This window comes from Nyctereutes procyonoides, unplaced genomic scaffold (genome assembly GCF_905146905.1).
Source record: "Nyctereutes procyonoides isolate TBG_1078 unplaced genomic scaffold, NYPRO_anot_genome, whole genome shotgun sequence".
NCBI lineage: Eukaryota > Metazoa > Chordata > Mammalia > Carnivora > Canidae > Nyctereutes > Nyctereutes procyonoides.
The window spans coordinates 47,049,388-47,193,566 of record NW_026575125.1 but is presented as its reverse complement, the minus strand read 5'-3'; the positions used below and the strand labels follow the sequence as shown (position 1 = coordinate 47,193,566).

Here is a 144,179-nt window from a genome sequence, read left to right as displayed (position 1 = left end):
CCATTTTCCCTATATTAATTCTAACAGTCCATGAACATGGAATATTTTTCCATCTCTTTGTGTCTTCCTCACTTTCTTTCAGAAGTGTTCTATAGTTTTTAGGGTATAGATCCTTTACCTCTTTGGTCAGGTTTATTCCTAGGTATCTTATGCTTTTGGGTGCAGTTGTAAATGGGGTTTACTCCTAAATTTCTCTTTCTTCAGTCTCATTGTTAGTGTATAGAACTGCCACTGACTTCTGCTCATTGATTTTGTATCCTGCCACACTGCCAAATTGCTGTATGAATTCTAGCAATCTTGGGGTGGAGTTTTTGGGTTTTCTATATACACTATCACATCATCTGCAAAGAGGGAGAGTTTGACTTCTTCTTTGCCAATTTGAATGCCTTTTATGTCTTTTTGTTGCCTGATTGCTGAGGCTAGGACTTCCAGTACTATGTTGAATAGCAGTGGTGAGAGTGGACATCTCTGTCTTGTTCCTGATCTTAGGGGAAAGGCTCCCAGTGTTTCCCCATTGAGAATGATATTTGCTGTGGGCTTTACGTAGATGGCTTTTAAGATGCTAAGGAATGTTCCTTCTATCCCTACACTCTGAAGAGTTTTGATCAGGAATGGATGCTGTCTTTTTTCCAATGCTTTCTCTGCATGTATTGAGAGGATCATATGGTTCTTGTTTTTTCTCTTGCTGAAACGATCAATCACATTGATTGCCTTACAAGTTTTGGACCAACCTTGCAGCCCAGGATAAATCCCACTTGCTGAGGGTGAATGATCTTCTTAATGTATTGTTGGATCCTATTGGCTAGTATCTTGTTGAGAATTTTTGCATCTCTTCCTCAGGGATATTGGTCTATAATTCTCCTTTTTGGTGGGGTCTTTGTCTGGTTTTGGAATTAAGGTGATGCTGACCTCATCAAATGAGTTTGGGAGTATTCTGTCCCTTTCCATCTTTTCAAACAGCTTTAGTAGAATAGGTATGGTTTCTTCTTTAAAGGTTTGATAGAATTTCCCTAGGTAGCCATCTGGCCATGCACTTTTGTGTCTTGGGAGGTTGTTGATGACTGCTTCAATTTTTTCCCTGGTTATTGACCTGTTCAGGTTTTCTATTTCTTCCTGTTCCAGTTTTGGTAGTTTGTGGTTTTCCAGAAATGTGCCCATTTCCTCCAGGTTGCCTAATTTATTGGCGTTTAGCTGCTTTTAATATGTTTTTAAAATCATTTGTATTTCCTTGGTATTGGTTGTGCTCTATCTTCTTTCATTCAGGATTTTATTAATTTGAGTCTTTTCTCTTTTGTTTATAAAAAGGCTGTATAATGGTTTATTTATCTTATTAATTCTTTCAAAAAACCAACTCCTGGTTTTGTTGATCTGTTCTACAGTTCTTCTAGTCTCTATTTTATTGAGTTCTTCTCGAACCTTTACTATCTCTCTTCCTCTGCTTGGTGTAAGTTTTATTTGATGTCCTTTCTCCAGTTCCTTTAGGTGTGAGGTTAGCTTGTGTATCTGAGGTTTTTTTTCTCCAATTTTTGGAGGGATTTTTGTATTGCGATGTATTTACTCCTGGGGTTGCTTTTGCTGTATACAAAGATTTTGAATGGCTGTATCCTCATTTTCATTAGTTTCCAAGAATTCTTAATTTTTAATTCTTCTAAAATTTCCTGTTTGACCCATTCACCTATTAGTAGAATGCTCTTTAACCTCCCCATGTGTTTCTTCCACATTTCTTCTTGTGATTGAGGTTTTTTTTTTTTTTTTTTTTTATTTGGAGGTGATATGATCTTTTTTTTTTTTTTTTTTTTTTTTTATAAATTAATTTTTATTGGTGTTCAATTTACCAACATACAGAATAACACCCAGTGCTCATCCCGTCAAGTGTACCCCCCAGTGCCCGTCACCCATTCACCCCCACCCCCCACCCTCCTCCCCCTCCACCACCCCTAGTTCATTTCCCAGAGTTAGAAGTCTTTATGTTCTGTCTCCCTTTCTGATATTTCTCACACATTTCTTCTCCCTTCCCTTATATTCCCTTTCGCTATTATTCATATTCCCCAAATGAATGAGAACATACACCGTTTGTCCTTCTCCGGTTACTGTGGCCAAGTTCAAAAAGGGTGTTGCCTGAGTTCTCCTCTGGGATTTTGATGGAATCTTGTCTCACATTTAGATCTTTCATCTATTTTGAGTTTATCTTTGTGTATGGTGCAAGAGAGTGGTCCAGTTTCATTCTTCTGCATGTGGATGTCCAATTTTCCCAGCACCATTTATTGAAGAGACTGTCTTTCTTCTAGTGGATCGTCTTTCCTCCTTTATCGCATATTAGTTGAGCATAAAGTTCAGGGTCCACTTCTGGGTTCTCTGTTCTGTTCCATTGATCTATATGTCTGTTTTTGTGCCAGTACCACACTGCCTTGATGAACACAGCTTTGTAGTACAACCTGAAATCTGGCATTGCGATGCCCCCAGATATGGTTTTCTTTTTTTAAAATTCCCCTGGCTGTTTGGGGTCTTTTCTGATTCCACACAAATCTTAAAATAATTTGTTCTAAGTCTCTGAAGAAAGTCCATGGTATTTTGATAGGGATTGCATTATACGTGTAAATTGCCCTGGGTAACATTGACATTTTCACAATATTAATTCTGCCAATCCATGAGCATGGAATATTTTTCCATCTCTTTGTGTCTTCCTCAATTTCTTTCAGAAGTGTTCTGTAGTTTTTAGGGTATATTTTGAGAACCATTTGAATGGTAAATGGTTCTCCAACCTTTTATTTTCAGGTTGTAGGTGTCCTTCTGTCTAAAATGAGTCTCTTGTAGACAGCAAATAGATGGGTCCTGTTTTTTTATCCAGTCTGAAACTCTGCGCCTTTTGATGGGGTCATTAAGCCCATTCACGTTCAGAGTTACTTGAACTTCTTCTTAAAGGGGAGTTTTAAGAGTCCCCCTTAAAATTTCTTGCAGAGCTGGTTTGGAGGTCACATATTCTTTCAGTTCCTGCCTGTCTTGGAAGCTCTTTATCTCTCCTTCCATTTTGAATGAGAGCCTTGCTGGATAAAGTATTCTTGGTTGCATGTTCTTCTCATTTAGGACCCTGAATATATCCTGCCAGCCCTTTCTGGCCTGCCACGTCTCTGTGGAGAGGTCTGCTGTTACCCTAATATTCCTCCCCATGAAAGTCAGGGACTTCTTGTCTCTTGCTGCTTTAAGGATCTTCTCTTTATCTTTGGAATTTGCAAGCTTCACTATTAAATGTCGAGGTGTTGAACGGTTTTTATTGATTTTAGGGGGGGATCTCTCTATTTCCTGGATCTGAATGCCTGTTTCCCTTCCCAGATTGGGAAAGTTTTCAGCTAGGATTTGTTCAAATACATATTCTGGCCCTCTGTCCCTTTCGGCGCCCTCGGGAACCCCAATTAAACGTAGGTTTTTCTTCCTCAGGCTGTCGTTTATTTGCCTTAATCTGTCTTCATGGTCCTTCAATTGTTTATCTCTTTTTTCCTCAGTTTCCCTCTTTGCCATTAACTTGTCTTCTATGTCACTCACTCGTTCTTCCACCTCGTTAACCCTCGTCGTTAGGACTTCTAGTTTGGATTGCATCTCATTCAATTGATTTTTAATTTCTGCCTGATTGGATCTAAATTCTGCAGTCATGAAGTCTCGTGAGTCCTTAATGCTTTTTTCTAGAGCCACCAGTAGCTGTAGAATAGTGCTTCTGAATTGGCTTTCTGACATTGAAGTGTAATCCAGATTTTGTAACTCTGTGGGAGAGAGGACTGTTTCTGATTCTTTCTTTTGAGTTGAGGTTTTCCTTCTAGTCATTTTGCTCAGTGCAGAGTGGCCAGAAACAAGTTGTATTGGAACACGGGGGAGTATCACTGGTCCCTCTAGCTGGTCTTCTGGGGGAGGGGCCTGTTGCGTTGATTTTCAGGTGTTAGCACTTGGGGGAGCTGCTCTGCCCCTGCCTGCTGCAGGGCTCTGCGGGGGTTGTTTACCCCGCCAGGCCCCAGGAGGAACAGCAGCAGTTGCTATGGCAACTCTGGAAGCCTGGATTCAGCCTCCGCAGGAACTATGGGGCTCTCGGCTCTCCGTCCGCAGGGCCTGGAGGCTCCGGGGCGGGGCCGCTGATCTGCTCAGCTCGGGGCAGGAGCGTCCTCGCTGTCCTGGGCCCTCCCGGCCTCTGCCTGTCCTGGGGGAGGCCGGATCCTGGGCTGTGTCCCGGCGCCCTGTGCTCCGGGGCCTGCGCTGTTGGATTCGCGCTCCCGCCCTGCAGCCGCCTCCGCGGAGCCGCTCCCGAGCCCCTCTGAGCTGCTCCGGTCGGTCCCTCCGTGCGCGCTGCAGCCCTTAGGGAGCTCGGAGCACTCCCCTGCGCTCGCAGGTGTCTGTTAGTGTCCCCGGGAGCCCGAGGGCATCCCCGCTCTCCTGGGTCCTGCTCCAACTCCCTGCGAGCCCCTTTCCGCCCGCCCGGGAAGGTTGGTGCAGCTCCTGCTCCTCCGGGACGGGGCTCTCCTGTCCTGGGGACACTCGCCCCGGCCTCAGCCCGGCTCCTCGCGGGCCCCTCCCCCTCGGAGGCCTTTTGTTCCTTTATTTCTTTTCCCCCGTCTTCCTACCTTGATAGAAGCGCAGAATTTTCTCACTGTAGCATTCCAGCTGGTCTCTCTTTACATCTCAGGCCGAATTCGTAAATTTTCAGGATGGTTTGAAGGTTATCTAGGTAATTTGGTGGGGACAGGTGATTTGGGGACCCTGCTCTTCCGCCATCTTGCCCCTCCCCCCTTGTGATTGAGTTTTAGTTTCAAAGCATTGTGGTCTGATAATATGCAGGGGACAATCCCAATTTTTGATATCAGATTAAAACTCATTTGTGACCCAGTATGTGGTCTATTCTGGAGAAAGTTCCATGTGGACTTGAGAAGAATATGTATTCAGTTACTCCCGGATGGAAAGTTCAGTATATATCTGCAAAATCCATCTGGTCCAGTGTATCATGTAAAGCTGTTGTGTCTTTGGAGATGTAGTGCTTATAAAATCCGTCATTTGCAGAAAGTGCTGTGTTCAAGTCTTCTACTATTAGTGTATTATTATGGAAGTATGTCTTTACCTCATTATTGATTGATTGATATAATTTGTAGCTCCCACATTAGGAGCATAAATATTCATGATTATTAGGCCTTCTTGTTGGATAGACCCTTTAAGTATGATATAGTGTCCCTCTGCATCTCTTACTATAGTCTTTGGGATAAACTTTAATTTATCTGATATGAGGATTGTTACTCCAGCTTTCTTTGGGGGACCATTTGAAGGGTAAGTGTTTCTGCAAACTTTCATTTTCAGTCTGGAGGTGTCCTTAGGTCTAAAATGAGTCTCTTGTAGACAGCAAGTAGATGGGTCTTGCTCTTTTATCCAGTCTCAAACCCTGTGTCTTTTGCTGATATGATCAATCACATTGATTGCTCTATGAGTGTTGAACCAACCTTGCATCCCAGGGATAAATCCCACTTGGTCATGGTGAATAATCTTCTTAAGGTATTGTTGACTAGTATCTTGTTGAGAATTTTTCCATCCATATTCATCAGGGATATTGGTCTACAATTCTCCTTTTTTGGTGGGGTCTTTGTCTGTTTTTGGAATTAAGGTGATGCTGGAAGTTTGGAAGTACTCCATCTCTTTCATAGAACGAGTTTGGAAGTACTCCATCTCTTTCTATCTTTCCAAACAGCTTTAGTAGAATAGGTATGGTTTCTTCTTTAACCGTTTGATAGAATTCCCCTGAGAAGCCATCTGGCCCTGGACTTTTTTGTCTTGGGAGGGTTTTGATAACTGCTTCCATTTCCTCCCTGGTTATTGGCCTGTTCAGGTTTTCTATTTCTTCCTGTTCCAGTTTTGGTAGTTTGTGGTTCTCCAGAAATGCGTCCATTTCTTCTAGATTGCCTAATTTATTGGCGTATAGCTGCTCATAATAAGTTTTTTAAATCATTTGTATTTCCTTCATACTGGTGGTGATCTCTCCTTTCTCATTCATGATTTTATTATTTTGAGTCTTTTCTCAGTTCTTTTTAATAAGGCTGGCTAATGGTTTGTCTATCTTATTAATTCTTTCAAAGAACCAACTCCTGGTTTTGTTGATCTGTTCCACAGTGCTTCCGGTCTCTATTTCATTGAGTTCTACTCAAATCTTCATTAATTCTCTTCTTCTGCTGGGTGTCGGATGTATTGGCTGTTTTTTCTCCAGCTCCTTTAGGTGCAAGGTTCGCTTTTGTATTTGAGTTCTTTCCAGTTTTTGGATGGATGCTTGTATTCTGATGTATTTCCCCCTCATGACTGCTTTTGCTGTATCCCAAAGATTTTGAGTGGTAGTATCTTCATTCTCATTAGTTTCTATGAATCTTTTTTTCTTAAAGAGGTCACTTTATTTGTTTATTTTTTTAAGATTTTATTTATTTATTCATGATAGAAAGAGTGAGAGAGAGAGAAAGAGAGAGAGAGAGACAGAGAGAGAGAGAGAGACAGAGACACAGACAGAGATAGAAGCAGGCTCTATGCAGGGAGACTGACATGGGACTCAATCTCAGGACTCCAGGATCACACTCTGGGCCGAAGGCAGGCACTTAAACCGTTGAGCCCCCTGGGCTGTCCTCCATGAATCTTTTTAATTCTTCTCTAATTTCCTGGTTTATCCTTTCATCTTTTAGCAGGATGGTCCTTAACCTCCACGTGTTTGACATCCTTCCAAATTTCTTGTGATTTACTTCTAGTTTCAAAGCATTATGGTCTGAAAATATGCAGGGGATGATCCCAATATTTTGGTATCGGTTAAGACCTGATTTGTGACCCAGTATGTGGTCTATTCTGAAGAAAGTCTATGAAGGTCTATTCTGAAGAAAGTTCCATGTGTACTTGAGAAGAATGTGTATTCAGGTGCATTTGGATGTCAAGTTCTGTAAATATCTGTGAAATCGTCTATCCAGTGTATCATTTAAAGCTCTTGTTTCTTTGGAGATGTTGTGCTTAGAAAATCTGTCGATTGTAGAAAGCACTATGTTCAAGTCATCAAGTATAAGTGTATTATTATCTAAGTATGTCTTAACTTTGGTTATTAATTGATTGATATACTTAGCAGCTCCCACTTTCGGGGCATAAATATTGATAATTGTTAGGTCCTCTTATTAGCTAGATCCTTTAAGTATGATATCCTGTCCTTCTTCATCTCTTACTACAGTCTTTGGGATAAACTTTAATTTATCTGATGGGTACCCTGCTTTCTTTTGAGGACCATTTGAATGGTACATGGTTCTCCAATCTTTAATTTTCAGGCTGTAGGTGTCCTTAAGTTTAAAATGAGTCTCTGGGATCCCTGGGTGGCGCAGTGGTTTGGCGCCTGCCTTTGGCCCAGGGCGCGATCCTGGAGACCAGGGATCAAATCCCACGTCGGGCTCCCGGTGCATGGAGCCTGCTTCTCCCTCTGCCTATGTCTCTGCCTCTCTCTCTCTCTCTGTGTGTGTGACTATCATAAATAAATAAAAATTAAAAATAAAATAAAATAAAATAAAAGTAGTCTCTTGTAGACAGCAAATAGATGGGTTTTGCCTTTTTTTCCAGTCTGAAACCCTGCACCTTTTGATGGGCTCATTAAGCCCATTCATATTCAGAGTTAGTATTGAAAGATATGAATTTAGTGTCATCATGATACCTATTCAGTTCCTGTTTTTGTGGATTGTTCCCTTGGACTTCTTTCTATTACAGAATCCCCCTTAGTATTTCTTGCAGTGCTGGCTTGGTGGTCACATATTCTTGCAATTTCTGTCTATCTTGGAAGCTCTTTTTCTCTTCTTCTATTCTGAATGAGAGCCTTGCTGGATAAAGTATTCTTGGCTGCAGGTTCTTCTCATTTAGGACCCTGAATATATCCTGCCAGTCCTATCTGGCCTGACAGTTCTCTGTGGAGAGGTTTGCTGTTAATCTAATATTTCTCCCCATAAGTTAGAGATTTCTTGTCTCTTGCTGCCTTAAGGATGTTCTCTTTATCTTTGGAATTTGCAAGCTTCACTATTAAATGTCGAGGTGTTGAGAGCTTTCTATTGATTTTAGGGGGAGATCTCTCTATCTTCTGGATCTCAAAGCCTGTTCCCTTCCCAAGTTAGGAAAGTTCTCAGCTATGATTTGTTCAAATACATATTCTGGACCTCTGTCCCTTTCGGCGCTCTCGAGAACCGCAATTAAATGTAGATTTTTCTTTTTTTTTTAAATGTAGATTTTTCCTTCTGAGGCTGTCATTTATTTCCCTTAACCTATCCTCATGATCTTTTAATGGTTTTTCTCTTTTTTCCTCAGCTTCCTTCCTTGCCATCAACTTGTCTTCTATGTCGCTCACTCTTTCTTCTACCTCATTAACCCTCATCGTTAGGACCTCTAGTTTGGGTTGCATCTCATTTAATTGATTTTTAATTTCTGCCTGATTATATCTAAATTCTGCAGTCATGAAGTCTCTTGAGTCCTTTATGCTTTTTTCTAGAGCCACCACTAGCTTTATAATTGTGCTTCTGAATTGGCTTTCTGACATTGAATTGTAATCCAAATTTTATAACTATGGGAGAGAGGACTGTTTGAGTCTTTCTTTTGAGGTGAGGTTTTCCTTCTAGTCAGTTTGCTCAGTGCAGAGTGGCCAAAGCCAAGTTGTACTAGAAAAAGGAGAAAAAGAGAGAGGAGATAAAAGAAAAAAAAAAGAAGAAGAAATAATTTAAAAAAGGGGGGGAGCAAACAGAAAACCAAAAACAAGGGGAGTATCCTCTGTTTCTATGTACTGTAAATCCCTCAACTTCACCTGGAACTTTCCAGTGCTGCTTGGTCAATAACTTGCTTTTCCCCCTGTCCTTCTAGCTGGTCTTCTCAGGGAGGGACCTGCTGTGCTGATTCTCAGGTGTGAGCACCTGGGGGAGCTGCTCAGCCCCCTGCCTGGTGCCCGGTTCAGTGGGAGTTGTTTATCCTGTTTATCCTGTGAGGCCACTGTGAGGCTCAGTGGGGGTTGTTTATCCTGTGAGGCCCCAGGAGGAACAACAGCAGTGGCAGCAGCCAGCTCTCCAGTCCTGAGTCAGCTCCCGCTGTAACTACCGCAGCTCTCAGTCTGCAGGGGCCTGGATGCTCCGGGGGCAGGGGCCACCAATCTGCACAGCTCAGGGCCGCCCAGCGGCAGGAGTGTCCTTGCTGTTCTGAGCCCTCCTGGCCTCTGCCTGTCCCCGGGAGGAGTGCCGGATCTTGGACTGCGTCCCCCAGCGCCCTGGGCTCTGGGGCTTGCGCCACTGGAATGACGCTCCTGGGGCTGCGCAGCCCACTCCATGCGGAGCAGCCGCTTGAGCTGCTGCCCGAGCTGCTCCCGGGCTCCGCCGGGCTCGGGCTCCAGGCCTTTAGGGCCCTCGGCCTGCGGTGTGTGGCGCTCTCTCCCCCAGGTCGCAGGTCCTCTGTTAGTGCCCCTGGGAGTCAGCCCCTCCTGGGATCCTGCTCCAATTCCCTGTGAGCGCCTTCCCGTTGGGGAAGATTGGTGAAGCTCCTGCTTCTCCAGGTCGGGGCTTTCCTGTCTTGGGGGCACTCGCCTGGGGGCCTTAGCCTGGCTCCTCGCAGGGCCCCTCCCCCTTGGATGCTTTTTTATGTCTTTTTTTTTTCCATCTTCCTACCTTGATAGAAGCACGAACTCTTCTCACTGTAGCATTCCATCTGTTCTCTCTTTAAATCTCAGACCAAATTCGTAGGTTTTCAGGATGATTTGAAAGTTATATAGGTAATTTGGTGGGGACAGGTGACTTGGGGACCCTACTCTTCCGCCATCTTGGCACCCTCCCCTCCCTGCTTCTTTTGATGGGATCATTTAGCCCCTTCACGATTAGATTAACTATTGGAAGATATGAATTTAGCATCACTGTAATACCTCTTCAGTCCTTGTTTTGTGGATTATTTCTTTGGCTTCCACTTTCTTTTATAGGGTCCCCCTTAATATTCTTGCAGAGTTGGTTTGGTGACCACATATTCTTTCAGTTTCTGCCTATTTTGGAAGCTCTTTATCTCTCCTTCTATTCTGAGAGCTTTGCTGGGTATTGTATTCTTGGCTGCACGTTCTTCTCATGTAGGACCCTCAATATATCCTGCCAGCCATTTCTGGCTTGTTAGGTCTCTGTGGGGACGTCTGCTGTTCATCTAATATTTCTCCCATTATAAGTTAGGAATCTTTGTCTCTTGCTGCTTTAAGGATTTTCTCTTTATCTTTGGAATTTGCAGATTTCACTATTAAATGTTGAGGTGTTGAATGGTTTTTATTGATTTAGGGAGGACCTCTCTATCTCCTGGATCTGAATGCCTGTTTCTGCCTCTGTGTCCATCAAAAGATGAATGGATCAAGAAGATGTAGCATATGTATACAATGGAACATCATTCAGCCATTAGAAACGACAAATACACAGCATTTGCTTCAACGTGGATAGAACTGGAGGGTATTATGCTGAGTGAAGTATGTCAATGGGAGAAAGACAAACATTATATGGTCTCATTCATTTGGGGAATATAAAAAATAGTGAAAGGGATTAAAGGGGAAATAAGAGAAAATGAATCGGCAATATCAGAGAGGGTGACAGAACATGAGAGACACTTAACTCTGGGGAAGGAACAAGGGGTGGTGCAAAAGGAGGTGGGCGGGGGACTGGCATGACTGGGTGATGGGCAAGGAGGGGGGCACTTGACGGTGTGAGCACTGGCTGCTATGCTATATGTTGGCAAATCGAACTCCAATAAAAAAAATATACAAAAAGAAATGAATGCCTGTTTCCCTCCCCATATTGGGGAATTTCTCAGGTATGATTTCTTCAAATATGCTTTCTGGCTGTCTGTCCCTCTCTGGAACCCCTGTCTTCTCTATTGGAAGCTCTTTATATATCCTCCTATTCTGAATGAGAGTCTTGCTGGATATAATATTCTTGGCTGCATGTTTTTCTCATTTAGTACCCTGAATATATCTTGCCAGCCATTTCTGGCCTGCCATGTCTCTGTGGGGAGGTCTGCTGTTCATCTAATATTTCTCCCCATATAAGTTTGGAATCTCTTGCCTCTTGCTGCTTTAAGGATTTTCTCTTTATCTTTGGAATTTGCAAGTTTTACTATTAAATATCAAGGTGTTGAATGGTTTTTATTGATTGGGGGGGGCACCTCTCTATCTCCTGGATCTGAATGCCTGTTTCCCTCCCCATATTGGGGAAGTTATCAGCTATGATTTGTTCAAATATGCTCTCAGCATTCTTTGGAACCCCAATTATATGTAAATCTTTCATTCTGAGGCTGTCATTTATTTTCCTTAACCTTTCCTCATGGTTTTTTCATTGTTTTTCTCTTTTTTCCTCAGCTTTCTTCCTTGCCACCAACTTGTCTTTTATGTTGCTCACTCTTTCTTCCTCCTCATTAACCCTGGTCATTAAGACCTCCAGTTTGGATTGCATCTCATTTAATTGATTTTTAATTTCAGCCTGATTAAATCTAAATTCTGCAGTCATGAAGTCTCTAGAATCATTTATAGTTTTTTTTTCCAGAACCACTAGCCACTTTATAATTGTGCTTCTGAATTGGCTTTCTGACATCGAATTGTAATCCATATTCTGTAACTCTGTGGGAGATAAGACTGTTTCTGATTCTTTCTTCTGTGGTGAGTTCTTTCTTCTAGTCATTTTGCTCAGTGCAGAGTGGTTGTATAAGCAGGCTGCATCAAGAATATCAACCACGACCTAAGCAAATTTCACCCTAGATGATTCTGATGAGGTTAGAGACCAGAAAATGAAAATAAAGATCAGAACGAAATAAAACAAAAGGACCACTAAAGTGAAAAACAAATTTTATTTTATTTTAAATATTTTATTTATTTATTCATGAGAGACACAGGCAGAGGGAGAAGCAGGCTCCAAGCAGGGAGCTGGATGTGGGACCCGATCCCAGGTCTCCAGGATCACACCCCGGGTTGCAGGTGGCACTAAACCGCTGTGCCCCCAGGGCTGCCTGAAAAACAAATTTTAAAACAATGTAGTAAAAACATTAAAGGCCAAAAATGCCAAAGAAGAAGTAAAAAAAGAAAAGAGATAAAAGGAAGAGAAAAAAGCAAAAGTAAAGTGAAACAAAAGAAAAAAGAGAAAAAAATAAATGGAGGGGAACTGGGAGATGGTAGTGGTGACAAAGTTGTAGTGGATGAAGAATGTAGTCTACCTGAGGGGTCCAGAGGGTGATCCTTTGGTTCTGAGTGTATTATGTTCTGTATGTTAGAAGATGCTCAGTCCCAAATTTATATAAACCAGAAATACTTGTACATAGCCCCAACATTGACCACCAAACATAAACGAGATAAAAGAGGGGGCAGAATGGGAATGAAGAGAGAATATAATCTCACAGAACAAACCAGCATGCTATACCACTTGGTTCTGGGTGCATGCTGGTCATGTTTTAGAAGGTATTAACTTCCGCCATTGCAGAACAAAATAAAACAGAGAAAACATAAAACACAGAAGAAAACAAAACAAAAAATAGCTCGTATATCTTCCAAAATTAAGTTGAGTATCTTGAAGGGAATCTAGAAGTGAAAATATATCTAAGACATGTAATTGTAGAAATATGAACATCAAAAAGGAAGAAACTTAAAAATGAAGAGGTGGTAAAATATTGTAGTTAAGGTGGGAAAATAGAAAAAAAATACTGGAAATTATTAGTCTGATATAAAAACGGGTTTTATTGGAAAAGGAGAAAAAAGGAGGCGTACCCTCTAGTTCTATATACTATAAATCCCTGGACTTCCCCTGGAGCTTTGCAGTGCTGCTTGGTCAAGAACTTGCTCTTCCCCTGTTCTTCCAACTGGTCTTCTGGGGTAGGGTCTGCTGTGCTGATTCTCAGGTGTGTGTGCCTGGAAAGAGATGCCCTGCCCCCTGGTGGGGGCCGGGCTCAGTGGGAACTGTTTCTCCTATGAGGCCTTTGTTCCCTTGCCAGGGGCCTCTCCCAGGCACAAGGTGAAACAAGGAGGAAAAACAGCAATGGCAGCAGCCAGATCCCCAGCTCTGGAGTCAGCTCCCCACTAGTGACTAATTCAGTCTCCCAGTCCCCACTGGCCTAGATGCTCCCAGGCTGGCATGGGTGCACTGATCTGCACAGCTTGGGGGTGTCGGAGGCAGTAGAGTTCTCACTGTCCTATGCCCTCCCCGCTTCTGCCTGTCCCAGGGGGAGTGCAGGATCTTGGGCTTTGTCTGCTTGGGCTCCCTGAGATCCTGGGCCGTGTGATACTGGAATCGCTCTCCCAAGGCTTGTGGCTCCCAAGGCAGCAGGGCACACACACCTCCATCTGGAGCCACCAGCCTAACCAACTGGCTTTTCCCAGGTACTCTGGCAGGTACGCACTCTAGCCCTTTACCGAGGTCGGTCCACATATTGTGGTGTGTTTTCCCCCGGGTGCACTTACTCTATTAGTGACTCTGGGAAACTGGAGACTTCACTGCCCCTCCTGCGATTCTGCCCAATTTCCCTGCTAAGCTCTTTTCCGTTCAGGAAGAATCTGGTGCGAATTTTTAAAGTTCCTGCTTTTCCAGGGTTGGGCTTTCCTGTCCTGGTGGCTTTCGCTGCCAGGCTTCAGCCAGGCTCCTAGTGGTGCCCCTCCCCCACTTGATTCTTTTTTATTTTATTTTTTTCCACTTCCTACATTGCTAGAAGTGAAAACCCTTCTTTCTGTAGCGTTCTGGCTGTTCTCTCTTTAAATCTCAAACTCATAGGTGTTCAGGATGATTTGAAAGTTATCCAGGTAAGTTGCTGGGGCCAGGTGAGTTGAGGGCCCCTACTCCTCTGCCATCTTGCCTCTCTGATCTCTCCTCTTTCGTTAATTATTTTATTTATTTGGGTCCTTTCCTTTTCTTTTTGATAAGGAGGTCTAGAGCTTTATCAATTTTATTAATTCTCTCAAAGAACAAGCTCCTAGTGTCATTGATATATTCTACTTATTCTGAAAATTTCTTTATCATTGATTTCTGCTCTAATCTTTATTATGTCCTTTCTCTTGCTGGGTTTTGGCTCTTTTTGATGTCTTTTTCCAGCTCCTCTAGGTGTAAGGTTAGGTTGTTTATTTCAAACTTTTCTTGCAGTTTGAGGAACGCCTGTATTACTATATCCTTCCCTCTTTGGATCATTTTTGCTGCATCCTAAAGGTTTTGGGCTGTTATGTTTTCATTTACATTTGCTTCCATGTATTTTTTAAAATTTTTAATATCTTGGCTCACTCATTCATTCTTTAGTAGAATGTTCTTTAACCTCCATGTATTTGTTGTCCTTCCAATTTTTTTCTTGTGGTTGACCTCAAGTTTTATAGCATTGTGCTCTGAAAATATGCATGGTATGATCTCGGTCTTTTTGTTCCAGTTGAGACCTGATTTGTGACCCAGTATTTAATCTGTTCTGGAGAATGTTCCATATGTACTCAAACAGAATGTGTTTTCTGCTGCATTAGGATGAAATGTTCTATAGCTCTTAAATCCATCTGGCTCAGTGAGTCATTTAAAGCTATTGTTTCCTTGTTCATTTTCTGCTTAGATGATTTTTCCATTGCTGTGAGTGCAGTGTTAAGTTTCCACACCATTATTGTATTACTATCAGTGAGTTTCTTTAAGTTTGTTATTAATTGACATATATTTGGGTGCTCCCCAGCTTTCTTTTTTTTAAAGGTTTCAGATGTTTAATGTTTTTTTTTAAATTTTTATTTATTTATGATAGTCACACACACAGAGAGAGAGGCAGAGACACAGGCAGAGGGAGAAGCAGGCTCCATGCACCGGGAACCCGATGTGGGATTCGATCCCAGGTCTCCAGGATCGCACCCTGGACCAAAGGCAGGCACCAAACCGCTGTGCCACCCAGGGATCCCCCCCAGCTTTCTTTTTAATGTCCAGTAGCATGATAAATGGTTTTCTATCTCCTCACTTTCAATCTAGAGTTGTCTTTGCATCTGAAAGGAGTCTCTTATAAGCAGCATATCGATGGGTCTTTTTTTTTAATCCATCCTGATACCTTATATATTTTGATTGAAACATTTAGTCCATTTACATTCAGAGTAATTATTAAAAGACATGATTTTAGTGCCATTGTATTACCTATAAAATTGCTTTTCCTATGGACTGTCTCTGTTCCTTTCTGGTCTTTGTTACTTTTGGTCTCTCTTTCCTGCTCAAAGAGTCCCTTTAATATTTCTTCCAGATCTGGTTTAGTGTTCACAAACTCTTAGTTTTTTGTTTGTCTTGGGGACTCTATCTCTCCTTATGTTCTGAACGAACTCCTTGTTGGATAAAGTATTTTTGACTTTATAGTTTTCCAATTTAGCACTTTGAATATACCATGTCACTCATTTCTGGTCTTCCAGGTCTCCATGGACAGGCCTGCTGCTAAACTTACGTGTCTACCCTTGTAGGTTAAGGACCATTTTCCCTAGCTGCTTTCAGATTCTCTTTAAGCTGGGATGACTGGATGGCTCAGTGGTTAAGCTCTTTCAGCTCAGAATTCTCTCTTTATATTTGTATTTTGCAAATTTCACTATGTCATGGTGTTGACCTGTTTTTGTTGATTTTGTGGGGGTTTCTCTGTGCCTCTTGGACTTGAATGCTTGTTTCCTTCCCCAGATTAGAGAAGTTCTCAGCTATAATTTGTTCAAATGAATCTTCTGACACTGTTTCCTGCTCTTATTTTTATGGTACTCCTATGATGCAGATATTATTTTGGTTTATGGAATCACTGAATTCATTAAATCTACTCTCTTGACCTAATAGTTTTCTTTCCCTCTTCTTTTCAGCTTCATTATTTTTCATAATTTTATCTTTTATATCATCTGTACATGCCTCTGCTTCTACAATCCTTGTTGTGTTTATAACCAGTCAGTTTTGCATCTCAATTATAGCATTTTTTACTTTAGCCTGACTAAATATTAGGTCTTTTATCTCTGCAAAAAGGATTTCTCTAGTATCTTATATGCTTTTTTCAAGTCCAGCTCATAGTCTTATCCTTGTTTTTCTAAATTCCTTTTTAGATATACTGTTTATACCTATTTTCAACAAATCCCTTGCTGTGATATCTTTCTGACTTTTCTTTTAGGAAGAATTCCTCCATTTTGTTATTTTGGCTAAGTTTCTATATTTTAGTGTATTATAAAATCTTGTTATGTCTCCTGCACTTCAGAGTAATGCTATATTTTAAAAAAATCATCATACACTCTCCAGGGCTTGGCACTTCAGGAAGTGTTTCTGATGTATGCTGTGTTCACTCTGCTGTTAGGTTTTAGCTGTTCTTTCCCAGTGGTCAGGCCTTTGCAGAGTTCCTCCTTCCTTGCAGTAGGGAGTGTATGGTCCTTTAAATAGATGTGCTTTGATTTGTTTGTCAAAATGAGCCTGGGGGGAAAAAAGAAAAAGGAAAAAAGAGAAAGAGACTGATCCTCAAAAAAAGTCTGATCCAAAAAGAGTGAGAGACAGAGACAGAAAAAAAAGGAATGAAGAAAAAAAGAAATCACAATCAAAAAGCTATAAGCCTGATTTCAAAGGGGGGGGGGAAGAAGTCTGATGTAAAGAAAAAAAGGAAAGGAAATAAACAATCCAATAAAAAAATTAAATACACTATGATTCTTTTTTTTAAGATTTTATTTATTTATTCATGAGACACACACACACACACACACACACACAGAGGCAGAGACATAGGCAGAGGGAGAAGCAGGCTCCATGCCGGGAGCCCGATGTGGGACTCGATCCTGGGACTCCAGGATCACACCCTGGGCTGAGGGCAGGTGCTAAACTGCTGAGCCACCCAGGGATCCCTTATAATTCTGATTCTGAAGGAAAAAAATTTTAAAAAAAGGAAAACAAATACAGCCTGGTCTTCTTTCTTTTTTAAAAAATTTAGTTTGTTTTAATTTTTTATTTAAATTCAATTTATCAACATATAGTATAACACCCAGTGCTCATCCCATTAAGTGCCCTCCTTAGTGCTCATCACCCAGTCACCCCATCCTTCCATTCTCCTTCCCTTTGCAACCCTTTGTTTGTTTCCCATTGTTAGGAGCCTCTTGTGGTTTGTCTTGCTGTTTTCCCCACTCAGTTTCCCTCCTTTCCCTTATAGTCCCTTTCACTATTTCTTATATTCCACATATGAGTGAACCATATGATGACTGTCTTTCTCCGACTGACTTATTTCACTCAGCATAACACCCTCCAGTTCCATCCATGTTGAAGCAAATGGTAGGCATTCGTCTTTCTGATGGATGAGTAATATTCCATTGCGTATATATACCACATCTTTATCCATTCATCTGCTGAAGGACATCATGGCACCTTCCACAGTTTGCTATTGCAGACATTGCTGATATGAACACTGGGGTGCAGGTGTCCAGCCTGTTCCTATTTCAACCAGATTTGAAGGTGATGCTTTGAAGGACTGTATGATCAGTAGATGTGGTACATGCAGAGTGCTGCCTGTGCTGCTCTTCTGGGGGAGGGGCCTGCTGAGTTGGCTGAGAGTCAATCCCATCCAAGTAAAAATGTACTTGCCAAGCACAGGAGGGTGGGGCTTGATATAAGTGCATCCCACCTCTCCTGGGGCTGTTGTGTTAATCTCTGAAGTCTATGTTTGTGATGATGGTAAAATAGTGACACCCCTCTCTCATTCCTGGAGACGGTATCACACACACACACACACACACACACACACACACCACTGTTCAGTAAGCCCTTACAGAAAAATGAGTGCCATCAGCATGCCCAGTGCCACAACTTTCCTGCATTTTATCTTTGTCTCACGGGGTTTAGATTCAAAGCTCCAAATCTTAAAGGAGGTGGCACTGCATGGATCTCCTCCCTTCTCTTACTAGTGCCCTTTGTCCCAGAAAAACAGTCCCATGTTTGCCCAATGTGTGGTATCTATGATGTACCACCTGAAAAAATAGTGATCAGGTTATCCACCTTCTATGAGTGCCTCTACCCCCTGTTGATGAAAGGTCGTTTTCTCATACCTGCAGGTCTTTTGTCCTGGAGAGGAAATATACCCTCTAATACGTACTCTAGGAATGGAAATGATCTCTCCCATCGTGACCCAGGAGATCCCACTCTTCTGCTGAATTTTCTTTTTTTAAGATTTAATTTATTTATTAATGAGAGACACACAGAAAGAGGCAGAGACACAGGCAGGGAGCTTGATGCAGCACTTGATCCTGGAACTCAGGGATTATGCCCTGAGCCAAAGGCAGACGCTCAACCATTGAGCCACCCAAGTGTCCCTCTGCTGAATTTTCTTAAGTGGACTCTACTCCTCTCTAGAGCTGGTTTTCCTCATAGATAGCTAATTACTAATCTTTACAAGTGGATAATGGCTAAGGTCTCCTAAATGGCCATCATGGTAACATCCTGTGCATAGTACGATTTTACATGTTTATTCACAGATGTAAATACATTTAGCTTCTCTAACTTATATAAAACATGATGACAAAAGTATGTAAACTTAGCTCTAGTTCAGTAATTAGTGTTTCAGTAGTTTATCTGATTTAGAAATGACCCAACACGAATGACTATGTATTCCTTAATTTAGCAAAATTAAGGTTGCAAATGAGCAGAAAGATTTTGGGAACTAATTTTAGACAGACATACTATAACATCAATCAGCTAGCCCATAATCTCGTTATTTCTCTGTTTTCTATTTTAAACCTTATTTTGCTAGGAAACTGAGTTGGAATAAAAATGTATGCTGACATTATACGTAATGCTGATAACTCAGAAGACACAGCGGTTTTTATTAAGGCAACAGTATTAAACTAGTATTATTTACCAATGATTGCCCAACTCATGTTGACCTGAATAGCATTTGTGTTTCCTCCTATATTTCTTATAGTTTTAAGAATATTTAATTTATTAAGTTCTCATTTATCTCTAGGTCAATTTAAATAAGACTCTTAAGGGATTTTATGAACACATTGGCAATGCCATCTGAAGATAGAAAAATAAAACATATAGATAACATACATTCATACATGTACAGTCATACAGATGCAAACAGAGGTCTTATAGCTTTCATTGTAAAATTTTAACCATGAATCAGGCAACAAAACAATATAAAACTCACTGATTTATATAAAATAGTTGACTGTCATCTTACTCCACTTTATATTTTCATCTAGGTAGTGTTTCTATCCAATATGGGACAAGATAGGGTTATCTGTTAAATATTAGGGCTAGTGCTTTTTACTCATATTTGTGGAGATTTTTAAGATTTTATTTTGTCATAACATGTAATCATATGGAGGCTGTAGACTACCTCTGAGGCTGAAGAGAGACATCTAGTGGCAGTCTAGACATGTCCAAAGTTAGCTATCCATGGATAAAATATTGTCTGTTTCTAATTAGCCCTTGCCTTTTCTCTTTTATTCACAAGTAGTTGCTTTTGATGAACACTTTGTTCCTTGAGGGGCCCCCACACGTAGGCAGCCTAAAATTTAAGTGACTGTAGAGACAAAGGGGGCTGAAGTGGGAAGGGTAAAGTCTGGCAGGGACACCCAGAAAGGGTAGGAATTTGTAGAGGGACATAGTAAAGGATTAAAGGGAGTGATGGGCAAAATTCTAGAGGAGAACACAGGCAACACCCTCTTTGAACTTGGCCACAACAACTTCTTGCAAGATACATCTTTGAAGGCAAGGGAAACGAACACGAAAATGAACTATTGGGACTTCATCAAGATAAAAAGCTTCTGCACAGCAAAAGAAACAGCCAACAAAACTAAAAGACAACCTACATAATGGGAGAAGATATTTGCAAATGACATATCAGATAAAGGCCTAGTATCCAAGATCTATAAAGAACTTATTAAACTCAACAGCCAAGAAACAAATCCAGTCCTGAAATGGGCAAAAGACATGAACAGAAATTTCACAGAGGAAGACACAGACATGGCCAACAAGCACATGAGAAAATGCTCCACATCACTTGCCATCAGCGAAATACAAATCAAAACCACAATAAGATACCACCTCACACCATTGAGAATGGTGAAAATTAACAAGACAGGAAACAACAAATGTTGGAGAGGATGTGGAGAAAGGGGAACCCTCTTGCACTGTGGGTGGGAATGTGAACTGGTATAGCCACTCTGGAAAACTGTGGACATTACTCAAAGAGTTAAAAATAGAGCTACCCTACGACCCAGCAATTGCGCTACCCCAAAGATACAGATGCAGTGAAAAACTGAGACACCTGCACCCCAATATTTATAGCAGCAATATCCACAATAGCCAAACTGTGGTAGGAGGCTTGGTGTCCATCAAAAGATGAATGGAGGGATGGATCCCTGGGTGGCGCAGCGGTTTGGCGCCTGCCTTTGGCCCAGGGCGCTATCCTGGAGACCCGGGATCGAATCCCACGTCGGGCTCCCGGTGCATGGAGCCTGCTTCTCCCTCTGCCTGTGTCTCTGCTTCTCTCTCTCTCTCTCTGTGACTATCATAAATTTAAAAAAAAAAAAAGATGAATGGAGGGCAGCTTGGGTGGCTGAGCAGTTTAGCGCCACCTGCGGCCTGGGGCGTGATCCTGGAGACCCGGGATCGAGTCCCACGTCAGGCTCCCTGCATGGAGCCTGCTTCTGCCTCTGCCTGTGTCTCTGCCTCTCTGTGTCTCTCATGAATAAATAAATAAATAAAATATTTTTTTAAAAAATATGAATGGATAAAGAAGATGTGGTATATGTATACAATGGAATATTAGCCATTAGAAACAACAAATACCCACCATTTGCTTCAACCTGGATAGAACTGGAGGGTATTCACCATTTGCTTCAACGTGGATGGAACTGGAGGGTATTATGCTGAGTGAAGTAAGTCAATCGGAGAAGGACAAACAGTGTATGTTCTCACTTATTTGGGGAATATGAATAATAGTGAAGGGGAATATAAGGGAAGGGAGAAGAAATGTGTGGGAGATATCAGAAAGGGACACAGAACATAAAGACTTCTAACTCTGGGAAATGAACTAGGGGTGGTGGAAGGGGAGGAGGGCGGGGGGTGGGGGTGAATGGGTGACGGGCACGGAGGGGGACACTTGACGGGATGAGCACTGGGTGTTATTCTGTATGTTGGTAAATTGAACACCAATAAAAATTAATTTATAAAAAAAAAATAAAGTTCTCTCTTTATCATTACTTTTTGCTATTTTAAATATTCTCTATCTTGGAGTGGACATCCTTGGGTAATTTTGTTGGGGGGGGGTGTCTCAGTGCTTCCTGGCTCTGGATGTCAATTTTCTTCAAATAAATTTTATGCCTGCTTTTCTATCTCTTCTTCTCAGATTGCTATAATGTGAATGTTACACTTTGTGTCACTGAGTCCCCTTGATCTCTATATTTTTTTCTCCCTCCTGTTCAGCTTGATTGCCTTCCATTACTCTGTCCTCCAAGCCTGTTCTGCTTCCTCTGGTCTATATATTCCTTCTAGTGTATTTTAATGTTCAGTTATTGAGTTCTTAATTTTTGGTTGTTTTTTTTTAAGATTTTATTTATTCATGAGAGATACAGAGAGAGAGAGAGAGAGAGAGAGAGAGAGAGAGAGAGAGAGAGAGGCAGAGACACAGGCAGAGGGAGAAGCAGGCTCCATGCAGGGAGCCTGACGTGGGACTCTATGCCAGGTCTCCAGGATCACACCCTGGTCTGAAGGCAGGCATTAAACCGCTGAGTCATCCAGAGGTTCCCCTGGTTGGTTCTTTTTTATGTTTTCTCTTTGTTGAGGGTCTCACTGAGGTCCTATGTGATTTTCTCAAGTCCAGTGAATATCTTTGTGACCATTACTTTAAATTCTCTGTCAGGCATCTTATTTGTGTTTCTTTTTTCTTTTCTTTTTTTTTTTTTTTTTTTTTAGCTCTCCTGCTTTGATTTTGTCTTGTTCTTTCATATGGGACATATTCCTCTATCTCCTCATTTTGTCTCTATCTCTTTCTATATGGCAGGAATTTCAGGTATGTTTCCTGCTTGATAGTAATGACTTCAAGAAGAAGTCTTGTAGTGCTCTGCAGTGCAATGTCCCCTGTTCATGAGAACCTGGCACTTCAGACATTGTCTTCTCTGTGCATTGTGTGTGCCTTACTATTGTGGCTAAACTTCAAATGCCTTCAGTCCAGCCATCTGCAATGCCTTTCTTGGCCTGTTGTAGGCAGGGTTTTTTCCTATGTTGTTAGTGGGCCAGTCTAAGGCACTTTGGGCTTGTTAGGTTAGACTTGGTGTTTGCCAGAGCTGCAGTGGCACCCAACTGCAGCATGCTCTCCCTGTGTTGTCTTTCGAGAAGCTTTCATTGGTGGGTGGAGCTTTAAGTCAGAAAATGCTTGCCCTACCCAAACTGTTGGGGATGCAAACTATTGTATGATGTTTCCTTCCCCTCCCCTTGGTTAGAAGTCACTTTGAAATGGTTCTTGCCCTGTTGGGGCTCTTTGCACACTGCCATGCTTGTGGTGCCAATTCGATGGGCATTTGTCAAGAGCATGTTGGATAGACTGGGTCTCAAGAGAACATGGGGGCAGGGCACATAGTGGCATCAAGGTCCATGCAGGTTCACTGTAGGTGGGAACTTGCAGCCACTCTGGAAAATACCTGCTGAGCCTGGGCTAGAGGTGACAGATTTGCAGAAGAGCATGGGGGCATGGTATGCTGTTAGCAAGCTAGGTGAAGAGTATTTCCTCTGCCCTGCTTCTCATAGGTGCCTGTGTATCTAGGCTGGAGGGAGAGGAAGAGAAAAGGTACCCGCCAGCTCTTTTATTCTTAGAAAAGTCTCCTGAAGATCCCTGCTCTTCTAGCACACACTCTGAGATTTAGTAAACCAATCTCCCTCTCGTATACCTCAGGTATTGTTCAAACTGCTGCTTCTATGCTGGATCTCAGCAAAACTGCTTGTTGTGCTGTCCCATTAAGGGAGGCAATTCAATTTCCTATCACCTTCTGGCTCTCTTGGAGCCAAGATGGGTGATTTTTAAAGTTCCAGGTGTTTAGTCCCACTAAGAACCTGTGAAGTTATTGTCACTCTGGTTTTTAAAAGCCAAACGTTATGGGGATTTGCCTTCCTAGTGCAGGTTCTCCATGCCTTGTGTGGGGTCTGCTCCTCTCCCTCTCCATGCTTGAAGGCTCCCTCACTCCCTCCTAGTAGTTGGGCGAGTTTGTTTCCCAACTACTTCTCCACCCTTACTCCCTTTTTCAACGTGGCCTCTTCTTTACAATTAGCTGTGGAAAGTCTGGTCTTCTAGTGTTTGGGTCATTTTCTGCATTATTTTACACTGATGTGGATGTTTTCTAGGTATATCCAAGGGATGGGGTAAGCTTAGAATCATCCTACTCCACCATCTTCCCTGGAAGTTATAACTTTCAAAAATGCTTTCACATGAAATACACTAGTTCTTTATATACAGAGCATTTTAAAAGTAAAGTGGACTATTACAAAAACCAAGCACATCAACCATTTTGACCAGGAAAACAGTTAATAGTAGAAGAATAAGAGATACCACAGAATGAGTAGAAATACTAACAGTAAAGTGAGGAGAATGTACTGAAAAGTTCTTTATCAGATTTTACACTTTAAATCCCCCACTTTCCTTATATTTTCATACTATAAAAAATGAGTAGATGGTGATCTATAGGAAAAAAGTCATATTTTGACTTCAAATTTGTAATATTTTGTATTTGGAGTTATTATAAAACACTTACTAAAAACTCACAACTTACTAGATAGTAGATATACAGAACTAACAGAGCAATGAGAAACAAAATTTATTGGGACCTTAAAGGATTTATAGGAATTCAAAGTTACACAACAAAGACTGGGTGTCACCAAAGATAGCACTCAATGGATGCTGCAGGACCATCTCACAGGGGTTGTTTGCCTTAGTGAATTCATCAGAATCCAGGCCATGGCCTTCAATTTTAGACGTCTACAGCCTGATCTTGGTTATGTTCCAGAATTCATCCAAATTCAGGAGATGAAATTATGCTGATTATATCATAAGACTGAAAGATATAAACACAGAAGGAGAATTTATTAATTTATATTGAGAAATGCACATATAATATAGGTCAAATATGACTTAAGAAGATAACACCCCACTTTCCATTTCCTGGTAGGTTATAAGAAAAACAGAATTATTGGAACATTTTTTCATAAACATAAAATGTTAAGTCATAAGATGCTGATAATGGACATCTGGCTTTATATCTGATGAGTCAATGCACAGTGAATATTGATCTGTCACGTAGACAAGACCTTTCCATCACCCTAGGAATCTTTCCTTTAAAAAAGTGCTGGAATGTTTATCCTGCATTACTTATTATTCTAGGCTTCCTTAATGGATCAACTGCCTCCATGTTGACACTCTTAGCTTCCAACCTATTCTTACGCTTCTTAGAAACTCTGTATGTATTTATTTAAACAAATGACAAATGAATATAGTGGAGCTATATATAAAGCAAACACCATACACACAACTCTTCCCGCCAAACTTCTGACTTTCTCCAGTGCTCCTATCTCCAGGAGACAAGTATAAATTCTTTCTAGAGTCTTCTCTATGCATTTATATTTTTATTGGAGTTCAATTTGCCAACATACAGCATAACACCCAGTGCTCATCCCTCCAAGGGCCCCCATCAGTGCCCATCACCCAGGCACCCCAACCCCCGCCCACCTCCCTTTACATGACCCCTTGTTCCTTTCCCAGAGTTAGGTGTCTCTCAAGTTTTGTCACCCTCGCTGATATTTTCACTAATTTTCTCTCCTTTCCCCTTTATTCCCTTTCACTAATTTTTATATTCCCCAAATGAATGAGACCATATAATGTTTGTGCTTCTCCGATTAACTTATTTCACTCAGCATAATACCCTTCAGTTCCATCCACGTCGAAGCAAATGGTGGGTATTTGTCGTTTCTAATGGCTGAGTAATGTTCCATTGTATACATATACCACATCTCCTTTATCCATTCATCTTTCGATGGACACTGAGGCTCCATCCACAGTTTGGCTATTGTGGACATTGCTGCTATAAACATAGGGGTGGAGGTGTCCAGTGGTTCACTGGATCTGTATCTTTGGGGTAAACCCCAGCAATGCAATTGCTGGGTCGTAGGGCAGGACTATTTTAACTCTTTGAGCAAACTACACACAGTTTTCTTATCTATGCACTTAAATGTACAGTGATAATATTTACTATAAAGTTTTAGCTAAGAGGTTTTCAATACAAGTTAAATCATATGATACATACCATAAGGGTAATTGATTTGATTCACGTAATGTCACAATACTTTTGTATATGAAAATAGAATTTTCCCAATATTCCAACTGCATCATGGAATTATATTGCAAAAAAAAATGAACTTAGTCACTTCTCCCTTAAAAACATTTAGTATACATAGATCTTTTCTGGACCACAAACAATGCAGGGGATTTACCTATGTAGGTGTATTTTAATACTTAATATAAATAAAATGTTTCAAGAGCAAAACTTTACAGTTTGATACGTATTGTATTAGAATTTCCAGTCTCATAAACAATATATTTTAACCACATATTTCTTAAATGAAAGATTATGGAAACCTTGATTATTGGAAGTATGACGAGTGAAGAGTACTATCATAACAACCTTTATTTACAAGATAGTAATAAAATGACCTTAAACTCATCTTTCATTATACATTCATGCATTGCCATTGACATGAATCCTTAAGATACTAGCCAGTGTTGGAATTCCCTACCTTGCGGGTGTGGATTTTCCCTCCCCTGTGGAACTCCCATGGGCTCAGGCATCCAGGAAGGCTTTTCAAAAAGGCCAGGAAGGGAACCACTGGGGAAACCGTAAAAACCTTCAGGATCACGTTCTGCAGGCACTGGGCGGCATGGCTTATGAGGGTATGACCTTAAACAATCACACCGAGGTGGAGGTGACCACTGCTTTGCTCTGCATCCCAACCTGCTCGGGCTTAAAAGCCCTCATTTCCCTGGTTTTGGAAGACTGACTGCCTGATAACCTGATAACCCAACCTACTCCACCCTCTACCGCCCCCTCCCCCCCAACAGCTGGCACAGGCGCGCGCGCACAAACACACACACACACACACACACCACACACACACACACACAACCAACCCCCCCCCACCACCACCACCCCCCCCCCCATCCCAGGGCCCATCTCATTCCTTTCTCCAGGGCCAATACCGGGCCGGCATCAATCCCGGTTTAGGTTGAGGAACAGAGAGAGCTATATACACCCAACCAAGCCCCCAAACATGCCCCCCTTTCTGCCACATGCCCCTCGAAAACGGAAGGGGGCCCCCAACCCCAGTTTCCATGGACCTCCTAACCCCCACCCCCTGCCCAAGGGCAAAAATTCGCAGGGGCCCTTGGACGAAAACCCAGCAAGTCTTATGGTGGAGCTCCCTGTGCAGAATTTGAAACCAGGGATCCTGGCCGCCAAAGCCAACGGGGGTGGGGTGGGGTGGGGTGGGGGTGGGGGTGGGGGGGGGGGAGTGGGGCGAGGCGCTCAGAGAGACCCCCGACTGGAACTTGTGAACAGAGGCATTTGGGGAAGGACACACTGCGCTCCATCAGAGATGCCAAGTGGCCTTCCGGGAGGCCCACCTCTGTAACCCATCCCATCTCCGAAAAGGCCCACCGCTCACGCCCACCCCTGGGCACAAACCAGTGCCCGGGGTTCCACGGAGGGAGGCAGCTGGTGGCCCTCAGAGCCTCGTGACCCTCCGCAGGACCGCGTTCTGCAAGACCGGTCAACAGGTTCTGGGACCCCCGTGGGGCCTGGCTGCCCTCTGGCCCATTCTTTGGCCCACTGAACCATGAGGCTTCAGGAGAAGAGAGCTGGCTGCCAAGGGACAGGTGTGGTGCAGACAAGCCAGAGGCCAGGGGGAGCCTGAAGATTCAAAGTCCAAGAAAAATCCGTAAGCCTACTGGTGGGATCTCTTGAGGGTCATCTGTGTTCACCGTGAACCAGCAGGACGAACGGAGTCAAGAAACGCCTAGCTAAAAATCGGTAACACAAGAAACAACAGGTGCCCGGCGAGGATGGGGAAGAAAAGGAACACTGGCGCACTGCTGGTGGGAGCCCAACCTGGGAACAGAGCCACAGTGGAGAGCAGCGCGGAGGTTCCTCGAAAAGGTAAACTAGAACGACCCTGCCATCCAGCAATCGCAGGACCGGATAATTGACCAAAGGATACAAGAACACTAGTTCAAAGGGACACACGCGCCCCTATGTTTACCGCAGAGTTATTTACAATAGCCAAGAAGAGGGGAGCAGCCCAAGTGTCCATCGGACTGACGAGTGCATAAAGAAGATGTGGTACATACGTGTGCCGGGACGTGGACGCGGACGCGCACACGCACGCGAGAGCGCGGGCACACACACAGGAATATCATTCAGCCATAAAAAGGGGATGAGATCTTCCCATTTCCAAGGACATGGATGGAGCCCGAGAGTAGAAGGCTAAGCAAACTGAGTCAGGCGGACAAACACAAATACCTTACGATTTCACTCATGTGGGGAATTTAAGAAAGAAAACACAAAGGTGCGGGGGTGGAGGGGTGGGGGGGGTGGGGGAAGAGATCCAGAGGCGGACTCTGAATTACAGAGAACTGATGGTTACCCAATGGGAGAAGGTGGGGGGTGGTGAAACAGGTCACTGGGGATTAGCCAGTGCACAGAGTCCAGATGAGCACCAGGTGACCTAGGGAACTACTGAATCAGTATATTAGACACCCGAGAGGAATGCAACGAGCCGCACGTTAAACTAACTGGAGTCAAAGGAAAAACTTGAAGGAAAAGAAAAAAAAAAAACAAAACAAACAAACAAAAAAAAAAAGGCCTAGTTACACTTGCAGGTTTGCCCCAAAGTGGTCAAGTTGGCCAGGAGCCCAGCCAGAGTTGAGATGGGTGCTCTGTGGCTTGGATGAGGAGGGGGACGGAGAGCCGGAGAGCAGGAGAGAAGGCAGAGGCTAGAGGAGGCTGGAGAAGGGCAGGGGTGGTGGTGGTGCTGTGCTGGTGGTGGTGGTGGTGGTGGTGCTGCTGGTGCTGGTGGTGGTGCTGGTGGTGGTTCTCCACCCAGTGTCTGGCAGCCAAAGGGGGAAGAAGAGGAAGGCTCAGTGGGGGCAGGGAAAGGGGTGACTTGCCATCTCTGGAGCCACAGTGCCATCCAGCGGAAACTGTCTCTCTGAAAAGCCCAGGCAGCAGCAACCAGTCTTCCTCCAGGCCCCCCCCCCCCCCCCCCCCCCCCGTGGGGGCGGTGGGAGGGAACGTCAGCAGGGATGCCCTGGATTGTCTGGGCCCTGCCCAAGCCGGGGTCTCAGGCCCATCAGGCCTCAGAAGCCTCGAAGGAATTGTGCCTGCTGCCAGTGGGACCCAGTCGGGAAGCAGGGTTCTGGGGACCCTGGGGATACAGCAGGCAGCCCCAAGGCCAAACAGCCTGGGGGAGGGGGGGGCGGAGCTTCCCTGTCAGCCATTTTGGGGTGGGCCCAGGGGAAGCAACTCTCCACTGCCCAAGGGGACCAGGGCGGGTATTTTCCTCTGGTGTCCTTTGTGGGGAGTGCCCTGCCTGGGGCCACGAGGGGATCAGGAGGCCCCCCTTTCCCTTTCCTCACCGGGAGCCGAGGCAGTTTAGAGGTTCCGGGCCCGGCCAATGGCGCTTGGCAGTCCCAGGCAACTTCCGGGCTCAGCCATCTCAGGCTGCCCCTGGGGCTTCTGAGTGACTTCCTCAGCTCCGGAGCCAGGGTCCAATCTGGGATCCAGCACACAGGTGAAGGGAAGGCCAGGAGCCAGGTGTCCAGGTGTCCCTGGACACAGGGCCCACCGCTTCCCCTTCCCTCTCTGCCCCGTTCTGCCCTCACCCCTCACCCGCCCCAAGCCAGCTCCTCCTCAACTCCTGGGCTTTCCTCACCACTGGAGCCCAGGCGGCTGCCTTGGACTTGGACAGAAACAATTTCCGCTTGATGGCAGTATGGCTCCACGTATGCCAACTGAATCCGGACCCTGCCCCCCCCCCCCCTTCATCCCAACCACCTCAGGTCTTGGTCCTCAGCCACATCTAAGGTTAAAACAAAACAACAACAACAAAACAAAACAACAACAGCAGCTACCACAACAACAACACTCTCGCGCTCTCCCGCTCTCTCCTCTCTCTCTCTCTCTCTCTCTCTATCACACACACACACACACACACACACACACACACCCTCGCGCGCGCGCCCGCGGGCCCACGGGCCCACACGGAAGCACACAGAGGTACTCAGAAAGCAAAAGGACAAAGTAAAAACCAAAACGAGGCCCCCACAGCCAGTGCCCCTCAACACGCAAAACACGAAAATTCACAAGGCACTGGAGTTCAGGGGACAAGAAAGGACAGCAACACCACCACCACAGCGACACACTTACACACCCCATTACAGGGAAAGGAGAACGAGAGAGGGGAAGAATATATGTATGCATAAGAATACACACATAAATATATACATGTATATGTATATGCATATATAGAAATACATATGTGTTTCATATACACACACACCTGGCAAGGGGACTCCAGCTGAATACCAAATCACTAAGCAGGGCTAAAATGACTGGGGACCAGGAGGCCTGACACCCTGCCGGGCCTTTCCCCTTCCATTTATCCTACCCCATTTTTCTTGCCCCCTGCTCTCCGGCGAGGTAAGTGGCAAGGGACACCTAAGCCCACCTCTGTGACTCTGACTCTGCGGGGATGGTTTACATCCATAGGACCCTCCCCTGAACAAGCTTTCTCCCCCACTGTCCCCCACCCCACCCCCCCCGCGCTGGCTTGCGGGTCCCTTCGTGGCCTCCCCCCAAGGCCTGTAGCTACAGCCTGAGGTCACCACCGCCTTGCCAGGACCCGACAAAGCAGCCAGAAATGGCCCCCACCCGACCTGCAGCCACAGGGCCGCATCCAGGGGGCTCCCCAGAATGGGGAACCAAGCACTCACACGAGCACCGACTCTATGGCAGGCAGCCCAGCCCGTGCTCTCCCACAGGGGCCTTGGCAAGGCCCACCACCAAACATCTCCGAGTCGCGGGGCCCCACACAGGGCCACCATTCTGCGGAGGACGGCCCACCGACTCTCCTCCAATGTGGGAGTCCCCATCTATCTGGGTAAACAGGCCAGGCTCCAGGTTCACAGGCCTTGCTTGAGCAGGCCCGTCCACAGGTGACCAACCCACGCCACCCCCAAGGGCCTGGCTGCGTGTCCCGCTTGGAGAGCCCCCGCCCGGGAATGTGCGTGTCCGCGTCCCCGTGCCAGTGTGTGTCAGTATGCTCAGCGTGCGCATGGCGGCGTGCCCGTGTGGCCGGGTGTACCGCTGCGTGAAGGGGGCCGCGGGGGGGCGGCAGCGGCGGCGGCGGCGGCGGCGGCGGCGGCGGCGGCGGCGGCGGCGGCGGCGAGCCTCGGGTGCTCGCCCACCCGCCCCGGCACGTGGAAATGGACGACACAGCAGCCCCTTAGGCACACCCTGAAATCTCCATCGGCCTGGGTCACACCACTGGACTGAGAACAAGGGGAAGGAAGGCACAACTTGAAGAGGTTCCAACTCCTTCAAGTACTGACGTTAAGAGCTCCCATAAGGAGAAGAACTGCAAGGAACGAAAAACAAAGCCACAAGATATCTTGCCCTGTCCTGAGTTCCCGATGCTGTTTCCTTTGCAAAGGAACGTCTGGATCGCCTTTTTCAAGGATGAGCGCGGCCTCCACCACGGGTCCACGAAGGGGAACGGTTGCACCCTCACCGCGGCCTTCTGCTTACACCGGTGCCTGGCCCATAACCCAAGGTCAGGGCTGGGAGGAGGATCCATGGACCAGGCCCCCCCCCCCAGCCCACCCCACCCTCCAAAACACACCCGAGCCCCGCCCACAGCCCCTGCCCCCCTCCACCCCTCTGGGCCCCTAGCACACCCATCACTCCCACCAAGCCCCACACCCTCACCCCCGACCCCACCACTGGGCTTAGTGTAGAAAGTGAAAGGAAAAGAGAGAAGCAGAAGGTCACCACCATCCACCGTGCCTCCGGCCAATGCTGTCCTAGATGCAGTCCAGGCGCGCCTCACTGTGGGGCTAACAGGCACAAGGAATGACAAGGAGACACAAGCTACAGGCGGCCCCCGCCAGGAAAAGGGCCCCACCGCCCACCAGGCAGCCTCTTGCCAAAGGAGCCCTCCTGAGTGCCATCAAGGGTCCTGACCCGGAGGTCGCCCTGGAGGGCACAGAGAGGGCCAAAGGAGAGGCCCAACCACCACCCTGAATATGGAGCGGGGCACGCGCCATAGGGCCAAAAGAGCCAAAGAGCCCGGGGCATGCACCCAGGGCAAAGAGGGTCGGGTCGGAGGACACCCCGGGGAAACACTGGGGTGGGTTTAAAAAAGCGGGAGGTCGGGGACCCGAGTGAGGAGAGGGATGAGTTACTTACTCTCTCTCCCACGGCAATAAAGGGACGGTCAAGGGATGGTCGTAAGGCGATGCCCCTTGCTCCCCCAATCCACGGGGGCCACGTTCACTTCCATAGCACCAGTAAAGGTTAACGTGGGGACACGCGCAGAGGAAGAATGCCAGTAAAGACGCGAAAGTAAGGAGTCAAAAGCGGAGAGAGAGCAAAGGAGGAACCCTAGTGCAGGAGAAGAACGAATGTGACCTCAAAAGGCAGTGCGCGCCCCAGCTGGACCTGTGGAGCCAGCCAGCCGTGGCTTCCTAGGGGAAGAGCCATCAGCCAAGGCAAAGTCTCAGCCACTTAGGCGAGGGGTTGAGCCCTGTCCAGAGAGAGGCCTGTTTTGCCATGCTCTAGGGCCCAACTCAGGAGAGTGGGAGGCCAAACAGAAAGGGGCAGGGAGGAAGGAAAGGGGAACAACAAGGAAGGGCGTCTGTCGGGCCCACTGAGCCCCCTTTGCACAGAAGACTGGCTGTGTCGGGGCCGTCAGTGAGGGGGCCTGCCCAGACCGGTCTACCTGAATAAAGCTGTGTATGCACGTATGCCCGTCCGCCTGCCCGTGTGCCTGTTTGCACGGGCCTGTGAGTGTAGGGGCGGGGGGGGGGGGGAAGAGAGCGAGAGCTACAGCTAGAGCGAGAGCTAGAGGGAGAGCTAGAGCGAGAGTGGGTGTGGGTGTGGGTGTGGGTGGAGGTGTGGAGGTATGCGCCCGAGTTCATGATAGTAAGCACAGGTGACTACAGGAAAGGTGTGGAGGAGGAGGGCTGCATCCAGACAGATGTGAGGAACCAAAGATGACCCCAGATGCTGCAGAGTGGGGATTCTGTCGCTTGTTTTGTTGGTCCGGATCCCCGCCCTTCTTTCTCCCTGCTTTTTTCTCCCAGGAAGTGCCAGAGGCGCCCTGCCCTTTAGTGTCTGGGAAAGATCCACCTTAGGTCCTGCTTGGCAGGAAGGTGGGGACCTTCCAAGGTGTCTGCTGCTTGTTTTCGCGTGTGTTTCCTTTTTCTCGCCAATTTCAAGGGTTGGCCTACTTCCTGGAATAGCTTGACTGGAATGGAAGAGTGTCCCAAACAGTGACTGCTCCTTTCTAAGAGTCCTTAAGATACTAACCACCCAGTGTTGGAATTCCCTGCCTTGCGGGTGTGGATTTTCCCTCCCCTGTGGAACTCCCATGGGCTCAGGCATCCAGGAAGGCTTTTCAAAAAGGCCAGGAAGGGAACCACTGGGGAAACCGTAAAAACCTTCAGGATCACGTTCTGCAGGCACTGGGCGGCATGGCTTATGAGGGTATGACCTTAAACAATCACACCGAGGTGGAGGTGACCACTGCTTTGCTCTGCATCCCAACCTGCTCGGGCTTAAAAGCCCTCATTTCCCTGGTTTTGGAAGACTGACTGCCTGATAACCTGATAACCCAACCTACTCCACCCTCTACCGCCCCTCCCCCCCAACAGCTGGCACAGGCGCGCGCACAAACACACACACACACACACACACACACACACACACAACCAACCCCCCCCACCACCACCACCCCCCCCCCCATCCCAGGGGCCCATCTCATTCCTTTCTCCAGGGCCAATACCGGGCCGGCATCAATCCCGGTTTAGGTTGAGGAACAGAGAGAGCTATATACACCCAACCAAGCCCCCAAACATGCCCCCCTTTCTGCCACATGCCCCTCGAAAACGGAAGGGGGCCCCCAACCCCAGTTCCATGGACCTCCTAACCCCCACCCCCTGCCCAAGGGCAAAAATTCGCAGGGGCCCTTGGACGAAAACCCAGCAAGTCTTATGGTGGAGCTCCCTGTGCAGAATTGAAACCAGGGATCCTGGCCGCCAAAGCCAACGGGGGTGGGGTGGGGTGGGGTGGGGGTGGGGGTGGGGGAGTGGGGCGAGGCGCTCAGAGAGACCCCCGACTGGAACTTGTGAACAGAGGCATTTGGGGAAGGACACACTGCGCTCCATCAGAGATGCCAAGTGGCCTTCCGGGAGGCCCACCTCTGTAACCCATCCCATCTCCGAAAAGGCCCACCGCTCACCGCCCACCCCTGGGCACAAACCAGTGCCCGGGGTTCCACGGAGGGAGGCAGCTGGTGGCCCTCAGAGCCTCGTGACCCTCCGCAGGACCGCGTTCTGCAAGACCGGTCAACAGGTTCTGGACCCCCGTGGGGCCTGGCTGCCCTCTGGCCCATTCTTTGGCCCACTGAACCATGAGGCTTCAGGAGAAGAGAGCTGGCTGCCAAGGGACAGGTGTGGTGCAGACAAGCCAGAGGCCAGGGGGAGCCTGAAGATTCAAAGTCCAAGAAAAATCCGTAAGCCTACTGGTGGGATCTCTTGAGGGTCATCTGTGTTCACCGTGAACCAGCAGGACGAACGGAGTCAAGAAACGCCTAGCTAAAAATCGGTAACACAAGAAACAACAGGTGCCGGCGAGGATGGGGAAGAAAAGGAACACTGGCGCACTGCTGGTGGGAGCCCAACCTGGGAACAGAGCCACAGTGGAGAGCAGCGCGGAGGTTCCTCGAAAAGGTAAACTAGAACGACCCTGCCATCCAGCAATCGCAGGACCGGATAATTGACCAAAGGATACAAGAACACTAGTTCAAAGGGACACACGCGCCCCTATGTTTACCGCAGAGTTATTTACAATAGCCAAGAAGAGGGGAGCAGCCCAAGTGTCCATCGGACTGACGAGTGCATAAAGAAGATGTGGTACATACGTGTGCCGGGACGTGGACGCGGACGCGCACACGCACGCGAGAGCGCGGGCACACACACAGGAATATCATTCAGCCATAAAAAGGGGATGAGATCTTCCCATTTCCAAGGACATGGATGGAGCCCGAGAGTAGAAGGCTAAGCAAACTGAGTCAGGCGGACAAACACAAATACCTTACGATTTCACTCATGTGGGGAATTTAAGAAGAAAACACAAAGGTGCGGGGGTGGAGGGGTGGGGGGGGTGGGGGAAGAGATCCAGAGGCGGACTCTGAATTACAGAGAACTGATGGTTACCCAATGGGAGAAGGTGGGGGTGGTGAAACAGGTCACTGGGGATTAGCCAGTGCACAGAGTCCAGATGAGCACCAGGTGACCTAGGGAACTACTGAATCAGTATATTAGACACCCGAGAGGAATGCAACGAGCCGCACGTTAAACTAACTGGAGTCAAAGGAAAAACTTGAAGGAAAAGAAAAAGAAAAAACAAAACAAACAAACAAAAAAAAAAGGCCTAGTTACACTTGCAGGTTTGCCCCAAAGTGGTCAAGTTGGCCAGGAGCCCAGCCAGAGTTGAGATGGGTGCTCTGTGGCTTGGATGAGGAGGGGGACGGAGAGCCGGAGAGCAGGAGAGAAGGCAGAGGCTAGAGGAGGCTGGAGAAGGGCAGGGGTGGTGGTGGTGCTGTGCTGGTGGTGGTGGTGGTGGTGGTGCTGCTGGTGCTGGTGGTGGTGCTGGTGGTGGTTCTCCACCCAGTGTCTGGCAGCCAAAGGGGGAAGAGGAAGGCTCAGTGGGGGCAGGGAAAGGGGTGACTTGCCATCTCTGGAGCCACAGTGCCATCCAGCGGAAACTGTCTCTGAAAAGCCCAGGCAGCAGCAACCAGTCTTCCTCCAGGCCCCCCGCCCCCCCCCCCCCCCCCCCGTGGGGGCGGTGGGAGGGAACGTCAGCAGGGATGCCCTGGATTGTCTGGGCCCTGCCCAAGCCGGGGTCTCAGGCCCATCAGGCCTCAGAAGCCTCGAAGGAATTGTGCCTGCCAGTGGGACCCAGTCGGGAAGCAGGGTTCTGGGGACCCTGGGGATACAGCAGGCAGCCCCAAGGCCAAACAGCCTGGGGGAGGGGGGGGCGGAGCTTCCCTGTCAGCCATTTTGGGGTGGGCCCAGGGGAAGCAACTCTCCACTGCCCAAGGGGACCAGGGCGGGTATTTTCCTCTGGTGTCCTTTGTGGGGAGTGCCCTGCCTGGGGCCACGAGGGGATCAGGAGGCCCCTTTCCCTTTCCTCACCGGGAGCCGAGGCAGTTTAGAGGTTCCGGGCCCGGCCAATGGCGCTTGGCAGTCCCAGGCAACTTCCGGGCTCAGCCATCTCAGGCTGCCCCTGGGGCTTCTGAGTGACTTCCTCAGCTCCGGAGCCAGGGTCCAATCTGGGATCCAGCACACAGGTGAAGGGAAGGCCAGGAGCCAGGTGTCCAGGTGTCCCTGGACACAGGGCCCACCGCTTCCCCTTCCCTCTCTGCCCCGTTCTGCCCTCACCCCTCACCCGCCCCAAGCCAGCTCCTCCTCAACTCCTGGGCTTTCCTCACCACTGGAGCCCAGGCGGCTGCCTTGGACAGAAACAATTTCCGCTTGATGGCAGTATGGCTCCACGTATGCCAACTGAATCCGGACCCTGCCCCCTCCCCCTTCATCCCAACCACCTCAGGTCTTGGTCCTCAGCCACATCTAAGGTTAAAACAAAACAACAACAACAAAACAAAACAACAACAGCAGCTACCACAACAACAACACTCTCGCGCTCTCCCGCTCTCTCCTCTCTCTCTCTCTCTCTCTCTCTATCACACACACACACACACACACACACACCCTCGCGCGCGCGCCCCGCGGGCCCACGGGCCCACACGGAAGCACACAGAGGTACTCAGAAAGCAAAAGGACAAAGTAAAAACCAAAACGAGGCCCCCACAGCCAGTGCCCCTCAACACGCAAAACACGAAAATTCACAAGGCACTGGAGTTCAGGGGACAAGAAAGGACAGCAACACCACCACCACAGCGACACACTTACACACCCCATTACAGGGAAAGGAGAACGAGAGAGGGGAAGAATATATGTATGCATAAGAATACACACATAAATATATACATGTATATGTATATGCATATATAGAAATACATATGTGTTTCATATACACACACACCTGGCAAGGGGACTCCAGCTGAATACCAAATCACTAAGCAGGGCTAAATGACTGGGGACCAGGAGGCCTGACACCCTGCCGGGCCTTTCCCCTTCCATTTATCCTACCCCATTTTTCTTGCCCCCTGCTCTCCGGCGAGGTAAGTGGCAAGGGACACCTAAGCCCACCTCTGTGACTCTGACTCTGCGGGGATGGTTTACATCCATAGGACCTCCCCTGAACAAGCTTTCTCCCCCACTGTCCCCCACCCCACCCCTCCCGCGCTGGCTTGCGGGTCCCTTCGTGGCCTCCCCCCAAGGCCTGTAGCTACAGCCTGAGGTCACCACCGCCTTGCCAGGACCCGACAAAGCAGCCAGAAATGGCCCACCCGACCTGCAGCCACAGGGCCGCATCCAGGGGGCTCCCCAGAATGGGGAACCAAGCACTCACACGAGCACCGACTCTATGGCAGGCAGCCCAGCCCGTGCTCTCCCACAGGGGCCTTGGCAAGGCCACCACCAAACATCTCCGAGTCGCGGGGCCCCACACAGGGCCACCATTCTGCGGAGGACGGCCACCGACTCTCCTCCAATGTGGGAGTCCCCATCTATCTGGGTAAACAGGCCAGGCTCCAGGTTCACAGGCCTTGCTTGAGCAGGCCCGTCCACAGGTGACCAACCCACGCCACCCCCAAGGGCCTGGCTGCGTGTCCCGCTTGGAGAGCCCGCCCGGGAATGTGCGTGTCCGCGTCCCCGTGCCAGTGTGTGTCAGTATGCTCAGCGTGCGCATGGCGGCGTGCCCGTGTGGCCGGGTGTACCGCTGCGTGAAGGGGGCCGCGGGGGCGGCAGCGGCGGCGGCGGCGGCGGCGGCGGCGGCGGCGAGCCTCGGGTGCTCGCCCACCCGCCCCGGCACGTGGAAATGGACGACACAGCAGCCCCTTAGGCACACCCTGAAATCTCCATCGGCCTGGGTCACACCACTGGACTGAGAACAAGGGGAAGGAAGGCACAACCTGAAGAGGTTCCAACTCCTTCAAGTACTGACGTTAAGAGCTCCCATAAGGAGAAGAACTGCAAGGAACGAAAAACAAAGCCACAAGATATCTTGCCCTGTCCTGAGTTCCCGATGCTGTTTCCTTGCAAAGGAACGTCTGGATCGCCTTTTTCAAGGATGAGCGCGGCCTCCACCACGGGTCCACGAAGGGGAACGGTTGCACCTCACCGCGGCCTTCTGCTTACACCGGTGCCTGGCCCATAACCCAAGGTCAGGGCTGGGAGGAGGATCCATGGACCAGGCCCCCCCCCCCAGCCCACCCACCCTCCAAAACACACCCGAGCCCCGCCCACAGCCCCTGCCCCCCTCCACCCCTCTGGGCCCCTAGCACACCCATCACTCCCACCAAGCCCCACACCCTCACCCCCGACCCCACCACTGGGCTTAGTGTAGAAAGTGAAAGGAAAAGAGAGAAGCAGAAGGTCACCACCATCCACCGTGCCTCCGGCCAATGCTGTCCTAGATGCAGTCCAGGCGCGCCTCACTGTGGGGCTAACAGGCACAAGGAATGACAAGGAGACACAAGCTACAGGCGGCCCCGCCAGGAAAAGGGCCCACCGCCCACCAGGCAGCCTCTTGCCAAAGGAGCCCTCCTGAGTGCCATCAAGGGTCCTGACCCGGAGGTCGCCCTGGAGGGCACAGAGAGGGCCAAAGGAGAGGCCCAACCACACCCTGAATATGGAGCGGGCACGCGCCATAGGGCCAAAAGAGCCAAAGAGCCCGGGGCATGCACCCAGGGCAAAGAGAGGGTCGGGTCGGAGGACACCCCGGGGAAACACTGGGGTGGGTTTAAAAAGCGGGAGGTCGGGGACCCGAGTGAGGAGAGGGATGAGTTACTTACTCTCTCCCACGGCAATAAAGGGACGGTCAAGGGATGGTCGTAAGGCGATGCCCCTTGCTCCCCCAATCCACGGGGGCCACGTTCACTTCCATAGCACCAGTAAAGGTTAACGTGGGGACACGCGCAGAGGAAGAATGCCAGTAAAGACGCGAAAGTAAGGAGTCAAAAGCGGAGAGAGAGCAAAGGAGGAACCCTAGTGCAGGAGAAGAACGAATGTGACCTCAAAAGGCACTGCGCCCCAGCTGGACCTGTGGAGCCAGCCAGCCGTGGCTTCCTAGGGGAAGAGCCATCAGCCAAGGCAAAGTCTCAGCCACTTAGGCGAGGGGTTGAGCCCTGTCCAGAGAGAGGCCTGTTTTGCCATGCTCTAGGGCCCAACTCAGGAGTGGGAGGCCAAACAGAAAGGGGCAGGGAGGAAGGAAAGGGGAACAACAAGGAAGGGCGTCTGTCGGGCCCACTGAGCCTCCTTTGCACAGAGACTGGCTGTGTCGGGGCCGTCAGTGAGGGGGCCTGCCCAGACCGGTCTACCTGAATAAAGCTGTGTATGCACGTATGCCCGTCCGCCTGCCCGTGTGCCTGTTTGCACGGGCCTGTGAGTGTAGGGGCGGGGGGGGGGGGAAGAGAGCGAGAGCTACAGCTAGAGCGAGAGCTAGAGGGAGAGCTAGAGCGAGAGTGGGTGTGGGTGTGGGTGTGGGTGGAGGTGTGGAGGTATGCGCCCGAGTTCATGATAGTAAGCACAGGTGACTACAGGGAAAGGTGTGGAGGAGGAGGGCTGCATCCAGACAGATGTGAGGAACCAAAGATGACCCCAGATGCTGCAGAGTGGGGATTCTGTCGCTTGTTTGTTGGTCCGGATCCCCGCCCTTCTTTCTCCCTGCTTTTTCTCCCAGGAAGTGCCAGAGGCGCCCTGCCCTTTAGTGTCTGGGAAAGATCCACCTTAGGTCCTGCTTGGCAGGAAGGTGGGGACCTTCCAAGGTGTCTGCTGCTTGTTTTCGCGTGTGTTTCCTTTTTCTCGCCAATTTCAAGGGTTGGCCTACTTCCTGGAATAGCTTGACTGGAATGGAAGAGTGTCCCAAACAGTGACTGCTCCTTTCTAAGAGTCCTTAAGATACTAACCACCCAGTGTTGGAATTCCCTGCCTTGCGGGTGTGGATTTTCCCTCCCCTGTGGAACTCCCATGGGCTCAGGCATCCAGGAAGGCTTTTCAAAAAGGCCAGGAAGGGAACCACTGGGGAAACCGTAAAAACCTTCAGGATCACGTTCTGCAGGCACTGGGCGGCATGGCTTATGAGGGTATGACCTTAAACAATCACACCGAGGTGGAGGTGACCACTGCTTTGCTCTGCATCCCAACCTGCTCGGGCTTAAAAGCCCTCATTTCCCTGGTTTTGGAAGACTGACTGCCTGATAACCTGATAACCCAACCTACTCCACCCTCTACCGCCCCTCCCCCCCAACAGCTGGCACAGGCGCGCGCACAAACACACACACACACACACACACACACACACACACAACCAACCCCCCCCACCACCACCACCCCCCCCCCCATCCCAGGGGCCCATCTCATTCCTTTCTCCAGGGCCAATACCGGGCCGGCATCAATCCCGGTTTAGGTTGAGGAACAGAGAGAGCTATATACACCCAACCAAGCCCCCAAACATGCCCCCCTTTCTGCCACATGCCCCTCGAAAACGGAAGGGGGCCCCCAACCCCAGTTCCATGGACCTCCTAACCCCCACCCCCTGCCCAAGGGCAAAAATTCGCAGGGGCCCTTGGACGAAAACCCAGCAAGTCTTATGGTGGAGCTCCCTGTGCAGAATTGAAACCAGGGATCCTGGCCGCCAAAGCCAACGGGGGTGGGGTGGGGTGGGGTGGGGGTGGGGGTGGGGGAGTGGGGCGAGGCGCTCAGAGAGACCCCCGACTGGAACTTGTGAACAGAGGCATTTGGGGAAGGACACACTGCGCTCCATCAGAGATGCCAAGTGGCCTTCCGGGAGGCCCACCTCTGTAACCCATCCCATCTCCGAAAAGGCCCACCGCTCACCGCCCACCCCTGGGCACAAACCAGTGCCCGGGGTTCCACGGAGGGAGGCAGCTGGTGGCCCTCAGAGCCTCGTGACCCTCCGCAGGACCGCGTTCTGCAAGACCGGTCAACAGGTTCTGGACCCCCGTGGGGCCTGGCTGCCCTCTGGCCCATTCTTTGGCCCACTGAACCATGAGGCTTCAGGAGAAGAGAGCTGGCTGCCAAGGGACAGGTGTGGTGCAGACAAGCCAGAGGCCAGGGGGAGCCTGAAGATTCAAAGTCCAAGAAAAATCCGTAAGCCTACTGGTGGGATCTCTTGAGGGTCATCTGTGTTCACCGTGAACCAGCAGGACGAACGGAGTCAAGAAACGCCTAGCTAAAAATCGGTAACACAAGAAACAACAGGTGCCGGCGAGGATGGGGAAGAAAAGGAACACTGGCGCACTGCTGGTGGGAGCCCAACCTGGGAACAGAGCCACAGTGGAGAGCAGCGCGGAGGTTCCTCGAAAAGGTAAACTAGAACGACCCTGCCATCCAGCAATCGCAGGACCGGATAATTGACCAAAGGATACAAGAACACTAGTTCAAAGGGACACACGCGCCCCTATGTTTACCGCAGAGTTATTTACAATAGCCAAGAAGAGGGGAGCAGCCCAAGTGTCCATCGGACTGACGAGTGCATAAAGAAGATGTGGTACATACGTGTGCCGGGACGTGGACGCGGACGCGCACACGCACGCGAGAGCGCGGGCACACACACAGGAATATCATTCAGCCATAAAAAGGGGATGAGATCTTCCCATTTCCAAGGACATGGATGGAGCCCGAGAGTAGAAGGCTAAGCAAACTGAGTCAGGCGGACAAACACAAATACCTTACGATTTCACTCATGTGGGGAATTTAAGAAGAAAACACAAAGGTGCGGGGGTGGAGGGGTGGGGGGGGTGGGGGAAGAGATCCAGAGGCGGACTCTGAATTACAGAGAACTGATGGTTACCCAATGGGAGAAGGTGGGGGTGGTGAAACAGGTCACTGGGGATTAGCCAGTGCACAGAGTCCAGATGAGCACCAGGTGACCTAGGGAACTACTGAATCAGTATATTAGACACCCGAGAGGAATGCAACGAGCCGCACGTTAAACTAACTGGAGTCAAAGGAAAAACTTGAAGGAAAAGAAAAAGAAAAAACAAAACAAACAAACAAAAAAAAAAGGCCTAGTTACACTTGCAGGTTTGCCCCAAAGTGGTCAAGTTGGCCAGGAGCCCAGCCAGAGTTGAGATGGGTGCTCTGTGGCTTGGATGAGGAGGGGGACGGAGAGCCGGAGAGCAGGAGAGAAGGCAGAGGCTAGAGGAGGCTGGAGAAGGGCAGGGGTGGTGGTGGTGCTGTGCTGGTGGTGGTGGTGGTGGTGGTGCTGCTGGTGCTGGTGGTGGTGCTGGTGGTGGTTCTCCACCCAGTGTCTGGCAGCCAAAGGGGGAAGAGGAAGGCTCAGTGGGGGCAGGGAAAGGGGTGACTTGCCATCTCTGGAGCCACAGTGCCATCCAGCGGAAACTGTCTCTGAAAAGCCCAGGCAGCAGCAACCAGTCTTCCTCCAGGCCCCCCGCCCCCCCCCCCCCCCCCCCGTGGGGGCGGTGGGAGGGAACGTCAGCAGGGATGCCCTGGATTGTCTGGGCCCTGCCCAAGCCGGGGTCTCAGGCCCATCAGGCCTCAGAAGCCTCGAAGGAATTGTGCCTGCCAGTGGGACCCAGTCGGGAAGCAGGGTTCTGGGGACCCTGGGGATACAGCAGGCAGCCCCAAGGCCAAACAGCCTGGGGGAGGGGGGGGCGGAGCTTCCCTGTCAGCCATTTTGGGGTGGGCCCAGGGGAAGCAACTCTCCACTGCCCAAGGGGACCAGGGCGGGTATTTTCCTCTGGTGTCCTTTGTGGGGAGTGCCCTGCCTGGGGCCACGAGGGGATCAGGAGGCCCCTTTCCCTTTCCTCACCGGGAGCCGAGGCAGTTTAGAGGTTCCGGGCCCGGCCAATGGCGCTTGGCAGTCCCAGGCAACTTCCGGGCTCAGCCATCTCAGGCTGCCCCTGGGGCTTCTGAGTGACTTCCTCAGCTCCGGAGCCAGGGTCCAATCTGGGATCCAGCACACAGGTGAAGGGAAGGCCAGGAGCCAGGTGTCCAGGTGTCCCTGGACACAGGGCCCACCGCTTCCCCTTCCCTCTCTGCCCCGTTCTGCCCTCACCCCTCACCCGCCCCAAGCCAGCTCCTCCTCAACTCCTGGGCTTTCCTCACCACTGGAGCCCAGGCGGCTGCCTTGGACAGAAACAATTTCCGCTTGATGGCAGTATGGCTCCACGTATGCCAACTGAATCCGGACCCTGCCCCCTCCCCCTTCATCCCAACCACCTCAGGTCTTGGTCCTCAGCCACATCTAAGGTTAAAACAAAACAACAACAACAAAACAAAACAACAACAGCAGCTACCACAACAACAACACTCTCGCGCTCTCCCGCTCTCTCCTCTCTCTCTCTCTCTCTCTATCACACACACACACACACACACACACACACCCTCGCGCGCGCGCCCCGCGGGCCCACGGGCCCACACGGAAGCACACAGAGGTACTCAGAAAGCAAAAGGACAAAGTAAAAACCAAAACGAGGCCCCCACAGCCAGTGCCCCTCAACACGCAAAACACGAAAATTCACAAGGCACTGGAGTTCAGGGGACAAGAAAGGACAGCAACACCACCACCACAGCGACACACTTACACACCCCATTACAGGGAAAGGAGAACGAGAGAGGGGAAGAATATATGTATGCATAAGAATACACACATAAATATATACATGTATATGTATATGCATATATAGAAATACATATGTGTTTCATATACACACACACCTGGCAAGGGGACTCCAGCTGAATACCAAATCACTAAGCAGGGCTAAATGACTGGGGACCAGGAGGCCTGACACCCTGCCGGGCCTTTCCCCTTCCATTTATCCTACCCCATTTTTCTTGCCCCCTGCTCTCCGGCGAGGTAAGTGGCAAGGGACACCTAAGCCCACCTCTGTGACTCTGACTCTGCGGGGATGGTTTACATCCATAGGACCTCCCCTGAACAAGCTTTCTCCCCCACTGTCCCCCACCCCACCCCTCCCGCGCTGGCTTGCGGGTCCCTTCGTGGCCTCCCCCCAAGGCCTGTAGCTACAGCCTGAGGTCACCACCCGCCTTGCCAGGACCCGACAAAGCAGCCAGAAATGGCCCACCCGACCTGCAGCCACAGGGCCGCATCCAGGGGGCTCCCCAGAATGGGGAACCAAGCACTCACACGAGCACCGACTCTATGGCAGGCAGCCCAGCCCGTGCTCTCCCACAGGGGCCTTGGCAAGGCCACCACCAAACATCTCCGAGTCGCGGGGCCCCACACAGGGCCACCATTCTGCGGAGGACGGCCACCGACTCTCCTCCAATGTGGGAGTCCCCATCTATCTGGGTAAACAGGCCAGGCTCCAGGTTCACAGGCCTTGCTTGAGCAGGCCCGTCCACAGGTGACCAACCCACGCCACCCCCAAGGGCCTGGCTGCGTGTCCCGCTTGGAGAGCCCGCCCGGGAATGTGCGTGTCCGCGTCCCCGTGCCAGTGTGTGTCAGTATGCTCAGCGTGCGCATGGCGGCGTGCCCGTGTGGCCGGGTGTACCGCTGCGTGAAGGGGGCCGCGGGGGCGGCAGCGGCGGCGGCGGCGGCGGCGGCGGCGGCGGCGAGCCTCGGGTGCTCGCCCACCCGCCCCGGCACGTGGAAATGGACGACACAGCAGCCCCTTAGGCACACCCTGAAATCTCCATCGGCCTGGGTCACACCACTGGACTGAGAACAAGGGGAAGGAAGGCACAACCTGAAGAGGTTCCAACTCCTTCAAGTACTGACGTTAAGAGCTCCCATAAGGAGAAGAACTGCAAGGAACGAAAAACAAAGCCACAAGATATCTTGCCCTGTCCTGAGTTCCCGATGCTGTTTCCTTGCAAAGGAACGTCTGGATCGCCTTTTTCAAGGATGAGCGCGGCCTCCACCACGGGTCCACGAAGGGGAACGGTTGCACCTCACCGCGGCCTTCTGCTTACACCGGTGCCTGGCCCATAACCCAAGGTCAGGGCTGGGAGGAGGATCCATGGACCAGGCCCCCCCCCCCAGCCCACCCACCCTCCAAAACACACCCGAGCCCCGCCCACAGCCCCTGCCCCCCTCCACCCCTCTGGGCCCCTAGCACACCCATCACTCCCACCAAGCCCCACACCCTCACCCCCGACCCCACCACTGGGCTTAGTGTAGAAAGTGAAAGGAAAAGAGAGAAGCAGAAGGTCACCACCATCCACCGTGCCTCCGGCCAATGCTGTCCTAGATGCAGTCCAGGCGCGCCTCACTGTGGGGCTAACAGGCACAAGGAATGACAAGGAGACACAAGCTACAGGCGGCCCCGCCAGGAAAAGGGCCCACCGCCCACCAGGCAGCCTCTTGCCAAAGGAGCCCTCCTGAGTGCCATCAAGGGTCCTGACCCGGAGGTCGCCCTGGAGGGCACAGAGAGGGCCAAAGGAGAGGCCCAACCACACCCTGAATATGGAGCGGGCACGCGCCATAGGGCCAAAAGAGCCAAAGAGCCCGGGGCATGCACCCAGGGCAAAGAGAGGGTCGGGTCGGAGGACACCCCGGGGAAACACTGGGGTGGGTTTAAAAAGCGGGAGGTCGGGGACCCGAGTGAGGAGAGGGATGAGTTACTTACTCTCTCCCACGGCAATAAAGGGACGGTCAAGGGATGGTCGTAAGGCGATGCCCCTTGCTCCCCCAATCCACGGGGGCCACGTTCACTTCCATAGCACCAGTAAAGGTTAACGTGGGGACACGCGCAGAGGAAGAATGCCAGTAAAGACGCGAAAGTAAGGAGTCAAAAGCGGAGAGAGAGCAAAGGAGGAACCCTAGTGCAGGAGAAGAACGAATGTGACCTCAAAAGGCACTGCGCCCCAGCTGGACCTGTGGAGCCAGCCAGCCGTGGCTTCCTAGGGGAAGAGCCATCAGCCAAGGCAAAGTCTCAGCCACTTAGGCGAGGGGTTGAGCCCTGTCCAGAGAGAGGCCTGTTTTGCCATGCTCTAGGGCCCAACTCAGGAGTGGGAGGCCAAACAGAAAGGGGCAGGGAGGAAGGAAAGGGGAACAACAAGGAAGGGCGTCTGTCGGGCCCACTGAGCCTCCTTTGCACAGAGACTGGCTGTGTCGGGGCCGTCAGTGAGGGGGCCTGCCCAGACCGGTCTACCTGAATAAAGCTGTGTATGCACGTATGCCCGTCCGCCTGCCCGTGTGCCTGTTTGCACGGGCCTGTGAGTGTAGGGGCGGGGGGGGGGGGAAGAGAGCGAGAGCTACAGCTAGAGCGAGAGCTAGAGGGAGAGCTAGAGCGAGAGTGGGTGTGGGTGTGGGTGTGGGTGGAGGTGTGGAGGTATGCGCCCGAGTTCATGATAGTAAGCACAGGTGACTACAGGGAAAGGTGTGGAGGAGGAGGGCTGCATCCAGACAGATGTGAGGAACCAAAGATGACCCCAGATGCTGCAGAGTGGGGATTCTGTCGCTTGTTTGTTGGTCCGGATCCCCGCCCTTCTTTCTCCCTGCTTTTTCTCCCAGGAAGTGCCAGAGGCGCCCTGCCCTTTAGTGTCTGGGAAAGATCCACCTTAGGTCCTGCTTGGCAGGAAGGTGGGGACCTTCCAAGGTGTCTGCTGCTTGTTTTCGCGTGTGTTTCCTTTTTCTCGCCAATTTCAAGGGTTGGCCTACTTCCTGGAATAGCTTGACTGGAATGGAAGAGTGTCCCAAACAGTGACTGCTCCTTTCTAAGAGTCCTTAAGATACTAACCACCCAGTGTTGGAATTCCCTGCCTTGCGGGTGTGGATTTTCCCTCCCCTGTGGAACTCCCATGGGCTCAGGCATCCAGGAAGGCTTTTCAAAAAGGCCAGGAAGGGAACCACTGGGGAAACCGTAAAAACCTTCAGGATCACGTTCTGCAGGCACTGGGCGGCATGGCTTATGAGGGTATGACCTTAAACAATCACACCGAGGTGGAGGTGACCACTGCTTTGCTCTGCATCCCAACCTGCTCGGGCTTAAAAGCCCTCATTTCCCTGGTTTTGGAAGACTGACTGCCTGATAACCTGATAACCCAACCTACTCCACCCTCTACCGCCCCTCCCCCCCAACAGCTGGCACAGGCGCGCGCACAAACACACACACACACACACACACACACACACACACACAACCAACCCCCCCCACCACCACCACCCCCCCCCCCATCCCAGGGGCCCATCTCATTCCTTTCTCCAGGGCCAATACCCGGCCGGCATCAATCCCGGTTTAGGTTGAGGAACAGAGAGAGCTATATACACCCAACCAAGCCCCCAAACATGCCCCCCTTTCTGCCACATGCCCCTCGAAAACGGAAGGGGGCCCCCAACCCCAGTTCCATGGACCTCCTAACCCCCACCCCCTGCCCAAGGGCAAAAATTCGCAGGGACCCTTGGACGAAAACCCAGCAAGTCTTATGGTGGAGCTCCCTGTGCAGAATTGAAACCAGGGATCCTGGCCGCCAAAGCCAACGGGGGTGGGGTGGGGTGGGGTGGGGGTGGGGGTGGGGGAGTGGGGCGAGGCGCTCAGAGAGACCCCCGACTGGAACTTGTGAACAGAGGCATTTGGGGAAGGACACACTGCGCTCCATCAGAGATGCCAAGTGGCCTTCCGGGAGGCCCACCTCTGTAACCCATCCCATCTCCGAAAAGGCCCACCGCTCACCGCCCACCCCTGGGCACAAACCAGTGCCCGGGGTTCCACGGAGGGAGGCAGCTGGTGGCCCTCAGAGCCTCGTGACCCTCCGCAGGACCGCGTTCTGCAAGACCGGTCAACAGGTTCTGGACCCCCGTGGGGCCTGGCTGCCCTCTGGCCCATTCTTTGGCCCACTGAACCATGAGGCTTCAGGAGAAGAGAGCTGGCTGCCAAGGGACAGGTGTGGTGCAGACAAGCCAGAGGCCAGGGGGAGCCTGAAGATTCAAAGTCCAAGAAAAATCCGTAAGCCTACTGGTGGGATCTCTTGAGGGTCATCTGTGTTCACCGTGAACCAGCAGGACGAACGGAGTCAAGAAACGCCTAGCTAAAAATCGGTAACACAAGAAACAACAGGTGCCGGCGAGGATGGGGAAGAAAAGGAACACTGGCGCACTGCTGGTGGGAGCCCAACCTGGGAACAGAGCCACAGTGGAGAGCAGCGCGGAGGTTCCTCGAAAAGGTAAACTAGAACGACCCTGCCATCCAGCAATCGCAGGACCGGATAATTGACCAAAGGATACAAGAACACTAGTTCAAAGGGACACACGCGCCCCTATGTTTACCGCAGAGTTATTTACAATAGCCAAGAAGAGGGGAGCAGCCCAAGTGTCCATCGGACTGACGAGTGCATAAAGAAGATGTGGTACATACGTGTGCCGGGACGTGGACGCGGACGCGCACACGCACGCGAGAGCGCGGGCACACACACAGGAATATCATTCAGCCATAAAAAGGGGATGAGATCTTCCCATTTCCAAGGACATGGATGGAGCCCGAGAGTAGAAGGCTAAGCAAACTGAGTCAGGCGGACAAACACAAATACCTTACGATTTCACTCATGTGGGGAATTTAAGAAGAAAACACAAAGGTGCGGGGGTGGAGGGGTGGGGGGGGTGGGGGAAGAGATCCAGAGGCGGACTCTGAATTACAGAGAACTGATGGTTACCCAATGGGAGAAGGTGGGGGTGGTGAAACAGGTCACTGGGGATTAGCCAGTGCACAGAGTCCAGATGAGCACCAGGTGACCTAGGGAACTACTGAATCAGTATATTAGACACCCGAGAGGAATGCAACGAGCCGCACGTTAAACTAACTGGAGTCAAAGGAAAAACTTGAAGGAAAAGAAAAAGAAAAAACAAAACAAACAAACAAAAAAAAAAGGCCTAGTTACACTTGCAGGTTTGCCCCAAAGTGGTCAAGTTGGCCAGGAGCCCAGCCAGAGTTGAGATGGGTGCTCTGTGGCTTGGATGAGGAGGGGGACGGAGAGCCGGAGAGCAGGAGAGAAGGCAGAGGCTAGAGGAGGCTGGAGAAGGGCAGGGGTGGTGGTGGTGCTGTGCTGGTGGTGGTGGTGGTGGTGGTGCTGCTGGTGCTGGTGGTGGTGCTGGTGGTGGTTCTCCACCCAGTGTCTGGCAGCCAAAGGGGGAAGAGGAAGGCTCAGTGGGGGCAGGGAAAGGGGTGACTTGCCATCTCTGGAGCCACAGTGCCATCCAGCGGAAACTGTCTCTGAAAAGCCCAGGCAGCAGCAACCAGTCTTCCTCCAGGCCCCCCGCCCCCCCCCCCCCCCCCCCGTGGGGGCGGTGGGAGGGAACGTCAGCAGGGATGCCCTGGATTGTCTGGGCCCTGCCCAAGCCGGGGTCTCAGGCCCATCAGGCCTCAGAAGCCTCGAAGGAATTGTGCCTGCCAGTGGGACCCAGTCGGGAAGCAGGGTTCTGGGGACCCTGGGGATACAGCAGGCAGCCCCAAGGCCAAACAGCCTGGGGGAGGGGGGGGCGGAGCTTCCCTGTCAGCCATTTTGGGGTGGGCCCAGGGGAAGCAACTCTCCACTGCCCAAGGGGACCAGGGCGGGTATTTTCCTCTGGTGTCCTTTGTGGGGAGTGCCCTGCCTGGGGCCACGAGGGGATCAGGAGGCCCCTTTCCCTTTCCTCACCGGGAGCCGAGGCAGTTTAGAGGTTCCGGGCCCGGCCAATGGCGCTTGGCAGTCCCAGGCAACTTCCGGGCTCAGCCATCTCAGGCTGCCCCTGGGGCTTCTGAGTGACTTCCTCAGCTCCGGAGCCAGGGTCCAATCTGGGATCCAGCACACAGGTGAAGGGAAGGCCAGGAGCCAGGTGTCCAGGTGTCCCTGGACACAGGGCCCACCGCTTCCCCTTCCCTCTCTGCCCCGTTCTGCCCTCACCCCTCACCCGCCCCAAGCCAGCTCCTCCTCAACTCCTGGGCTTTCCTCACCACTGGAGCCCAGGCGGCTGCCTTGGACAGAAACAATTTCCGCTTGATGGCAGTATGGCTCCACGTATGCCAACTGAATCCGGACCCTGCCCCCTCCCCCTTCATCCCAACCACCTCAGGTCTTGGTCCTCAGCCACATCTAAGGTTAAAACAAAACAACAACAACAAAACAAAACAACAACAGCAGCTACCACAACAACAACACTCTCGCGCTCTCCCGCTCTCTCCTCTCTCTCTCTCTCTCTCTCTATCACACACACACACACACACACACACACACCCTCGCGCGCGCGCCCCCGCGGGCCCACGGGCCCACACGGAAGCACACAGAGGTACTCAGAAAGCAAAAGGACAAAGTAAAAACCAAAACGAGGCCCCCACAGCCAGTGCCCCTCAACACGCAAAACACGAAAATTCACAAGGCACTGGAGTTCAGGGGACAAGAAAGGACAGCAACACCACCACCACAGCGACACACTTACACACCCCATTACAGGGAAAGGAGAACGAGAGAGGGGAAGAATATATGTATGCATAAGAATACACACATAAATATATACATGTATATGTATATGCATATATAGAAATACATATGTGTTTCATATACACACACACCTGGCAAGGGGACTCCAGCTGAATACCAAATCACTAAGCAGGGCTAAATGACTGGGGACCAGGAGGCCTGACACCCTGCCGGGCCTTTCCCCTTCCATTTATCCTACCCCATTTTTCTTGCCCCCTGCTCTCCGGCGAGGTAAGTGGCAAGGGACACCTAAGCCCACCTCTGTGACTCTGACTCTGCGGGGATGGTTTACATCCATAGGACCTCCCCTGAACAAGCTTTCTCCCCCACTGTCCCCCACCCCACCCCTCCCGCGCTGGCTTGCGGGTCCCTTCGTGGCCTCCCCCCAAGGCCTGTAGCTACAGCCTGAGGTCACCACCCGCCTTGCCAGGACCCGACAAAGCAGCCAGAAATGGCCCACCCGACCTGCAGCCACAGGGCCGCATCCAGGGGGCTCCCCAGAATGGGGAACCAAGCACTCACACGAGCACCGACTCTATGGCAGGCAGCCCAGCCCGTGCTCTCCCACAGGGGCCTTGGCAAGGCCACCACCAAACATCTCCGAGTCGCGGGGCCCCACACAGGGCCACCATTCTGCGGAGGACGGCCACCGACTCTCCTCCAATGTGGGAGTCCCCATCTATCTGGGTAAACAGGCCAGGCTCCAGGTTCACAGGCCTTGCTTGAGCAGGCCCGTCCACAGGTGACCAACCCACGCCACCCCCAAGGGCCTGGCTGCGTGTCCCGCTTGGAGAGCCCGCCCGGGAATGTGCGTGTCCGCGTCCCCGTGCCAGTGTGTGTCAGTATGCTCAGCGTGCGCATGGCGGCGTGCCCGTGTGGCCGGGTGTACCGCTGCGTGAAGGGGGCCGCGGGGGCGGCAGCGGCGGCGGCGGCGGCGGCGGCGGCGGCGGCGAGCCTCGGGTGCTCGCCCACCCGCCCCGGCACGTGGAAATGGACGACACAGCAGCCCCTTAGGCACACCCTGAAATCTCCATCGGCCTGGGTCACACCACTGGACTGAGAACAAGGGGAAGGAAGGCACAACCTGAAGAGGTTCCAACTCCTTCAAGTACTGACGTTAAGAGCTCCCATAAGGAGAAGAACTGCAAGGAACGAAAAACAAAGCCACAAGATATCTTGCCCTGTCCTGAGTTCCCGATGCTGTTTCCTTGCAAAGGAACGTCTGGATCGCCTTTTTCAAGGATGAGCGCGGCCTCCACCACGGGTCCACGAAGGGGAACGGTTGCACCTCACCGCGGCCTTCTGCTTACACCGGTGCCTGGCCCATAACCCAAGGTCAGGGCTGGGAGGAGGATCCATGGACCAGGCCCCCCCCCCCAGCCCACCCACCCTCCAAAACACACCCGAGCCCCGCCCACAGCCCCTGCCCCCCTCCACCCCTCTGGGCCCCTAGCACACCCATCACTCCCACCAAGCCCCACACCCTCACCCCCGACCCCACCACTGGGCTTAGTGTAGAAAGTGAAAGGAAAAGAGAGAAGCAGAAGGTCACCACCATCCACCGTGCCTCCGGCCAATGCTGTCCTAGATGCAGTCCAGGCGCGCCTCACTGTGGGGCTAACAGGCACAAGGAATGACAAGGAGACACAAGCTACAGGCGGCCCCGCCAGGAAAAGGGCCCACCGCCCACCAGGCAGCCTCTTGCCAAAGGAGCCCTCCTGAGTGCCATCAAGGGTCCTGACCCGGAGGTCGCCCTGGAGGGCACAGAGAGGGCCAAAGGAGAGGCCCAACCACACCCTGAATATGGAGCGGGCACGCGCCATAGGGCCAAAAGAGCCAAAGAGCCCGGGGCATGCACCCAGGGCAAAGAGAGGGTCGGGTCGGAGGACACCCCGGGGAAACACTGGGGTGGGTTTAAAAAGCGGGAGGTCGGGGACCCGAGTGAGGAGAGGGATGAGTTACTTACTCTCTCCCACGGCAATAAAGGGACGGTCAAGGGATGGTCGTAAGGCGATGCCCCTTGCTCCCCCAATCCACGGGGGCCACGTTCACTTCCATAGCACCAGTAAAGGTTAACGTGGGGACACGCGCAGAGGAAGAATGCCAGTAAAGACGCGAAAGTAAGGAGTCAAAAGCGGAGAGAGAGCAAAGGAGGAACCCTAGTGCAGGAGAAGAACGAATGTGACCTCAAAAGGCACTGCGCCCCAGCTGGACCTGTGGAGCCAGCCAGCCGTGGCTTCCTAGGGGAAGAGCCATCAGCCAAGGCAAAGTCTCAGCCACTTAGGCGAGGGGTTGAGCCCTGTCCAGAGAGAGGCCTGTTTTGCCATGCTCTAGGGCCCAACTCAGGAGTGGGAGGCCAAACAGAAAGGGGCAGGGAGGAAGGAAAGGGGAACAACAAGGAAGGGCGTCTGTCGGGCCCACTGAGCCTCCTTTGCACAGAGACTGGCTGTGTCGGGGCCGTCAGTGAGGGGGCCTGCCCAGACCGGTCTACCTGAATAAAGCTGTGTATGCACGTATGCCCGTCCGCCTGCCCGTGTGCCTGTTTGCACGGGCCTGTGAGTGTAGGGGCGGGGGGGGGGGGAAGAGAGCGAGAGCTACAGCTAGAGCGAGAGCTAGAGGGAGAGCTAGAGCGAGAGTGGGTGTGGGTGTGGGTGTGGGTGGAGGTGTGGAGGTATGCGCCCGAGTTCATGATAGTAAGCACAGGTGACTACAGGGAAAGGTGTGGAGGAGGAGGGCTGCATCCAGACAGATGTGAGGAACCAAAGATGACCCCAGATGCTGCAGAGTGGGGATTCTGTCGCTTGTTTGTTGGTCCGGATCCCCGCCCTTCTTTCTCCCTGCTTTTTCTCCCAGGAAGTGCCAGAGGCGCCCTGCCCTTTAGTGTCTGGGAAAGATCCACCTTAGGTCCTGCTTGGCAGGAAGGTGGGGACCTTCCAAGGTGTCTGCTGCTTGTTTTCGCGTGTGTTTCCTTTTTCTCGCCAATTTCAAGGGTTGGCCTACTTCCTGGAATAGCTTGACTGGAATGGAAGAGTGTCCCAAACAGTGACTGCTCCTTTCTAAGAGTCCTTAAGATACTAACCACCCAGTGTTGGAATTCCCTGCCTTGCGGGTGTGGATTTTCCCTCCCCTGTGGAACTCCCATGGGCTCAGGCATCCAGGAAGGCTTTTCAAAAAGGCCAGGAAGGGAACCACTGGGGAAACCGTAAAAACCTTCAGGATCACGTTCTGCAGGCACTGGGCGGCATGGCTTATGAGGGTATGACCTTAAACAATCACACCGAGGTGGAGGTGACCACTGCTTTGCTCTGCATCCCAACCTGCTCGGGCTTAAAAGCCCTCATTTCCCTGGTTTTGGAAGACTGACTGCCTGATAACCTGATAACCCAACCTACTCCACCCTCTACCGCCCCTCCCCCCCAACAGCTGGCACAGGCGCGCGCACAAACACACACACACACACACACACACACACACACACACAACCAACCCCCCCCACCACCACCACCCCCCCCCCCATCCCAGGGGCCCATCTCATTCCTTTCTCCAGGGCCAATACCCGGCCGGCATCAATCCCGGTTTAGGTTGAGGAACAGAGAGAGCTATATACACCCAACCAAGCCCCCAAACATGCCCCCCTTTCTGCCACATGCCCCTCGAAAACGGAAGGGGGCCCCCAACCCCAGTTCCATGGACCTCCTAACCCCCACCCCCTGCCCAAGGGCAAAAATTCGCAGGGACCCTTGGACGAAAACCCAGCAAGTCTTATGGTGGAGCTCCCTGTGCAGAATTGAAACCAGGGATCCTGGCCGCCAAAGCCAACGGGGGTGGGGTGGGGTGGGGTGGGGGTGGGGGTGGGGGAGTGGGGCGAGGCGCTCAGAGAGACCCCCGACTGGAACTTGTGAACAGAGGCATTTGGGGAAGGACACACTGCGCTCCATCAGAGATGCCAAGTGGCCTTCCGGGAGGCCCACCTCTGTAACCCATCCCATCTCCGAAAAGGCCCACCGCTCACCCGCCCACCCCTGGGCACAAACCAGTGCCCGGGGTTCCACGGAGGGAGGCAGCTGGTGGCCCTCAGAGCCTCGTGACCCTCCGCAGGACCGCGTTCTGCAAGACCGGTCAACAGGTTCTGGACCCCCGTGGGGCCTGGCTGCCCTCTGGCCCATTCTTTGGCCCACTGAACCATGAGGCTTCAGGAGAAGAGAGCTGGCTGCCAAGGGACAGGTGTGGTGCAGACAAGCCAGAGGCCAGGGGGAGCCTGAAGATTCAAAGTCCAAGAAAAATCCGTAAGCCTACTGGTGGGATCTCTTGAGGGTCATCTGTGTTCACCGTGAACCAGCAGGACGAACGGAGTCAAGAAACGCCTAGCTAAAAATCGGTAACACAAGAAACAACAGGTGCCGGCGAGGATGGGGAAGAAAAGGAACACTGGCGCACTGCTGGTGGGAGCCCAACCTGGGAACAGAGCCACAGTGGAGAGCAGCGCGGAGGTTCCTCGAAAAGGTAAACTAGAACGACCCTGCCATCCAGCAATCGCAGGACCGGATAATTGACCAAAGGATACAAGAACACTAGTTCAAAGGGACACACGCGCCCCTATGTTTACCGCAGAGTTATTTACAATAGCCAAGAAGAGGGGAGCAGCCCAAGTGTCCATCGGACTGACGAGTGCATAAAGAAGATGTGGTACATACGTGTGCCGGGACGTGGACGCGGACGCGCACACGCACGCGAGAGCGCGGGCACACACACAGGAATATCATTCAGCCATAAAAAGGGGATGAGATCTTCCCATTTCCAAGGACATGGATGGAGCCCGAGAGTAGAAGGCTAAGCAAACTGAGTCAGGCGGACAAACACAAATACCTTACGATTTCACTCATGTGGGGAATTTAAGAAGAAAACACAAAGGTGCGGGGTGGAGGGGTGGGGGGGGTGGGGGAAGAGATCCAGAGGCGGACTCTGAATTACAGAGAACTGATGGTTACCCAATGGGAGAAGGTGGGGGTGGTGAAACAGGTCACTGGGGATTAGCCAGTGCACAGAGTCCAGATGAGCACCAGGTGACCTAGGGAACTACTGAATCAGTATATTAGACACCCGAGAGGAATGCAACGAGCCGCACGTTAAACTAACTGGAGTCAAAGGAAAAACTTGAAGGAAAAGAAAAAGAAAAAACAAAACAAACAAACAAAAAAAAAAGGCCTAGTTACACTTGCAGGTTTGCCCCAAAGTGGTCAAGTTGGCCAGGAGCCCAGCCAGAGTTGAGATGGGTGCTCTGTGGCTTGGATGAGGAGGGGGACGGAGAGCCGGAGAGCAGGAGAGAAGGCAGAGGCTAGAGGAGGCTGGAGAAGGGCAGGGGTGGTGGTGGTGCTGTGCTGGTGGTGGTGGTGGTGGTGCTGCTGGTGCTGGTGGTGGTGCTGGTGGTGGTTCTCCACCCAGTGTCTGGCAGCCAAAGGGGGAAGAGGAAGGCTCAGTGGGGGCAGGGAAAGGGGTGACTTGCCATCTCTGGAGCCACAGTGCCATCCAGCGGAAACTGTCTCTGAAAAGCCCAGGCAGCAGCAACCAGTCTTCCTCCAGGCCCCCCGCCCCCCCCCCCCCCCCCCCGTGGGGGCGGTGGGAGGGAACGTCAGCAGGGATGCCCTGGATTGTCTGGGCCCTGCCCAAGCCGGGGTCTCAGGCCCATCAGGCCTCAGAAGCCTCGAAGGAATTGTGCCTGCCAGTGGGACCCAGTCGGGAAGCAGGGTTCTGGGGACCCTGGGGATACAGCAGGCAGCCCCAAGGCCAAACAGCCTGGGGGAGGGGGGGGCGGAGCTTCCCTGTCAGCCATTTTGGGGTGGGCCCAGGGGAAGCAACTCTCCACTGCCCAAGGGGACCAGGGCGGGTATTTTCCTCTGGTGTCCTTTGTGGGGAGTGCCCTGCCTGGGGCCACGAGGGGATCAGGAGGCCCCTTTCCCTTTCCTCACCGGGAGCCGAGGCAGTTTAGAGGTTCCGGGCCCGGCCAATGGCGCTTGGCAGTCCCAGGCAACTTCCGGGCTCAGCCATCTCAGGCTGCCCCTGGGGCTTCTGAGTGACTTCCTCAGCTCCGGAGCCAGGGTCCAATCTGGGATCCAGCACACAGGTGAAGGGAAGGCCAGGAGCCAGGTGTCCAGGTGTCCCTGGACACAGGGCCCACCGCTTCCCCTTCCCTCTCTGCCCCGTTCTGCCCTCACCCCTCACCCGCCCCAAGCCAGCTCCTCCTCAACTCCTGGGCTTTCCTCACCACTGGAGCCCAGGCGGCTGCCTTGGACAGAAACAATTTCCGCTTGATGGCAGTATGGCTCCACGTATGCCAACTGAATCCGGACCCTGCCCCCTCCCCCTTCATCCCAACCACCTCAGGTCTTGGTCCTCAGCCACATCTAAGGTTAAAACAAAACAACAACAACAAAACAAAACAACAACAGCAGCTACCACAACAACAACACTCTCGCGCTCTCCCGCTCTCTCCTCTCTCTCTCTCTCTCTCTATCACACACACACACACACACACACACACACCCTCGCGCGCGCGCCCCCGCGGGCCCACGGGCCCACACGGAAGCACACAGAGGTACTCAGAAAGCAAAAGGACAAAGTAAAAACCAAAACGAGGCCCCCACAGCCAGTGCCCCTCAACACGCAAAACACGAAAATTCACAAGGCACTGGAGTTCAGGGGACAAGAAAGGACAGCAACACCACCACCACAGCGACACACTTACACACCCCATTACAGGGAAAGGAGAACGAGAGAGGGGAAGAATATATGTATGCATAAGAATACACACATAAATATATACATGTATATGTATATGCATATATAGAAATACATATGTGTTTCATATACACACACACCTGGCAAGGGGACTCCAGCTGAATACCAAATCACTAAGCAGGGCTAAATGACTGGGGACCAGGAGGCCTGACACCCTGCCGGGCCTTTCCCCTTCCATTTATCCTACCCCATTTTTCTTGCCCCCTGCTCTCCGGCGAGGTAAGTGGCAAGGGACACCTAAGCCCACCTCTGTGACTCTGACTCTGCGGGGATGGTTTACATCCATAGGACCTCCCCTGAACAAGCTTTCTCCCCCACTGTCCCCCACCCCACCCCTCCCGCGCTGGCTTGCGGGTCCCTTCGTGGCCTCCCCCCAAGGCCTGTAGCTACAGCCTGAGGTCACCACCCGCCTTGCCAGGACCCGACAAAGCAGCCAGAAATGGCCCACCCGACCTGCAGCCACAGGGCCGCATCCAGGGGGCTCCCCAGAATGGGGAACCAAGCACTCACACGAGCACCGACTCTATGGCAGGCAGCCCAGCCCGTGCTCTCCCACAGGGGCCTTGGCAAGGCCACCACCAAACATCTCCGAGTCGCGGGGCCCCACACAGGGCCACCATTCTGCGGAGGACGGCCACCGACTCTCCTCCAATGTGGGAGTCCCCATCTATCTGGGTAAACAGGCCAGGCTCCAGGTTCACAGGCCTTGCTTGAGCAGGCCCGTCCACAGGTGACCAACCCACGCCACCCCCAAGGGCCTGGCTGCGTGTCCCGCTTGGAGAGCCCGCCCGGGAATGTGCGTGTCCGCGTCCCCGTGCCAGTGTGTGTCAGTATGCTCAGCGTGCGCATGGCGGCGTGCCCGTGTGGCCGGGTGTACCGCTGCGTGAAGGGGGCCGCGGGGGCGGCAGCGGCGGCGGCGGCGGCGGCGGCGGCGGCGGCGAGCCTCGGGTGCTCGCCCACCCGCCCCGGCACGTGGAAATGGACGACACAGCAGCCCCTTAGGCACACCCTGAAATCTCCATCGGCCTGGGTCACACCACTGGACTGAGAACAAGGGGAAGGAAGGCACAACCTGAAGAGGTTCCAACTCCTTCAAGTACTGACGTTAAGAGCTCCCATAAGGAGAAGAACTGCAAGGAACGAAAAACAAAGCCACAAGATATCTTGCCCTGTCCTGAGTTCCCGATGCTGTTTCCTTGCAAAGGAACGTCTGGATCGCCTTTTTCAAGGATGAGCGCGGCCTCCACCACGGGTCCACGAAGGGGAACGGTTGCACCTCACCGCGGCCTTCTGCTTACACCGGTGCCTGGCCCATAACCCAAGGTCAGGGCTGGGAGGAGGATCCATGGACCAGGCCCCCCCCCCCAGCCCACCCACCCTCCAAAACACACCCGAGCCCCGCCCACAGCCCCTGCCCCCCTCCACCCCTCTGGGCCCCTAGCACACCCATCACTCCCACCAAGCCCCACACCCTCACCCCCGACCCCACCACTGGGCTTAGTGTAGAAAGTGAAAGGAAAAGAGAGAAGCAGAAGGTCACCACCATCCACCGTGCCTCCGGCCAATGCTGTCCTAGATGCAGTCCAGGCGCGCCTCACTGTGGGGCTAACAGGCACAAGGAATGACAAGGAGACACAAGCTACAGGCGGCCCCGCCAGGAAAAGGGCCCACCGCCCACCAGGCAGCCTCTTGCCAAAGGAGCCCTCCTGAGTGCCATCAAGGGTCCTGACCCGGAGGTCGCCCTGGAGGGCACAGAGAGGGCCAAAGGAGAGGCCCAACCACACCCTGAATATGGAGCGGGCACGCGCCATAGGGCCAAAAGAGCCAAAGAGCCCGGGGCATGCACCCAGGGCAAAGAGAGGGTCGGGTCGGAGGACACCCCGGGGAAACACTGGGGTGGGTTTAAAAAGCGGGAGGTCGGGGACCCGAGTGAGGAGAGGGATGAGTTACTTACTCTCTCCCACGGCAATAAAGGGACGGTCAAGGGATGGTCGTAAGGCGATGCCCCTTGCTCCCCCAATCCACGGGGGCCACGTTCACTTCCATAGCACCAGTAAAGGTTAACGTGGGGACACGCGCAGAGGAAGAATGCCAGTAAAGACGCGAAAGTAAGGAGTCAAAAGCGGAGAGAGAGCAAAGGAGGAACCCTAGTGCAGGAGAAGAACGAATGTGACCTCAAAAGGCACTGCGCCCCAGCTGGACCTGTGGAGCCAGCCAGCCGTGGCTTCCTAGGGGAAGAGCCATCAGCCAAGGCAAAGTCTCAGCCACTTAGGCGAGGGGTTGAGCCCTGTCCAGAGAGAGGCCTGTTTTGCCATGCTCTAGGGCCCAACTCAGGAGTGGGAGGCCAAACAGAAAGGGGCAGGGAGGAAGGAAAGGGGAACAACAAGGAAGGGCGTCTGTCGGGCCCACTGAGCCTCCTTTGCACAGAGACTGGCTGTGTCGGGGCCGTCAGTGAGGGGGCCTGCCCAGACCGGTCTACCTGAATAAAGCTGTGTATGCACGTATGCCCGTCCGCCTGCCCGTGTGCCTGTTTGCACGGGCCTGTGAGTGTAGGGGCGGGGGGGGGGGGAAGAGAGCGAGAGCTACAGCTAGAGCGAGAGCTAGAGGGAGAGCTAGAGCGAGAGTGGGTGTGGGTGTGGGTGTGGGTGGAGGTGTGGAGGTATGCGCCCGAGTTCATGATAGTAAGCACAGGTGACTACAGGGAAAGGTGTGGAGGAGGAGGGCTGCATCCAGACAGATGTGAGGAACCAAAGATGACCCCAGATGCTGCAGAGTGGGGATTCTGTCGCTTGTTTGTTGGTCCGGATCCCCGCCCTTCTTTCTCCCTGCTTTTTCTCCCAGGAAGTGCCAGAGGCGCCCTGCCCTTTAGTGTCTGGGAAAGATCCACCTTAGGTCCTGCTTGGCAGGAAGGTGGGGACCTTCCAAGGTGTCTGCTGCTTGTTTTCGCGTGTGTTTCCTTTTTCTCGCCAATTTCAAGGGTTGGCCTACTTCCTGGAATAGCTTGACTGGAATGGAAGAGTGTCCCAAACAGTGACTGCTCCTTTCTAAGAGTCCTTAAGATACTAACCACCCAGTGTTGGAATTCCCTGCCTTGCGGGTGTGGATTTTCCCTCCCCTGTGGAACTCCCATGGGCTCAGGCATCCAGGAAGGCTTTTCAAAAAGGCCAGGAAGGGAACCACTGGGGAAACCGTAAAAACCTTCAGGATCACGTTCTGCAGGCACTGGGCGGCATGGCTTATGAGGGTATGACCTTAAACAATCACACCGAGGTGGAGGTGACCACTGCTTTGCTCTGCATCCCAACCTGCTCGGGCTTAAAAGCCCTCATTTCCCTGGTTTTGGAAGACTGACTGCCTGATAACCTGATAACCCAACCTACTCCACCCTCTACCCGCCCCTCCCCCCCAACAGCTGGCACAGGCGCGCGCACAAACACACACACACACACACACACACACACACACACACAACCAACCCCCCCCACCACCACCACCCCCCCCCCCATCCCAGGGGCCCATCTCATTCCTTTCTCCAGGGCCAATACCCGGCCGGCATCAATCCCGGTTTAGGTTGAGGAACAGAGAGAGCTATATACACCCAACCAAGCCCCCAAACATGCCCCCCTTTCTGCCACATGCCCCTCGAAAACGGAAGGGGGCCCCCAACCCCAGTTCCATGGACCTCCTAACCCCCACCCCCTGCCCAAGGGCAAAAATTCGCAGGGACCCTTGGACGAAAACCCAGCAAGTCTTATGGTGGAGCTCCCTGTGCAGAATTGAAACCAGGGATCCTGGCCGCCAAAGCCAACGGGGGTGGGGTGGGGTGGGGTGGGGGTGGGGGTGGGGGAGTGGGGCGAGGCGCTCAGAGAGACCCCCGACTGGAACTTGTGAACAGAGGCATTTGGGGAAGGACACACTGCGCTCCATCAGAGATGCCAAGTGGCCTTCCGGGAGGCCCACCTCTGTAACCCATCCCATCTCCGAAAAGGCCCACCGCTCACCCGCCCACCCCTGGGCACAAACCAGTGCCCGGGGTTCCACGGAGGGAGGCAGCTGGTGGCCCTCAGAGCCTCGTGACCCTCCGCAGGACCGCGTTCTGCAAGACCGGTCAACAGGTTCTGGACCCCCGTGGGGCCTGGCTGCCCTCTGGCCCATTCTTTGGCCCACTGAACCATGAGGCTTCAGGAGAAGAGAGCTGGCTGCCAAGGGACAGGTGTGGTGCAGACAAGCCAGAGGCCAGGGGGAGCCTGAAGATTCAAAGTCCAAGAAAAATCCGTAAGCCTACTGGTGGGATCTCTTGAGGGTCATCTGTGTTCACCGTGAACCAGCAGGACGAACGGAGTCAAGAAACGCCTAGCTAAAAATCGGTAACACAAGAAACAACAGGTGCCGGCGAGGATGGGGAAGAAAAGGAACACTGGCGCACTGCTGGTGGGAGCCCAACCTGGGAACAGAGCCACAGTGGAGAGCAGCGCGGAGGTTCCTCGAAAAGGTAAACTAGAACGACCCTGCCATCCAGCAATCGCAGGACCGGATAATTGACCAAAGGATACAAGAACACTAGTTCAAAGGGACACACGCGCCCCTATGTTTACCGCAGAGTTATTTACAATAGCCAAGAAGAGGGGAGCAGCCCAAGTGTCCATCGGACTGACGAGTGCATAAAGAAGATGTGGTACATACGTGTGCCGGGACGTGGACGCGGACGCGCACACGCACGCGAGAGCGCGGGCACACACACAGGAATATCATTCAGCCATAAAAAGGGGATGAGATCTTCCCATTTCCAAGGACATGGATGGAGCCCGAGAGTAGAAGGCTAAGCAAACTGAGTCAGGCGGACAAACACAAATACCTTACGATTTCACTCATGTGGGGAATTTAAGAAGAAAACACAAAGGTGCGGGGGTGGAGGGGTGGGGGGGGTGGGGGAAGAGATCCAGAGGCGGACTCTGAATTACAGAGAACTGATGGTTACCCAATGGGAGAAGGTGGGGGTGGTGAAACAGGTCACTGGGGATTAGCCAGTGCACAGAGTCCAGATGAGCACCAGGTGACCTAGGGAACTACTGAATCAGTATATTAGACACCCGAGAGGAATGCAACGAGCCGCACGTTAAACTAACTGGAGTCAAAGGAAAAACTTGAAGGAAAAGAAAAAGAAAAAACAAAACAAACAAACAAAAAAAAAAAGGCCTAGTTACACTTGCAGGTTTGCCCCAAAGTGGTCAAGTTGGCCAGGAGCCCAGCCAGAGTTGAGATGGGTGCTCTGTGGCTTGGATGAGGAGGGGGACGGAGAGCCGGAGAGCAGGAGAGAAGGCAGAGGCTAGAGGAGGCTGGAGAAGGGCAGGGGTGGTGGTGGTGCTGTGCTGGTGGTGGTGGTGGTGGTGGTGCTGCTGGTGCTGGTGGTGGTGCTGGTGGTGGTTCTCCACCCAGTGTCTGGCAGCCAAAGGGGGAAGAGGAAGGCTCAGTGGGGGCAGGGAAAGGGGTGACTTGCCATCTCTGGAGCCACAGTGCCATCCAGCGGAAACTGTCTCTGAAAAGCCCAGGCAGCAGCAACCAGTCTTCCTCCAGGCCCCCCGCCCCCCCCCCCCCCCCCCGTGGGGGCGGTGGGAGGGAACGTCAGCAGGGATGCCCTGGATTGTCTGGGCCCTGCCCAAGCCGGGGTCTCAGGCCCATCAGGCCTCAGAAGCCGCGAAGGAATTGTGCCTGCCAGTGGGACCCAGTCGGGAAGCAGGGTTCTGGGGACCCTGGGGATACAGCAGGCAGCCCCAAGGCCAAACAGCCTGGGGGAGGGGGGGGCGGAGCTTCCCTGTCAGCCATTTTGGGGTGGGCCCAGGGGAAGCAACTCTCCACTGCCCAAGGGGACCAGGGCGGGTATTTTCCTCTGGTGTCCTTTGTGGGGAGTGCCCTGCCTGGGGCCACGAGGGGATCAGGAGGCCCCTTTCCCTTTCCTCACCGGGAGCCGAGGCAGTTTAGAGGTTCCGGGCCCGGCCAATGGCGCTTGGCAGTCCCAGGCAACTTCCGGGCTCAGCCATCTCAGGCTGCCCCTGGGGCTTCTGAGTGACTTCCTCAGCTCCGGAGCCAGGGTCCAATCTGGGATCCAGCACACAGGTGAAGGGAAGGCCAGGAGCCAGGTGTCCAGGTGTCCCTGGACACAGGGCCCACCGCTTCCCCTTCCCTCTCTGCCCCGTTCTGCCCTCACCCCTCACCCGCCCCAAGCCAGCTCCTCCTCAACTCCTGGGCTTTCCTCACCACTGGAGCCCAGGCGGCTGCCTTGGACAGAAACAATTTCCGCTTGATGGCAGTATGGCTCCACGTATGCCAACTGAATCCGGACCCTGCCCCCTCCCCCTTCATCCCAACCACCTCAGGTCTTGGTCCTCAGCCACATCTAAGGTTAAAACAAAACAACAACAACAAAACAAAACAACAACAGCAGCTACCACAACAACAACACTCTCGCGCTCTCCCGCTCTCTCCTCTCTCTCTCTCTCTCTCTCTATCACACACACACACACACACACACACACACCCTCGCGCGCGCGCCCCCGCGGGCCCACGGGCCCACACGGAAGCACACAGAGGTACTCAGAAAGCAAAAGGACAAAGTAAAAACCAAAACGAGGCCCCCACAGCCAGTGCCCCTCAACACGCAAAACACGAAAATTCACAAGGCACTGGAGTTCAGGGGACAAGAAAGGACAGCAACACCACCACCACAGCGACACACTTACACACCCCATTACAGGGAAAGGAGAACGAGAGAGGGGAAGAATATATGTATGCATAAGAATACACACATAAATATATACATGTATATGTATATGCATATATAGAAATACATATGTGTTTCATATACACACACACCTGGCAAGGGGACTCCAGCTGAATACCAAATCACTAAGCAGGGCTAAATGACTGGGGACCAGGAGGCCTGACACCCTGCCGGGCCTTTCCCCTTCCATTTATCCTACCCCATTTTTCTTGCCCCCTGCTCTCCGGCGAGGTAAGTGGCAAGGGACACCTAAGCCCACCTCTGTGACTCTGACTCTGCGGGGATGGTTTACATCCATAGGACCTCCCCTGAACAAGCTTTCTCCCCCACTGTCCCCCACCCCACCCCTCCCGCGCTGGCTTGCGGGTCCCTTCGTGGCCTCCCCCCAAGGCCTGTAGCTACAGCCTGAGGTCACCACCCGCCTTGCCAGGACCCGACAAAGCAGCCAGAAATGGCCCACCCGACCTGCAGCCACAGGGCCGCATCCAGGGGGCTCCCCAGAATGGGGAACCAAGCACTCACACGAGCACCGACTCTATGGCAGGCAGCCCAGCCCGTGCTCTCCCACAGGGGCCTTGGCAAGGCCACCACCAAACATCTCCGAGTCGCGGGGCCCCACACAGGGCCACCATTCTGCGGAGGACGGCCACCGACTCTCCTCCAATGTGGGAGTCCCCATCTATCTGGGTAAACAGGCCAGGCTCCAGGTTCACAGGCCTTGCTTGAGCAGGCCCGTCCACAGGTGACCAACCCACGCCACCCCCAAGGGCCTGGCTGCGTGTCCCGCTTGGAGAGCCCGCCCGGGAATGTGCGTGTCCGCGTCCCCGTGCCAGTGTGTGTCAGTATGCTCAGCGTGCGCATGGCGGCGTGCCCGTGTGGCCGGGTGTACCGCTGCGTGAAGGGGGCCGCGGGGGCGGCAGCGGCGGCGGCGGCGGCGGCGGCGGCGGCGGCGAGCCTCGGGTGCTCGCCCACCCGCCCCGGCACGTGGAAATGGACGACACAGCAGCCCCTTAGGCACACCCTGAAATCTCCATCGGCCTGGGTCACACCACTGGACTGAGAACAAGGGGAAGGAAGGCACAACCTGAAGAGGTTCCAACTCCTTCAAGTACTGACGTTAAGAGCTCCCATAAGGAGAAGAACTGCAAGGAACGAAAAACAAAGCCACAAGATATCTTGCCCTGTCCTGAGTTCCCGATGCTGTTTCCTTGCAAAGGAACGTCTGGATCGCCTTTTTCAAGGATGAGCGCGGCCTCCACCACGGGTCCACGAAGGGGAACGGTTGCACCTCACCGCGGCCTTCTGCTTACACCGGTGCCTGGCCCATAACCCAAGGTCAGGGCTGGGAGGAGGATCCATGGACCAGGCCCCCCCCCCCAGCCCACCCACCCTCCAAAACACACCCGAGCCCCGCCCACAGCCCCTGCCCCCCTCCACCCCTCTGGGCCCCTAGCACACCCATCACTCCCACCAAGCCCCACACCCTCACCCCCGACCCCACCACTGGGCTTAGTGTAGAAAGTGAAAGGAAAAGAGAGAAGCAGAAGGTCACCACCATCCACCGTGCCTCCGGCCAATGCTGTCCTAGATGCAGTCCAGGCGCGCCTCACTGTGGGGCTAACAGGCACAAGGAATGACAAGGAGACACAAGCTACAGGCGGCCCCGCCAGGAAAAGGGCCCACCGCCCACCAGGCAGCCTCTTGCCAAAGGAGCCCTCCTGAGTGCCATCAAGGGTCCTGACCCGGAGGTCGCCCTGGAGGGCACAGAGAGGGCCAAAGGAGAGGCCCAACCACACCCTGAATATGGAGCGGGCACGCGCCATAGGGCCAAAAGAGCCAAAGAGCCCGGGGCATGCACCCAGGGCAAAGAGAGGGTCGGGTCGGAGGACACCCCGGGGAAACACTGGGGTGGGTTTAAAAAGCGGGAGGTCGGGGACCCGAGTGAGGAGAGGGATGAGTTACTTACTCTCTCCCACGGCAATAAAGGGACGGTCAAGGGATGGTCGTAAGGCGATGCCCCTTGCTCCCCCAATCCACGGGGGCCACGTTCACTTCCATAGCACCAGTAAAGGTTAACGTGGGGACACGCGCAGAGGAAGAATGCCAGTAAAGACGCGAAAGTAAGGAGTCAAAAGCGGAGAGAGAGCAAAGGAGGAACCCTAGTGCAGGAGAAGAACGAATGTGACCTCAAAAGGCACTGCGCCCCAGCTGGACCTGTGGAGCCAGCCAGCCGTGGCTTCCTAGGGGAAGAGCCATCAGCCAAGGCAAAGTCTCAGCCACTTAGGCGAGGGGTTGAGCCCTGTCCAGAGAGAGGCCTGTTTTGCCATGCTCTAGGGCCCAACTCAGGAGTGGGAGGCCAAACAGAAAGGGGCAGGGAGGAAGGAAAGGGGAACAACAAGGAAGGGCGTCTGTCGGGCCCACTGAGCCTCCTTTGCACAGAGACTGGCTGTGTCGGGGCCGTCAGTGAGGGGGCCTGCCCAGACCGGTCTACCTGAATAAAGCTGTGTATGCACGTATGCCCGTCCGCCTGCCCGTGTGCCTGTTTGCACGGGCCTGTGAGTGTAGGGGCGGGGGGGGGGGGAAGAGAGCGAGAGCTACAGCTAGAGCGAGAGCTAGAGGGAGAGCTAGAGCGAGAGTGGGTGTGGGTGTGGGTGTGGGTGGAGGTGTGGAGGTATGCGCCCGAGTTCATGATAGTAAGCACAGGTGACTACAGGGAAAGGTGTGGAGGAGGAGGGCTGCATCCAGACAGATGTGAGGAACCAAAGATGACCCCAGATGCTGCAGAGTGGGGATTCTGTCGCTTGTTTGTTGGTCCGGATCCCCGCCCTTCTTTCTCCCTGCTTTTTCTCCCAGGAAGTGCCAGAGGCGCCCTGCCCTTTAGTGTCTGGGAAAGATCCACCTTAGGTCCTGCTTGGCAGGAAGGTGGGGACCTTCCAAGGTGTCTGCTGCTTGTTTTCGCGTGTGTTTCCTTTTTCTCGCCAATTTCAAGGGTTGGCCTACTTCCTGGAATAGCTTGACTGGAATGGAAGAGTGTCCCAAACAGTGACTGCTCCTTTCTAAGAGTCCTTAAGATACTAACCACCCAGTGTTGGAATTCCCTGCCTTGCGGGTGTGGATTTTCCCTCCCCTGTGGAACTCCCATGGGCTCAGGCATCCAGGAAGGCTTTTCAAAAAGGCCAGGAAGGGAACCACTGGGGAAACCGTAAAAACCTTCAGGATCACGTTCTGCAGGCACTGGGCGGCATGGCTTATGAGGGTATGACCTTAAACAATCACACCGAGGTGGAGGTGACCACTGCTTTGCTCTGCATCCCAACCTGCTCGGGCTTAAAAGCCCTCATTTCCCTGGTTTTGGAAGACTGACTGCCTGATAACCTGATAACCCAACCTACTCCACCCTCTACCCGCCCCTCCCCCCCAACAGCTGGCACAGGCGCGCGCACAAACACACACACACACACACACACACACACACACACACAACCAACCCCCCCCACCACCACCACCCCCCCCCCCATCCCAGGGGCCCATCTCATTCCTTTCTCCAGGGCCAATACCCGGCCGGCATCAATCCCGGTTTAGGTTGAGGAACAGAGAGAGCTATATACACCCAACCAAGCCCCCAAACATGCCCCCCTTTCTGCCACATGCCCCTCGAAAACGGAAGGGGGCCCCCAACCCCAGTTCCATGGACCTCCTAACCCCCACCCCCTGCCCAAGGGCAAAAATTCGCAGGGACCCTTGGACGAAAACCCAGCAAGTCTTATGGTGGAGCTCCCTGTGCAGAATTGAAACCAGGGATCCTGGCCGCCAAAGCCAACGGGGGTGGGGTGGGGTGGGGTGGGGGTGGGGGTGGGGGAGTGGGGCGAGGCGCTCAGAGAGACCCCCGACTGGAACTTGTGAACAGAGGCATTTGGGGAAGGACACACTGCGCTCCATCAGAGATGCCAAGTGGCCTTCCGGGAGGCCCACCTCTGTAACCCATCCCATCTCCGAAAAGGCCCACCGCTCACCCGCCCACCCCTGGGCACAAACCAGTGCCCGGGGTTCCACGGAGGGAGGCAGCTGGTGGCCCTCAGAGCCTCGTGACCCTCCGCAGGACCGCGTTCTGCAAGACCGGTCAACAGGTTCTGGACCCCCGTGGGGCCTGGCTGCCCTCTGGCCCATTCTTTGGCCCACTGAACCATGAGGCTTCAGGAGAAGAGAGCTGGCTGCCAAGGGACAGGTGTGGTGCAGACAAGCCAGAGGCCAGGGGGAGCCTGAAGATTCAAAGTCCAAGAAAAATCCGTAAGCCTACTGGTGGGATCTCTTGAGGGTCATCTGTGTTCACCGTGAACCAGCAGGACGAACGGAGTCAAGAAACGCCTAGCTAAAAATCGGTAACACAAGAAACAACAGGTGCCGGCGAGGATGGGGAAGAAAAGGAACACTGGCGCACTGCTGGTGGGAGCCCAACCTGGGAACAGAGCCACAGTGGAGAGCAGCGCGGAGGTTCCTCGAAAAGGTAAACTAGAACGACCCTGCCATCCAGCAATCGCAGGACCGGATAATTGACCAAAGGATACAAGAACACTAGTTCAAAGGGACACACGCGCCCCTATGTTTACCGCAGAGTTATTTACAATAGCCAAGAAGAGGGGAGCAGCCCAAGTGTCCATCGGACTGACGAGTGCATAAAGAAGATGTGGTACATACGTGTGCCGGGACGTGGACGCGGACGCGCACACGCACGCGAGAGCGCGGGCACACACACAGGAATATCATTCAGCCATAAAAAGGGGATGAGATCTTCCCATTTCCAAGGACATGGATGGAGCCCGAGAGTAGAAGGCTAAGCAAACTGAGTCAGGCGGACAAACACAAATACCTTACGATTTCACTCATGTGGGGAATTTAAGAAGAAAACACAAAGGTGCGGGGGTGGAGGGGTGGGGGGGGTGGGGGAAGAGATCCAGAGGCGGACTCTGAATTACAGAGAACTGATGGTTACCCAATGGGAGAAGGTGGGGGTGGTGAAACAGGTCACTGGGGATTAGCCAGTGCACAGAGTCCAGATGAGCACCAGGTGACCTAGGGAACTACTGAATCAGTATATTAGACACCCGAGAGGAATGCAACGAGCCGCACGTTAAACTAACTGGAGTCAAAGGAAAAACTTGAAGGAAAAGAAAAAGAAAAAACAAAACAAACAAACAAAAAAAAAAGGCCTAGTTACACTTGCAGGTTTGCCCCAAAGTGGTCAAGTTGGCCAGGAGCCCAGCCAGAGTTGAGATGGGTGCTCTGTGGCTTGGATGAGGAGGGGGACGGAGAGCCGGAGAGCAGGAGAGAAGGCAGAGGCTAGAGGAGGCTGGAGAAGGGCAGGGGTGGTGGTGGTGCTGTGCTGGTGGTGGTGGTGGTGGTGGTGCTGCTGGTGCTGGTGGTGGTGCTGGTGGTGGTTCTCCACCCAGTGTCTGGCAGCCAAAGGGGGAAGAGGAAGGCTCAGTGGGGGCAGGGAAAGGGGTGACTTGCCATCTCTGGAGCCACAGTGCCATCCAGCGGAAACTGTCTCTGAAAAGCCCAGGCAGCAGCAACCAGTCTTCCTCCAGGCCCCCCGCCCCCCCCCCCCCCCCCCGTGGGGGCGGTGGGAGGGAACGTCAGCAGGGATGCCCTGGATTGTCTGGGCCCTGCCCAAGCCGGGGTCTCAGGCCCATCAGGCCTCAGAAGCCGCGAAGGAATTGTGCCTGCCAGTGGGACCCAGTCGGGAAGCAGGGTTCTGGGGACCCTGGGGATACAGCAGGCAGCCCCAAGGCCAAACAGCCTGGGGGAGGGGGGGGCGGAGCTTCCCTGTCAGCCATTTTGGGGTGGGCCCAGGGGAAGCAACTCTCCACTGCCCAAGGGGACCAGGGCGGGTATTTTCCTCTGGTGTCCTTTGTGGGGAGTGCCCTGCCTGGGGCCACGAGGGGATCAGGAGGCCCCTTTCCCTTTCCTCACCGGGAGCCGAGGCAGTTTAGAGGTTCCGGGCCCGGCCAATGGCGCTTGGCAGTCCCAGGCAACTTCCGGGCTCAGCCATCTCAGGCTGCCCCTGGGGCTTCTGAGTGACTTCCTCAGCTCCGGAGCCAGGGTCCAATCTGGGATCCAGCACACAGGTGAAGGGAAGGCCAGGAGCCAGGTGTCCAGGTGTCCCTGGACACAGGGCCCACCGCTTCCCCTTCCCTCTCTGCCCCGTTCTGCCCTCACCCCTCACCCGCCCCAAGCCAGCTCCTCCTCAACTCCTGGGCTTTCCTCACCACTGGAGCCCAGGCGGCTGCCTTGGACAGAAACAATTTCCGCTTGATGGCAGTATGGCTCCACGTATGCCAACTGAATCCGGACCCTGCCCCCTCCCCCTTCATCCCAACCACCTCAGGTCTTGGTCCTCAGCCACATCTAAGGTTAAAACAAAACAACAACAACAAAACAAAACAACAACAGCAGCTACCACAACAACAACACTCTCGCGCTCTCCCGCTCTCTCCTCTCTCTCTCTCTCTCTATCACACACACACACACACACACACACACACCCTCGCGCGCGCGCCCCCGCGGGCCCACGGGCCCACACGGAAGCACACAGAGGTACTCAGAAAGCAAAAGGACAAAGTAAAAACCAAAACGAGGCCCCCACAGCCAGTGCCCCTCAACACGCAAAACACGAAAATTCACAAGGCACTGGAGTTCAGGGGACAAGAAAGGACAGCAACACCACCACCACAGCGACACACTTACACACCCCATTACAGGGAAAGGAGAACGAGAGAGGGGAAGAATATATGTATGCATAAGAATACACACATAAATATATACATGTATATGTATATGCATATATAGAAATACATATGTGTTTCATATACACACACACCTGGCAAGGGGACTCCAGCTGAATACCAAATCACTAAGCAGGGCTAAATGACTGGGGACCAGGAGGCCTGACACCCTGCCGGGCCTTTCCCCTTCCATTTATCCTACCCCATTTTTCTTGCCCCCTGCTCTCCGGCGAGGTAAGTGGCAAGGGACACCTAAGCCCACCTCTGTGACTCTGACTCTGCGGGGATGGTTTACATCCATAGGACCTCCCCTGAACAAGCTTTCTCCCCCACTGTCCCCCACCCCACCCCTCCCGCGCTGGCTTGCGGGTCCCTTCGTGGCCTCCCCCCAAGGCCTGTAGCTACAGCCTGAGGTCACCACCCGCCTTGCCAGGACCCGACAAAGCAGCCAGAAATGGCCCACCCGACCTGCAGCCACAGGGCCGCATCCAGGGGGCTCCCCAGAATGGGGAACCAAGCACTCACACGAGCACCGACTCTATGGCAGGCAGCCCAGCCCGTGCTCTCCCACAGGGGCCTTGGCAAGGCCACCACCAAACATCTCCGAGTCGCGGGGCCCCACACAGGGCCACCATTCTGCGGAGGACGGCCACCGACTCTCCTCCAATGTGGGAGTCCCCATCTATCTGGGTAAACAGGCCAGGCTCCAGGTTCACAGGCCTTGCTTGAGCAGGCCCGTCCACAGGTGACCAACCCACGCCACCCCCAAGGGCCTGGCTGCGTGTCCCGCTTGGAGAGCCCGCCCGGGAATGTGCGTGTCCGCGTCCCCGTGCCAGTGTGTGTCAGTATGCTCAGCGTGCGCATGGCGGCGTGCCCGTGTGGCCGGGTGTACCGCTGCGTGAAGGGGGCCGCGGGGGCGGCAGCGGCGGCGGCGGCGGCGGCGGCGGCGGCGGCGAGCCTCGGGTGCTCGCCCACCCGCCCCGGCACGTGGAAATGGACGACACAGCAGCCCCTTAGGCACACCCTGAAATCTCCATCGGCCTGGGTCACACCACTGGACTGAGAACAAGGGGAAGGAAGGCACAACCTGAAGAGGTTCCAACTCCTTCAAGTACTGACGTTAAGAGCTCCCATAAGGAGAAGAACTGCAAGGAACGAAAAACAAAGCCACAAGATATCTTGCCCTGTCCTGAGTTCCCGATGCTGTTTCCTTGCAAAGGAACGTCTGGATCGCCTTTTTCAAGGATGAGCGCGGCCTCCACCACGGGTCCACGAAGGGGAACGGTTGCACCTCACCGCGGCCTTCTGCTTACACCGGTGCCTGGCCCATAACCCAAGGTCAGGGCTGGGAGGAGGATCCATGGACCAGGCCCCCCCCCCCAGCCCACCCACCCTCCAAAACACACCCGAGCCCCGCCCACAGCCCCTGCCCCCCTCCACCCCTCTGGGCCCCTAGCACACCCATCACTCCCACCAAGCCCCACACCCTCACCCCCGACCCCACCACTGGGCTTAGTGTAGAAAGTGAAAGGAAAAGAGAGAAGCAGAAGGTCACCACCATCCACCGTGCCTCCGGCCAATGCTGTCCTAGATGCAGTCCAGGCGCGCCTCACTGTGGGGCTAACAGGCACAAGGAATGACAAGGAGACACAAGCTACAGGCGGCCCCGCCAGGAAAAGGGCCCACCGCCCACCAGGCAGCCTCTTGCCAAAGGAGCCCTCCTGAGTGCCATCAAGGGTCCTGACCCGGAGGTCGCCCTGGAGGGCACAGAGAGGGCCAAAGGAGAGGCCCAACCACACCCTGAATATGGAGCGGGCACGCGCCATAGGGCCAAAAGAGCCAAAGAGCCCGGGGCATGCACCCAGGGCAAAGAGAGGGTCGGGTCGGAGGACACCCCGGGGAAACACTGGGGTGGGTTTAAAAAGCGGGAGGTCGGGGACCCGAGTGAGGAGAGGGATGAGTTACTTACTCTCTCCCACGGCAATAAAGGGACGGTCAAGGGATGGTCGTAAGGCGATGCCCCTTGCTCCCCCAATCCACGGGGGCCACGTTCACTTCCATAGCACCAGTAAAGGTTAACGTGGGGACACGCGCAGAGGAAGAATGCCAGTAAAGACGCGAAAGTAAGGAGTCAAAAGCGGAGAGAGAGCAAAGGAGGAACCCTAGTGCAGGAGAAGAACGAATGTGACCTCAAAAGGCACTGCGCCCCAGCTGGACCTGTGGAGCCAGCCAGCCGTGGCTTCCTAGGGGAAGAGCCATCAGCCAAGGCAAAGTCTCAGCCACTTAGGCGAGGGGTTGAGCCCTGTCCAGAGAGAGGCCTGTTTTGCCATGCTCTAGGGCCCAACTCAGGAGTGGGAGGCCAAACAGAAAGGGGCAGGGAGGAAGGAAAGGGGAACAACAAGGAAGGGCGTCTGTCGGGCCCACTGAGCCTCCTTTGCACAGAGACTGGCTGTGTCGGGGCCGTCAGTGAGGGGGCCTGCCCAGACCGGTCTACCTGAATAAAGCTGTGTATGCACGTATGCCCGTCCGCCTGCCCGTGTGCCTGTTTGCACGGGCCTGTGAGTGTAGGGGCGGGGGGGGGGGGAAGAGAGCGAGAGCTACAGCTAGAGCGAGAGCTAGAGGGAGAGCTAGAGCGAGAGTGGGTGTGGGTGTGGGTGTGGGTGGAGGTGTGGAGGTATGCGCCCGAGTTCATGATAGTAAGCACAGGTGACTACAGGGAAAGGTGTGGAGGAGGAGGGCTGCATCCAGACAGATGTGAGGAACCAAAGATGACCCCAGATGCTGCAGAGTGGGGATTCTGTCGCTTGTTTGTTGGTCCGGATCCCCGCCCTTCTTTCTCCCTGCTTTTTCTCCCAGACTCTAAAATACACTCCTGTTCATAATGTCTTACATATGTCACAGAGAATGATTGTTTCTTCATCAGAGCTTGCTGAGAATGTACTTCATTTGGTTCGTTATTGTATCTCATGGGAAATATATATCTTTTTTTTTAGTATATATCTTTTTGTGGCAAAATTGTTATAAAAATTGTATTTTTCTGGGATTTGAATACTTCTGTTTCTATGGACGTTTTCAATGTGGTTTGGAAAATTTTAAATTTTATTAAGTTTTCTATTTTGCATAGAGTTCATTCGTTTCAGTGTTCTGAATTTTGTGTTTCGTAATGACTAATTTTGTTGTTTTGAAACTTTTTTTTTTGGAAAGTTTTTATTTATTAATTCATCAGATGCACAGAGAAGGATGGAGAAACATAGGGAGAGGGATATGTATGGTCCTCGACGGGATCCCATGTCAGACTTGATTCGGGACTCAATTCGAGGACTCTGGGACCACACTCTGAGTATAAAGGTAGATGCTCAACTCCTGAGCCATGCAGGCGTCCCTTGGCTGTTGTTTTAAACACATTTGTGTCTTTTCCCTATTGAGTGTTAGGTTTAGAGTAATCTTAGTCTTTGTAACTTTGTTTCTGTCTTCATCCCATCCTTTCTCTTGCTTTCCATAGAAAGTCTCAAAAACATTTGATAAATTATCATTGCTTTTTGTCATAACATTAAAATAGAACTACCATGTTATAAAGCAATCTGAATACATAGGAAATCTGCATTTTATTTATTTATTTATGATAGTCACAGAGAGAGAGAGAGAGGCAGAGACACAGGCAGAGGGAGAAGCAGGCTCCATGCACCGGGAGCCCGACGTGGGATTCGATCCTGGGTCCAGGATTGCGCCCTGGGCCAAAGGCAGGCGCCTAACGGCTGCGCCACCCAGGGATCCCGGAAATCTGCATTTTAAATATATATGTGTATTCCCAATTTTTTGTTGTATTCTCATAGTAGCCAAGTTGTGCAAAAATTTTCACGTGAGTGGACAAATAGAATAATTATGTTATATTCATATAAGACAATGTTTAAAATATTCTGAAAGATAATATATCACCCTGAATAAAAGGAATGTAGAGCATAAAATTTCTATTGAAATATATTGCATACTGAAAGAGAAATACTGCAAAATTCATTTATATGTGTAATCTCAGCAAGTCATACTTACAGGATGAGCATAGAATATTGATTATTAGATGTTTGCAATTTGGGAAATGACAAGGTTTTCTTCACTGGCTCCCAATTTTTTAAATATGTTGTATAAATCCTCGAGATCTAATATAGCATACTGTGATTCTAGTTACTAATACTGCAATAATTAATTACATGTCAATTTACGTACTATTTTAGTATCTTACTAAAAGTTCATATAATTGCTCTCACTAAAATAACAAAGAATATATGTAACTGTGAAGGAACGATTTTGTTAATCTGTATGTTTGTAGTGTTTATTTCAAATGTATACAAATGTCACACTGTAAATTCTCAATATGTAATTTTTATTCCAAATAATGAAAAAGTTTGGAAAAATAAAAATGAATGAAATGTGAATTCAATGGATCTCGCATGAACGCCTAAGGTTAATGTCAAGAATTTTTAGCAAATTACATCCTAAATTTCATTATATTCTTATACTACCCATGTGTGGGAACACCATTCCTATCAATATTGCTATCATATACATTCAAAATAACAGTCAGTGGGTGACAGGCACTGAGAGGAGCACTTGACGGGATGAGCACTGGGTGTTATATGTTGGCAAATTGAACTCCGATAAAAAAATATACAAAATAAAATAAGTCAATTTAATAAGAGGTACTCAAATTTTCTATTAAATCATTTTTACTTCCCTAGCACTTGCTCTTGTCTAAAGGCATTCTAGATACTTTTATTTTTTAAATAGTAAATTTTAGAAATATAAAATCTATATTTTCCCTTTTCTGTTTATCTGTTGTTTTCCTTCGTTCAACCGATTAATGTATTGTTGGTTTCCTTCTCACTATGAGGGTTTTTGTGACATATTTTGACACTTTTTTTTAAAAAAAAAAAAGACAACAGAAATTTGTTTCTCACAGTTATGGAGGTTAGAAGTGTAAAATTCAGGTGCTGGCATGTCTGAGTTCTTCTGAGGCCTTAATCCTTAGCTTGCAGATGGCTGAATGGGTAATTTCCTATGTCTTCAGGTGGCCTTTTTCTGTGCATACACACCCATTTTCTCTTCTTTTCCAAATTTTCACTTTTTAAAAAGTTTTGTTTATTTTCCTTTATGAAAATATAGCTTACATACATCATATTAACTTCAGGTGCAAAACATTGTTATTCAATGATTTTATACATGACATAATGCTAACCACAATATATATATATATCCCTCTATACATTCATCTCTTGGTTATGTAGCACAGGCAGCTAACATAACTTGGCCATCAAACATGACATTGTGATAAACATAGAAATGCATATATCTTTTCAAATTAGTATTATTGTTTTATTTGAACCAACAACCAATACTGAAATTACTGTATCATATGGTATTTCTATTTTTAATTATTTTATATATATATTATATATATTATATATATATTTTATTGAGGTTTGATTTGCCAACATATAGTATAACACCCATTCTTTAAAGAATCTTTGATACTGTTTTCCATAGTGGTTAGTTTAATTTACATTCAAACAACAATGCAGGAGGATTCCCCTTTCTCCATGTCCTTACAAACACTAATTATTTCTTTTTGATTCTAGTTTTTCTGACAGTTGTGAATTGATCTCTCATCTTGGCTTTGATATGCAATTCCCTGATGATTTGTGATGCTGAGCAACTTTTCATGACTGTTGGCAATCTGTATGTCTTCTTTAGAGAAATGTCTACTCAAATCCTTTACCATTTTCTAAAAATCTGGTTGTTTTTTAGTGTCAAGTTATAGAAGTTCATTATATATATTGGATATTAATCTCTTATCAAATATTATCACTTGCAAATATCTTCTGCCATTCAGTAGGTTCTCTGTTTTGTTCATGAAACTTTGTTCAAAGTTTCTTTGCTATGCAAAAGTTTCTTATTTTGATGTAGTACCAATAATTTATATTTGCTTTTGTTTCCCTTGCCAGAGGAGACACATCAATAAATATTTTGCTAAGGCTGATGTCAAACAGATTACTGCCTCTGTTTTCTTTGAAGATATTTATGGTTTCAGCTCTCACATATTGGTCTTTAATCCATTTTGTTTATTTTTGTATATGGCATAATAAAGTGACCCAGTTTAATTACCAGGCATATAGCTGTCCAGGTTTCCCAATAGCATTTGTTGTAGAGACTGTTATTTCCCCACTGTATATTTATAACACTATGACATAGATTAAATTAATATATATGAGTGATCTTATTTCTGGATCCCCTATTCTTTTTTTTAAAGGATTTTATTTATTTATTTGAGAGAGAGCACACACACACACACAAACAGGAGGGAGGGGCAGAGGGAGAGGGAGAAGCAGACTCCTCACTGAGCAGGGAGCCCAACACAGGGCTGTATCTCAGGATCCTGAAATCATGACCTGAGCCAAAGGCAGATACTTAACCAACTGAGCCACCTAGGCGCCACTCCCTATGCTTTTCAATTGATCTATGTCTCTTCTTATGCCAGTACTATACTATTTTGATTACAATAGTGTTTTACTGTATCTTGAAATCTGGGGTTGTGATACTACCTGCATTTTTCTTTTATTTTAAGAGTTATTTATTTATTTATTTATTTATTTATTTATTTATTTATGATAGACATAGAGAGAGAGACACACACACAGAGACACAGGAGGAGAGAGAGAAGCAGGTTCCATGCCAGGAGCCCGACGTGGGACTCAATTCCGGGACTCCAGGATCATGCCCTGGGCCAAAGGCAGGCGCTAAACCACTGAGCCACCCAGGGATCCCCACTACCAGCATAGGGATCCCCACTACCAGCATTTTTTATCTTCAATTTTGTTTTGGCTACTCAAGGTCTTTTGTGGTTCCACGCAAATTTTAGCATTATTTGTTCTTGATCTGTGAAAAATGATAATGTTATATTTTATTGAAATTCTAAACTACTTTTTTTTAAAGATTTATTTATTCATGAGAGAGAGAGAGAGAGAGAGAGAGAGAGAGGCAGAGACACAGGCAGAGGGAAAAGCAGGCTCCCCATAGGGAGCCCAATGCGGGACTCAATCCTGGATCCCAGGATCACAACCTAAGCGAAGGCAGGCTCCCAACCGCTGAGCAACCCAGGTGTCCCATAAACTACTTTAAATAGTATAAACATTTTAACAATTTTAATTCTTCCAACCCATGAACATTGGGTTTGTGTTGTCTTCAAATTTTTTCATCAGTTATCTTACAGTTTTTAAAAGTATAGGTTTTTTATTTTCATGGTTAAATTTATTCCTAGGAGTATTCTTCTTTTTGTTACAACTGTAAATGGAGGGCAGCCTGGGTGGCTCAGTGGTTTAGCGCTGCCTTCGGCCCAGGGCATGATCCTGGAGACCCGGGATTGAGTCCCACATTGGGCTCCCTGCATGGAGCCTGCTTCCCCCTCTGCCTGTGTCTCTGCCGGTCTCTCTCTCTGTCTCTCATGAATAAATAAATAAAATCTTTAAAAAAAACAACTGTAAATGGAATTATTTTCTTAATTTGTCTGTGAGTTCATTATTAGTGTCTAAAACCACAATAGAGGCACCTGGGTGGCTCAGTTAAACATCTGACTCTTGATTTCAGCTCAGATCATGGTCTCAGAATCATGGGATTGACTGGGCCCCATGTAGGGCTCCACCCTCTGTAGGGAGTCTGATTGAGGACCCTCTCCCCCTCTCGGATCTGCCCCTCTCTCTAATAAATAAATAAATCTTTGAAAATACAATAATTTTCTGTATATTAACTTTATATTTTGCAAATTCACTGAACTTATTTGTAGGTTTTAATACTTTTTTTTGGTGAAGTCTTTAGGGTTTTCATTATATAGTATCAAATCTGCAAATAAGGAGAGTTTGATTTCTTACCAGATTTGATGCCTTTTATTTCTTATTTTTTGTCACTTTATTTTTTATTATTTTAATTTCGATGTAGTCCCAAGAGCTTATTTCCTTTTTTCCCATTGCCTCAGGAGACACATACAAAAGGGTGCTGCTGTGGCGAATGTCAGAGAAACTACTGCGTCCTCTTGTAGGATTGTTAAGGTTTCAGGTCTCCTATTAGGCCCTCAATCCATTTTTGAGTTTATTTTGGGTTATGGCATAAGAGGATGGCTCAGTTTATTCTGCATGTAGCTATCTAGTATTCCCAACACCATTTGTTAAGGAGACTATCTTCTTTCCATTGCATATTCTTGCCTCCATTATTGAATTTTTTTAAAGATTTTATTTATTCATAGAGACAGAGGGAAAGAGGGGCAGAGACACAGGCAGAGGGAGAAGCAGGCTCCATACAGGAAGCCTGATGTGGGACTCGATCCGGGATCTCCAGGATCACACCTGGCTGCAGGCGGTGCTAAACTGCTGCGCCACCAGGGCTGCCCTCCATTATTGAATTTTAATCAACCATATAATCGTGGGTTTATTTCTCGGCTTTCTATTCTGTTCCCTGGATCTGTCTCAATTTTTATGCCACTACCATATTTTCCTACTTTGTAATGTAACTTGGAATCTGGAATTGTGATACCTCTATAGTTTTTTTCTTTTTCAAGACTGCTTTCACTATTCCAGTTCTTTTCTGGTTCCATACAAATTTTAGGATTGTCTGTTCTACTTCTGTGAAAAACGCTGCTGGTAGTTTGATAGGGAGTTCATTAAATGTGTAAATAGCTTTGGATAGTATAGACATTTTAACAATATTTGTTCTTCCAATCCATAAATACAGAATGTCTTTCCATTTTGTGTCATGTTCAATTTCTTTCATTAGAATTTTATAGTTTTCAGAGACAGATCTTTCACCTTTTTGGTTAATTATATTCTTAGGTATTTTATTATTTTTAATGCAATTGTAAATGAGATTGTTTTCTTACTTTATCTGCTGTTTTATTATTAGTGTATAGAAATGAAACACATTTCTGCACAATGATTTTGCATCCTGCAGATTTTACTGAATTCATTTATCAGTTCTAGTAATTTTGTGGTGGAGTCTTTGGGTTGTTTTATATAGGGTATCATATCATCTGCAAATAATGGAAGTGCTATTTCCTTACTGATTTGAATGCCTTTTGTTTTTTTGTTTTCTGATTGCTGTGGGTAAGTTTAACAGTACTATGTTGAGTAATATTGGTGAGTGTGGACATCCTTGACATCCTTCCTGACCTTAAAGGAAAAGCTCTCAGTTTCTCCCCATTGAGTGTGATGTTAGCTCTGTGTTTTTTTATGCTGAGGTATGTTCCCTCTAAACCTACTTTGTTGAATGGATGTTGTACTTTCTCAAATTTTTCTACGTCTCTTGAAATGATTGTATCATTTTTATCCTTGCTCTTACTGATAGGATGTATAACATTAATTTCCAAATACCGAACTACTCTCCCAGAAATAAATCCCACTTGATCATCTCAAATGATTTTTTTTTCTAATGAATTGTTGAATTTGGCTTGCTAGTATTTTATTGAGAATTTATTGAAAAGCTTTGCATTTATGTTTTTCAGGGACCTCGATCAGTAGTTCTTCTTTTGTGGTGTCTTCATCTGGTTTTGTTATCAGGGTAATGCTGTCCTCATAGAATGAATTTGGAAGTTTTTGTTCCACTTCTGATGTTTGGGAAAGTTTTATAAGAATAGGTATCAACTCTTCCTTAAATGTTTGTTTGAATTCCCTGTGAAGCCATCTAGTCCTGGACTTTTGTTGCTGGGAGTTTTTTGATTACTGATTTAATTTGTTTACTGGTAATTGTTCCTGATTCAGTTTTGGTTGGTTATATGTTTCTAGGAATTTATGCATTTCTTCCAGGCTGTCCAATTTGTTTGCATATAATTTTCATATTCTCTTACAATCTTTTGTATTTTTGTGATGTCAGTTGTTTTTCTCCTCTTTCATTGATGATTTTATTTGAACCCTCTCTCATTTTTTTTCCCATGAGTCTGGATAAAGGCTTATCAATTTTGTTGATCTTTTAAAAAAACCAGCTCCTGATTTCACTGACCATTATTATTATTATTATTATTATTATTATTTTGCTTTCTATATCATTTATTTGCACTCTAATCTTTATTATTTTTATTCTTCTCCTAGTTTGGTGTTTTGTTTGTTGTTCTTTTTGTGGCTCCTTTAGGTGTAGAGTTAAGCTGTTTATTTGATATTTTTCCTGCTTCATGAGGTTGGCTTGTATTTGCTGTAAATCTACACCCTTAGAACTGCTTTTTCTGCCCCCCCCCAAAGACATTGAATCATTGTATTTTCATTTTCAATCCTCTCCATTAAATTTTTATTTATTTAAGATTTTATTTACTTATTTAATCATGAGAGACAGAGAGGGTAGAGACAGGCAGAGGGAGAAGCAGGCTCCCCACAGGGAGCCTGATTCAGGGTTCAATTCCCAGACCTCAGGACCACAGGATCATGACCTGAGCCAAATGTGGATGCTCAACCACTGAGCCACCCATGTAATTACCCATGTAATTTTTAATTTCATCTTTGATTTCATGATTTTCCCATTCATTGCTTAGTAGCATGTTATTTAACCTCAATGTATTTGTATTATTTCCAGTGTTTTTCTCATGGTTAATTCCTAGTTTCATAGCATTGTCTGAAAAGATTTATGGTATGACTTCAATCTTTTTGAATTTGTTGAAACTTGCTTTGTGGTCTACTATGTGATCTAGTCAGAAGAATGTTCCATGTGCACCTGAAAAGCATGTGTATTCTGCTGTTTTAGAATAGTTTGTTCTGAATGCATTTAAGTCAATCTGGTTCAGTGTGCCATTCAACACAACTGATTCCTTGTTAATTTTCTATTGAGATGATCTGTTTACGTAAATCAAGTGTTAAAGTCCCTACTATCACTGTTATTACTATCAATTAGTTCCTTTATGTTTGTTATTAACCATCTTATGTATTTTGCTTTCTCATGTTTGCTGCATAAATCTTTTCAATTGTTTTATATTCCTTTTGGATTGCCCCCCTTATTACTATATAGCATCCTTCCTTGTCTGTTCTTAAAATCTTTGTTTTAACATCTATTTTGTCCACTGTAAGTTCTGCTATCTTGGCTCTCTTCAGGTCCATTTGCATGATAAATTTTTCCCCATCTCCTCACCTTCAATCTGGAGGTGCATTTAGGACTGAAATGAGTCTATTGTAGGCAGCACATCAATGGTTCTTAGTGGTTTTTGTTTTAATCCATTCTGATACCCTAAGTCTTTTGATTGGAGTATTTAGTCCACTTACATTCAGAGTGATTACTGGAAGATATGAATTTAGTGCCATTGTGTTACTGTGAAGTTGGTGTTTCTGGAGATTTTCTATGTTCCTTTGCAATCTTTGTTGCTTTTGGTCTTTTTCCCCCAAAGAATCTCCTTTAATAGTCCTTGCAGGGCTGATTTAGTGGTCATGAACTCCTTCAGTTTATCTGAGAAACTCTCTAATTCTCCTTCGATGATGAATGAAAGCCTTGCTGTACAAAGTATTCTTCACTGCATATTTTTCCCATTCAACATGTTGAATATACCCTGCCACTCTCTTCTGGCCTGCCATGTTTCTTGGACAGCTCTGCTATGAACTTGATCTGTCTTCCCTTGCAGGTGAAGGACTTTTTTTTTTTTTCGTTCTGCTTTCAGGAATCTTTCACTGTCTATGTGTGTTCTCTCAGTCCTCAGATTGATTTCCTGGATGTGAAGAATGATTTGATATTTATCTAGCTGTGTTTGACAGATAAGGTATGCATAAAGCCCTCCTACTACTCCATCATCTTAACCTAGATTCAACACTTTATATGTTTCTAGGAATTTATCCATTTCTTCCAGTTTCCCAATTTGTTGGCATATAGTTTTTCATAATATTCTCTTATAATTGTTTGTATTTCTATGGAGTTAGTTGCTATTTCTCCTCTCTAATTTGCAATTTTATTTCTTTGGGTACTTTCTCTTTCCTTTGATAATTCTCGCTAGAGGTTTATCAATTTTATTGAGCTTTAAAAAGAACCATCCTCTGGTTTCTTTGATCTGTTCCATTGTTTTTTAAAGTTTCTATATCACTTATGTCTGCTTTCATCTTTATAATTTCCTTCCTTCTTCTAGCTTTAGGCTCCATGTGTTGTTCTTTTATGAGCTCCTACATGTGTAAATTTAGGGTGTTTATTTGAGATTTTTCTTGCTTAAGATAAGGTTCATTGCTACACATACATCCCCCTTAAGACTACTTATGCATCCAAAAGTTTTTGGACCATTGTCCAATGTGGTCATTTGTATTTCTTTCCATGTATTTTTTATTTCTATTTTGATTCTGTGGTTGATTTCTTTCACTGTTTGTTAGCATGTTGTTTAACATCCATGTTATTTGTGGTCTTTTCAATTTTTTTCTTCTGATTGACTTTAAGTTTCATAGCATTGTGGTGAGAAAATATGCATGGTATGATCTCCATCTATTTATACTTGTTGAGTCCTGATGTGTGACCTCATATGTGATCTATCCTGGAGAATATCCCAAAAAAGAATATGTGTATTCTGCTGCTTTAAGATGAAATGTTCTGGGACGCCTGGGTGGCTCAGGGGCTGGGCACCTGCCTTCAGTTCAGGTCTGATACCAGGATGTGGGATCGAGTCCCACATCAGGCTCCCTGCAAGGAGCCTGCTGCTCCCTCTGCGTGTGTCTCTGCCTCTGTCTCAGTCTGTGTCTCTCATGAATAAATAAATACATCTTTAAAAAAAGATGAAATGTTCTGAATGTATCTGTTAAGTCTACCTGGTCCACTGTGTCATCCCAAGCCATTGTGTCCTTGTTGATTACCTGCTACAATTATCTGTTTATTGCTGTGAGGTGTTACAATCCTCTACTATTTTTATGTTATTAATTATTTCCTTTATATGGTGGTTAATTGATTTCTATATTTGGGTGCTCCCAAGTTAGTGGCATAAACATATACTATTGTTAGATCTTCCTGCTGGATAGACCCCTTTATTACGATATACTGCCCTTCTTCATCTCACATTACAGTCTTTGGTTTAAATCAAGTTTGTTATAGGTATGACTACTCTGGCTTCCTTTTGACTCCATTACCAAGATAAATGGATGCCCATCCCCTCACTTTAAATCTGCAGGATTCTTTAGGTCTAAAAGGACTCTCTTGTAGGCAGCAAATAGATGGGTCTTTGTTTTTTATCCATTTTATCACCATAAGTGTTTAAATGGGATTGTTTAGTCCATTTATACTCAATGAAATTATTGATAGATAATTATTAATTGCCATTGTGGTATTTTGTTGTTTTTCGGAATTCTCTGATCATTATTTAATTGCTCTTTCATCATTTGTTGGTTTTGTTTAATGATATACCTGGTTATTTCAAATCTATTAGTGTTTTGGATTTCTGGTTACCATTATGTTTGTATATCACATCTTCTGAATATATTAGCTGACATTAACTTAATGGTTGCTTAAGTTTAAACTCATTCTTTTTTTTATAATAAATTTATTTCTTCTTGGTGTTCAATTTGCCAACATACAGAATAATATCCAGTGCTCATCCAGTCAAGTGCCCCCCTCAGGGCCTGTCACCCATTCACACCCACGCACCGCCCTCCTCCCCTTCCACCACCCTTAGTTCATTTCCCAGAGTTAGGGGTCTTTATGTTCTGTCTCCTTTTCTGATATTTCCCACACATTATTTCTCCATTCCCTTCTATTCCCTTTCAATATTATTTATATTCCCCAAATGAATGAGAACATATAATGGTTGTCCTTCTCCAACTGACTTATTTCACTCAGCATAATACCCTCCAGTTCCATCCACGTCGAAGCAAATGGTGGGTATTTGTCATTTTAATGGCTAAGTAATATTCCATTGTATACATAAACCACATCTTCTTTATCCATTCATCTTTCCATGGACACCGAGGCTCCTTACAAAGTTTGGCTATTTGTGGACATTGCTGCTAGGAACATCGGGATGCAGGTGTCCCAACATTTCATTGCATCTGTATCTTCGGGGTAAATCCCCAAAAATGCAATGCTGGGTCGTAGGGCAGGTTTATTTTTAACTCTTTGAGGAAGGTCCACACAGTTTTCCAGAGTAGCTGCACCAGTTCACATTCCCACCAACAGTGCAAGAGGGTTCCCTTTCTCCACATCCTCTCCAACATTTGTTGTTTCCTGCCTTGTTAATTTTCCCCATTCTCACGGGTGTGAGGTGGTATCTCACTGTGGTTTTGATTTGTATTTCCCTGATGGCAAGTGATGCAGAGCATTTTCTCATGTGCATGTTGGCCATGTCTATGTCTTCGTCTGAGAGATTTCTCTTCATGTCTTTCGCCAATTTCATGATTGGATTGTTTGTTCCTTTGGTATTGAGTTTAAGAAGTTCTTTATAGATCTAGGAAACTAGCCCTTTATCTGATATGTTATTTACAAATATCTTCTCCCATTCTGTAGGTTGTCTTTTAATTTTGTTGACTGTATCCTTTGCTGTGCAAAAGCTTCTTATCTTGATGAAGTCCCAATAGTTCATTTTTGCTTTTGTTTCTTTTGCTTTCGTGGATGTATCTTGCAAGAAGTTACAGTGGCCGAGTTGAAAGAGGGTGTTGCCTGTGTTCTCCTCTAGGATTTTGATGGAATCTTGTCTCACATTGAGATCTTTCATCCATTTTGAGTTTATCTTTGTGTATGGTGCAAGAGAGTGGTCTAGTTTCATTCTTCTGCATGTGGATGTCCAATTTTCCCAGCAACATTTATTGAAGAGACTATCTTTCTTCCAGTGGATAGTCTTTCCTCCTTTTCGAATATTAGTTGACCGTAAAGTTCAGGGTCCACTTCTGGGTTGTCTATTCTGTTCCATTGATCTACGCGTCTGTTTTTGTGCCGTATTACACTGTCTTGATGACCACAGCGTTGTAGTACAACCTGAAATCTGGCATTGTGATGCCCCCAGATATGGTTTTCCTTTTTATTCCCCCGGCTATTTGGGGTCTTTTCTGATTCCACACAAATTTAAAATAATTTGTTCCAACTCTCTGAAGAAACTCCATGGTATTTTGATAGGGATTGCATTAAATGTGTAAATTGCCCTGGGTAACATCGACATTTTAACAATATTATTTCTGCCAATCCATTAGCATGGAATATTTTTCCATCTCTTTCTGTCTTCCTCAATTTCTTTCAGAAGTGTTCTATAGTTTTTAGGGTATAGATCCTTTACCTCTTTGGTGAGGTTTATTCCTAGATATCTTATGCTTTTGGGTGCAATTGTAAATGGGATTGACTCCCTAATTTTTCTTTGTTCAGTCTCATTGTCACTGTATAGAAATGCCACTGATTTCTGGGAATTGATTTTGTATCCTGCCACGCTACCAAATTGCTGCATGAGTTCAATCAATCTTGGGGTGGAGTCTTTTGGGTTTTCTATGTAGAGTATCATGTCATCGGCGAAGAGGGAGAGTTTGACTTCTTCTTTGCCCATTTGAATGCCTTTAATGTCTTTCTGTTGTCTGATTGCTGAGGCTCGGACTTCCAGTACTATGTTGAATAGCAGTGGTGAGAGTGGACATCACTGTCTTGTTCCTGATCTTAGGGGAAAGGCTGCCAGTGCTTCCCCACTGAGAAAGATATTTGCTGTGGGCTTTTCGTAGATGGCTTTTAACATATCGAGGAAAGTTCCCTCTATCCCTACACCCAAAACTCTTCAGGAGTTTTGATCAGGAATGGATGCTGTATTTTGTCAAATACTTTCTCTGCATCTAATGAGAGGATCATATAGTTCTTGGTTTTTTTTCTTGCTGATATGATGAATCACATTGTTTTTTTTTTTTTTTCACATTGATTCCTTTACGAGTGTTGAACCAGCCTTGTGTCCCGGAAATAAATCCTACTTGGTCATGGTGAATAATTTTCTTAATGTACTGTTAGATCCTATTGGCTAGTATCTTGTTGCAAATTTTTGCATCCATGTTCATCAGGGATATTGGTCTACAATTCTCCTTTTTGGTGGAGTCTTTATCTGGTTTTCGAATTAAGGTGATGCTAGCCTCATAGAACGAGTTTAGAAGTACTCCATCTCTTTCTATCTTTCCAAAGAGCTTTAATAGAATAGGTATGGTTTCTTCTTTATAAGTTTGATAGAATTCCCCTAGGAAGCCATCTGGCCCTGGACTTTATGTCTTGGGAGGTTTTTGATGACTGCTTCAATTTCCTCCCTGGTTATTGGCATGTTCAGGTTTTCTATTTCTTCCTGTTCTGGTTTTGGTAGTTTGTGGCTTTCCAGAAATGCAACCATTTCTTCTAGATTGCCCAATTTATTGGAGTATAGATGTTCATAATATGTTATTAAAATCGTTTGTATTTCCTTGGTGTTGGTAGTCATCTCTCCTTTCTCATTCATGATTTTATTAATTTGAGTCTTCTCTGTCTTCTTTTTAATAAGGCTGGTTACTGGTTTATTGGCCTGTTCAGTTTTTCTATTTCTTACTGTTCCGGTTTTGATAGTTTGTGACTTTCCAGAAATGTGTCCATTTCTTCTAGATTGCCTAATTTATTGGCGTTTAGATGTTGATAACATAATATGTTTTTAAAATCGTTTCTATTTCCTTGGTGTTGGTAGTCAACTCTCTTTTCTCATTCATGACTTTATTAATTTGAGTCTTCTCTCTCTTCTTTTTAATAAGGCTGGCTAATGGTTTATCTATCTTATTCTTTAAAAAAACCAACTCCTGGTTTTGTTGATCTGTTACACAGTTCTTCTGCTCTCAATTTCATTGAGTTCTGCTCGAATCTTTATTAACTCTTTTCTTCCACTGGGTGTACGATTTATTTGCTGTTTTTTCTCTAGCTCCTTTATGTGTAAGGTTAGCTTTTGTATTTGAGTTCTTTCCAGTTTTTGAGTGGATGCTTGTATTGCAATGTATTTCCCCCTCAGGACTGCTTTTGCTGCATCCCAAAGATTTTGAACAGTTGTATCTTCATTCTCATTAGTTTCCATGAATCTTTTTAATTCTTACTGAATTTCCTGGTTGACTCTGTCATCTTTAAGCAGGATGGTCCTTAACCTCCACGTGTTTGAGATCCTTCCAAACTTCTAGTTGTGATATAGTTCTAATTTCAAGGCATTATGGTCTGAGTATATGCAGGGGACGATCCAATCTTTTGGTATCGGTTCAGACCTGATTTGTAACCCCGTATGTGGTCTATTCTGGAGAAAGTTCCATGTGCACTTGAGAAGAATATGTATTCAGTTGACTTTGCTTTTTTTTTTTTTTAAATAAATTACTTTTTATTGGTGTTCAATTTACCAACATACAGAATAACACCCAGGGCTCATCTCGTCAACTGTCCCCCTCAGTGCCCGTCACCCATTCACCCCCAACCCCGCCCTCCTCCCCCTCCACCACCCCTCGTTCATTTCCCAGAGTTACAAGTCTTTATGTTCTGTTTCCCTTTTTTTTAATAAATTAAATTTTATTGGTGTTCAATTTACCAACATACAGAATAACACCCTGCTCATCCCGTCAAGTGTACCCCTCAGTGCCCGTCACCCATTCACCCCCACCCCCGCCCTACTCCCCCTCCACCACCTCTAGTTCATTTCCCAGAGTTATAAGTCTTTATGTTCTGTCTCCCTTTCTGATATTTCCCACACATTTCTTCTCCCTTCCCTTATATTCCCTTTCACTATTACTCATATTCCCCAAATGAATGAGAACATACACTGTTTGTCCTTCTTCGATTGACTTACTTCACACAGCATAATACCTTCCAGCTCCATCCACGTTGAAGCAAATGGTGGGTATTTGTCGTTTCGAATGGCTGAGTAATATTCCATTGTATACATAAACCACATCTTCTTTATCCATTCATCTTTCGATGGACACCGAGCCTCCTTCCACAGTTTGGCTATTGTGGAAATGGTTGCTAGAAACATCGGGGTGCAGTTGTCCCGGCGTTTCATTGCATCTGAATCTTTGGGGTAAATCCCTAACAGTGCAATTGCTGGGTCATAGGGCAGGTCTATTTTTAACTCTTTGAGGAACCTCCACACAGTTTTCCAGAGTGGCTGCACCAGTTCACATTCCCACCAACAGTGTAAGAGGGCTCCCTTTTCTCCGCATCCTCTCCAACATTTGTTGTTTCCTGCCTTGTTAATTTTCCCCATTCTCACTGGTGTGAGGTGGTATCTCATTGTGGTTTTGATTTGTATTTCCCTGATGGCAAGTGATGCAGAGCATTTTCTCATGTGCATGTTGGCCATGTCTATGTCTTCCTCTGTGAGATTTCTCTTCATGTCTTTTGCCCATTTCATGATTGGATTGTTTGTTTCTTTGCTGTTGAGTTTAAGAAGTTCTTTATAGATTTTGGAAACTAGCCCTTTATCTGATATGTTATTTGCAAATATCTTCTCCCATTCTGTAGGTTGTCTTTGAGTTTTGTTGACTGTATCCTTTGCTGTGCAAAAGCTTTTTATCTTGATGAAGTCCCAATAGTTCATTTTTGCTTTTGTTTCTTTTGCTTTCGTGGATGTATCTTGCAAGAAGTTACTGTGGCCAAGTTCAAAAAGGGTGTTGCCTGTGTTCTCCTCTAGGATTTTGATGGAATCTTGTCTCACATTTAGATCTTTCATACATTTTGAGTTTATCTTTGTGTATGGTGCAAGAGAGTGGTCTAGTTTCATTCTTCTGCATGTGGATGTCCAATTTTCTCAGCACCATTTATTGAGGAGACGGTCTTTCTTCCAGTGGAGAGTCTTTCATCCTTTATCGAATATTAGTTGACCATAAAGTTCAGGGTCCACTTCTGGGTTCTCTATTCTGTTCCATTGATCTATGTGTCTGTTTTTGTGCCAGTACCACACTGTCTTTATGACCACAGCTTTGTAGTACAACCTGAAATCTGTCATTGTGATGCCCCCAGGTATGGTTTTCTTTTTTAAAATTCCCCTGGCTATTCGGGGTCTTTTATGATTCGACACAAATCTTAAAACAATTTGATCTAAATCTCTGAAGAAAGTCCATGGTATTTTGATAGGGAATGCATTAAACGTGTAAATTGCCCTGGGTAACATTGACATTTTCACAATATTAATTCTGCCAATCCATGAGCATGGAATATTTTCCATCTCTTTGTGACTTCCTCAATTTCTTTCAGAAGTGTTTTGTAGTTGTTAGGGTATAGATCCTTTACCTCTTTGGTTAGGTTTATTCCTAGGTATCTTATGCTTTTGGGTGCAATTGTACATGGGATTGACTCCTTAATTTCTCTTTCTTCAGTCTCATTGTTAGTGTATAAAAATGCCACTGATTTCTGGGCATTGATTTTGTATCCTGCCACGCTACCAAATTGATGTATGAGTTCTAGCAATCTTGGGGTGGAGGCTTTTGGGTTTTCTATGTAGAGTATCATGTCATTGGCGAAGAGGGAGAGTTTGACTTCTTCTTTGCCAATTTGAATGCCTTTAATGTCTTTTTGTTGTCTGATTGCTGAGGCTAGGACTTCCAATACTATGTTGAATAGCAGTGGTGAGAGTGGACATCCCTTTCTGGTTCCTGATCTTAGGGGAAAGGCTCCCAGTGCTTCCCCATTGAGAATGATATTTGCTGTGGGCTTTTCGTAGATGGCTTTTAAGATGTCGAGGAATGTTCCCTCTATCCCTACACTCTGAAGAGTTTTGATCAGGAATGGATGCTGTATTGTGTCAAATCCTTTCTCTGCATCTAATGAGAAGATCATATGGTTCTTGGTTTTTCTCTTGCTGATATGATGAATCACATTGATTGTTTTACGAGTGTTGAACCAGCCTTGTGTCCCGGGGATAAATCCTACTTGGTCATGGTGAATAATTTTCTTAATGTGTTGTTGGATCCTATTGGCTAGTATCTTGTTGAGAATTTCTGCATCCATGTTCATCAGGGATATTGGTCTGTAATTCTCCTTTTTGGTGGGGTCTCTGTCTGGTTTTGGAATTAAGGTGATGCTGGCCTCATAGAATGAATTTGGAAGTACTCCATCTCTATCTTTCCAAACAGCTTTAGTAGAAAAGGTATGATTTCTTCTTTAAACGCTTGATAGAATTCCCCTGGGAAGCCATCTGGCCCTGGACACTTGTGTCTTGGGAGGTTTTTGATGAATGCTTCAATTTCCTCCCTGGTTATTGGCCTCTTCGGGTTTTCTATTTCTTCCTGCTCCAGTTTTGGGAGTTTGTGGCTTTCCAGGAATGCGTCCATTTCTTCTAGATTGCCTAATTTATTGGCGTAGAGCTGTTCATAATATGTTTTTAAAATCGTTTGTATTTCCCTGGTGTTGGTAGTGATCTCTCCTTTCTCATTCATGATTTTATTAATTTGAGTCTTCTTTCTCTTCTTTTTAATAAGGTTGGCTAATGGTTTATCTATCTTATTCATTCTTTCAAAGAACCAACTCCTGGTTCTATTGATCTGTTCCACAGTTCTTCTGGTCTCAATTTCGTTGAGTTCTGCTCGAATTTTAATTAACTCTCTTCTTCTGCTGGGTGTCGGGTCTATTTGCTGTTTTTTCTCTAGCTCCTTTATGTGTAAGGTTAGCTTTTGTATTTGAGTTCTTTCCAGTTTTTGAATGGATGCATGTATTGCGATGTATTTCCCCCCTCAGGACTGCTTTTGCTGCATCCCAAAGATTTTGAGCAGTTGTATCTTCATTCTCATTAGTTTCCATGAATCTTTTTAATTCTTCCTTAATTTCCTGGTTGACCCTTTTATCTTTTAGCAGGATGGTCCTTAACCTCCACGTGTTTGAGGTCCTTCCAAACTTCTTCTTGTGATTGAGTTCTAATTTCAAGGCGTTATGGTCTGAGAATATGCAGGGGACGATCCCAATCTTTTGGTATCGGTTCAGACCCAATTTGTGACCCCGTATGTGGTCTATTCTGGAGAAAGTTCCATGTGCAGTTGAGAAGAATGTGTATTCAGTTGACTTTGGATGTAAAGTTCTGTAGATATCTGTGAAATACATCTGGTCCAGTGTATCATTTAAAGCTCTCTTTTCTTTGGAGATGTTGTGCTTAAAAGACCTATCGAGTCTGGAGAAACTTCCATGTGGACTTGAGAAGAATGCGTATTCAGTTCAGTTTGGATGTAAAGTTCTGTCGATATCTTTGAAATCCATCTGGTCCTGTGTATCATTTAAAGCTCTCGTTTCTTTGGAGATGTTGTGCTTAGAAGACCTATCGAGTGTAGAAAGCGCTAGATTGGAGTCACCTTGTATAAGTGTATTATTATCTAAGTATGTCTTAATTTTGGTTATTAATTGATACATTTGGCAGCTCCCACATTCGGGGCATATATATTGAGGATTGTTAAGTCCTCTTGTTGGATAGATCCTTTAAGTATGATATAGTGTCCCTCTTCATCTCTCACTACAGTCTTTGAGTTAAATTTTAGTTTATCTGATATAAGGATGGCTACCCCTGCTTTCTTTTGAGGACCATTTGAATGGTAAATGGTTCCTCAACCTTTTATTTTCAGGCTGTAGGTGTCCTTCTGTCTAAAATGAGTGTCTGGTAGACAGCAAATAGATGGGTCCCGCTATTTTATCCAGTCTGACACCCTGCGCCTTTTGTTGGGGTCATTAAGCCCGTTCACGTTTAGAGTTACTATTGACAGATATGAGTTTAGTGTCATCATGATATCTATTCAGTCTTTGTTTTTTTTGGATTGTTCCACTGAACTTCTTCTTAAGGGGGAATTTTAAGAGTCCCCCTTAAAATTTCTTGCAGCGCTAGTTTGGAGGTCACATGTTCTTTCAGTTCCTGCCTGTCTTGGAAGTTCTTTATCTCTCCTTCCATTCTGAATGAGAGCCTTGCTGGATAAAGTATTCTTGGTTGCATGTTTTTCTCATTTAGGACCCTGAATATATCCTGCCAGCCCTTTCTGGCCTGCCACGTCTCTGTGGAGAGTTCTGCTGTTACCCTAATACTCCTCCCCATAAAGGTCAGGGATTTTTGGTCTCTTGCTGCTTTAAGGATCTTCTCTTTATCTTTGGAATTTGCAAGCTTAACTATTAAATGTCGAGGTGTTGAATGGTTTTTATTGATTTTAGGGGGGGGGATCTCTCTATTTCCTGGATCTGAATGCCTGTTTCCCTTACCAGGTTAGGAAAGTTTTCAGCTATGATTCGTTCAAATACATATTCTGGTCCTCTGTCCCGTTTGGTCCCCTTGGGAACCCCAATTAAACGTAGGTGTTTCTTCCTCAGGCTGTGGTTTATTTCCCTTAATCTATCCTCATGGTCTTTTAATTGTTTGTCTCTTTTATTCCTCAGTTTCACTCTTTGCCATCAACGTGTCTTCTATGTCACTCACTCGTTCTTCCACCTCGTTAACCCTCGTCGTTAGGACTTCTAGTTTGAATTGCATCTTATTCAATTGATTTTTAATTTCTGCCTTATTAGATCTAAATTGTGCAGTCATGAAATCTCTTGAGTCCTTTATGCTTTTTTCTAGAGCCACCAGTAGCTTTATAATAGTGCTTCTGAATTGGCTTTCTGACATTGAATTGTAATCCAGATTTTGTAACTCTGTGGGAGAGAGGACTGTTTCTGATTCTTTCTTTTGAGGTGAGGTTTTCCTTCTAGTCATTTTGCTCCGTGCAGAGTGGCCAAAAACAAGTTGTATTGGGAAAAGGAGAACAAGAGAGGAGAAAGAAGGAAAGAAAAAAGGAAGAAAAAAAGAAAAAAAAGAGAACAGAGAAAGAAAAGGAAAGAAAGGAAAATAAAAGGGTGGGGGAAGCAAACAGAAATCAAAAAGGAAAAAAAAAACACGGGGGACCATCTTATGATTCCGTATACTTTAAGTCCCTTGACTTCCCCTGGAACTTGTCCGTCTAGCTGGTCTTCTTTGCATTGGGCTTGTTGCGCTGATTTTCAGTTGTTAGCACTTCCGGGGTGGAGCTGCTCAGTCCCCTGCCTGGTGCAGGGCTCAGTGGGGGTTGTTTACCCTGTGAGGCCCCAGGAGGAACTACCACAGTGGCGGTGGCCAGCTCTAGACCCTGGATTCAGGGGATCCCTGGGTGGCGCAGCGGTCCTGGAGACCCGGGATCGAATCCCACGTCAGGCTCCCGGTGCATGAAGCCTGCTTCTCCCTCTGCCTGTGTCTCTGCCTCTCTCTCTCTCTCTCTCTGTGCGACTATCATAAATAAAAAAAAATAAAAATAAAAATATAAAAAAATAAAAACATAAAATAGAGCCCTGGATTCAGCTCCCGCAATAATATGGAGCTCTCCGACTGCAGGGGCCTGGATGCTCCAGGGGCAGGGCCGCTGATCTGCTCAGCTCGGGGCAGGAGCGTCCTTTCTGTCCTTGGCCCTCCTGAACTCTACCTGTCCCGGGGGGAGGCCAGATCCTGGGCTGTGTCCCTGATGCCCTGTGCTCCTGGGCCTGCGCGGTTGGATTCACAATCCGGGCCGCGCAGCACCCCTTCGCGGAGCCGCCGCCGAAGCTCCTCCGAGGTGCTCCGGGATCAATACGTGCGCGTGCTACAGTCCTTTAGGGAGCTCAGGGCACTTTCCCTGGTGTGCAGTTGCTCTGTTAGTGTCCCAGGGAGCCTGAGGGCATCCCTGCCCTTCCTGGGTTCCTGCTCTAACTCCCTGCTAGTGCCTTTCTGCCTGGGAAGATTGGTGAAGCTCCTGCTTCTCTGGGAAGGAGCTTTCCTGTCCTGGGGGCACTCGCCCCGGCCTTAGCCGGGCTCCTCGCGGGGCCCCTCCCCCTTGGATGCCTTTTGTTTCTTTTATTCTTTTTTCAACGTCTTTTTACCTTGATAGAAGCGCGACCTCTTCTCACTGTACCATTCCAGCTGTTCTCTCTTTAAATCTCAGGCCGAATTCATAGATTTTCAAGATGATTTGAAGGTTATCTAGGTAATTTGGTGGGGACAGGTGATTTGCAGACCCTAGTCTTCCGCCATTTTGCCCCTCCAATCTAAACTCATTCTTTACTCCTCTTCCCTCAATGTTTTAAGTATATGGTGTCACATATTACATCCTTAATTTTGTGAAGACTTTCGCACATTTTTGCAGGTATACTTAGTACTGGTTTTGTATTTCCTACTTTTCATACTCTATGGTTTTCCCACTCAGAGTCCCCTTTAACATTTCTTCTGGGGTTAGTTTAGTGGTCATAAGCTTCGATAAGTTTGTCTGAGAAACTCTTTATCACTCCTTTTATTCTGAATGATAGCTTTGGTGGATAGAATATTCATGGCTGTAGACAGAACTTTGAATATATCATGCTTCTTCCTTCTGGTCTGCAATGTTTCTGCTTTAAATCAGTGATATTCTTATGCAGTCTCCCTTTTATGTAACTGTCTACCTTTCTCTTGCTGTCTCTGAAATTCTGTTTAACTTTTCACCATTTTTATTACTATGTGTCTTGATGTGTACTCTCTTGGGTTGAAATTTTGGGGGAATTTCTGTGCCTCCTAAATCTGGATCTCTTTCTCTCTCCATATTCAGGTCGTTTTCAGCTATTTATTATTTCTTTAAGTACATATTTTGCCGACTGCCCTCTTCTCTCTTCTCTTTTGTGGGAACCTTATAATGATAATGTTATTACTCTTGATGCAGTCATTGAGTTCTCTCAGTCATTTCTGATTATGCAGTATCTGTCTTTCACCTGTTCACCTTGATTAGTTTCCATTAGTCTATCCTTCAGGTCACTTATAAGTTCCTCTTCTTCCTGTAGTCCACTATTTATTCCATCTATTGTATTTTATATGCCATTTATACAGCTCTTCATCTCTGATATGTTATTTTTTTTTATCTCTTTGTCAAAGGTCTTACTGATGTCTTCCACCCTTTCCTCAAGACCAGTGAGTATCTTTATGATCATTACTTTAAATTCTCTATCAGGCATATTACTTATATCTGTTTTACTTAGGTCTCTTGCTGTGGTTCTGTCTTGTTCTTTAATTTGGGACATATTCATCTGTCTCATTTCATCTAACTCTCTGTATGTGTTTCCGTGTGTTAGGAAGTCCCATATAGCTCCTGTTCTTGACGGTCATGGCGTTATGAAGATGTCTTATAGTGTCCTGAAGTACACATGCTCTGTTCCCCAGAACAAAGCATGTCATGGACTGTCACCTATATGTGTTGCATGTGCCCTGCTGTTGTGTCCTGTCCACTTTCTCCCTTATTCCAATCTTATACAGAGACTCTCTTTGCCTGCTGTGGTTAGTTAGTATTTGGTCTCAGAGTTGGGTGGAGTATTCAGTTTTAACAAGGTGCACTCTGGTCTGCTTGTGAAATGAGATCTGCTGTCACTCCCAGAACTTACGCCAGCCTGGGTTCATCCAAAACTGTATAAGGCTGGCACAGTGCACAATGTTATCTAGGGGCATGTCAGGCTTTTATATGACCTGCCACTGCTGCCACTGCCACTGCCACAAGGACCAAGGCCCCTTAAAACATGTGAGTTGGGAAACGTGGAGTTGACAAGGTCTGCACTGGTCTTCTGGTTAGAAGACTTGTAACACAATGAGGGAAAGGTGAGTGGGAAGAGCAGGTCCACCATAGTGTAAGGTACAGAGCTAGAAGTAAGCAAGGTAGTCATGGTTACCATCCACACTGGTTTCTGCTGGTGGCTGGGTGTTTATGCTGAGGAATCCAGGAGGAGATAGCATCTGCTAGCACTGTTTTTCCTGCACAAATCCATCAGCAATCCCTGTCTCTCCAGGACAGAGTCTAAGATCAGTAAATAACTGCCCTCATGTATTCTCCAGGTGTTTTTCAAACAGGTACTTCTAAGCTGGACCTCTACGGTCTGTTTATTTGTGCTCTGTAAGGGTGGGGACACAACTTCCTCTTGTCCTGCCTGCTCTCTTCCAAAGCCAATCCCACTGATTTTTTAAATTCTAGGCTTTAAGTCCCACTGGTTTTAAGAACCATGAAATTTGGTCTTCTTAATTTCAAAGACAAATGTTATGAGGATTCTTCTTCCCAGGCTCCTTTTCCCTTTTTTTTTTAAATTAGCAATGCATAACATTTATTTCCTTGACATTTCTCTTCCGAAGAGTTCACAGTGTTTCAGTGTCAGTTGAAACAGGGGAAGAATCTCAGGGAAGAATCCTTCACATAATTATAGGACCATTGATAATAATGTCTCTCAGTTCTTTCCAAATCTATAAAGATGCATTTCCTGATGAGTGACTGACCTCGGGGTCCAAGTGCCTGCTCCGCTGTGTCGGGTATACTTGGACACAAGCTCAAGCTTGTAAATAAACCCTCGTGTGTTTGCATCCTGGACATGGCCCCACGTCCCCCCGAAAACTCACCGCGGGTCCTGAGGAGCCTCCCCAATGTGATCGTCTATATCTTTTTTTCCCATTTATATAAATTTTTAAACCACAGGGTTTGTTTTGTTTTTTCTGTAATCTAGGGTAGAAAATCTGCTCCAAGTCTGTCAATGCTATACCTCAAAGGTACGGTTCACAGAACGAGGGGTGGGTTCTCATGGTTTCCCTATGTCTGTCTCTCCTGTCATCATCAATGTTGTCCTTTTATCCTTTATTGTGAAAAACTGTTCAGTCAGCCCTCATTTCTTTTGAAGGAATTACTCTATATTAAGGTAACAGTAAATCTCTGGAAATGAGTTCAGGGTCTTCCTATGTTGCATTATTAGATCCTGCTCAAATTTCCTCTTCTTTCAAACACGAACATATTTTGACACATTTTAAATTTTTTTTATCTAAATTCCACTTAGTTAACAGTATAATATTAATTTCAAGTATACAATACAGTGATTCAACACTTCCATACAACACCTGGTGCTCATCACAAGTACACTCCTTATTACCAATCACCTATGTAATCCATTCTCTCTAGTAACCATCAGTTTGTAATCTATAGTTAAGAGTCTGTTTCTTCGTTTGCCTCTTTTTCCCTTTCTTTTGTTTCTTAAATTACACATAAGAGTGAAATCATGTGGTATATGTCTTTATCTGATGGACTCATTTCACTTATCATAATATTCTAGGTCTACTTGATGTCATTCATTCATTTTTATGGCTGAGTAATATTCCACTGTGTGTCTGTGTATGTGTGTGAGTGTCACTTCATTATCCATTTGTAAGTCAACAGACACTTGAGGTATTTACATAATTTAAGTATTTTAGATAATACTGCTATAAAATTCAAGGAACACATATACATTTCAATTACTATTTTGTCTCCTTTGGGTAGATACCTAGTAGTGCCATTGCTGGAATGTATTGTATTGATATTTATAACATTTTGAGGAAACTCCATATTATTTTTCATAGCGGCTGCACCAGTTTGCATTCCCAACAAGAATACAAGACAGTTGTCCTTCCTCCACATCCTTGCCAAGACCTGTTGTTTCCTGTGATGCTGATTTTAGCCATTCTGACTGGTATGAGGTGCTATCTCATGGTAATTTTTTTAGTATTTTTTTAAAAAAATTATTTTTTATTGATGTTCAATTTGCCAACATATACAATAACACCCAGTGCTCATCCCATCAAGTGCCCACCTCAGTGCCCATCACCCAGTCACGCCCACCCCCCACCCACTTCCCCTTCCACCACCCCTAGTTCATTTCCCACAGTTAGGAGTCTCTCATGTTCTGTCTCCCTTTCTGATATTCCCCACACATTTTTTCTCCCTTCCCTTATATTCCCTTTCACTATTATTCATATTCCCCAAATGAATGAGAACATACACTGTTTGTCCTTCTCCGATTGACTTACTTCACTCAGCATAATACCCTCCAGTTCCATCCATGTTGAAGCAAATGGTGGGTATTTGTCCTTTCTAATGGCTGAGTAATATTGCATTGTATACATATACCACATCTTCTTTATCCATTCATCTTTCGATGGGCACCGAGGCTCCTTCCACAGTTTGGCTATTGTGGACATGGCTGCTAGAAACATCGGGGTGCAGGTGTCCTGGAGTTTCACTGCATCTGTATCTTTGGGGTAAATCCCTAACAGTGCAATTGCTGGGTCGTAGGGCAAGTCTATTTTAACTCTTTGAGGAACCTCCACATAGTATTCCAGAGTGGCTGCACCAGTTCACATTCCCACCAACAGTGCAAGAGGGTTCCCCTATCTACACATCCTCTCCAACATTTGTGGTTTCCTGCCTTGCTATTTTTCCCCATTCTCACTGGGGTGAGGTGGTATCTCATTGTGGTTTTGATTTGTATTTCCCTGATGGCAAGTGATGCGGAGCATTTTCTCATGTGCTTCTTGGTCATGTCTATGTCTTCCTCTGTGAGATTTCTGTTCATGTCTTCTGCCCATTTCATGATTGGATTGTTTGTTTCTTTGGTGTTGAGTTTAATAAGTTCTTTATAAATCTTGGAAACTAGCCCTTTATCTGATACGTCATTTGCAAATATCTTCTCCCATTCTGTAGGTTGTGTTTTAGTTTTGTTGACTGTATCCTTGGTTGTGCAAAAGCTTCTTATCTTGATAAAGTCCCAATACTTCATTTTTGCTTTTGTTTCTATTGCCTTCATGGATGTATCTTGCAAGAAGTTACTGTGGCTGAGTTCAGAAAGGGTGTTACCTGTGTTCTCCTCTAGATGTAACTGAATACACATTCTTCTCGAGTGCACACGGAACTTTCTCCAGAATATACCACATACTGGGTCGCAAATCAGGTCTGAACCGATACCAAAAGATTGGGATCGTCCCCTGCATATTCTCAGACCATAATGCCTTGAAACTAGAACTAAATCACAAAAAGTTTGGAAGGATTTCAAGCACGTGGAGGTTAAGGACCATCCTGCTAAAAGATGAAAGGGTCAACCAGGAAATTAAGGAAGAATTAAAAAGATTCATGGAAACTAATGAGAATGAAGATACAACCGTTCAAAATCTTTGGGATGCAGCAAAAGCAGTCCTGAGGGGGAAATACATCGCAATACAAGCAGCCATCCAAAAACTGGAAAGAACTCAAATACAAAAGCTAACCTTACACCTAAAGGAGCTAGAGAAAAAACAGCAAAGAGATCCTACACCCAGCAGAAGAAGAGAGTTAATAAAGATTCGAGCAGAACTCAACGAAATCGAGACCAGAAGAACTGTGGAACAGATTAACAAAACCAAGAGATGGTTCTTTGAAAGAATTAATAAGATAGATAAACCCTCAGCCAGCCTTATTAAAAAGAAGAGAAAGAAGACTCAAATTAATAAAATCATGAATGAGAAAGGAGAGATCACTACCAACACCAAGGAAATACAAACGAATTTAAAAACATATTATGAACAGCTATATGCCAATAAATTAGGCAATCTAGAAGAAATCGATGCATTTCTAGAAAACCACAAACTACCAAAACTGGAACTGGAAAAAATAGAAAACCTGAACAGGCCAATAACCAGGGAGGAAATTGAAGCAGTCATCAAAAACCTCCCAAGACACAAAAGTCCAGGGCCCGATGGCTTCCCAGGGGAATTCTATCAAATGTTTAAAGAAGAAACCATACCTAATGTGCCCGCTTTCAAGATGGCGGCGGCAGCGTTGGCCTTGTCCGGCGTCCTCGGCCGGGTGGGCTGGAGGCTCCTGCAGCTACGGTGCCTGCCCGTGTCCCGTTGCCAGTCAGCTGTGGTGTCACGTGCCTTCCATGCTTCCACTATGCAGCTAAAGTCTTCAGATGAGCAGAAGCAACAGCGTCCCCAATCTTTTTCTCAGCAACAGTCCGAAACACATGAGGCAGAAGAACCCAATCCAGAATCTTCTCGTTCACCCCCCAGGTACACAGATCAGGGCGGTGAGGAGGAAGAGGACCATGAGAGTGAGGAGCAGTTGCAGCACCGCATCCTGACCGCAGCCCTGGATTTCGTGCCTGACCACGGGTGGACAGCAGAGGCAATTGCAGAAGGAGCCCAGTCTCTGGGTCTGTCCAGTGCAGCAGCCAGCATGTTTGGGAATAATGGCAGTGAACTGATACTGCATTTTGTGACCCAGTGCAATGCTCGACTCACTCATGGGCTTGAAGAGGAGTAGAAGCTGGTCCAGCTGGGCCAGGCAGAGAAGAGGAAGACAGACCATTTCCTGAGGGATGCAGTGGAAACCAGACTGAGAATGCTGATCCTGTACATTGAGCACTGGCCCCGGGCCCTCAGCATCCTCATGCTCCCTCACAACATCCCATCCAGCCTAAGCCTGATCACCAGTATGGTGGATGACATGTGGCATTATGCTGGGGACCAGTCCACGGACTTTAACTGGTACACCCGCCGAGCCGTGCTGGCTGGCATCTACAACACGACAGAGCTGGTGATGATGCAGGACTCGTCCCCAGACTTCGAGGACACTTGGCGCTTCCTGGAAAACTGGATTAATGATGCAATGAACATGGGCCACACTGCCAAGCAGGTAAAGTCCACTGGGGAGGCACTGGTGCAGGGACTTATGGGTGCAGCAGTGATGCTCAAGAATCTGACAGGTCAAACCAGCGCCGGTGAGCGGGACAGCGTGTGAGCTAGAGTGCCCAGAAGAAAAGCTACAGATATATTGAAAGGGCTTTGAAAACTATGAAGTGCCGTCCATGGAACAGGGTGTTAATGGGAAAACACTGAAGGACTCCTTAGTCACTCTGACAGCCACCTAGAAACCACAGAGCACTTGATACACCTACAGCTGTAGCCTATAATCAGGCTACTTCTTTAGTTCCAAGTGCTAGGCCAAGCCTCCTGATGCTTCTCTTCATTGCAGCTGGGTGACTGAAAAATGAGGCTCTCATCCATTCAAGCCACAGAAACCCAGCACATCTGTATCGTGATCTCACAGATACTTTGATCATGTCTTAACCTTCCTAGAGTGTTCTCTGGGGCTCCCAAATCGGAGTCAGGGTGTGAAGCCATTACAAGGTGGCAGCCCATCCCTAGCACGGCACAGGCTTGTGCACACAGGTGTTCCTCACACCCCCTCTCCTCTCTGGCGTCCTGAGATGCTGCACCTGGGAACCCCTTAAAAAGCTGCCTCACCTAAGACCAGTGCCTCCGGGCAGTGGTACTCAGCCTGGCTAGAGGTGGGAACCCAGGCCTGTTTTTGTATTACACGAGTATGTGTGGCAGGATTATAAATGAACTTAAGAATCTGAAAAAATAGTAATAAATATGTTGGAAGCAAAAAAAAAAAAAAAAAAGAAACCATACCTAAGCTACTAAAGCTGTTCAGAAAGATAGAAAGAGATGGAGTACTTCCAAATTCATTCTATGAGGCCAGCATCACCTTAATTCGAAAACCAAAGACCCCACCAAAAAGGAGAATTACAGACCAATATGCCTGATGAACATGGATGTAAAAATTCTCTGTAAGATACTAGCCAATAGAATACAACAATACATTAAGAAGATTATTCACCATGACCAAGTAGGATTTATCCCCGGGATGCAGGGCTGGTTCAACATTCGTAAAACAATCAATGTGATTCATCATATCAGCAAGAGGAAAAACAAGAACCTTATGATCCTCTCAATAGATGCAGAGAAAGCATTTGACAAAATACAGCATCCATTCCTGATCAAAACTCTTCAGAGTGCAAGGATAGAGGGAACATTCCTCAGCATCTTAAAAGCCATCTTGAAAAGCCCACAGCAAATATCATTCTCGACGGGGAAGCACTGGCAGCCTTTCCCCTAAGATCAGGAACAAGACAGTGATGTCCACTCTCACCACTGCTATTCAACACAGTACTAGAAGTCGTAGCCTGAGCAATCAGACAACAAAAAGACATTAAAGGCATTCAAATTGGCAAAGAAGAAGTCAAACTCTCCCTCTTCGCTGATGGCATGATATTCTACATAGAAAACCCAAAAGACTCCACCCGAAGATTGCTAGAACTCATACGGCAATTTGGCAGTGTGGCAGGATACAAAATCAATGCCCAGAAGTCAGTAGCATTTCTCTACACTAACAATGAGACTGAAGAAAGAGAAATTAAGGAGTCAATCCCATTGACAATTGCACCCAAAAGCACAAGATACCTAAGAATAAACCTCATCGTAGTTTTGACTTGAATTTCCCTGATGATGATTGATGTTAAGCATCTTTTCATGTGTCTGGTGGTTACCTATATATCTTGTTTGGAAAAAGAGTGTTGATATCTTCTGCCAATATTTTAATAAGAATTATTCTTTGTCGAGTTGTAGAACTTCTTTATATATTTTGGATACAAACCCTTTATTAGATATGTCATTTTCAAATATTTTTCTCCCATTTTGAAGATTGCCTTTTAGTTTTCCTGATTGTCTACTTCACTGTACAAAAGCTTTCTATTTTGATGAAATCCCAATAATTTATTTTTGTTTTGTTTCCCTTACCTCAAGAAACATATATAGGAAGAAGTTGCTACAGCAATTGGTAAAGAGGTTACTCTATAGTTTCTCTTCTAGGATTTTAATGGTTTCCATATCACATTTAGGTACTTTATCCATTTTGAATTTATGCTTGGGTATGGTGTAACAAATTTTCATTCTTTTGAATGTTGTGGTCCAATTTTCTTTTTTTTTATTTTTTTAACTTAATTTAAACCCAATTAATTAACGTATAGTATATTATACTTTCAGAGGAAGCATTCAGGGATTCACCAGTTGGAGATAACACTAGTGCTCATGACTTCCCGTGCCCTCCTTCATGCCTGTCCCCTGTTATTCCCTCCCCCTTCCCCTCCCCTCCAGCGACCCTCAGTTTGTTTCCTATGATTAAGAGTCTGTATTTCCTGCCTCTGTTTTCATCTTATTTGTTTTTCCTTCCCTTCACAGATGTCCATCTGCTTTGCTTCTTTAATTCCACCTATAAATGACACCACACGGTCATTCTCTTTCCTGCCTGACTTATTTCACTTAACACGATCCCTCTAGTTCTATCCACGTCATTGCAAATGGCAAGATTTCCTTCTCTTTGATAGCTGAGTACCATTCCTATCATCTATCTATCTATCATCTATGACCATCATCTATCTCCCATCCTCTTTATCCATCATCTGCCCGAGGGCACCGAGGCTCCTCCCGCAGTGTGGCTACTGTGGACCCGGCTGCTGTGCACATTTGGGGTGCAGGTGTCCCGAGTGTCACTGCATCTGTATCTTGGGAGTGAGCTCCAGGCCGTGCACCTGCCGGTCGCAGGGCGGCTCTATTTAAAACTTCCTGAGGAGCCTCCACACTGTGAAAACAGTTTTCTGATGAGACTTATTTGCACATTGGATATTCTTTCCTGCTTTGTTGAAGATTAATTAACCATATGGGTTGTAGGTTCATTTCTTGGACTTCGATTCTGTTCCATTGATCTACGTGTATATTTTTGTGCCAGTTCCATGCTGTTTTGATCACTACTCCTCTGTAAGAGAAATTGAATTTTGGATTTGTGATGCCTCTAGCTTTGCTTTTTTTCTTTTTCAAGGTTCCTTTGGCTATTCAAGGATTTTTGCAGTTCCATACAAATTTCACGATTGTTTTTCTAGCTCTGTAAAAAACTGTGCTGGTATTTTGATAGAGAGTACACGAAATGTGTAGGTTGCTTTGCAGACATTTTTTTTAAAGGTTTATTTTTTTTATAATTTTTTTTAAATTTTTTTATTTATTTATGATAGTCACACACAGAGAGAGAGAGAGGCGCAGAGACACAGGCAGAGGGAGAAGCAGGCTCCATGCACCAGGAGCCTGACGTGGGATTCGATCCCGGGTCTCCAGGATCGCGCCCTGGGCCAAAGGCAGGCGCCAAACCGCTGCGCCACCCAGGGATCCCTAATTTTTTTTTTTTTATTTACGATAGTCATACAGAGAGAGAGAGAGAGAGGCAGAGACACAGGCAGAGGGAGAAGCAGGCTCCATGCACCGGGAGCCTGACGTGGGATTCGATCCCGGGTCTCCAGGATCGCGCCCTGGGCCAAAGGCAGGCGCCAAACCGCTGCGCCACCCAGGGATCCCGCTTTGCAGACATTTTAACAATATTTGCTCTTCTAATCCATAACTTGGACTTTCTGTTTTTGTGTGTCTTCAATTTTTTCATTAGTTTCTTAAAGCTTTTTTTAATTTTACTTATTTATGATAGTAATCACAGAGAGAGAGAGGGGCAGAGACATAGGCAGAGGGAGAAGCAGGCTCCATGCAGGGAGCCTGACGTGGGATTCGATCCTGGGTCTCCAGGATCGCGCCCTGGGCCAAAGGCAGATGCTAAACCGCTGCGCCACCCAGGGATCCCAGTTTCTTAAAGTTTTAAGAATAATGGTCTCTTACGTCTTTGGTTAGGTTTATGCCTAGGTGTCTCACTGTTTCTGGTGCTATTATAAGTGGGATTCAACCTTGATTTCTCTTTCTGTTGTTTCATTATTGGTGTATGAAAAATGCAGATTTTTGTATGTTGATTTTGTGTCCTGTAACTTTACTAAATTCAGTTATCACTTCAAGCAGTTTTTTGGTAGTGCCATGTTTTTTTTAATAATAAATTTATTTTGTATTGGTGTTCAATTTGCCAACATACAGAATAACACCCAGTGCTCATCCTGTCAAGTGCCCGACTCAGTGCCCATCACCCATTCACCCCCACCCCCCGCCCTCCTCCCTTTCCACCACCCCTAGTTCATTTCCCAGAGTTAGGAGTCTTCATGTTCTGTCTCCCTTTCTGATATTTCCTACCCATTTCTTCTTCCTTCCCTTCTATTCCCTTTCACTATTATTTATATTCCCCCAAATGAATGATAACATATAATGTTCGTCCTTCTCTGATTGACTTATTTCACTCAGCATAATACCCTCCAGTTCCATCCACGTTGAAGCAAATGGTGGGTATTTGTCCTTTCTAATGGCTGAGTAATATTCCATTGTATACATAAACCACATCTTCTTTATCCATTCATCTTTCGATGGACACTGAGGCTCCTTCCAGTTTGAGTGCCAGGTTTTCTATATAGAGAATCATCTCCTCTGAAAATAGTGAAAGTTTTACTTCTTCCTTGCAAATTTGGATTTTTTTGGTGGGGTCTGGTTACTATGGCTAGGACTTCAAATGCTATGTTAAATAAAAGTGGTAAGAGTGAACATCAATGTCTTGTTTCTGGCCATAGAGGAAAAGCTCTCATTTTTTTGCTCACTGAGGATCATATTAGTTATGAGTATTTTGTATATGGCCGTTATGATGCTGAGGTATGTTCCCTCTATCCCTACTTTGTTGATAGTTTTTATCATGAATGGATGTTGTACTTTGTGAAATAATTTTTCTGCATCTATTGAAATTATCATGATTTTTGCCCTTTCTTTTATTAATATGGTATAGCATAATGATTGATTTTTGAATATTGAAACACTCTTGCAGCCCAGGTATAAATGCCACTAAATTGTGATGATGATTCTTTTAATGTACTGCTGGATTCAATTTACTAATAATTTATTGAGAATTTTTGCATCCATATTCATCAACGGTATTGGCCTATAATTCCCTTTTTTTAGTTGAGAATGCCTGGTTTTGTTACCAGTGTAATACTGGCCTCACAAAATGAAATTGGAAGTTATACTTCAATTTCTATTTTTTGCAATAGTTTGAGAAATATAGGTATTAACTCCTCTGTTAATGTTTTCTTGAATTTACCTGTGAAGCCATCTGGTACTGGACTTTTGTTTTTTGATTGCTGATTGAATTTCTTTGCTGGTTATCAGTCGTTTCAACTTTTCAATTTCTTCTTGTTTCAGTTTTAGTAGTTTACATGTTTCTAGGAATTTATCCATTTTTTTAGGGTGTCCAATTTGTTGGCATATAGTTTCTCATTATATTCTCTTCATAATTGTATGTATTTCTGTGGTGTTGCTTGTTATTTCTCCTCTCTCATTTGTGACTTAATTCATTTGAATTCCTTTTCTTTTTGATAACTCTGGCAGGGGAGTTATCAATTTTATTAATTTTTTCAAAGGATCACCTTCTGATTCCATTGATCTCTTCTGTTTTTATTTTTGTCTTTTAAGATTCTATATCATTTCTTTCTTTTCTAATCTTTATTATTTATATTCTTCCGCTTGCATTATGTTTCCTTTGTTGTTCTTTATCCAGCTCCTTTATGTATACGGTTAGATAGTTTGAGAGTTTTCTTGCTTTGCGAAGTCGGCCTTATTATAATTTACATTCCTCTTACGACTGCTTTAGCTGCATTCTAAATGTTTTGGACCACACTGAGGGGGGCACTTGGCGCGATGAGCACTGGGTGTTATGCTAAATGTTGGCAAATTTAACTCTAATTAATTAATTAATTAATTAATTAAAAATAAATAAATGTTTTGGACCATTGTGTTTTCATTTTAATTTGTTTCCTTGTATTTATTTCTTATTTGATTTCCTGATTGACTCACTCATTGTTTAGCAGAATGTTGTTTAACTTCCATGTATTTCTCGTATTTCTAATTTTTTTTCTTCTGGTTGACTTCAAGTTTCATAGCGTTATGGTCAGAAAATATGCAAGATTTGATCTCAAACTTTTTGTTCTTTCTGAGGTGTAATCTGTGACCTAATATGAAATCTACTGTGGAGCATATCCCATGTGCACTTGACAAGAATATATATTCTGAAGCTTTGGGATGGAATGTTCTGAATGTATCTGTTAAGCAGTTCTTGTCCAGTATGTCATTCAAAGCCATTGTTTCCTTATTGATTTTCTGTTTAGATGATCTATCCATTAATGAATATGGGCTGTTACTGCCCCTTAATATCATCAATGAGTTCCATTATGTTTGTTATTAACTGTATTTTATATTTGGGTGCTCCCATGTTGGATGCATTAATATTTACAATAGTTATATCTGTTAGATAGTTGCCTTTATTATGATATACTATGTTTCTTCATGTCTTGTTACAGTCTTTGGTTTAAAATTTGGATTATCCAGGGATGCCTGGGTGGCTCAGTGGTTGAGTGTCTGCCTTTTGGCTCAGGGTGTGATGCCACAGTCCTGGGATCGAGTCCCTTGTTGGGCTCTTCACAGGGAGTCTGCTTCTACCTCTGCCTATGTTTCTGGCCCCCTCTCTCACTCTGTCTCTCATAAATAAAATCTTTAAAAAATAAAAAATGAAATCTAGTTTATCCAGGCACCTGGGTGACTCAGTGGTTGAGCGTCTGCCTTTAGCTCAGATCGTGATCCCAGGGGTCCTGGGATTGAGTACCACATCAGGCTCGGGGCGAAGGAACTGCTTCTTCCTCTGCCTATGTCTCTACCTCTCTCTTTGTGTCTCTCATGAATAAATAAATAAATAAAACCTTAAAAAATAAAATCTAGTTTATCTGATACAAGCATGGTTACCTTTAAGTTCTTTTGAGGTCCATAATACATGTTTCTCTATCTACCCACTTTCAATGAGCAGGTTAAGTCTGCTATTTCTTTACTGATCTGTCTACACATTCTATTCATTATTGAAAGTGAAGTATTTATGTCTTCAACTATTACTATTTCTCTCTTCAGTTTTCTCCGCTTATAAAGCATAGTCTTCCATCTCTGCCCTTAATCTCACCTCCATCAAACTATTAATTATACCCACTTTTTCCTGTTCCTTCAGCCTCTCCTTATTTGACATTTCCATAAATATTTAATATTCTCAAGTCTTTTCCTTCAAAACAAGGTTTCATTTAACCTTATGTTCCTCTCATTATATTTATCCTTATTCCCCTGTATCATAGTTCAACTTATTGAAAGCGCACTCTACACTCTCTAAACACTTCTCCAATCTCCCTCCATGCACTCCCCAAACAACTACAATCATTTTCTTCTATGCCAAATCAAGGCCTTCTTTTGATAAATTAAATGACTGTTCTCCCCTTCCTTTCTCAATGCCAACGAATACTTTAAAGTCTTTTACAAAAACATGCTGATATTGTTGATTACCTCCTCATTCTTGATATATACTTTTCCATTAGGTGATAGGACACTCCTTTTTTTTTTTTAGGACACTTCATTTCCTATTCATCTTCCTTCCATCTTTCGCTATGCAGTTTCATTTCCAGAATCCTCTTCCTCTCACAGTCTTTTCAATGTTGTTGTGCTTCAGAATTCCACTTCACTCTCCAGTCTCATATTATACACTCCCCATGACTTTAGCTCCCATTTATGTACTCACAATCCCCATCTATATGCTGATAACATCCAAATCTGCATTCCTTGCCTGTAATTCTAACATTCTAAAGAATGTTTACATGTGAATGTCCCACAAGAATCTCAAATTAATCATGGCTGAAAATGAAGTATACCTCATCAACTTTCTTCACCTGGGTGCCTCCCATTTATAGTGTATCTTTAATTCAAATCTCCCTTAGAGATGATTCTGTCTCCAGCACTAAAATGTGTAATCTTCAAGGGCAGGTGCACAGTTTAATACTCTATGTACCTGACACACAAAAATTCTCAGTAAGTGCTGACTGAGGGAAGTGTCAACGAGGAAGGAGTGGAGGGCTGGCGAGGTGACAGGGTGTGGTCTGTGGCGGAGCAGCCGCCCCGGAGCCCAGGGCAGAGGCAGCACCAGGACCGGAGCGGCCGCGGAGCCGGCAGCCGGCAGCCAGGAGCGCAGCACGGAGGCCAGGGGAGTTTCCCCGCTCGACCAAGTGGAGCTCGGCTTGGAGCTGCGCCAGCGCCTTCCGCCGGGCCGCGGGCCCCGCCACCTGCCGAGTCCGGAGCGGGACTCTTCGGCCCCCAAATAACCTTCAAATCATCCTGAAAATCTACGAATTCGGCCTGAAATTTAAAGAGAGACCACCTGGAACGCTACAGTGAGAAGAGTTCGCGCTTCTATCAAGGTAGGAAGACAGAGAAAAAGAAATAAAGAAACAAAAGGCCTCCGAGGGGGAGGGGCCCCGCGAGGAGCTGGGCTGAGGCCGGGGAGAGTGTCCCCAGGACAGGAGAGCCCCGTCCCGGAGAAGCAGGAGCTGCACCAACCTTCCCGGGCGGAAAGGGGCTCGCAGGGAGTTGGAGCAGGACCCAGGAGGGCGGGGATGCCCTCGGGCTCCCTGGGACACTAACAGACACCTGCGCGAGCAAGAGAGTGCGCCGAGCTCCCTTAGGGCTGCAGCACACAGCGGGACACGGAGCAGCTCGGAGGGACTCCGGCGGCGGCTCTGCGGAGGAGGCTGCGCGGCTCCGGGAGCAGCTCGGCGGCGGCGGCTCGGCCAGAGGAAGAGGCTCCGTGGGGAGGGGGCTGCGCGGCCTGGAGCACAGCGGGGGGGGGGGGCTCGAGCGGCTCCGCAGAGCAGCGGCTGCGCAACCGGGAGCGTGAATCCCACAGCGCAGGCGCCGGAGCACAGGGCGCCGGGACACAGCCCGGGATCCGGCCTCCCCCGGGACACACAGAGGCCGGGAGGGCCCAGGACAGCAAGGACGCTCCTGCCCCGAGCTGAGCAGATCAGCAGCCACGCCCCGGAGCCTCCATGCCCTGCGGACAGGACAGAGAGCCCCATAGTTCCTGCGGAGGCTGAATCCAGGCTTCCAGAGTTGCCATAGCCACTGCGGCTGTGTCTCCTGGGGCCTCATGGAGTAAACAACCCCCACTGAGCCCTGCGCAGGCAGGGGCAGAGCAGCTCCCCCAAGTGCTAACACCTGAAAATCAGCACAGCAAGCCCCTCCCCCAGAAGACCAGCTAGACGGACCAGTTCCAAGGGAAGTCAAGGGACTTAAAGTCTACAGATTCAGAAGATACTCCCCCGTGTTTTTTGTTTTTTTTTTCTTTTTTCTTTTCTTTTTGATTTCTGATTGCTTCCCCCACCCCCCTTTTTTTTCACCTTTCTTTCTTTTTCTTCTCTTTCTTTTCCTTTTTTTTCTTCTTTTTCTTTTTTCTCTTTCTCTTTTCTTTCCTTCTCTCTCTTTCTCTCCTTTTCCCAATACAACTTGTTTTTGGCCACTCTGCACTGAGCAAAATGACTAGAAGGAAAACATCACCTCAAAAGAAAGAATCAGAAACAGTCCTCTCTCCCACAGAGCTACAAAATCTGGATTACAATTCAATGTCAGAAAGCCAATTCAGAAGCACTATTATACAGCTACTGGTGGCTCTAGAAAAAAGCATTAAGGACTCACGAGACTTCATGACTGCAGAATTTAGATCCAATCACGCAGAAATTAAAAATCAATTGAATGAGATGCAATCCAAACTAGAAGTCCTAACGACGAGGGTCAACGAGGTGGAAGAACGAGTGAGTGACATAGAAGACAAGTTAATGGCAAGGAGGGAAACTGAGGAAAAAAGAGACAAAAGACCATGAAGACAGATTAAGGGAAATAAATGACAGCCTAAGGAAGAAAAACCTACGTTTAATTGGGGTTCCCGAGGGCGCCGAAAGGGACAGAGGGCCAGAATATGTATTTGAACAAATCCTAGCTGAAAACTTTCCCAATCTGGGAAGGAAAACAGGCATTCAGATCCAGGAAATAGAGAGATCCCCCCTAAAATCAATAAAAACCGTTCAACACCTCAACATTTAATAGTGAAGCTTGCAAATTGCAAAGATAAAGAGAAGCTCCTTAAAGCAGCAAGAGACAAGAAGTCCCTGACTTTCATGGGGAGGAGTATCAGGGTAACAGCAGACCTCTCCACAGAGACGTGGCAGGCCAGAAAGGGCTGGCAGGATATATTCAGGGTCCGAAATGAGAAGAACATGCAACCAAGAATACTTTATCCAGCAAGGCTCTCATTCAAAATGGAAGGGGAGATAAAGAGCTTCCAAGACAGGCAGGAACTGAAAGAATATGTGACCTCCAAACCAGCTCTGCAAGAAATTTTAAGGGGGACTCTTAAAATTCCCCTTTAAGAAGAAGTTCAGTGGAACAATCCACAAAAACAAGGACTGAATAGATATCATGGTGACACTAAACTCATATCTGTCAATAGTAACTCTGAACGTGAACGGGCTTAATGACCCCATCAAAAGGCGCAGGGTTTCAGATGGATAAAAAAGCAGGACCCATCTATTTGCTGTCTACAAGAGACTCATTATAGACAGAAGGACACCTACAACCTGAAAATAAAAGGTTGGAGAACCATTTACCATTCAAATGTTCTCAAAAGAAAGGAGGGGTAGCCATCCTTATATCAGATAAACTAAAATTTACCCCGAAGATTGTAGTGAGAGAAGAGGGACACTATATCATACTTAAAGGATCTATCCAACAAGAGGACTTAACAATCCTAAATATATATGCCCCGAATGTGGGAGCTGCCAAATACTTAAACGAATTATTAACCAAAGTGAAGAAATACTTAGATAATAATACACTTATACTTGGTGACTTCAATCTAGCTCTTTCTACCCTCGATAGGTCTTCTAAGCACATCTCCAAAAGAAACGAGAGCTTTAAATGATACACTGGACCAGATAGATTGCACAGATATCTACAGAACTTCACATCCAAACTCAATTGAATACAAATTCTTCTCAAGTGCACATGGAACTTTCTCCAGAATAAACCACATACGGGGTCACAAATCGGGTCTGAACCGATACCAAAAGATTGGGATCGTCCCCTGCATATTCTCAGGCCATAACACCTTGAAATTAGAACTCAATCACAAGAAGAAGTTTGGAAGGACCTCAAACACGTGGAGGTTAAGGACCATCCTGCTAAAAGATAAAAGGGTCAACCAGGAAATTAAGGAAGAATTAAAAAGATTCATGGAACTAATGAGAATGAAGATACAACTGCTCAAAATCTTTGGGATTCAGCAAAAGCAGTCCTGAGGGGGGAAATACATCGCAATACAAGCATCCATTCAAAAACTGGAAAGAACTCAAAAACAAAAGCTAACCTGACACATAAAGGAGCTAGAGAAAAAACAGGAAATGGACCCGACGCCCAGCAGAAGAAGAGAGTTAATTAAAATTCGACCAGAACTCAACGAAATTGAGACCAGAAGAACTTTGGAACAGATCAATAGAACCAGGAGTTGGTTCTTTGAAAGAATTAATAAGATAGATAAACCATTAGCCAACCTTATTAAAAAGAAGAGAAAGAAGACTCCAATTAATAAAATCATGAATGAGAAACGAGAGATCACTACCAACACCAAGGAAATACAAATGATTTTTTTTAATACAAACGATTTTAAAAACATATTATGAACAGCTATAAACCAATAAATTAGGCAATCTAGAAGAAATGGACGCATTCCTGGAAAGCCACAAACTACCAAAACTGGATCAGGAAGAAATAGAAAACCTGAAGAGGCCAATAACCAGGGAGGAAATTGAAGTAGTCATCAAAAACCTCCCAAGAAACTAGTGTCCAGTGCCAGATGGCTTCGAAGGGGAATTCTATCAAACGTTTAAAGAAAAAAATCATACTTATTCTACTAAAGCTGTTTGGAAAGATAGAAAGAGATGGAGTACTTACAAATACATTCTATGAGGCCAGCATCACCTTAATTCCAAAACCAGACAAAGACCCCACCAAAAAGGAGAATTACAGACCAATATCCCTGATGAACATGGATGCAAAAATTCTCAACAAGATACTAGCCAATAGGATCCAACAACACATTAAGAAAATTATTCACCATGACCAAGTAGGATTTATCCCCGGGACACAGGCTGGTTCAACACTCGTAAAACAATCAATGTGATTCATCATATCAGCAAGAGAAAAACCAAGAACCATATGATCTTCTCATTAGATGCAGAGAAAGCATTTGACAAAATACAGCATCCATTCCTGATCAAAACTCTTCAGAGTGTAGGTATAGAGGGAACTTTCCTCGACATCTTAAAAGCCATCTACGAAAAGCCCACAGCAAATATCATTCTCAATGGGGAAGCACTGGGAGCCTTTCCCCTAAAATCAGGAACAAGACAGGGATGTCCACTCTCACCACCGCTATTCAACATAGTACTGGAAGTCCTAGCCTCAGCAATCAGACAACAGAAAGACATTAAAAGCATTCAAATTGGCAAAGAAGAAGTCAAACTCTCCCTCTTCGCCGATGACATGATACTCTACATAGAAAACCCAAAAGCCTCCACCCCAAGATTGCTAGAACTCAAACAGCAATTTGGTAGCGTGGCAGGATACAAAATCAATGCCCAGAAATCAATTGCATTTCTATGCACTAACAATGAGACTGAAGAAGGAGAAATTATGGAGTCAATCCCATTTACAATTGCACCCAAATCATAAGATACCTAGGAATAAACCTAACCAAAGAGGTAAAGGATCTATACCCTAAAAACTTCAGAACAATTCTGAAACAAATTGAGGAAGACACAAATTGATGGAAAAATATTCCATGCTCATGGATTGGCAGAATTAATATTGTGAAAATGTCAATGTTACCCAGGGCAATTTACACGTTTAATGCAATCCCTATCAAAATACCATGGACTTTCTTCAGAGAGTTAGAACTAATTATTTTAAGATTTGTGTGGAATCAGAAAAGACCCCTATTAGCCAGGGGTATTTTAAAAAAGAAAACCATATCTGGGGGCATCACAATGACAGATTTCACGTTGTACTACAAAGCTGTGGTCATCAAGACAGTGTGGTACTGGCACAAAAACAGACACATAGATCAATGGAACAGAATAGAGAACCCAGAAGTGGACCCTCAACATTATGGTCAACTGATATTCGATAAACGAGGAAAGACTATCCACTGGAAGAAAGACAGTCTCTTCAATAAATGGTGCTGGGAAAATTGGACATCCACGTGCAGAAGAATGAAACTAGACCACTCTCTTGCACCATACACAAAGATAAACTCAAAATGGATGAAAGATCTAAATGTGAGACAATGTTCCATCAAAATCCTAGAGGAGAACACAGGCAACACCCTTTTTGAACTTGGCCACAGTAACTTCTTGCAAGATACATCCACGAAAGCAAAAGAAACAAAAGCAAAAATGAACTATTGGGACTTCATCAAGATAAGAAGCTTTTGCACAGCAAAGGATACAGTCAACAAAACTCAAAGACAACCTACAGAATGGGAGAAGATATTTGCAAAAAACATATCAGATAAAGGGCTAGTTTCCAAGATCTATAAAGAACTTATTAAACTCAACAGCAAAGAAACAAACAATCCAATCATGAAATGGGCAAAAGACATGAAGAGAAATCTCACAGAGGAAGACATAGACATGGCCAACATGCACATGAGAAAATGCTCTGCATCACTTGCCATCAGGGAAATACAAATCAAAACCACAATGAGATACCACCTCACACCAGTGAGAATGGGGAAAATTAACAAGGCAGGAAACAACAAATGTTGGAGAGGATGCGGAGAAAAGGGAACCCTCTTACACTGTTGGTGGGAATGTGAACTGGTGCAGCCACTCTGGAAAACTGTGTGGAGGTTCCTCAAAGAGTTAAAAATAAACCTGCCCTACGACCCAGCAATTGCACTGTTAGGGATTTACCCCAAAGATTCAGATGCAATGAAACGCCGGGACACCTGCACCCTGATGTTTCTAGCAGCCATGTCCACAATAGCCAAACTGTGGAAGGAGCCTCGGTGTCCATCGAAAGATGAATGGATAAAGAAGATGTGGTTTATGTATACAATGGAATATTACTCAGCCATTAGAAACGACAAATACCCACCATTTGCTTCAACGTGGATGGAACTGGAGGGTATTATGCTGTGTGAAGTAAGTCATTCGGAGAGGGACAAACAGTGTATGTTCTCATTCATTGGGATATGAATAGTGAAAGGGAATATAAGGGAAGGGAGAAGAAATGTGTGGGAATATTAGAAAGGGAGACAGAACATAAAGACTCCTAACTATGGGAAATGAACTAGGGGTGGTGGTAGGGGAGGAGGGCGGGGGGTGGGGGTGAATGGGTGACGGGCACTGAGGTGGGCACTTGATGGGATGAGCACTGGGTGTTATTCCGTATGTTGGTAAATTGAACACCAATATAAATTAATTTATTAAAAATAAATAAATAAATAAATAAATAAATAAATAATTTTTTTGCCATACGCAAAAGCAATACTGAGGGGGAAATACATTGCAATATAAGCATCCCTCAAAAAATTGGGAAAAATTCAAATTACAAGATAACCTTGCACCTAAAGGACCTGGAGAAGAAAAGCAAAAAAAACCTACACCAAGCAGAAGAAGGAAGTTAATAAAGTTTCGAGCGGAACTCAATGAAACAGACCAGAAGAGCTGTGGAACAGATAAACAAAACCAGGAGTTGGTTCTTGACAGAATTAATAAAATAGATAAACCAGTAGCCAGCATTATTAAAAACAAAAGAGAAAAGACTCAAATTACTAAAATCATGAATGAAAAAGGAGAGATCACAACCAATACCTAGGAAATACAAACGATTTTAAAAACATATTATGAGCAGCTAAACGCCAAGAAATTAGGAATTCTAGAAGAAATGGACGCATTTCTGGAAAAACACAAAACACCAAAACTGGAGGAGGAAGAAATAGAATACCCGAACCAGGTAATAAATTAAGCAATCTAGAAGAAATGAATGCATTTCTGGAAAACCACAAAATACCAAAACTGGAACAGGAAGAAACAGAAAACCCCAACAAGCAAATAACCAGGAAGGAAATTGAAGCAGTCATGAAAAACCTCCCAAGACCAAAAGTCCAGGGCCAGATGGCTTCCCAGAAGAATTCTATCAAATGTTTAAAAAAGAAACAATACCAATTCTACTAAAGCTGTTCTGAAAGATAGAAAGGAATGGAATACTTCCAAACTCATTTTATGAGGCAAGCATTATCTTAATTTCAAAACCAGACAAAGACCCCACCAAAAAGGAGAAATATAAAACAATTTCCCTGATGAACACAGATGTAAAAATTCTCAATAAATACAATCCAATAGGATCCAACAGTACATTAAGATTTTATTCACCATGATCAAGTGGGATTTCCAATTAATAAAATCATGAATGAAAAAGGAGAGATCACAACCAATACCAAGGAAATACAAATGATTTTAAAAACATATTATGAGCACTTATACGCCAATGAATTAGGCAATCTAGAAGAAATGGACACATTTCTGTAAAAACACAAACTACCAAAACTGGAACAGGAAGAAATAGAAAACCTCAACAGGCCAATAACCTGGGAGGAAATTGAAGCAGTCATCAAAAACCTCCCAAGACACAAAAGTCCAAGGCCAGATGGCTTTCCATGGGAAATCTAAAAAACCTATAAGGAAGAAACAATCCCTATTCTACTACCGCTATTCCGAAAGGTAGAAAGGGATGGAATACTTCCAAACTTGTTTTATGAGGCAAGGATCAACTTAATTCCAAAACCAGAGAAAGACCCCACGAAAAAGGAGAATTGTAGGCCAATATCCCCGATGAACACTGATGTAAAAATTCTCAACAATATATTAGTCAATTGAGCATCCCAGTAGGCTTAGCGGTTTAGCACCACCTTCAGCCTAGGGCCTGATCCTAGAGACCTGGGATCGAGTCCCAAGTCAGGCTCCCTGCATGGAGCCTGCATCTCCCTCTGTCTCTCTCTCTCTCTCTCTCGGATAAATAAATAAAATCTTTTTTTAAAAAAGATACTAGCCAATGGGTACATTAAGATTATTCACCATGACCAAATGGGATTAATCCCCAGGATGCAAGGCTGGTAAAACAATCAATGTGATTCATCATATCAGCAGGAGAAAAAACAAGAACCATATGATCCTCTCAATAGATGCAGAGAAAGCATTTGACAAAATACAGCATCCATTCCGGATCAAAACTCTTCAGAGTGTAGGGATAGAGGGAACATTCCTCAACATCTTAAAAGCCATCTACAAAAAGCCCACAGCAAATATCATTCTCAATGGGGAAAACTGGGAGCCTTTCCCCTAAGAACAGGAACAAGACAGGGATGTCCACTCTCACCACTGCTATTCAGCATAGTATTAGAAGTCCTAGCCTCAGCAATCAGACCAAAAAAAGACATTTAAGGCCATTCAAATTGGCAAAGAAGAAGTCAAACTCTCCCTCTTCACAAATGACATGATACTCTACCTAGAAAACCCAAAAGATTCTACCCCGAGATTGCTAGAATGCCTATAGCAATTCGGCCGTGTGGCAGGATACAAAATCAATGCCCAAAAATCGGTGGCATTTTTATACACTAACAATGAAACTGAAGAACGAAAATTACAGAGTCAATCCCACTGACAATTGCACCCAAAAGCATAGGATATCTAGGAATAAACCTAACCAAAGTGGTAAAGGATGTATACCCTAAAAGCTACAGAGCACTTCTGAAAGAAATTGAGGAAGACACAAAGAGAAGAAAAAATATTCCATGCTCATGGATTGGAAAATTAATATTGTGAAAATGTCAATGCTACCCAGGGCAATTTAGGTATTTAATACAATCCCTATCAAAATACCATGGACTTTCTTCAGAGAGTTGGAACAGATCATCTTAAGATTTGTGTGGAATCAGAAAAGATCCCAAATACCCAGGGGAATATTAAAAAAACAAAACCAGAGCCTGGGGTTCACAATGCCGGATTTCAAGTTGTACTACTGTGATCATCAAGACACTGTTGTTACTGGCACAAAAACAGACACATAGATCAATGAAACAGAATAGAGAATCCAGAAATCGGCCCTCAACTCTATGGTCAACTAATATTCAACAAAGCATGAAAGACTATCCACTGGAAAAAGGACAGTCTCTTCAGTAAAAGAGGGAAGTATATTGCAATACAAGTGTATCTCAAGTTATTAGAAATGTCTCAAATATACTACCTAATCTTACCTCTAAAGGAGCTAGAAAAGGAACAGCAAATAAAGCCTAAAGCCAGAAAACAAGGGAAATAATTAGAGCAGAAATAAATGACATAGAAACAAACAAACCCAAGTAGTACAGATGAAAGAAACTGAGAGCTGGTTCTTTGAAAAATATAATACAATTAATAAATGCCTAGTCAGGCTTATCAAAAAAGGATAAAGGACTCATATAGAAAATCATAAAAGAGGAGAGATCACACTAAACAGGATAAAAATACAAAAAATAATTAAAATTATATTATGAAAAACTGTATGACAACAAAATGGGAAATCTAGAAGAAATGGACAAAGTGCTAGAAACATACAAACTACCAAATTGAAACAGGAAGAAATAGAAAATTTGAAAACACCCATAACAAGGAAAGAAATTGAAAGAAAACTGAAAAATTTGAAAATATTAAAAATCTCCCAATAAACAAGGGCAGTGCCAGATGGCTTCCCAAATGAATTCTACCAGACGTTTCAAGAAGAGGTAATATCTATTCTTCTCAAATTGTTCCAAAATATAGAAACAAAAGGAAATTTCCACTCTTTCTCAAGGCTAGCATTACCTTGACTCCAAAACCAGACAAAGACTCCAGTGAAAAGGAGAATTACATGCCAATATCCCTGGTGAACATGGATGCAAAACTTCTCAAGAAGATACTAGGAAACTGAACTCAACAGTACATTAAAAGGACTATTTACCACAATCAACCGGAATTTATTCCTAGGTTGCAGGGAAGGTTCAATATTCACAAATCAATTGACATGATATATCATTAAACCAAAGGACAGGAACCAGATGATTCTGTCAATATAGAGGCATAAAAAGTATTTGACAAAGCATCCATTCTTGTTTAAAACCCTCAACAAAGTAGGAATAGAATGAATAGACATCAACATCACAAAAGCCATATATAAAAGACCCACAGCTAATATCATTGTCAATGGGGAAAAACTGAAGAGACATTCCTCTATGGTCAAGAACAAGATAAGGATTTTCATTCTCACCATATTTAACACAGTACTAGAAGAATTAGCCTCAGCAATCAGGCAAAAAGAAATAAATAAAAGGCATCGAAATCAGTAAGGAAGAAGTCAAACATTCAGTATTTGCAGACAACATGATACTGTATGTACAAAAACTGAAAGACGCCACCAAAAAATTGCTACAACTAATACACGAATTCAGCAATATCATAGAATATGAAATAAAAATACAGAAATCTGTCGCATTTCTATGCACCAATAACGAAGAAAAAGAAATTAAAAAATGGATCCATTTACAATTACACCAAAAAGCATATTATATGCAGAATTAAACTTAACCAAAGATGTAAAGGATCTGTACTCTGAAAACTAAAGAACACTTATGAAAAAAATTCAGGAGTACACAAAGAAATGGAAGAGCATTCCATGCTCATGTACTGGAAGAACAAACATTGTTAAAATGTCTATACTACCGAAAGCAATGTACACATTCAATGCAATTCCTATCAAAATACCCTTAGCATTTTTCACAGTTTGAACAATCAGAAAATTGGTATGCAATCAGGAAAGGCCCCAAATGGCCAAAGAGATCTTGAAAAAGAAAGCCAAAGCTAGAGGCATCACAATCTTGGACTTAAAGTTGTATTACAAAACTGTAATCATCAAGACAATATGGTACTGGCACAAACACAGACATATAGATTAATAGAACAGAATAGAAAAACAGAGAAATGAACTCTATGGTCAACTAATCTTTGGCAAAGCAGGAAAGAATATCCAATAGAAAAAAGTCTGTTCAACAAATGGTGCTGCAAATACTGGATGGCCAGCCACATGCAGAAGAATGAAATTGGACACTTTCTTACACCATACACAAAAATAAATCAAAATGAATCAAAGATCTAAATGTGAGACAGGAAAAAAATCCTGGAAAAAATAGGAAGCAATGTGACCTCAGATGTAGCAAATTCTCTTTAGACACTTTGCTGGAGGCAAGGGAAATAAAAGCAAAAATAAACTACTGGGACTTATTGCAAGATATAAAGCTTCTGCACAGTGTAAGAAACAATCAACAGAACAAAATTGCAATCTAAATAATGGGAGAATATATTTGCATATGACAGACAATAAAGGGTTAGTATTCAACATCTATAAAGAACTTATAAAACTCAACATCCAAAACACAATTAATCCTGTTAAGATATGCACAGAAGACATGAATAGACACTTTTCCAAAGAAGACAACCAGATAGCTAACAGACACACGAAAAGATGCTTAACATCACACATCATGGGAAATACAATAACTATGAGATAGCACCTCTCACCTGTCAGAATGGCTAAGATTCAGAACACAAAAACAACAGATGCTGGTAATGTGGAGATGTGGAGAAAGGGGAATTCTCTTGCACCGTTGGTGGGAATGCAAAGTTGTATAGCCACTGGAGAATTGTATGGAGGTTCCTCATAAATTTTAAAATAGAACTCCCCTACAAACCAGCAATTGTACTACTAGGTATTTAACCAAAGGATACAAAAATACAGAATCAAAGAGACACATGCACCCCAATGTTGATAGCAGTATTACCAACAATAGCCAAACTACGGAAAGAGTCCAAATGTCCACCGACTGATGAATGAATAAAGAAGATGCATATTTAAAAAAATTTTAAAGATTTTTAAAATTTATTTATTCATGAGAGACAGAGAGAGAAAGAGGCAGAGACACAGGCAGAGGGAGAAGAAACCTCCATTCCACACAAGGAGCCTGATGTGGGACTTGATCCCGGGACTCCAGGATCACACCCTGGGCTGAAGGCAGCTGCTAAACCGCTGAGCCACCCAGGGATCCCCAGTTTACACATATTTAATGGAATATTACTTTCTCATATACTTATATATAATAGAATATTACTTACCCATCAAAAAGAATGAAATTTTGCCATCTGCCATATGGGAGGGGGAATAAAAAACTAAAAAGAAAGTGGGAAACAAACCATAAAAGACTCTTAAGGACAGAGAATAAACAGATGGAGGGAGGTGGGTGGGGTATGGGCTAGAAGGGATTAAGGCAGTAAGGAGGGCATCTGTCATGATGAGCACTGTGTGTTGTATGTAAGTGATGAACCACTGAACTGTATTCCCGAATCGAATACTGCACTGTTATGTTGACTAAGTAGAATTTAAATAAAAATTTGAAAATACAAATAAAATAAAATAAAATAAAATAAGTACTATCATATGATTCAGCAAGTTGCCTTTACGTATATATCTGAAGGGAATAATAACACTAATCTTGAAGAGACATTTGAACCCCTATGTTCACTGCATCATTATTTACAATAAGCAAAAACCTAGGTCTCCACTGACAGTTGAAAAGATAAAGAAAATACAGTGTAAATATAAAATGATATATTATTCAGCCATTAGAAATCGTGCCATTGGCCAGGAAGGGCTGGCAGGATATACTCAGGGTCCTAAATGAGAAGAACATGCAGCCGAGAATAATATATCCAGCAAGGCTATCATTCAGAATAAAAGGAGAGATAAAGAGCTTCCAAGATAGGCAGAAACTGAAAGAATATGTGACCACCAAACCAGCTGTGCAAGAAATATTAAGGGGGACTCTGTAAAAGAAAGAGGATGCCCAAAGAAATAATCCACAAAAACAGGGACTGAATAGGTATCATGATGACACTAAATTAGTATCTTTCAATAGTAACTCCGAACGTGAATGGGCTAAATGATCTCATCAAAAGACGCAGGGTTTCAGACTGGATAAAAAAGCAAGACCCACCCATTTGCTGTCTACAAGAGACTCATTTTATTTTATTTTATTTCTAAAGATCTATTTATTTATTCAGAGAGAGAGAGGCAGAACACAGGCAGAGGGAGAAGCAGGCTCCATGCAGGAAGCCTGACATAGGACTCGATCCGGGGTCTCCAGGATCACACCCCAGGCTGTAGGAGGCACTAAACCGCTGTGCCACCGGGGCTGCCTGAGACACATTTTAGACCTAAGGAAACCTCCAGCCTGAAAATGAAAGGGTGTAGAACAATTTACCATTCAAATGATCCTCAAAAGAAAGCAGGGGTAGCCATGCTTATATCAGGTAAATTAAAGTTTATCCCAAAGACTACAGTAAGAGATGAAGAGGGACACTATATCATACTTAAACAATCTATCCAACAAGAAGACCTAACAATCATGAATATTTATGCCCCTAATGGGGGACCTGCCAAGTATATCAATGAATTAAAAACCAAAGTAAACACAAATTTAGATAATAATACACTAATACTGGGAGACTTCAACATGCGCTTTCTGGAAATGACAGATTTTCTAAGCACAACAACTCCAAAGAAACAAGAGCCTTATTTTTTTATTATTTTTTAAAGATTTTATTTAATTATTCATGAGAGACACAGAGAGAGACAGAGGCAGAGACATAGACAGAGGGAGAAGCAGGCTCCATGCAGGGAGCCCGACGTGGGACTTGATCCTGGGTCTCCAGGATCATGCCCTAGGCGGAAGGTGGCACTAAACTGCTGAGCCACCTGGGCTGCCCTAAACAAGAGCTTTAAATGATACTGGACCGGATGGATTTCACAGATATCTACAGAACTTTACATCCAAACACAACTGAATATACATTCTTCTAAAGTGCACATGGAACTTTCTCCAGAATAGACCACATACTGGGTTCACAAATCAGGTCTCTGACACTAAGCTTAGATCTGGGTCTTTCTGTCCTTGAGAAATATGAGAAATAAATATCTGTTCATAAGCTAAAAAAAAAAACCAAATCAGGTCTCAATCCATACCAAAAACTGGGATTGTCCCCTGCATATTTTCAGACCATAATGCTTTGAAACTGGAACTCAATCACAAGAAGAAATTTGGAAGAAACTCAAACACATGGAGGTTAAAGACCATCCTGCTAAAAGATGAAAAGGGTCAATCAGGAAATTAGAGAAGAATTAAAAAGATTCATGGAAACTAATGAGAATGAAGATACAACCATTCAAAATCTTTGGGACACAGCAAAAGCAGTCCTAAGGGGGAAATACATAACAATACAAGCATCTCTCAAAAAGTTGGAAAATACTCAAATTCACAAGCTAACCTTTCACCTAAAGGATCTGGAGAAAAAAAAGCAAATAAACCCTACACCAAGCAGAAGACGAGAGTTAATAGATTCGAGCAGAACTCAATGAAATAGAGACCAGAAGATCTGTGGAACAGATCAACAAAATCAGGAGTGGGTTCTTTGAAAGAATTAATAAGATAGATAAACCATTAGCCAGCCTTATTAAAAACAAAAGAGAAAAGACTCAAAAATTAATAAAATCATGAATGGAAAAGGAGAGATCACAACCAATACCAAGGAAATGAAAAAGATTTTAGAAAACATATTATGAGCAGCTAAACACGAATAAATTAGGCAATCTAGAAGAAATGGACGCATTTCTGGAAAACCACAAGCTACCAAAACTGGAGGAGAAAGAAATAGAAAACCAGAACAGCCCAATAACCAAGGAGGATTGAAGCAGTCACCAAAAACCTCCCAAGACACAAAAGTCCAGGGCCAGATCCTTCCCGGGGGGGAATTCTATCGAATGTTTAAAGAAGAAACAATACCTATTCTACTAAAGTTGTTCCGAAAGATAGAAAGGGATGGAATACTTCCAAACCCATTTCATGAGACGAGAATCACCTTAATTCCAAAACTAGACAAAGACCATACCAAAAAGGAAAATTATAGACCAATACCCCTGATGAACACAGATGCAAAAATTCTCAACAAGATACTAGCCAATAGGATCCAACAGTATATTAAGAAGATGATTAACCATGATCAAGTGGGATTTATATCCGGGATGCAAGGCTGGTTCAACACTTGTATAGCAAACAACGAGATTGATTATATCAACAAGGGAAAAAACAAGAACTATATCATCCTCTCAATTGATGCAGAGAAAGCATTTAACAAAAGACAGCATCCATTCTTGATCAAAACTCTTCAGAGTGCAAGGATAGAGGGAACATGCCTCAGTATCTTAAAAGCCATCTACGAAAAGCCCACAGCAAATATCATTCTCAATGGGGAAACACTGGGAGCCTTTCCCCTAAGATCAGAAACACGACATGGATGTCCACTCTCGCCACTGCTATTCAACACAGTACTAGAAGTCCTAGCCTCAGCAATAAGGCAACAAAAAGAAATAAAAAGCATTCAAATTGGCAAAGGATAAGTCAAACTCTCCCTCTTCACAAATGACATGATACCGTATATAGAAAACCAAAAAATCCACCCCAAAATGGTTAGAATTCATACAGCAATTCGGCAGTGTGGCAGGATACAAAATTAATGACCAAAAATCAGTAGCATTTCTATACACTAACTATGAGACTGAAGAAAGAGAAATTAAGGAATCAATCCCATTTACAATTACACCCAAAAGCATAAGATGCCTGGGAATAAACCTAACCAAAGAGGTAAAGGATCTATACCCTAAAAACTACAGAACACTTCTGAAAGAAATCGAGGAAAATACAAAGAGATGGAAAAATATTCCATGCTCATGGATTGGAAGAATTAATATTGTGAAAATGTCAATGCTACCCAAGGCAATTTACATATTTAATGCAATCCTATAGAAACAATGGACTTTCTTCAGAGTTGGAACAAACCATCTTAAGATTTGTGTGGAATCAGAAAAGACCCCAAATAGCCAGGGGAATATTAAAAAACAAAACCAGAGCTAGGGGCATCACAATACCGGATTTCAAGTTCTACTCCAAAGCTGTGATCATCAAAACAGCGTGGTACTGAGATCAATGGAACAGAACAGAGAACCCAGAAATGGGCTCTCAACTCTATGGCCCAACTCAACTAATATTCAACCATGCAGGAAAGACTATCCACTGGAAAAAGGACAGTCTCTTCAGTAAATGGTGCTGGGAAAATTGGCCATCCACATGCAGAAGAATGAAACTAGATCAATGTCTTACACCAGACACAAAGAGAAATTCAAAATGGATGAAAGATCTAAATGTGAGACAAGAATCCATCAAAATCCTAGAGGAGAATACAGGCAACACCCTCTTTGAACTTGGCCACAACAACTTCTTGCAAGATACATCTAAGAAGGCACAGGAAATAGAAGCAAAAAGGAACTATTGGGATTTCATTAAGATAAAAAGCTTCTGCACAGCCAAAGAAACAGTCAACCAAACTAAAAGACAACCTACAGAATGGGAGAAGTTATTTGCATATGACATATCAGATAAAGGGCTAGTATCCAAGATTTATAAAGAACTTATTAAACTCAACAGCATAGAAACAAACAATCTAATCATGAAGCGGGCAAAAGCCATGAACAGAAATTTCAGAGGAAGACATAGACATGGCCAACAAGCACATGAGAAAATGCCCCACATCACTTGCCTTCAGGGAAATACAATCGAAACCACAATGATATACCACCACACACCAGTGAGAATGGTGAAAATTAACAAGACAGGAAACAACAAATGTTGGAGAGGATGTGGAGAAAGGGGAACCCTCTTGCACTGTTGGTGGGAATGTGAACTGGTGCAGCCACTCTGGAAAACTGTGTGGAGGTTCCTCAAAGAGTTAAAAATTGAACTGCCCTATGACCCAGCAATTGCACTGCTGGGGATTTACCCCAAAATACAGATGCAATGAAACAGCAGGACACCTGCACCCCAATGTTTATAGCAACAATGTCCAAAATAGCCAAACTGTGGAAGGAGCCTCGGTGTCCATCGAAAGATGAATGAATAAAGAAGATGTGGTATATGTATACAATGGAATATTACTCAGCCATTACGAACGATGAATACCCACCATTTACTCCAATGTGGATAGAACTGGAGGGTATTATGTTGAATGAAGTAAGTCAATTCGAGAAGGACAAACATTATATGGTCTCATTCATTTGAGGAATATAAAAAATAGTGAAAGGGAATAAAGGCGAAAGAGAAAATGAGTGGGAAATATCAGTGAGGGTGACAGAACAAGAGAGACACCTAACTCTGGGAAACGAACAAGATACATCAAGGGGTGGTGGAAGGGAGGTGGGCAGTGGATGGGTTGACTGTGTGACAGGCACTAAGGGAGGAACTTGAGGGGTGAGCACTGGGTGTTATGCTATATGTTGGCAAATGGAACTTCAATAAAAAAATATAGGGAAAAAAAAAAGAAATCCTGTCATTTCCAACACAGTGGATAAAACTTGAGGACAGTATACTAAGTGAACTAAGTCAGAAAAAAAAACACTGCATGATCTCACTTATACATGGAATCTTCCTAAAAAGAAAATAAACTCATAAATACAAAGCGTATGTTGGTAATTTCCAGAAGTTGAAGGATAGGAGAAATTGGTGAAAGTGGCCAAATGTATAAAGTTTCAACTGTAACATCAATAAGTTCCTTGTATCTAATACATTAATAACACAATGTACATTATACTTTAATAATATAATTATATAAACATATAAAAATATGTATACAATTATAGTTACAGTGTATTTCCAACATAGTTAACACTACAGCATAATGACTATAATTAACAATATTGTATAGTTAATAGTTGCTGAGAATATATAGATAGTTCTCACCACACAGGGGTCACCTGGTTGCCTCAGTCGGTTATGTGTCCAACTCTTGAGTTCGGCTCAGGTTATGATCCCAGGGTCGTGAGACTGAGCCCCTGCACTGGGCTCTGTGCTGAGCATGGAGCCCGCTTAAAATTTTCTCCCTCTCTCTCTGCCCCTCCCGCTCGCGTGATCTCTCTCTAAAAAAACAATTAAAAAAAAGTTCTCACCACAGAGGAAAAATTGGTAACTGTGTGAGATGAGTGTGTGAAAACTTACTGTGGTAATTATTTTTTAATATATAGGTATAGCAAACCATCTTATTGTATACTGTAAACTTGCAACATACATGCCAAATATATTTAAATAAACCTAGACAAAAAAGAACTATAATATAGCTTGCGTTGTCCACTTGGATTATATGTTCTTCCAAAAACATCCCCTTTTCACTAATTATAAGTGGATAATCTTGACAATAAACATTTATGAAACAAAAATTGGAACAATGTCAAGTATCTATTTTGACACATATGGGAGATTATATAAGAGAAACACATCTTTCTGAGGACATACACACTGAAGTATTTACAGGTACTTAAGTATTTCCCAGTAAATGAACATGGTATCTGCTAGGAACTCTTAAATAGCTCAGAGAGAGGAAGAGGGAGAAGAGCAGAAGAAGAAGGAAAGGTAGAGGTAAGAATTGATGGGGGAGGAGTAAGGACAAAAGAGAAGAGAGAGGAAGAAGGGGTTTGAGAGAGAGAAAAAGAAATAGAGAATGAAAAAAGCAAACATGGAAAAATATTAATTGGCTCTTCTGTGAGGGCTTCCTGAACAGCAGAGGGCACCAACTTCCCTTTACGGGGACAAGAGAGTGGGGTGAGGCCATTTCTCTCTCACCCATCAGCATAAACAGACTTCAGTGAATAAAACAGCATCCCCAGTGGAAGGTGAAGCTGCTTACAACAATCCCTGCCCCACTGCACCCTATAGGTGCATCTGCACTAAGCCAAGTCCACCCTGAGAACCAGTGCAGCATGCCCCTCCCCCAGAAGACCAGCACAAACCCCTTGCACAAAGTGTACTGATCATAGAGTACTGCAAATCTTTAGCTCTAAGGGAAGTAGGATCCAGCCTTTTCCAAAAAGCACACCAAAACACACCTAGTTAAAACCCTCCATACAATGTCCAATGTCCAAACACACACCATCCCCCCACATAGACAAAATGCAGGCAAGGAAAAACTCTGCAGATGTCTGACCTAAGAGAAGGAGCAGTGGAAACACACAGCAGAGTGCACACAACATATACCAAAAGAACTTACTGAAGCGCCAAGCTAGTATATGATCTCTTCTTAATTTAGCCATTGCTCTCAGGAGCAGGAAACATAACAGGATTTCTGAACACACAGAAGACAGAGTTATAAACAAAACATCAAGACAGAGGAATCCAGCCCACAAGAAAGACCAAGAGGTAATGGCCAGTGATCTAATTAAAACAGTTACATGTAATATATAATATTAGTAATATGCCTGAACAAGAATTTAAAACAACAAGTTAGTTAAGGATACTAACTGGACTTGAGAAAAGCATAGAAAATACCAGGGAGTACATTACTGCACAGATCAAATATCTACTAACTAGTCAGGCAGAAAAAAAAAAGCTAGAACCAAGAAGAACAACCAACTGGAGGTAATGACCACAAGGATGGAAGAAGCTAAGGATGAATCAGTCATATGAGATAAAATTATGGAAAATAATGAAGTTGAAAGGAAGCAGGAAAGAAAAACACTGGATCACAAATGTAGACTCAGGGAATTCAGTGACCTCATAAAGTGTAATAACATTTGTATCATAGGAGTCTCAGAAGAAGAAGAGAGGGAAAAAGGGGCAGAAGGTTTATTTGAGAGAATTATAGCTGAAAACTTCCTTAATCTGGATAACAACAAACACTGAAATCCAGAAGACATAAAGAACTCCCATCAAAATCAACAAAAACAAGCCAGCACCAAGATATAGCATATGGTGAAATTTACAATATACACAGATAAGGAGGGACGCCTGGGTGGCTCAGCAGTTGGGCATCTGCCTTTGGCTCAGGGCATGATCCTGGTGAGCCAGGATCAGGTCCCATGTTGGGCTCCCTGCATGGAGCCTGCTTTTTCCCTCTGCCTGTGTCTCTGCCTTTCTCTCTGTGTGCCTCTCATGAATAAATACAATCTTTTAAAAAATTCATAGATAAGGAAAAAATCCCAAAAGCGGCAAGGGAAAAAAATTCCTTAACCTACAAGAGAAGACAAATCAGGTTTGCATCAGATCGCTCCACAGAAACTTCACAGGCCAGAAGACAGTGTCATGATCTGTTCAATGTGCTGAATGGGAAAAGTATGCAGCCAAGAATTCTTTATCCAGCAAGGCTGCCATTCAGCACAGAACTAGAGATAAAGAGTTTCCCAGACCTACAAAAACTAAAGGAGTTCATGACCACTGAACCAGCCATGCAAGAAATTTTAAGGGGGGGATCCCTGGGTGGCGCAGCGGTTTAGCGCCTGCCTTTGGCCCAGGGCGCGATCCTGGAGACCCGGGATCGAATCCCACGTCGGGCTCCCGGTGCATGGAGCCTGCTTCTCCCTCTGCCTGTGTCTCTGCTGCTCTCTCTCTCTCTCTGTATGACTATCATAAATAAATTTAAAAAAAAATTTAAAAAAAGAAATTTTAAGGGGGACTATTTGAGTGGAGAAGAAAAGACCAAAAGCAACAAAGACTAGAAAGGAACAGAGAAAATCTCCAGAAATACCAACTTTATGGGTAATACAATGGCACTAAATTCATATCTATCAATAATCAGTCTGAATGTAAATGGACTAAATGCTCCAATCAAAAGATATAGGGTATCACAAAGGATAAAAAAATAAGACCCATCTATATGCTGCTTACAAGAGATTCATTTTAGACCTAAAGATACCTACAGATTGAAGGTGAGAGGGTGGAGAACATTTATCATGATAATGGACGTCAAAAGAAAGCCAGAGTGGCAATACATATATCAGAAAACTAGATTTTAACCAGACTCTAAGAAGAGATGAAGAAGTGCATCATATCATAATTAAAGGATCTATCCAACACAATTTCTAACAATTGTAAATATTTATGTCCCCAAAATGGGACCCAAATATATAAATCAATTAATGACAAACATAAACAAACACATTGATAATAATACAATAATACTAGATGACTTTAATATCCTACTTAGAAGAATGGACAGATTATCTAGGCAGAAAATCAAAAAGGAAACAATGGCTTTGAAATACACACTGGACCAGATGGACTACACAGATATATTCAGAACACTTCATCCTAAAACAACAGAATACACATTCTTTTCAAGTGCACAGAGAACATTCTCCAAAATAGATAACATACTGGGTCACAAATTAGGCCTCAACAAGTACAAAAATACTGAGATCACACCACGCATAACAGACCACAATTCTACAAAAGTTGAAGTCAACGACAAGAAAAAATTTGGAAAGACCCCAAATTCATGGAGGTAAAAGAACATCTTACTAAAAAATGAATGGGTTAACCAGGAAATTAAAGAGGAAATCTTGGGGCGCCTGAGTGCCTCAGCAGTTGAGCGTTTGCCTTTGGCTCAGGACATGATCCCCGAGTCCTGGGATCGGGTCCCATATCAGGCTCCCTGCATGAAGCCTGCTTCTCCCTCTGCCTATGTCTCTGCCTCTCTCTTTCTCTCTGTGTCCCTCATGAATGAATGGATAAAATATTTTAAAAAAATAAAGAGGAAATCTTAAAAACTACATGGAAACAAATGAAAAAAAAAACACAACAGTTCAAAACCTTTGAGATACAACGAAGGCAGTCCTAAGAGGGAAGTATATTGCAATACAGGCGTACCTCAAGATGCAAGAAAAGTCTCAAATACACAACCTAACCTTACACCTAAAGGAGCTAGAAAAGAAATAGCAAATAAAGCCTAAAGCCAGCAGAATTAGAGAAATAATAAAGATAAGAGCAGAAATAAATGATATAGAAACAGAAAAAAAAAACCCCACAGAACAGATCAATGAAACTAAAAGCTGGTTCTTCAAAAGAATTATGACAATTGATAAACCCCTAACAAGACTTATCAAAAAGAAGAGAAATGACCAAATAAATAAAGTCACAAATCAAAGAGGAGAGATTACAATGAACACCACAAAATTACAAATAATTACTAGGAGAATATTATGACAAGTTATATGCCAACAAATGGGCAATCTGATAGAAATGGAAAAATTCCTAGAAACATACAAACTATCAAAACTGAAACAGGAAGAATATGAAAATTTAAACAGACCCATAACCAGCAAGGAAACTGAATCAGTAATAAAAAATGTACCAACATCAAGGCATCGGTCCCATTTGCAATTACATCAAAAACCGTAAGATCCCTAGAAATAAACATAACCAGAGGTAAGTGTTCTGTATGCTGAAAATTATATACTTATGAAAGAAATTGAAGGGAACACAAAGGAATGGAAAAACATTCCCTGCTCAGAGTGGAAGAATAAATATTTTTAAAATGTCTATACTACCCAAAGTAACCTACATTTTTAATGCAATCCCTATCAAAATACTACCAGAATTTTTCACAGAGCCAAGAACAAGCAATTCTGCAATATATATAGAACCACAAAAGACCCCAAATAACCAAAACAACCCTGAACAAAAAGAAAAGCAAAGCTAGAGACATCATGATTCCAGACGTCAAACTTTATTACGAAGCTGTAGTCATCAAGAGAGTATTGGTACTGGCACAGAAACAGACACACAGATCAATGGAACAGAATAGAAAACTAGAAATGGAAACACAACTATATGGTCAACTAATCTTTGACAAAGCAGGAAAGAAGATACAGTGGGAAAAAGAGAGTCTCTCCAATAAATGGTGTTCAGAAAACTGAACAGCAACATGCAGAAGAATGGAACTGGACCACTTTCTTACACCATACACAAAAATAAGTTCAAAATGGATTAAATACCTAAATGTGAGACCGGAATCTATCAAAATCCTAAAGGAGAACACAGGCAGCAACTTCCATGACTTTGGCTGCAGCAACTTCTTACTAGACACGTCTCCAGAAGCGAAGGAAACAAAAGAAAAAATGAACTATTGGGACTTCATCAAGGTAAGAAGCTTCTGCACAGTGAAGGAAACAGTTGACAAAACTAAAAAGCAGCCTATGGAATGGGAGAAGATATTTGCAATGACTTATCAGATAAAGTACTATTATCCAAAATCCATAAAGAACTTATCAAACTCAACACTCAAAAAATAAATGATTCAGTTAAGAAATGGGAAAAAGATATGCACAGGTATTTCTCCAAAGAAGACATACAAATAACTAACAGACACATGAAAAGATATTCAATATCACTCGTCATCAGGGAAATACAAATCACAACCACAATGACATACCATCTCATAACTGTCAGAATGGCTAAAATGAACAACACAGAAAACAGGTGTTGGTGAGGATGAAGAGCAAGGGGAACCCTCCTACACTGTTGGTGGGAATGCAAACTGTAACATTCACCCTGGAAAACAGCATGGACCTCCCTCAAAAAGTTAAAAATAGAACTACCCCACAATCCTGTAATTACACTAGATATCTAACCAAAGGATACAAAAATACAGATTCAGATTCTAAGAGGTACATGCACCCGAAGGTTTATAGTAGCATTATCAACAATAGCCAAACTACAGAAAGAGCCCAAATGTCCATGAATGGATATGCATGAATGGATAAAGAAGATGTGATGTGTATACATATAATGGAATATTACTCAGCTATCAAAAAATGAAATCTTGCCTTTTGTAACAATATAGATGGAGCTAGAGTCTATTATGCAAAGTGATATAAGTCAGCCAGAGAAAGACAAATTCCACTTGATTTCACTCGTATGTGGAATTTAAGAAACAAAAAAGAACATATAGGAAGGGAGGGATAAAAAAGAAAGAAAGAAGCAAAGCATTAGAGACTCTTACCTATAGAGAACAATCTGAAGGTTGATGGAGGGAGGTGGGTGGATATGGGCTAAATGGGTGATGGGTATTAAGAAGGGCACCTGTGATGAGCAATGGGTATTATATGCAAGTGATGAATCACTAAATTCTTCTCCTGAAACTAATGTTTTACTATATGTTAACTAACAGGAATTTAAATAAAAACTTGAGATGAAAGAAAAAGAACAAAACAGAAAAAAAGACAAAATAAAAATTTTAAAGACTCAAATATAACTATCAGGAAAAATTTCATCATTCACTAGCATGTACATACATTTCTATGTATTTAATAGAAGAAATATTTTACATGGCCCAAATCTTTTGGAATGAGCAGCTCATGTATAATTTTGCTTTTTTTAATCAAGAAGATTAAAAAAACATTTTAAAGCAGAAAAGAAGATGAAAATAAGAAAATATTCAATGGTTACCATTGCTTTCAGATTAAACTACATATCCTAAGCATAACATTTAAGTTCTGTGCACCTCCAAGTCCTTCTCCAAGATTCAGTTATACTCAAGTTTTTCATGGTAGCCTGCTTTGGAGCTTTTGTCCTGTAAACACCAGGCCTGAAAACCAATCTCTACCCTTCCACAAGACAGATGTCACTCACCCTTTAAGGCCCACCCAAATCACAATCTGATTTGTAAATTAAGCCCATGAATCAAAAAAGAAATCTTAAGAGAAATTACAATCTAATGACAATAAAATACTACACATAAAAATCTGTGAAATTCTTTTAAAGTCATATGTAATGGAAGATTTATAGTCATAAATTCTTATTTTAGAAAAGGCACTTGATAATTACTAGGCTAAAGGTCCAAAATATAAATTAGAAAAAGACAAAACATAAAGCAAGTAAAGAAAATAATAAAGATTAAAGCAAAAATTTTAAAAACAAAATATTCAGCCGTGAGGATGCTGAAACCAAAATCAGGAAATGTATTAGAAAATAGATTATTGTAATTTATTGCATTATTACAGTCTCAGAATAATGGAGAAAAACTCCATATTCATTCATAATTAAAGAGTCTCAGCATACTAAAAATAGCAATGAACTTCCTTATTCTGAAGAGAGAAATCTAAAAGTCGTGAAACATTTGTAGAATTCCCTTGTAAATTCAAAAGCAAGAGAAGAAAATGCTCTATCACTGCTACTGTTTTCATTGTACTGAAGATCCTAGCTGCCAGGTAAGAGAAGCTAAAATATAAATATAGGACAAGAAACTGACATTATTCACAAAATAATTAATAGATAATCCAAGGAAATCTATATGTTATCAGAACAAACAATTCAGAAAGACTGTAGCACATAAAATCAATATGTAAAAATAACAATCATGTTCCCTTTTATGAGCAAAAATCAGAAAGTGTGGTTTAAATGATGCATTTCACAGTAACAACAAAAACTATAAGGTAATTAGGAGTGAACCTAACAAAGCAGCCTATAAATTACATTATTATTATATGATATATATGGTTTCATATAATGTAGAAAATAGTTTCAATTTTACCATTTGGTGCTAGCTTTACTTTTTGTTTGGCTTTTTTACAACTCTTATTCCTCTTCCTCCCTTAATAAGTTTCAGTAAATATATTACTTTAAAAAACACAATTACCTGGTGCAGGACATCAGAAAAAGCAGGGCAGCAGTGTCCATAATCTTCATTGTCCTCACTGGGTGAACCATTTTATGAATATACCAAGGAAATGGAGTCATTCTCCAATCCCTCTGAGACTGAAAAATAGTAAAAATAAGATAAAATTATTTCCTCTGTTATTGTCCATCTCTTTCCCCTAGCTTCCTCAAGTCCTTATGCTCCACTATGCTCCCATTTCTCTTATATATTCCTGTAAAACACTATGGATAATATTAAAAGAGGTCTATTGCAAATTAAGAGCATAGACTCATCCATTTCCTACAGCTCCCAGCACAATGCCTAGTCCTTTGCAAGGGCTCCATAGAGGTTTATTGCATGAATGAAGAAAGGATGCCCTGTTTCCTTGGATTTTAAGGATCTATGAGGCTTGGGTCAGATTTGGTCTTCTTTTTTTGCATTCTAGAAGGTCATCTAAATAGAAGTCTGTTTCTCTGATAGTAAAAACTGGACTCCTAAAATACATCACTTGATTGAAAATATTCAATGGTTACCATTGCTTTCAGATTAAACTACATATCCTAAGCATAACATTTAAGTTCCATGCACCTCCAAGTCCTTCTCCAAGATTCAGTTATACTCAAGTTTTTCATGGTAGCCTGCTTTGGAGCTTTTGTCCTGTAAACACCAGGCCTGAAAACCAATCTCTACCCTTCCACAAGACAGATGTCACTCACCCTTTAAGGCTCACCCAAAGTTCCCCTTTCCTTTTGGATGGGTCATGATTACTATCAGGCAGAATGACTTTATCCATCCTGAGTGATCCCTGCATATCCTGGACAAGCAAAAATTATGGCACTTGGGTTTGACTTACCACATTGTAACTATTTTATTTTTTATTTACTAATTTTCCTGCCACTCACAGAGAAACACACACTCCTGAGACTCACTTTAGAATACCCTCTGAAAGCACAGGAATTAGGCTTGCTAGCATAGGAATGAGGCCTTCCCTACATCATTGATCTTGAATCAAGGATTTTTTTTAATGGAAAACTTTCAAATATACACAAAAGTAGTGAGAACAGTATAATGAATCTCCATGTATATATCAGTCAGTTATGATCAACTTATGAACATTTTATTTGAAATCCCCATTTCGTCCCCACTGAATTACTTTTAAGCATATCAAAAGATTTAAACCTATTTCTTAAAAATGTAACCACAATTATCACATTTAATATATTAACTAATATATTAAAAATATATTACTTAACGTCAATATCCATAATTTCATCCAACCATATTTTGTGAAAGAGCTATTTAATGCCTCCATTTTTGTTTTTCAATTTTGAAATCGTGATAAGAATAGAAAAAAGAGGAAAGAGATCTGGGAAATTGCATAATTAAGTTGCAGGGAGCCTGAATGTCCAAGATGAGAAAGAAAAAAATCTGACCTGGTTTGAGATGTGAGAAGTATATTCTACTACTTCTCCGGAGGAGGAGGGTGCGACTTCAGTCCAGGTGATGCAGGGGAAGGTGCGGAGGGGAGAGGGTTACTACCTCCGTTAGGAGTTCCTTCCGGATAATCCCACCGTGGTGCTAGGAGGCAGCGCTTTTTTGGAGGCCTGGTTTCCCGCGGGTTTCCAGGAGGGAGCGTGGATCTCCCGGAGGCACAAGGTTGGTCCCCCATAAGGATTATAGGACTGGGCGTCAGCTTTCTCCAATGGGCCCGGCGAGGCCGAGACCTGAGATGGCGGCGGGTCCCTTCCAGGCACAGAGCTTCCTCTGGGTTTCGCGCTTACCGTATTTCCTGTATCCTGAAACGCACATCCCCTCTCCGCCTCCTCCCTCCCTTCTCTACTCCACCCAATTTTAATGTTTCTTCAGGGGCGGGTCTTAAGAAGACCCGGCGTATAGTTAATATATAATGTTTTTCCACAGCACATCCCCCAAAATGTAACTAAATCCATGTTCTGTCTTCAATCAATGCAATTTTAAGATTAGAAGAAATTTAGGTTTACTCCTAGATGGTGATCTCTGCATAGATAGATTGTGGAAAAGCGCAGGGGAGGGGACGGGGAAGGGAGGTGCGCAGATGGGGGTAGGGAGGAGAACAAAGAAATTAGTTAAGAGCTAAGGGCTTGGGATCCCTGGGTGGCGCAGCGGTTTGGCGCCTGCCTTTGGCCCAGGGCGCGATCCTGGAGACCCGGGATCGAATCCCACGTCGGGCTCCCGGTGCATGGAGCCTGCTTCTCCCTCTGTCCCTCTGCCTGTGTCTCTGCCTCTCTCTCTCTCTCTCTCTCTCTCTCTCTCTCTCTCTCTGTGACTATCGTAAATAAATAAATTAAAAAAAAAAAAAGAAAAAAAAAAAAGAGCTAAGGGCTTTACTATCGAGTTACTAATGCGCAACCCAGAGCCCTGAAACTTCCTAGGACCATTTAAAAAGCAATATGCAAACGTGTTAGTTGACTGAAGTGTAGAATAGCGCGCTAGCATTGACCACGGAAAATAAATTCACCGTATGTCATAGAATGTAATATCACTTTTTTCTTTATATTTTAACAAATTAGAAATCTCTGAAAGCTTATTTTTTTAAATGTCTAATTTTATAATGTTTTAACATCTATAAAATTTCAGTTGATGAATCTCAACTGATGAAATGTCATACTTCAATTAGCAATGTTTTTGTTCTCTTTCCCAGACTTAAGGAAAATAATAATTCATCTTACTATCTGGTGTATTATATTCTATGATATATGGTAAGCAACCAGAGGAGCGTGCAAAGTGGCTTAGAAAAAAAGGCTAGTGGAACTTCTTAGACCTTCAGCATTCACATCCATCCCCTTTAGCTATGTGCAACCTAGACCATACTTTTACAGCACTGTCCTAAGTGTTTTTCAATGAAAAGAATTCAATCCTTAATGTCGAAATAGAACTTTTAAAATACTCTGTTATTTACAAGCTCTGTGATATTTAAGTAGTTGATTAAACAGAGCTATAGTTTCCAGGAGATTATAATTTCTTCCTTTTAAAACTATTGCCAAAAAATAAGTAATAATAATAATAATAAAACTATTGCCATAGTTAGGGATCATGTATTTAAAGTACTTATTACATGATTGCCTCTCATATTCACCATCACTACCTTCCTCTAAGTACCAAAACAGTCCTTTACACAAACTAGAAACTAAATAAATGTTTAGGAAATAAATGACCAGATGTTACTAATAAAGAAAAATATTGCAGCAATGGGTTAATGAAAACATGTGAGGGGAAATCAAGAGAAACAATGCTTTAGGTTGAGAAAAGCAGTTGGAACTAGACATAATATGGTATCACCAACATAGATCTGGTAGTAGAAGTCATGGAAATGCATGTTATCCTCAAGAGAAAATATAGAGAAAAAGGAAATGGCCTGAAGACAGAGTATTGATTGATTATAGACTGAAGTGTAGTTTACTGTAGAGGCTGAGAAAGAGTAGCCAAAGTCAGAGGAGAGGATTCCAACCTAGTGTTTCTCACTCTTGGCACAATTGATATTTGAGGCCAGATTCCTCTTTGTGGTAGGGGCCTGCCGTGTGCCTTGTAGGATGTTTAGCAGTATCCCAAATAGGACAGTGGCACCTCCTTATCACTCCCAGCTGTGAAAACCAAAAATGTCTCCAGACACTGCCAAAGTCCCCTGGGAAGCAAAATTATCCCCACTGAGAAGCATTGGTCTATCCTTAATCCTCCAAACTCACTTGTTCATAGTCTTCTTTACTTCAGTGAATGTCATCCTTTCTACCCAGTTGTACAAGTCAAACTTTACTATTTTTTATACTGCAGAATATTCCATTATTTTCCGAAGTAAATGAGGTAACATTTTTGCAGTCTTTTCAGATGAATCTCTAAATCTGTGAGACTAAAGACTTTAAGAGTAGAAGTTAAAATTAAGTTTTTTTTTTATGATAGTCACAGAGAGAGAGAGAGAGAGGCAGAGACACAGGCAGAGGGAGAAGCAGGCTCCATGCACCGGGAGCCCGACGTGGGACTCGATCCCGGGTCTCCAGGATCACGCCCTGGGCCAAAGGCAGGCGCCAAACCGCTGCGCCACCCAGGGATCCCCCAAAATTAAGTTGTTTTATAGTTATCATTTTAATAAATTAAGATAATATTGCCTATTTTAGTAAAATAACAGGAATTAAAAGTTATATCAAATCCAGATGTGTTATATTTATGGTAAATATTTGACTTGTGGAAATAATCCCAACTTAAAGCTGCTGCCATCAACCTGGACTATTTATACCTCAACTGGATTTACTTATTTTTATTTTTAATTGTGGTAAAATATACATAAAATTTTCCATTTTAATCATTTTTAAGTATACAGTTTAGTAGTATTGAGTATATTCACAATGTTGTACAACAAATCTCCAGAATTTTTTCGTACTCATTAAATAATGCTTTCCCGGGATCCCTGGGTGGTGCAGCGGTTTGGCGCCTGTCTTTGGCCCAGGGCGCGATCCTGGAGACCCGGGATCGAATCCCACGTCGGGCTCCCGGTGCATGGAGCCTGCTTCTCCCTCTGCCTATGTCTCTGCCTCTCTCTCTCTCTCTGTGACTATGACAAATAAATAAAAATAAAAATAAAATGCTTTCCCTTTTTTCCCTTTCCCAATATTTGGTAACCATCATGATACTCCTAACTGCATTTTGTTTGTTTATTTTTGTTATACTAAAATGGAAAACTAAAGCTTTTTTAAAGCTAGGTCTCAAAATGATTCTCCCCATCACCTTTTCCAAGTTAAACTTTTTTTTTTAACATTGATGAAATAGGTGATTGTGAATCATGAAACCAGAAGAGGGCTAGCAAACCAGATTTGAGAAGTGTTATAGATCTGAATTTCTTTCATGAAGTTCTCAAAAGGTGACAACAGAGGAGAAATGACAATCTCCTCTATAAATGGAGCTGGGAAAACTGGATAGCCAAATGAAAAGGAATGAAACTGGATCACTGTTTTACACCATACACAAAAATTGACTGACAGATTAAAGACTTGAATGTTAGACCATAAACCATAAAACTCCTAGAAGAAAACAAGCAGTAAGCTCTTTGACATCAGTCCTTGGCGATATGCTCCAAAGGCAATGGCAACAAAAGCAAAAATAAACAAATGGGACTACATCAAATTAAGAAGCTTTTGCACGGTGGAGGAAACCACCAACAAAATAAAAAGACAATGTATTCAAAAGGAAAAAGGTTTTGCAAATTGTACATCTGATATGGGTCCAATATCCAAAATGTATAAAGAAGTCATCCAGGACAGCCCGGGTGGCTCAGCGGTTTAGCATTGCCTTCAGCCCAGGGCGTGATCCTGGAGACCCGGGATCGATTCCCACGACAGGCTTCCCACATGGAGCCTGTTTCTCCTTCTGCCTCTCTCTCTCTGTCTCTCATGAATAAATAAATAAAAACTCTTTGGGGAACCTCCACACAGTTTTCCAGAGTGGCTGCACAAGTTCACATTCCCACCAACAGTGCAGGAGGGTTCCCCTTTCTCCTCGTCCTCTCCAACATTTGTTGTTTCCTGTGTTATTAATTTCCACCATTCTCAATGGTGTGAGGTGGTATCTCATTGTGGATTTGATTGTGTATTTCCCTTATAGCAAGGGATGCGGAGCATTTCCTCATGTGATTGTTGGCCATGTCTATGTCTTTCTTGGTGAAATTTCTGTTCATGTCTTTTGCCCATTTCATAATTGGATTGTTTGTTTCTTTGCTGTTGAGTTAGTAAGTTCTTTATAGATCTTGGATACTAGCCCTTTATCTGATGTCATTTGCAAATAATTCTCCCATTTTTAGGTTACCTTTGGTTTTGTTTGCTGTTTCTTTTGCTGTGCAGAACCTTTTTATCTTGGGCAGTCCAAGTGGCTCAGCAGTTTAGCGCCACCTTCAGTGTGATCCTGGAGACCCAGGATCGAGTCCCACGTGGGGCTCCCTACATGGAGCCTGCTTCTCCCTCTGCCTGTGTCTCTGCCTCTCTCCCTCTCTCTCTGTCTCTCATGAATAAATAAAGTCTTTAAAAATTAAAAAAAAGAACCTTTTTATCTTGATGAACTCCCAATAGTTCATTTTTGCTTTTGTTTCCCTTGCCTTCAAAGATGTATCTTGCAAGAAGTTGCTGTGGCCAAGTTCAAAAAGGGTGTAGCCCATGTTCTCCTCTAGGATTTTGATGGATTCTTATCTCACATTTAGATCTTTCATCTATTTTGAGTTTATCTTAGTGTATGGTGTAAGAGAATGGACTTGTTTCATTCTTCTGCATGTGGATGTCCAATTTTCCCAGCACCATTTATTGAAGAGACTGTCTTTTTCCAGTGGATAGTCTTTCCTGCGTGGTTGAATATTAGTTGACCATAGAGTTGAGGGGCCATTTCTGGTTCTCTACTCTGTTCCATTGATCTATGTGTCTGTTAATGTGGCAGTACCACACTGTCTTGATGATCACAGCTTTTGAGTAGAAATTGAAACCTGGCATTGTGGGCAGCCCCGGTGGTGCAGCGGTTTAGCACCGCCTGCAGCCCAGGGTGTGACCCTGGAGACCCAGGATCGAGTCCCATGTTGGGCTCCCTGCATGGAGCCTGCTTCTCCCTCTGCCTTTGTCTCTGCCTCAATCTCTCTGGATGAATAAATTAAAAAATAATATTAAAAAAAAAGAAATCCGGCAATGTGAAGCCCCTAGCTCTGGTTTTCTTTTTCAATATTCCACTGGTTTTTCAGAGTCTTTTTTGATTCCACACAAATCTTAAGAATATTTGATCCAACTCTGTGAAGAACGTCCACGGTATTTTGATAGGGATTGCATTGAATGTGTAAATTGCCCTGGGTAGCATGGATATTTTCACAATATTAATTCTTCCAATCCATGAGCATGGAATATTTTTCCATATCATTGTGACTTCCTCAATTTCAGAAGTGTTCTGTAGTTTTCAGGGAATAGGTACTTTACCTCTTTGGTTAGGTTTATTCCGATAGATCTTATGCTTTGGGTGCAATTATAAATCGGATTGATTCCTTATTTTCTCTTTCTTCAGTCTCATTGTCAGGGTATAGAAATGCCACTAGTTTCTGAGCATTGATTTTGTATCCTGCCACATTGCCAAATTGCTGTATGAGTTCTGGCAATCTTGAAGTGGAGTCTTTTGAGTTTTCTATGTACACTATCATGTCATCTGTGAAGAGGGAGAGTTTGACTTCTTCTTCTTTTTGGTGTATTTTTTATTGGAGCTCGGCTTGCTAACATATAGCATAACACCCACTGCTCATCCCGTCCAGTGCCCCCTCAGTCCCTGGCACTCAGTCACCCCAACACCCGCCCACCTGCCTTCCACCACCTTTTGTTTGTTTCCCAGAGTTAGATGACTCTAATGTTCTGTCACCCTCACTGATATTTCCCGCTAATTTTCTCTCATTTCCACTTTATTCCCTTTCATTACTTTTTATATTACCCCCTATGAATGAGACCATATAATGTTTGTCCTTCTCTGATGGACTTACTTCACTCAGCATAATACCCTCCAGTTCCATCCACATCAAAGCAAATGGTGGGTATTTGTCGTTTCTAATGGCTGAGGAATACTCCATTGTATACATATACCACATCTTCTTTATCCATTCATCTTTCGATGGACACCGAGGCTCCTTCCACAATTTGGCTATTGTGGACATTGCTGCTATAAACATTGGGGTGCAGGTGTTCCATTGTTTCACTGCATCTGTATCTTTGGGGTAAATCTCCAGCAGTGCAATGGCTGGGTCGTAGGGCAGGTCTATTTTTAACTCTTTGAGGAACCTCCACACAGTTTTCCAGAGTGGCTGCACAAGTTCTCATTCCCACCAACAGTGCAGGAGGGTTCCCCTTTCTCCTCGTCCTCTCCAACATTTGTTGTTTCCTGTGTTATTAATTTCCACCATTGTCACTGGTGTGAGGTGGTATCTCATTGTGGTTTTGATTTGTATTTCCCTGATGGCCAGTGATGCGGAGCATTTTCTCATGTGCTTGTTGGCCATATCTAAGTCTTCTTCTGTGAAATTTCTGTTCATGTCTTTTGCCCATTTCATGATTGGATTATTTGTTTCTTTGGTGTTGAATTTAATAAGTTCTTTATAGATCTTGGAAACTAGCCCTTTATCTGATAGGTCATTTGCAAATATCTTCTTCCATTCTGTAGGTTATCTTTTAGTTTTGTTGGCTGTTTCTTTGGCTGTGCAGAAGCTTTTTATCTTGATGAAGTCCCAATAATTCATTTTTGCTTTTGTTTCTCTTGCCTTCATGGATGTATCTTGCAAGAAGTAGCTGTGGCCAAGTTCAAAGAGGGTGTTGCCTGTGTTCTCCTCCAGGATTTTTTTTTAATTTTTATTTATGATAGTCACACAGAGAAAGAGAGAGAGAGAGAGAGAGAGAGAGAGAGAGGCAGAGACACAGGCTGAGGGAGAAGCAGGCTCCATGCACCAGGAGCCCGATGTGGGATTCCATCCTGGGTCTCCAGGATCGCGCCCTGGGCCAAAGGCAGGCGCTAAACCGGTGCGCCACCCAGGGATCCCCCCTCCAGGATTTTGATGGAATCTTGTCTCACATTGAGATCTTTCATCCATTTTGAGTTTATCTTTGTGTATGGTGTCAGATAATGGTCTAGTTTCATTCTTGTGCATGTGGATGTCCAATTTTCCCAGCACCATTTATTGAAGAGACTATCTTTTTTTCCAGTGGATAGTCTTTCCTGCTTTGTCTAATATAAGTTGACTATAAAGTTGAGGGTCCACTTCTGGATTCTCTATTCTGTTCCATTGATCTATGTGTCTGTTTTTGTGCCAGTACCACACTGTCTTGATGACCACAGCTTTGTAGTACAACCTGAAATCTGCATGTCCTCTACTCTTCAGTGAGCCCTCAGACAAAAGTAACCTATCACTCCTATCTTCCTGGTTTCTGTCAGAGCTCTAGGTTCACCCTGCCTGTACCAAGCATTTTTATCTCAGGCACATGACTGAGTTTCAATCCTCCAAATTTTAGGGACTTCTGGGCTGTGAACCTGCACTGTTCCTCCCAGGGAAGGGATATCTTGACACCCTTCTGCCTTTTGCTGAACCCATCCTAGGAAAGCAGTCACCCGACCATGCAACAGTTCCCAGTTTATGGCAACACAGAGCAGTAAGTTGCTCCTAGACTCATATTTCTCAGCCGGCTTCCATGCTCCTATGTCTGGGAACTCTGCCCCACTCAGGCACCATTCATTCTTCTTGTGACCCAAGGGATCCTGAGACCAATCTGTCACCCTGGGATTCTACCCTGCTTCACCACCTGAGCACCTCTTAGCCAGGCACAACCCTCACTGTAGGAGACTTCTTTTTTTGAGGGGGGGGGTGTTTTTTTTATTTTTTATTTTATTTTTTTAAATAAATTATTTTTATTGGTGTTCAATTTACCAACATACAGAATAACACCCAGTGCTCATCCCGTCAAGTGTCCCCCTCAGTGCCCGTCACCCACTCATCCCCACCACCCGCTCTCCTCCCTTTCCACCACCCCTAGTTCATTTCCCAGTTAGGAGTCTTTATGTTCTGTCTCCCTTTCTGATATTTCCCACACATTTCTTCTCCCTTCCCTTATATTCCCTTTCACTATTATTTATATTCCCCAAATGAATGAGAACATACACTGTTTGTCCTTCTCCGATTGACTTACTTCACTCAGCATAATACCCTCCAGTTCCATCCACGTTGAAGCAAATGGTGGGTATTTGTCGTTTCTAATGGCTGAGTAATATTCCATTGTATACATAAACCACATCTTCTTTATCCATTCATCTTTCGATGGACACCGAGGCTCCTTCCACAGTTTGGCTATTGTGGACATGGC

General features: G+C 46.1%; 2 protein-coding genes across 51 annotated transcripts; one reads left to right on the top strand and one right to left on the bottom strand.

The window, feature by feature from the left end:
• Positions 1-23,783: 23,783 nt before the first annotated feature.
• On the bottom strand, positions 23,784-136,091 carry LOC129517460 (negative regulator of P-body association). 50 transcript variants are annotated; one of them, XR_008666046.1, is made up of 26 exons: positions 72,218-73,092; positions 71,807-71,868; positions 70,774-71,569; positions 69,437-69,573; positions 65,433-66,729; positions 65,022-65,083; positions 63,989-64,784; positions 62,648-62,784; positions 58,643-59,939; positions 58,232-58,293; positions 57,199-57,994; positions 55,860-55,996; positions 51,860-53,156; positions 51,449-51,510; positions 50,416-51,211; positions 49,075-49,211; positions 47,118-47,362; positions 45,072-46,368; positions 44,661-44,722; positions 43,628-44,423; positions 42,290-42,426; positions 35,506-35,642; positions 28,666-28,802; positions 26,717-26,941; positions 25,773-25,861; positions 23,784-24,037 (listed from the first exon to the last, which is right to left on the bottom strand). XR_008666046.1 is itself a non-coding variant. In XM_055337305.1 (20 exons), the coding sequence occupies exon 1, from the start codon at positions 135,965-135,967 to the stop codon at positions 135,761-135,763; it is 207 nt and encodes a 68-aa protein (XP_055193280.1). In that variant the 5' UTR covers positions 135,968-136,091; the 3' UTR covers positions 40,444-40,577; positions 42,290-42,426; positions 43,628-44,423; positions 44,661-44,722; positions 45,072-46,368; positions 47,118-47,362; positions 49,075-49,211; positions 50,416-51,211; positions 51,449-51,510; positions 51,860-53,156; positions 55,860-55,996; positions 57,199-57,994; positions 58,232-58,293; positions 58,643-59,939; positions 62,648-62,784; positions 63,989-64,784; positions 65,022-65,083; positions 65,433-66,657; positions 134,299-134,417; positions 135,732-135,760. The 50 variants fall into 50 exon arrangements, 2 of the variants coding, with proteins under 2 accessions (XP_055193280.1, XP_055193281.1); XR_008666031.1 differs by lacking the exons at positions 25,773-25,861; positions 26,717-26,941; positions 28,666-28,802; positions 35,506-35,642 and adding exons at positions 37,407-37,640; positions 37,878-37,939; positions 38,289-40,577; XR_008666032.1 differs by lacking the exons at positions 25,773-25,861; positions 26,717-26,941; positions 28,666-28,802; positions 35,506-35,642 and adding exons at positions 33,549-33,793; positions 37,878-37,939; positions 38,289-40,577.
• LOC129517459 (ubiquinone biosynthesis protein COQ9, mitochondrial-like) lies at positions 97,864-102,909 on the top strand. The gene is given in 1 exon segment (XM_055337303.1): positions 97,864-102,909. A coding segment is annotated over 1 exon segment (1,647 nt). The 5' UTR covers positions 97,864-99,104; the 3' UTR covers positions 100,752-102,909.
• Positions 136,092-144,179: the final 8,088 nt, after the last annotated feature.

Excerpts from the sequence above, each read along its gene's own strand:
- LOC129517460 (XM_055337305.1), bottom strand. The coding sequence starts at position 135,967 with ATGGGGGACCAACCTTGTGCCTCCGGGAGATCCACGCTCCCTCCTGGA.